The sequence below is a fragment of the Ceratotherium simum genome, chromosome 21 (genome assembly GCF_057802395.1).
Source record: "Ceratotherium simum simum isolate JZ-2026a chromosome 21, ASM5780239v1, whole genome shotgun sequence".
Lineage (NCBI taxonomy): Eukaryota > Metazoa > Chordata > Mammalia > Perissodactyla > Rhinocerotidae > Ceratotherium > Ceratotherium simum.
Window position 1 is genome coordinate 5,121,280 of NC_141920.1, and position 131,652 is coordinate 5,252,931.

The following is a 131,652-nucleotide window of genomic DNA, read 5'->3' on the forward strand; positions in this document are numbered from 1 at the left end:
GTCTCCCCTGTGAGCCTTCCCTTCTACACCGGGGTGGCCAGGCATGTCTGGGAAACTGAACAATTGCACGGACTGGCCCTGCTCTGACTTGCAGACCCACGCTGAGCTGTCCACTCCTCTGGCCTCTTCAGACCTCACCGCCTGTGCAACACTGAACACCGTGCTTTTCCCTCCCTGTCCTGTTTCACCTGCAGCTGCCTCTTCCTAGAAGGTTCTTTGCTTCCTTCTTACCCCGGTTAACACCTGTTCTCTTAGAGATATGGAAATACAAATTAAAACAACATGGCAGTAGCCCTCTGCACCCATGAGACTGGCAGAAACTCAATATTGATAACATCTGGTGAGCACAAGGATGGGGAAAAGACGTGTCATTGTGTAGCACACATCCCATCAGCCTCGATGGGGACAGTCTGGGACACCCATAAAAACATCAAATGTGCACTTGGGTCAGCCCAGCAGGTCTGTGTCTACAGAGCTGTCCCAGAGAAGCACTCACATGGGCTCACAGAGAGCAGGGATGATGTACCTGTGTCAAATCATTATGTTGTGCACCTTAAACTTATACAAGGTTATATGTCAATTATATCTCAATAAAACTGGGAAAACAAATAAACAAACAAAAAGGGCAGGGAGGAGGCTACTCACTGCAGCACGACTTGAAATGGTGAAATGGCAAATGACCTCAATTTCCATTGACAGAGGAGTGGCAAAATAAGCTCTCATGATCCACAACCTGGACTACTACACAGCAGGTAAAAAGGATGCAGGACTCCTCAATAAGATAAACACAGAGTTACCATATATATGACTGGCAGTTCCACTCCCAGGTGTATACCCAAAAGAAATGAAGACAGGTGTCCAAAGAAAAACTTGTACGGTCACATGCATAACAATGTTCTGGTCAACAATGGACTGCATGTACGATGGTGGCCCCATAAAATTAGTACTGTAGAGCCTGGGTGTGTAGTAGGCTGTACCATCTAGGTTTGTGTAAGTGCACTCTATGATGTTTGCACGACGAAATCACCTAATGGTGCATTTCTCAGAACATGTCCCCATTGTTAAGTGATGTGTGACTGTTCATGAACGTTCATAGCAGCACTATTCACAATAGCTGAAAGGTGGGAACCACCCAAATGTCCACCAGCAGAAGAATGGGTAAACAAAATGTGGTACGTCCATACAGTAGAGTATTATTTAACCATGAAGAGAGATGAGGTACTGATACATGTGCTATGATGTGGGTAAACCTCAAAATGATGCTAAGTGAAAGAAGCCAGACACAAAAGGCTATATCTTGTATGATTCCATTCCTATGAAATGCCCAGAATAGGCAAATCCATAGAGACGGAAAGTGCATTAATGGTTGCCAGGGCCGGGTGGGGCCCCGGGTGGGAGTGCCTGCCTAATGGATACGGGCTTTCTGTTTGTGATGAAGGAAAACTCTGGAACTAGATGGTGGTGATGGTTGCATAGCACTGAGGATGTACTTGATGTCATTGAATTGTATACTTTAAGTGGTTACAGTGGTAAACTTTATGTTATATGTATTTTATCACAACTAACAAATGATAAAGAACAGAGTGAAAAAAATCAGAGTGCCTTGTGAAAAAATAGTGAGGAAGGCCTCATGGTACCGACTTGGGGAGACCTCCAAGATGTCGTTAAGGGGAAGACAAGTTGCAGAATAACACAAACACTATGGTCCTGTTAATGGAAGAAAATGATTCAAATATATTTCAATGCAAAGAGCTCACACGCGGCAAGCGGGGCTACTTTTGGGGGAGGGGAGTGGAGAGAAGGGGGAGGGAGAGGGGAAGCTCCACTTTGAACCCTTTGGGAACTGTTTTGTGATATGAGCCCACTCGTGCATCCCTTGTATATGGAGTGCATCTCTCCCTCCGCCTTTGCTCACCTCCCCTCATCCTCCCGGTGGCAAATCCCACCTTTGGATTTCCTGGCCTATTCTGGGATCATTTAGCATCCTCTCTAGGACCCTTTCACTCTCCCACTTTCTCTTCCTTTAGGGGTTCTTCTTACCTCCTTCGTGCACTCAACCGACCTCACTGAGGGTTATTCTGGGTAGCCCAGCGCAAGGTGCTCAGCCCCAGCCCCCCAAGAACTCCCATCCAGCGGGGACACCAGCCCCCCAACAGGCCATTCCCTGCAGAGTACGGCGAGCCGCAGTGAAAGCATCCATGGTTCCGCTCTCTGGCGCATCAGATTCAATGATGCTCTCTGGGGAGAAGATTCTGGAAGAGCCTCCAGAAGACCTGAAGCTGTGGACACCCACAATTACCTGAGAGGCTTGCTAAAGCCCCGAATCCTGAGCCCAACCCCAGATCCACTAAGTCAGAATCCCCAGCCCAGGGGTTCCTCCACCCAGGCAAGTTTGGGAAGCACAGCCATAGCCACCACAGCAGCTGCCTCCCCTCCTGCTGCCGCCTGGCCTCATTCCTCTCTGCGCCAGGCGAGACACTCGGCCAGCCCTCCTACCGTCCCGCCAGGGCCCTGGGGTTCCAGTAACTCATGCCTCACATCAGCTTTCCTGGCCTCCAATCCCACAGAAGCACTAGAAAAATATTAATGCCTGAAGTTGGAAAACTTTTGATCCAAACGCGAGGCCTCTGCATCACGGGCAGATCGCGCTCCTCAGCGGGATCGATCACCTGGAGCTGGAAATGATTTGGGTTCGGGAAATGAGTGTGACATCGGATCAGAGCTGTCAATTAGCCTGCAGCCTGGGCTCCTGCCGGCGAGCTTGTTTTCTCAAGGTGATGGTCTGCTTACAGAGGTTATAAGCTTTTTATGTGCCAACCGGGGCCCTCCCGGCCTATCCGCCGGGCCGTTTAGCTGTCTAAATCAAGTCATCTCAGGCCGCAGCGACGTTAGGTATTCACGCACCGGGCCGCCTTTCCTCCCCTTGTAATCTAAATCTAATTTATTGGCCCAGGGATGTAGGGAGCAGCCTACACACGTAGCTGGTGTGCAGTGAAGAATATAATATACAGCATTCCCGTGTAATAAGGCTCTTTATAGAAGGCATTAAGTCGGGTCTGGCTCGGAGCGCTGGCAAAGCCGTGATTAATTCCTGCCTGGAAAATATCTACGTTACAGACCTGGAAAGGCTCCGTGGGGAATGCATGGGCCCGGCGCCTCTGAATTCTCACACCGTTTTTACATCTGGGTGGTTTATAAGATGAGATGTGCTTAAGCTCCCTGAGGGCAGCAGTTGTGTTTTATAGGCCCCTCTGCCCCGTCCAGCCATGATGAAAGGTGTGCAATAAACTCCCGTTGAATTAATCTGGATGGAATTGGAGTGAAAAGTTATTCTTTGTGCACTTGCTATGACTTTGGGTTTGGCTTCCTCTGCTGGGGAACCGTGCCCATTCTGCCTCGAAAGGCCTGTTAACCAAGACGGCATTCAAGCCGGGATGTGGCCAGCAGGCCTGAACAAATCCTTGATTTCCTGGGGACTCAGTTTCCCCTTAGGTGCCATGGCACAGTGCTGGCCCCCTAAGGAAGAGGAAAGGCCGTGTGGAGGACATACACGGAACTCACTGCTAGGCGTTCGTCTTCCCTGACGAACACCCGGGGGCACAGACCTGAATCATTCATTCATTCATTCACTCACTCAACAAACATCAAATCTCCTTGACTCTAAGATGCACAGAAAAATTATAATTTTTCTGAAACCAAGATGCCTTGTAACATTGACATCTTTGATTCAACAACACACAGCAGGAGTCGGTAAACTAAGGCCCACAGACCAAATCTGGCCCCTCACCTGTGTTTGTAAATAAAGTTTTATTGGAACACAACCACACCCATTCATGTCTATGTGGTCTAGGGCTGCTTTTGCACTGTGATGGCAGAGTTGAGTAGTTGCAACAGAGACTGTATGGCCTACAAAGCCAAAGTGTTAACTGTCCAAACCTTCACAAAACAAGGCTGCCGACCCCTTTCACCTGCTGTTTATGAAGTCCCTGCAGTGGATCTGTCAGCATGGTGGTTAGAGGCCAATACGGTGGCTTCAGAGGCAGGCAGGACTGGAACTGAATCCCACTTCCACCTCTGGTCAGCTGTGTAGCCTCCTCCGACCAGCTGCTCTCTGAGTCTCAGGTTCCTGATCTGTAAAATGGGGACATGGTGAAGATTAAATAAATTCTCGGTGCCCGGCACGTGGGAGTCACTCATTAACTATAATCCTCTCCTTTATTTAGGATTAATAGGATTGCTGTTATTGATGCATACCAGGCACTGGGCTGTAAGGGGTTGGGAGTAGAACCATGGACAAAACAAGCTCGCTGCCTTCAAGGTGGACTTTACAACCCAGGCACAAAAGAAGGAAACAGAAAAAAGCAGCACAGAGAGCTAAAGCCTAGGGAGAGGATCCCAGGGGCCTAGGGGACCCAGAAGCAGCACTTAATCCAGCTGTTGGGTAAGTCAAAGAAGGCTTCCTGGAGGAGGTGAGGTCTATGCTCAAATCTGAGGGATGCCTGGGAATGAGCCAGTATTCAAAGTAAGAGCTATGCTCTTGAGAATCTGGCAGTCCTGGGTTTGGTCCCCACTCCAGTACTTTCTGGCTGTGCAATCTTAACAAAGTCTCTTAACCACTCTGTGCTTCTCTTTCCTCATTTATAAAATATGGGTGATGACTATGACGATGACAACTACTACTAGTAATAATGACAATACCACCCTCCTAAGGGGGTGCATCAGCAGTGACTTAACACACACCTGCCGTCATTTTCTGTTTGCCTGGCTCTGGGGATAAGGTAGGAAGCAGACATGCGCCCGGTCCTTGGGAAGGGAGAGAAAGAGCAAAGAAATACACGACCATAAATTGGGATAAATGCTCTAAAAACCAGAGAGTGCAGAGCTAGAGAATGGGGAGTGCAGGGTGGAGTGGGGTCAGGGACCACAGACGTGGGTGTGAAAACACTCAGAACGGTGCCAGGTTCATAGTTCTCGAAGGCAGGTCTACTCAGCCCCCACCCCAGGCAGCGTCCCCTGACCACCCCCCCAAGCCCTTTTCCACCGGGAGAGTGAGTCCAGCTCGGTGCTTCACGCTCATCCACCTCATTGCCCCCGCTGACTGGACCTTCCTAACCGTTTACTCAGGAGTGCAAAATGTTTTCTTTTCAAAAGTTTGATTCCACTGCTAAAATTCAAAATTAAGAGATAGCTCATAAAACCCCGATTTCTAGTTTCTACCCCAAAACTGGGAGAGCTGCCACCCTGGGCTACTTTCCCTCCTGGGGTGAACATTCTAGTTTGCCCCACTCTCCACCCCTCCCTTATCTCACACACCCATCTCCCCTCATTTATGTTACCTGCCCAGCCCCTTCAGGCCCCTGGGTTTGCAACTCCTAAACCACATACGGAAACCTCTCTGGGAGCAAGTCTGAGCTGGCTGTGATCTGATGGGCCCTCAGAACCACATCCGCCCTCTCCACCTTGCCCTGGGAGGCTGCTCCATATGGACCAGTCAACAGGCCCCGTGCCCTCCGGCTTCTGGGTCATTTGGTGAGTGGGGCACTCACAGGAGACCTGGGGGTGTTTACTCTCCTGGCCCTCTTCCAGCCAGGTAGTACAGGCTCTGGGTCCCTTCTCTAAAGGCCACAGCTCCTGCCAAGTGGCCCTCCCATAGGATCACCCTCCTGGGCTCTGGTCATCGCTCCATCCCCTCGCCCTTGAGGACGGGGTGGGAACAGCTCCTGTTACCAGTGCTCCAGGACCACACCGTGCCTCACTGCTTTTCCTAAACCCTGCACACAGCACACACCTTCTAAAGAGTCACTGTATCAGATCCTCTCAAAGGACCCCATTCCTGCCTGACCCTGACCCAGGGGGTTTGACACATGGTGGAGGCTCAGCGCACAGACGTTGAATGAAGGGATGGACTGTCGCCACCGTGTTCTCTGGGCTTCTCCCTAAGACTGAGTCCTCAGCAAAGGAGCTGGTCACCTGTAGCCCCTCCCACACCCCAGTGATCACCCCTCCCACCTTATCAGACCCAGGGCGGGGCCCCTGGGAGGTCTCCATCCCAGAAATCGCACCACCTTCCTCTCCCAGAATTCGCTGGGCCGCTTCAAATGCAAGTCTCGTCTGCTCCGCAAGAGCATAAACAAAGTGCGTTCTAAATCATGTTGAGGCGCAGGGCCAGCGCTCATTACCAGGCCTCAGGGAGGGAGTCACAGCTGCCACCAGGTATTTTAGTATGGTCACAGAAAGCCACGGGCAGGCACAGCCAAAGGCCTCACCTTTGTTGGGTGACAAGCGGAGGCTGTCACAGAGGCAGCGAGGCCCAGCCACCTGGCCGTGCTGAGAGACTGCCTAAACCTTTGTGAACAGAAACAGAGATAAAAGCACCCCTCACCTCACCCACCTTGGACACCCAGGGAGGGCTTTGCTCCAAAGCACTCGAGTCCTCCACAGAGCCCAAGCTTTGACTTCATCAATGCGTGGTGGGGTCAATCTTGCTATGGTGTTTCGAGTGCCTACTGCGTGGGGCACTCTGCTATCTCCAGTTTATAGAAGAATTAACTGAGGCTCAGAGACGACAGGGCTCTCCCCCAGAATTGCAGAGCTGGCTGCAGGAAGAATAAACGGGTGGGACTCCCCAGCCTGCCATCGAGATCACTGTTCGCCATGATACCCCTGACATCGGAGGTTGCCAGCCCAGGAACTGCCAGGTGGGGCCTCTGGGAGGTCAGGGTTCTGCCTGGAGACCCCGCCCAGCCCGCTGATGCTGACAGAAGACACCAGACTGCAAGGCAGTAAGGCGTGAAGCTCAGCATGGGAGCCTGCGGGTCATGGGAGCCATCTGCAGATATCTGCTATCCCCAGGCACCTTGGACGGCCTTGGAGAATTGATGGAGGTAGAGGTGAGGCCAGCCTGGCGAGGGGGAAGATGAAACTCCGACCTTAAATACCTCGAGTGGAGCAGCTGCTCCGTTTCTGCAAGAGCAGGACGTGAAATGAAGCATGGGCTCGGAGCGCGGTTCCTCCAAGGCCTCGCGTAGCAGGCGTTCGCTATTCTGGGATCCAAGCGCTGCTCCCACACTAGAGACTTACTGAGCACATACTAAGTGCCAGCCCCGAGCTAGGCGCTGGGACCGGAGAGAAGCAGACAGTCTCTGCCCTCAGCAAGCTCGCCCACAAGTGAAGGAGCACAGACATAGGCTAAGGCATCACCCTCGCCGACAAGTGAAGGAGCACAGACACAGGCTAAGGCATCACCCTCGCCGACAAGTGAAGGAGCACAGACACAGGCTAAGGCATCACCCGTGCCAGGTGATCCAGAGGGCGTGCCTGAGCAACCTTAGAGTTCCCAGCCTTCCAGGGTCCAGACCCCACAGGGAGATGGATTCAAAGATGTGCATTCCAAACAGCCAAAGCTTATTAAAGAAATTAAAAAAGAATCCCATTCTTTAACTTGCATATTTTGATAGAACAATAATAAAAGCAGCACTAAAGAAAGCCTCAATTCACAGTGCAGAGAAACGTTTTTTCTTTTTTTGGTCTAAGACCTGGGTTTAGACAGTTGGAACCAAGTAGAGATTATCACGGCGATGGAGAATGAATTTGGGTTTGAAATTCCTGATACAGATGCTGAAAAGTTGATGTGTCCAGAGGAAATTGTAGATTGAATTGCAGATAAGAAGGATGTAGAAAAATAAAATATCAGACCCCATTTTCCGGATGAGAGAAGACTCGGATGACACTGGTGGGCGGCTGGAAGTGAGAATGGTTCTGTCATCATCGCTGACATTCATGGAGTAGTTCTGTTGGATTTGTATTTAAATTGTCTAAGTGTTTCACCCTAAAATAAAGACTGCGGCATCCAGTGAACTTGTGCTGGCCCTTGAAAATCTGAGAAACGCTTCTTATATCCTATTTCCTCTTCCACCCCGCATTTCGCTCAGAGACTCTCATTCCCTTAACCTCCATCCCCAAAACTCTCTCTGGCCCCCACACCACACAGGCTTTTCTTTTTCATCTTTCCTTCCTCTCCTAGTTCTTTTTTAGGTAGGTTTGCAGCCTCTCTCACCCTTCCCTCCTTGCCCCTAACTTTCTCAGCTCCTCCTCTGCATCGTGGCGTATAAAGGGCAACCATACCTCTCAGGACAGAGCCAGTCCTGGTTTGCAGCTGTTGCCCTAGAATTTTTTTTTTTCCCTGAGGAAGATTCGTCCTGAGCTAACATATGTCGCCAATCTTCCTCTTTTTGTACATGAGCCGCCACCACAGCATGGGGACTGATGAGTGGTGTAGGTCCACACCCAGGAAACGAACCTGGGCTGCTGAAGCAGAGAGTGCTGAACTTGACCACTAGGCCACCGAGGCTGGCCCTAGAGTAATTTTTAATAACTCCCCCTCACCCTCAAAAGTATCTCAGTTTGAACAACAAATTATATGATCTTTTTGCCAATGTATCACCTCCTTGGTGAGGTCCACCCCCAAAAAAAACTCTAAATAGGCCCCCTGATGCCCTTCTCCTTCAAGACAGCCTGCTCTTTCCCCTCACAGGGTATCTTACTTTGAAATTTACTATTTTGCTTGGGAGCAGGGAATCTGTTTTGTTTCCCCCCTACACTAGGACCTACACAGTGTTTGGGACATAGTAATCATTAAATACATATGTGATGGATGGATGGTGGGATTGATGGATGGATGGCGAGATGGATGAATGGCTGTGGGATGGTGGGATGGATGTTGGGATGGATAGATTGATGGATGGATGGTGGGATGGTGGAAGGAACGGTGGGAGGGATAGATGAATGGACGGGTTACAGGGAAACCAGTTAGGAACCTACTGCAATCATCCAAGTGAGAGAGGGTGGTGACCTAGGAAGAGATGATGATAGAGAGAAGAGGATGATTTGGAGAGTTATTTAGGGCCGTAGTTTGCTGACTCCTGCTCTAGGATAGAGAATGGAAATTCTTTATGTGCACATTTTACCGCAAATATCAGTTGTCAGATTTGTACATATCAAAGAGTTAGAAAATAGACAGTTATAGCAGTCTGTGTGATGATTCCAGTGTTTTCTGTGAAAAGATGTATAAGGAATCTCCTCCTGATGCTTCTCTGTGGGAGATACCGAAGTGGGTTTTCTGATTGAATGTTAAGCCTCCAAATTGCTGCTTTGATGGAAGTTTTTTTCCTTCTCTCTTTCAGCATCTGTTAGGAAAAACAAACCACTCTTTCTGCATGGGCAAGGAGGAAAGGCAGAGTGGACTGAAAGACAGGTCATCTCCTCAGTTACTCAACTGGCCGCCATCTTCAAATTGCATTTCTCCTGCGAATCCATTGGTTACATGAATAAATGTGATTTTCAGTGGAAATAAAGTTCAGATGTGTTCTTCAGATGAGCATGTTGCTCTGGACACCAATACTGAGGCTTCTTAGAAATATTTTCCGGAGGGCAGGGCTGGCATTGGTGAGGCGACTCTATGACTAAACCCTAGATCTTCTACCCTCTTTCCATTGAGCCAGTAGCTTCCAAAGTCATCACTGTGTAGGTAGCAGGAAGGTGGGGGAGGGGGCACCAAAAATGGATTTTTTGGAACTGTCGGCACATTTATAACAGAATGGTAACTGTATAATGTTATGGGATCGTTTAACTGACATGTCTCCTTTGGAATGTTTATAACTACCATAAATCAAGAGCCCACCAAGCCAGGGCAGCGGCCACACGTAGACATTCCAAGGAAAATGTATAAAATAAATAAGACAATCACACAGTATCAACATTCCAGTCCCAGCTAGAAAACGGAAAATGTAACGGCTTCTGCACAAATGCAGGCTCGCAAAAATGAGTTTGCTGGGAGCCAAGGCAGCTGGAGCCCCCTCGCTAGCTCTCAATAAAGATGCCCAGTGAGCAAAAAGTTATTAAGGCAGGAAGAACAGAATGCCTGACCCCGCAGAGCAGCCTTGGCCCGCACCTGCCTTGGTGGGTGCTCCCCCGCCTTCCCCGGCGCGGGGACAAACGGATTTCCAGATCCACAATCTGTGATGTCCCATGTTGGGGTGGGGGGTGGGCAACCACGACAGTTTTGTTATTTCCCTATTTGTGACTTCTGTCCAATGTACATTATCTAAAGAAAAATACGGATTTGCTATCCCCAAGGCATAAAATTCTGTGGATTTACAAACTGCTTGATTTCTGACCTTCGTGATTGTTTTAAGGCTTAAACTACTTTTGTGTTTTGACCAGCGGCTTGTGAAATACACATCGAAGTGAATTCTGGCAGATAAACATCTGGTCATTAGAACTCTGTGGGCCCTGGGCTTGAAGTCGGCAACTGTATAATTCTTCCGGATTCGTCAGCACTTTCAAGACCCCGGGAGCTTCTCTTTACCCCACACGCTGGGATGTGGAGCAGCACAGTCAGAGCCGTGAATCCTCAAGCTGTAGGGTTGTTGTTTTTTTTAAGTGTTTGCAGAAGCCTGTTGAGCCATCTTTCCTGTCTTACAGCCTTTGAGGTAGAATGTGCAGGCTTGGGTAATAAAAACTATCGAAAGTTAAAAATTAATAACCACCAGGGATGAATCACCTCTTGGAGGACTTTGAAGCAGCTTTTCCTTTCTCCCAGGAGAAGGTCTCTCGCTTTCTGATGGTGCTGGAACAGAACGCCCAGTCGTTTCCCCTACAATGTTTGCGGAGACTATCGCAAGGTATTTTCACACATCCCATGTTTATCTTTCTGAGTTCAGCTTTTTTTTGTTCATTAAATCAGGAAAACGAATAGACTTTGGATTTTCCAGAGCTTGGACTGGGGAGTAGGAAAAAGAGGATGCATTTTTTCCTCATCTCTTTGATGGCCTGCAAAGGGTTGAGAAAGTTTAAAATAAAAAAGTCCCCAAACACACAGAAAAGAGAATTTCCAGAGGGGGCCGGCACTAATAACAGAGTCACTGGACACATCACAACCATTTCAGCCTCTTGGTGGGCAGAGCATCTTCTGCCCCGGACCTTAATTTCAGAAGGAAAAAAAAATCTTCAAACTCCTGGTCTAGAATTCATATTTTTAGCCCAGGACAGAAATGTAAAGGGCAAGTGCAAATATCTGATCAAGTCTGGCTTCTTTCTTGGTGCTTTTCAGACCAAGTTGATTCTGAGGGTGTTTTTTCCGGGCTTCCGTTGGTTTGCACTGTCAGTCAGCAAGGGGAGGGGCCTGAAGGATGGCCCTGTACCTGTGGAGATTCCGAAATGACAATCCAGGGAACAGAACGGCTCTCCCCTGCACCAGCCCTTCTCCGAACGCCTTGCTCTCTGCCCGTGCACGGGAAAGAAATGGTGCCTGATTAGCATTCCATTTCTAAACAGAACAGACAGGGATTTAGACTGCAGAATTCCAGATGTTGATATTTATATTATTGGATCATAATTACATTTCAAAAAAATGACTGCTCCCTGGAAGTTAGAGCTATTGTCCCTTCTTTGTCCTTTGTCTGCCACCTCAAGAGGCCCTTGGGTGATTTATTATTTCAGGGACCCCAGAGGGGACACAGCACTGCCTCTCCGTAAAGGTCACACGGTTAGCGTAGACTTTATCCGGGTCAGAAGGTGCCCTGGAACACCAAGGGGAAACTCCTGGTGAAGGGAATCAACATCCAGCCCAGAGCGGCCCAGTGAGCCGGCACGGGAACAGGGAGGGGAGCACAGCCTCGTGGCAACCCGGTCTCTCCACGACGGTCTGCACCCCCTTAGCCCCCTCCAGATGAAGAAAAGTCGTGTTTTCATAGCATTTACACTTCAGATCCTCTCCCCACTCCCAGAGGAAATCCTGGAAATTCATTCTCCATGGAGCGATGCCTTTAAAAAAATCATTTAGCTTGGGCCTTTGTTTTGTTCCCGTGGATGGAGGGGGTGGGGGAGACTTCAGATGTCTCCGTGGCTAGCCCCTGATAAGCAAGCTGAGGTCCCAAGGGTGCCCAGGCTAGAGTTCAGGGCCTGTTTGGTATGACCAGCCAAGTGGACATCGGAGGCGAAAGGAAAAGCCAACCCGTAAACTCCAAGCTACCCCCACGGTTCCGTCGGAGGCAAAGTGTCCTAACACCACTAAGGAACCCGGGAGGTCACCCAGGGATGACACTTCTCAGCTTCAGCAGTGTTTGAACCCATAGCCACACCTGTCCCATCCAAGAGATTACTGCGTGGGCTTGGAGGAGGGAGTCTCGTCTACACTGACCCTGGCCAAGACCCACAATTTAGACAATTAATTTTAACTGGCAAACAGCACGGCAAAGAGCATCCGTGGGAGTCCTCTGTGTATGAGAAGGTCAGGGGACCCCTTCATCCCCCCCAATTTCCTTTCCACGTAACTTTTCTCTGGTTAAAGGGACACAACCTGGGAGGAGAAGCTGACCATGAAAAGCCTGCTTGGGGTTCCAGCTCGTGAGCAGATGGCAGGAGGGAAGCAGTGTGAAAGGTAGATGGTTTTTAGAAATCATCCTTAATCCCATTTAAAAATGCACAGAAACACCAAACACAGCGCCTGGCCCTTCCTCCCCCATCAGAAAAGAGAGGTAAGAAAGGCCTGTGGCTCAGATCCACCAGCCTCCTGGGGTCTTCGAGGAGGGCTCCCAGAAGCTCGGGCTGGCAGCCTTTCATGTCGCTAAGCTGGTCTTACCAGCCCTGGGCACACACCGGATGGAGCTTTCCTGCGGCTTCCAGCGCCGAGACAATGTGGGCAGAGGAACAAGCCGGGATAAGTACAATTACAGTGACTGACTGTCTCCAGCTCTATATTAATCTTTCAAAAAGGCTTCGCTCTGGAGGCAAGGTATTAGGTGGCTCAGCCAACTTCTTAAAAACGTTCCTCTTTCTTTACAGAATGTCAAGTGAGATTTCAAGGGGGCATACTTCATAACCAAAGTATGTTTTCCTTAGGGCAATAAACCACGACTAAATTTACTCTCCCCCCACCCCAACCCTGCCGGACTTCTAGCCAAATCCTTCATCTGTTTTTCAGAGGAATAAAAAAAACCTGTAGGTGTTTTCTTCAAGTGCAGTGAAGGTCCCTCCTGGGTGGCAGAATGAAATTTAGGCAAACTTTATAAATCTAGAGGGAGAGCTGATTTTGGCAGTGGTCAGGAGTCGAGTGGGGTTTTTCTGTTGGCGTTATTTAAAGCGGTACCAAGAGGGGCCCCCGTGTGCGGAGGGATGGGGGCGCTGCAGAAGTAAAAGTCAGGCTCCCCGATTCCCGGGCACCCACCAAGAAGAGCAAAGAGGCGGAGAGAGCAGGGAAGGGGTGGGGGAGACAGGGGTGAGACAGAAAGCGAGAATTGGTCTCCATGATTGTCCTCAATCCTGGGACCCGAACAGGGCAGAGCCCGATGTATCTTTCACCAACTGAGTGACAGCAATGGCCGCAGGGAGACACTTTGTTGAAATGTCTAAATTGTGCCGCTCCTGGACAATCTCAAACACAAAAACCTAAGGAATGTCCCACACTCCATGGAGAGGAGACCCTTCTCCTGTAGCCGCGTGATGCCAAGGGGACATCTCAGCGGCAGGGGAGGGTGGCAGGCGAGGGCTCGCTGAAGCAGGAGCGGAAGCCGTGGGAGACCACAGCCGTGTGGCCGGGAGGAGCCGCCAGGGGCCGTCACCTGCTTCCTGCAGAGCAGCCAGGACTCGCCCAAGGTCACAAAGTGAGTTAGGAAGAAACAATCAGCTCCTGGCTCTGTCCCGAACAAGCAGAATCCTATAAAAAAGAAGAAAATGACTCTGGGGATTTGAACGAAGAAGCCAGGCTATAAATCCACTCTCCGCACAGCTGCCCGTTGATCTTCCTAAAATGCAAATTGGATGCTGCCACGCAGCAATGCGATGCCCTGCAGAGGTGTCCCAGCACCCTTGGGAGAAAGGACCCGAATCCTCAGCCCTGGCCGCAGGGCCAGATGTTCTGCAGCCTGAAGACATCTGGACCCCACTGCTAGCCCCCTGCCCCCCACCCCTGCTGATACACCCCAGGCACGCCAGCCATCTTGCATTTCCATCTCTCTCGTCCAGAAACTCATTTATTCATCCAACAAAGATTTCCCAAGCATGGCCCTTATACCTGGCCCCCTGCTCAGCACCAAGGATACGATGGTGAACAAATGGACACATCCTTGTCCTCTTAGAGCTTCCAGTGGGCGGCGGGAGACAGAAGTTAACCAAATAATCCACAAATATTTTTCTTTAAATGTAAAACTATATATAGGTATATATTTTTTAAATACCAGTGCAGAAAAGTGCAGGTGGCCTGCTGGGCGTTGAAGAGGCCCTGCTTTAGAGAGGGGTGGGGGCAGGCTTCCCTGAGAAAGGGACCCCTGGGGACTGAAGGGTGACCAAAACTGGAGGCAGGAGGGACGGGCATGTTCCAAGGCGAGCCCGGAGTCTGGGAGGAAGGAGGCCCTGATGGGAGGTGGCAAGAAGAGTGAGACTGGACGGAGCCTCGGGGGGCGTCAGGGGTCCCGGTCTGGACGCCGAGCACTGTGCATGCTGCAGATGTCTCGCTCTGACCCCCCATATGGGGTGGTGGCAGGTCTGGGCTTCTTAATCGCGACTTATCATCACAGATCACAGTTACCAAGCCCTCAGTGGGCAGGTGCTTGCTCCACTCCTGCCCTGTCCCCCTCCATCCCTTCCACAGCCCCATGAGGTAGGTACTGGGGAAACTGAGGAGAGGAGATGCTCAGAAACTTGCCCAGTTACAACTCTAGTAAGTGGCAGAGCTGAGATTTGAACCTGAGACTTCGGGACTCCAGAGACTGCTCTCCCGACTCACTCCTCCTGCCTTCCATCCACACCTCTCCGGCACCTGGCATGTCAGGGCGGGCTCACAGTAAAACTTGAGAGGACAGGTGAGGGAGGGAATGAAGGAGCAACCGTGAACTCACTGTGGCTCACACTTCTCGGGGCGATGGCCGGGCCGTTGCTCATGGGCCGTGGTGTCCCTGGGCTGAGAGATGGAGACAGTCTCCTGGAGGGAAGGGAAGCTAGCTTGCGTCAAAGCCTTCAGAGGCTGTAGAAGAAGTGGTCTCTCTCAACTAATCGCCTGCCCTACTGAGAAGTCCTGTGGCCACCGTGCACACTGAGGTGGATGGCACACCTTGAAGAAGGAGTGTTGACCAGCTCTTGGGGACGTGAAAAGATGCGCTGAAACCCATTGACACAGGGTGTGCGCTAGTACTGATCAGAAGGAAATCTATTGTTCTGGAGGAGGGCTTGGTCAGAGGAAAGACAATATGTTAAACTGTAAATTTGGGGGTGGGGCTGGGGAACAGATGAATTAGAGGAGAAGCCGGAGGAGAATCATACGTCCCCGCCCCCTCGAGAGCAAGGTGAGCCAGAACCAGCTGGGTTTGACCAAAGGAGCAGGGGACAGAGGTGCCATGTCCAGGTGCCCCCTCATGTCAATGATACCAGAATGCAAACAGCCCCGGGAAATGGAGGGCACCTAGCTCCAGGCAGTGCCCCAAGGAGACTAGCAGCTTCCCTTGCAGGAGGGAGGAGGAGAGGCTCAAGGTCAGAGTGTGTGACCTGGGCAGCCACATGGGGCCCCACACTCAGAAGGGTCCACACTTGGTTTAACGTTCTGATGTCACTGCCTTGAAATTCTCAATATTTTTTGAACAAGCAACCCCATGTTTCACTTTGCACGAGGCCCTGCAAATTCTGTAGCCAGTCCTGCTTGGGAGGCAGTGGGCACAGCAGGGCATCTCCAGGGGTGGACGCCAACAGCCTGTTCAGACACCGCGAGGCCTGCCGCCTGCTTGCCGCCTTGCTCGTGCAGCCGCGGGGAGCATGGATTCACCAGGTGTATGCGATTTCACATTGCTATGGGAACGTGCTTGGGAAGTGGTCAAGCACATTTACCCGTGGCTTTCGTCACCTACCGAAAGTTAACACGAACCATGGCCACTTACGCCACTGAGGAAGGCGGCGCCCTCTCAGAGGGGAGCAGAGAGGGAGGAAACGACAGCCCCAGGCTTCAGAGAAGACTTCATCCCCTGGGAAAGGCAAAAAGCCACGCAAAGAGCAGCAGGAAAGCTGGAGGGGCTTCCTTTGTCTGAGGCCTGACCCCGGAGCCCCCCTCATCCCTCTTACAAGGGAAGGGGGCTTGGCCTCAAGGTGAGCTGCTTAGCAGGAGCTAAGTAGCATGTCCTTCATTTGCATGGGCTGTTTGCAGTCCAATAGCATTGCCATGAGTGGAGACTCACGCTGCCCATTCGTGTGGTCAAACACAACACCTTGACCTGGCATTCAAGGCCCAGCACAATCTGGGACTAAATTCATCAAGGGCTCCCCCGCCATCCTGCCCATAGGCTGGTCCCCCTGAGCACCTCTCACTGCGCTTGTGACTTTTTTCTGCTGCCCAGAACCTCTGGGGTCAAGACCCCATTCTGCCTGCTCTGGGAAGCCTGCCTGACCATCCAGCTCCTCCCTGGCCTCACCCTGTTCACGTCTGTCTGTGCACAATGTAGTGCTGACTGCTCAGCTCTCAGTTCACAGCGTCAGCTTAGTGCTTAAGAACATGCTGGAGCTGGACCCAGTTGGATCTGAATCCCCATCCTGTGCCAGAGCTAGGGACCCAGCAGCAAATGAGAGTGACAGTCCCCGCCCTAGCAGACAACATGAGATAATGCATGAATAGGGCATAAAGAACTGAAGCTAGGAAAACCGCAATAATGGTGGTATCCTTGCTTGTATTAAGAACACAGCAGACCGAAGGCACAAGTAGAGAAAGGCTGCTACAGGTAGGAGCACGGACAAAAAGGTACGCCAACAGCCTGACAACAGCGGACCAGCTAGAAAAGCTATCAAAATTGGCCACAAGCGCGTAAAAAGACAGAGCAACCTGAGACCTCGCAGGGCAAACACAACATGAGACCCTGAAGAGATCGCAGCGTGGCCCCCGCACACCTGCGTGGATAATGGAGTTTACGACCAGCAATTCTCCAATTGTCCACCAGGGGCACACACACGAAGTGGCATGGCTGGGTCAAATGATAAGAATGTATTTCTCTTCTTAAGAAACTGCTAAACTTCTTTCCCAACCAACAATGCAGGAAAATTCATTCTTCCACATCCTCACTAATGCTTGATGTTGCCTTTTTTTTTTTAAGGAAGAGTGGCCCTGCGCTAACATCTGTTGCCAATCTTCCTCTTTTTTTCTTTTTTTTCCCCAAAGGCCCAGTACACTGTTGTATATCATAGTCATAGAGTTGTAGCTCTTCTTTGCGCGACGCTGCCTCAGCATGGCTTGATGAGCAGTGAATAGGTCCGTGCCCAGGATCCGAAGGTGTGAACTTAACCGCTATGCCACCGGGCTGGCCCCCTGTCTGTCTTTTTAATTTTACCATTCTGGTGAGGGAAGTGGTATCGTATTGTGGTTTTCATTTTCATTTCCCTGTCGGCTAATGATGCTGAACATCTTTACATGTACTAATTGGCCATTCATATGTCTTCTTTTGTGAAGTCTCTTCAAATCCTTTGCCCCATATTAAAAATGGTTTGTCTTTTTATTATTGAATAGTAAGAGTTCTTTATGTATTATAGATAGAAGTCCTTTGTCAGGTATGTGTGTTCAAATATTTTCTCCTAGTTGGTGTCTTGCCTTTTCATTTTCATAATCATGTCAAATGTTCTTTTTTTTTCACTCCAAAAAGTTCCTTCATGCCTGTTTTTAATGAATCCCCTCCCACACCTTCTAGGATTACTTTTTCCAGAATGCGAATGTCATACAAATGGAATCGCACATTATGTAGCCTTTTGAGCCTAGCTTCATTCACTCATCACTATACCTTTCCTATTCACCCAAGCCGTTGTGTATGTCAGTCCTTCATTCTCCTCTCTTGCCAAGTAGTTCCATTGTATGAATTGCTTTTGTATGGATATACCACAGTTTGTTTATCCACCCATCAGTTGTTAGATGTTTGGGTTGTTTCCAGTTTTTGGCAATTATAAATAAAGCCAATATAAACATTCGTGTACATGTTTTTATGTGCATATGTTTTCATTTTCTTTGAGTAACTATCTAAAAGTGGGATCACTTGGTCTTATGGTAAACGTATATTTAACTTTGTAAGAAACTGCCAAACTATTTTGCAAAGTGACTGCGCTATTTGGCATTCCCATCAGTAAAGGATGAGAGTTGCAGTTGTTCGGCATACCCACCAGCGCTGGAGAATGGCAGCACTTTTGGTTTTCACTTTTAAGCTATGATCTATCCTGGTGAATATTCCACGTGTACTTTAAAAGAAAGTATATTCTGCTGTTGGGTGGAGTGTTTTATACTAAAAATGTCAGTGAGACCCAGTTGGTTGATAACATTGTTCAGGTAGTCTATATCCTTGCCAGTTTTCTTTCTACTTTTAATTCAGAGATGTTGAAATTTCCAACTATAATTTTGCATATTTTCTTCTTACAGTTCAAGTATTTTGAATCTCTGTTATTTATGTGTATATATTTAGGATTGTCAGGCCTTCTTGTGAATTGACTCCTTTATCATTGTGGAATGCCTCTTTTTAGCTCTGGTAATATTTCTTGTTCTGAATTCTACTTAATACAGCCACTTCAGCCTACTTTCAATTAGTGTTTGTGTAGTATATCTTCTTCCATCATTTTATTTTAACTTGTCTGTCTTCATAGTTAAAGTGGCTTTCTTGAAAACAGCATGTAGTTGAGTCTTGCTTTTATATCCAAACTGATCATCTCTGTCTTTTAATTGGAGTATTTTGACCATTTGCATTTAATGTTAATTTAATATTATTATTGATACGGTTGGGTTTATATCTACCCTCTTGCTAACGTAAGTATTTTAATGATTCCATTTTATTTCCACGATTGGCTCATAAGCTAGACCTCTTTATTTTACTTTTACCAATTTGCATCTTTAACTTATCCTAGTCTTCCTTCAAATAACATTACACCACTTGCACATAACATAATAACCTTATAATGATAGACTTCCTTTGCCCCATCTCATCTTTTGTGCTCTGTGGTTACATATTTTACTTTTACATGTTATAAACCCCACCACACATTGTTATTGTTTATGTTTTAAATAGTCAATTATCTTTTAAAATAATTTTTGAATGAGAAATAAATGTCTTTTATATTTACTCACATATTTCCATTCATTTTTGTCGATCTAAATTTCTATTTGGCATCATTTTCTTTCTGCTCTAAGAACTTCCTTTAATGCTTCTTTAGCACAGATCTGCTGCTGATGGATTCTATGAGCTTTTTTTTGGCCCAAAACATCTTTATTTTGTCATCATTTTGAGCATTATTTTTGCTGGATATAGAATTCATTGGACAACATTGTTGTCCAATGTTTGACAGATTTTTTTTTCTTTCAGAACTTTAAAAAATGTCATTCCATCATTATTCTTTGGCTTACATACATATTTTTGTGGATTTCTTGTTTCTCTGTACATAATGTGTCATTTTTCCCTGAATATTTAAATGTTTTCTCCTTATCACTGTTTTCAGCCATCTGATTATGATGTATGTTGCTGTGGGGTTTTGGCGCTTACCCCCTTTGTGGCTGATTGAGCTTCTTGGATCTGACGACTTACAGCATTCATCAGATTTAGAAAATAGTCAGTCATTATTTCTTCCAATTTTTTTCTGCCCTCTCCACTTGCTCCACTTCTCTTCTTAGGACTCTCAAGTCCACATGCTTGGCATTTTTCCACGGGTCACTGAAAGTCTGTTCCATTTTATTTCCAGTCTTTTCCCTTTCTTGTTTCATTTTGGATTGTTTCTGTCTTCAAGTTCACTACTCTTTTTACTGTATTTTCTAATCTGCTGTTAATGCCATATAGTAAATTTTACATTTCTGATATTGTATTTTTCATCTCTAGAAATTCTATTTGTTCTTTTTATCTCTTAGATTTCTTTCCTCGCTACATTCATGTTTTCCTTAAATAGTGAACATACGCTTAATAGTTGTTTTAGTGTCCTTGTTTGCTAATTCCATGTTTCTGCTGACTTTCTGTAGGTTATGGGTCACATTGTTCTCCTTCCTAACAATTTTTGATTGGACACTGGACCTTACAATTACTACACTGTTTGTGTCTGGATTTTGTTGTCTTCCTTTAAAGAGTGTTGGGTTTTGTTTTGGCAGGCAGCTGGTCAAATAAAGACTTTTTTTTTGGACAAAAGTTCAGTTTGACCTTTTGAGGTTTGTTTTTAATCTTTGTTAGGGTGGGTCTAATGTAGCCTTTACTCTAGGAATAGTTTAGGCCCACTACCAAAGTGCAGCCCTTCTGTTTCTCTAATGAATGCCCTGAGTGGTCAGTGAGGACTCTTCACACTGGCTAATCTAAATTTGAATGCCCTCCCCTCCCCACCACATCCATGGGTTACCCCTGGGAACGATTCAGCTCAGAGCTCCCGGGTCACTGTTTGCATGGCTTCATGAAATTCCACCCTATACTCATGCATCTTAATGTTAAGCTAAGATTCAAGAACACGCAAATTTTTGGAGTTCTTTTACGGCACAGCTCCCTCCTCTGTATAATTCTGCCCCACACATTCTAGCCTCTTTGGCCTCCCCAGATTCCCATCTCTGCCTCCTCAACTTATCAAGACTGTTATGTTTGCTTGGGATGCCCCTCTCTGCTACACAGACAGGAAGGCGGCTCCAGGCAGAAAGCCAGGGCGATTTCAGGGCTCTCCTGGTTTACTCCCTTCTCTGTGATCACAGTCTTGGACTGCCTGTGGTCCAATGCTTGACAACAGTTGTTTCACATATTTTGTTGTTTTCTAGCTACCCCATTCAGTCCCTGTTATCCACCATGGCCAGAAGTGGACATCAATCCTCCACAAATTTAAATCACATCATGCCTAAAACTCTTGTTTAAAACTCTCCATTGTTCTTAGGATAAAGGCCACACTCCACACCACTTCCCTGAAGGTCTTGTCTCCACTGGCCCCTACCTACCCCCTCCAGTCCCTCCCTTTCTTCACTTCACTTCTATGGACTTTACAAGTGCTATTCTCTCTTCCCAGAACACTCTTCCTCCCCTCGCTGCCTAGGTAATTCCTACTTGTTCTTCGTCTCTCCGATCAATTGCCATTTCCTTAGGGAAGATTTGTTGGACTATGTCTCCCTATTATATCCATTCATAATACCTTGTACCTCTCCTTTGAAGAACACACATTGTATATTCTGTGTGACTGCTTTTTGCTCATGCCACAAGAATGCAAGCCCCACGAGGGCATGGACTTCTCTTTCCCCATCACCCACCAGAGTGCCAACCCCATGGTGGGTGCTCAGTGAGGACTATTGACGAAAGGGGCCTCTACCAATAGGCCTTTCACCTGTCCCCATCTCTCCGCTCTCCTTGCCTTAGTTTACACTCTCCCCAGGTTTTGCTTGGACCACACAAATCCTCCTAGCTGATCACCACCCTGGCTGCAGCGCCCCCTTTCCACACTGCAGCCAAGGCGAGCCTTCAAATGCACAGGACTGACTGCATCACTCCCCTGATTAAAACTCTCATGGTGTTTCCTGCACTCCTAGGGAAACAAAGGAGGTAAACTATTCAACCCTCACAAACTCTCTAATCCACCCTTTCACGTCCCATGTCACACTTGACCCTCCAACAACATCAACCAATTTGCAGCCCCCAGACATCAGTGTGACCACAGGCCACTGTGCCTGTGCCCAGGTTGTCCTTGCTGTGTGACAAAACACAGACGTGTCTCTGAGGAGGTAGCACATGGGCTGGCCATTCCAGAACAATTGCCAGTTTGAGTCAGAAGGGATCAGGTAAATTATAGGGGTTAGAAGCTATGACCTGGGAGCCGAGCACCTCTCCACTCCACCCCCTGAGCCGTGTCCCAGCTCTCCCTGCCCTGAGCTGTTTGACTGTCACTAGAGATAACTTCCATCAGCAATATACTATGGAAGCTCACTTGGCTCCAACAGTACACATCTATGACTTGGCTACCTAGGGAATTCTGACCACTGGGATCTGGCATGGGGGCCTGGGAAACAGCACTTTTAACAAGCACCCTGTGATTCCAATGTGTGCCGAAGTGAGTGAATGACCACTCTCTCTGTTATGGGCAAGGACCCTGGGGCCAGACGTGCTTCTGTTCCCAGCTCGCAGGTCACATCACCTCTTGTGGCCTCGCGTCTCACCTATACCTCACCTTAAAAACCTCCCCTAGAAGGTGGGGAGAGTGGAGCCCAGACCCAGCAGGCCTCCCATCTATGCCATCGCTCCCTCTCTCCCTTGTTTTAACTGTTCCTGGTGCACAGGCAGCTCCAGCATCCATCGCCATGTCTTTCCCCCTAGGGGCCAGCAGGGGCCTCCCTGTCAGGCTACCAGGAGGCCGTGGCAGCTGTCACTGCACACACACTTGATATATTCTGTGGGGTGGATGGAGGTGTCTTGCTTTGTGGTGACACATGGACCAGGCTCTCGCAGCGACTTAAGGAAACTGGGTTGACTCAGCCCCACTCTGATAATGCAGGAGGCCTGGACTAGGGGGCATTCAATTCTAGAGCGGGGAGGAGGAGAGCCATTTAAAACACAGCAGCAAGACAGGATACTCACAGGCAAAACTGGAAACCCCCTCCCCACCTGCCCTACTGCTGTTTGACTGCTTTGGAAAAAGCCATCCAATAAAATCAATACGACCCACGGTGGGAGTTGACCTTCCCAGCCCTGGGGAAGGTTCCGGATGACCAGACAGGTTCCTGATAAATTGGAATTTCTCCCACACTCGGGGAGGGCAGGTTTGTAGGTGAGAAAGTGGTAAACCACTGTGGCGCCTTCAAAAAATGAGGTGATGCACTCAAGCCACTCAGCATCAGGCGGCCTGGGGGATGGTTGAGATGCTATTTCCACAGAAGGAACCGGGTGCTGCCTGCCCCGTGGCTGAGGGTGATGCAAATAGCAAGGAAGTTATGGGTTGGGGGCGGGGGGCTGAGATCACAGCCGCTGGGACTCAAGGAACCTTCCCTTGAAGCAAATGATAACTTAATGAGGCGAAAAACTTGGGCAGTTTTGAAATTCAAGCACAACAACTCCTCCCACCCCGCTGCCCCTGATTGAGCCAAGGGCACGGGTTATGGCCATGGTTATTGATGCCCGCAGTCCAGATCCCACAGCTAGGGGGGCAGCCACAGGGTGACCATGGGGAACAGCGACAGAGGTGGATTTAACCGGCTGACGGCAGTGACTAGCCACACGGCTGTGCCTCAGGTCCAATTTCTCCCTCTCCGCCTTTTGCCTTGGATAAACTCCATGTAGGTGACACCAGAGCGATTGCCTGGCTGCCGTTTGAAGGCACTGTGACATATAATAAGCCACTCAAACCATAAGTCAACATTTATCTGTAGGGAACCACATTCTGCGCGTCCAGAAAAGGCGAATTTTCCAGATGAGAAAGACCTTGAAGATTTTCTACTTCACTGGTTTGCATCCTCCTGGCTGCCGAGCATCACTTTTGTTCTTTTCCCTGCCAGGCCTCATGTTTCCAAAGATTGTGTCGCCCAAACTGCCTTCGTTAAGTAATAATTAATTTGTTTCCCAATTGTTTAATTAATCAAAGACATAAATAACTGCCAACCTGAGCTTTTAATCAGTGTGGGGGAGAGAGAGCGAAAATGCTGGCACTTACTAAGCACCTGCCATGCGTCAGTCGCTGGCCAGACACTCGCCCCATTGTCTTTCATCTCGTCCTCACACAACTCTTCTATGTGAGGACATGGAGGGGCAGAGAAGCCAGTCTCCTTGCCCAAGGTCACATGGGCAGCCAGAGGCAAAGCCGAGACTGGTTCCTGGGTCTGCCTGATATCAAAGTGTCCACTCTTTCTACCACCCTGTTGCTACCTCTTGGCTCACCACTCTGGGGTGATGTAAATCCAGCCCAAGGCAGAGGAAAGGCATTTTCTTGAAACACTGAAAATGCCTCCTGTGTTGGGTCAAGACTTCCCTGCAGGTGACAGAAGCCTGACTCAAACTGACGCAGGAAAAACAAAGTAGGGTGGGGACTGGTTGGCTCATATAACTAGAGTCCAAGTTGGGGCAAGCTTCAGGCATGGCTAGATCCAGAGGATCAAACAAAGTTGTGCTCTCTCCCCTCCACCCTACCATCTCCTGACTGTAATTGGTTCTGCTTCTCCTTGCCCCCGGTTCCCACTTTCTCCTGCCCCAAACTTCCCCACCAAATCCAGACTCATATATGCAACTGTCTCCTCGTCATCTAAAATGCATCTCTCATTCACCATGGCCACTGCAGAACCCTTGACTCTCCTGTCCCCACAGCTGTTCCTCCCCGTCTTCCCCCATCCCAGAAAATGGGGTCACATCTACCCAGTTACTCCAGCCCCATTTGGAGCATTCCTTCATTCTTCTCTTTCTCTCACACCCAGGTCTAATCCGTCAGTAGATCCTGCTGGCTCTACCTCCACAGCAGATCCCAAGTCCTTTTCCCTCCGGCTCCCCTGACAACCCCCACCCCACCCTGGTCCAGGGCACCTGCTTTCTCCATGATTATGCCAGCCCCTCACTGCTCCCCCAGCTTCCACTCCCGCCCCCAACATCGGCTCTCAACTCGGCAGCCAGAGCAAGGATTTCAAAATGAAACACAGACTTACTCACTTACCTAAACCTTCCTATAGCTTTTCACTGCACTTAAAATCAAAATGCCTTCCCAGCGTCTGCAGATCCTACGAGATTGGGCCCCACCCACCTTACCAGCGACTTCCGTACCACTCGCCACCTTGCTTGTGAGCCTCTAGCCGCGCTGACATTTCTGTTTCTCAAAATTCCTCAGCTCCCACCTACCTCAGGGCTTTTCACTGGCTGTTCTCTCTTCTTGCTCTTTCCTTGGCTCCTTCTTGTCATTCATGTCTCAGCACAAATGTCACATCTTTGGAAAGCCTTCTCTGACCACCCCGTCTAAAATTGTCCTCCCCTGAAGTTATATCCCTCCTATTCCTAGTATATCTATCTATCTATCTATCTATCTATCTATCTATCTATCTATCTATCTATCTATCTAGAATATACCATATCCTAGTACATTCTTAGTATCTAGCATATCCCTTGAGTATTTATCGCAATATGTAATTACCTTATTGAGTTATTTGGTGACCCACTGTCTTCCTCATTAGAATGTACCTCCAAGAAACAGGGTTCCTGGCTCTCTGGTCAACCTCGCATCCCAAGGTGAAGTGTGGCTCCTGCAAAACGCTCCTCAACTATCTGGTGAATGTTAAGCAAATGGATCTATTGGGCAAATGTGGGATTTCTCTGCAGAGTACCAAGGATCTTATCTCTTTCTGGATATGTGTGGGGATCTCACCAACTCTCTGTTGCCCTGTGGTAGAAAGTTCTGGAAAATTAGCATCTGAGGGCCCAGGTGAAAGGTGCATAATGCTGGGCAGTGGTTCCTGTCCACCTCCAGAGCAGCTGAAGGTGGATGCTTGGGGCCTTGTCTTTGGGGGCTGTGATGACAAACACATCTCAGCCTCTGATTCTAAATGGAACTACGTGTTTCCAAAGCCAGCACCAAAGGAAAGGCACGCTGACTGAGGAATTAGGCCTCGTTAGAGACATTCTTGCCAATAACGAGGCATCTGGGCAGCAGCTTTTTATCAATGCTGCAGTCACGACTCAGCCAAGCAGAAACTCAGGAAAAGAGAGGGGGCAGGGTGGCTCCCTCAGCCTGCCCTTGTTGCAGCTCTGGCCCTGTGTTCACACTGGTCTCTCCTGCAGGAACTTCTGACCTCCAGTTTCTGTCTCTTCATGTCCAAATCCCTCCTCCAAGTGACAATGCCACCTCCTCCACAAAGCCCTCAAAGAGTCACCTGAGGAGGGGAGCTTTCTCCCTTTCTGAGCTTCTAGCGCTTCATCTCCCCAAGGACAAATATCACTTTTAACCCAGAAATCTAGTTATTTGTACACGGGAGGTAGTCTTGTATTAGACTAGAAGCTCCCTGAAGACATCTTAGATCTACCAAAGTTTTAGTATTGTGCCCAGAGAATGGAAAGACCCATTCAGCAAATGTTTGTTAGCTGGATGCTACTTGCTTGGATGTACAAATGATGAGTGGATGCATGGATGCACGGATGGATGGTTAGTTGGGTGGATGGATGGGTGGGTGGGTGGGTGGATGGACGGATGGATGGGTGAATGGGTGGATGGGTGAATGGATGATGGGTGGATGGATGGATGGATAGGTGCAAGGATGGACGGATGGTTGGTTGAATAAGTGGTTGAGTGGATGAATGGATGGTTGCTCACTGCCATTTTTTAGTTATTCTTGATGACAACAATGGTAACAGTGTAATAATGTCAGATTAAAGCAGTGTATCCCAAACTGATTTCCATGAAATCCCCAGCCCTCAAAATAAGTATTCATACTTAAATAAGTTTAAGCAACACTATATACTCTAACCCCGTATGGCATGGTCATGATGCCCATTCGCACGTAATAGCCCTGAGAATTCCTGCAGGGACGCAACACGTTTAGCTCAGCACACTTTGTTAAACGTTGGCAAAAACCTTCACGATGAACTCACTCAGAGCATCCCTCACCCAAGGTTTTTTAAACTGGATTACATTCCAAGCAGGTGAATGAGATGGTTAAGACCCCAGGCTCAAGGACTGGGGCTGGGCAGCTGAATGTCTGCCAAACAGAGAACACGTCTGGGGACTAGGGAGCCACCTGCCCCCGCCAGCCTTCCTCCCCACACCCAGGCTGTGGGAGGAGGGGGTGTTGTCTCACTTTCCTGAGCTTTCACGACCCAAAACTGAGTCATCCCACTTGATCTTCCCTTTGTGACACTGGCAAGCACTCAGATGGTTCTAGCTGTAGCTATGATACAATGCCGCAATGATAAAATACTGTCTATTCTCCTTGGAACAAGAGGTCGTGAGGAATCTGATCATTTTTCCTGAAGAAATCATCTTACATTTCAAACTAAAGCCTCTCCAACCTCTTCAGTGGCTACAGCATACAAAAACTTAAGATGCAAAGGCTTAGAGACCGCAGGAGAAGTCTACCTGTCTCCCCCTTCCCCACACCCCATAAAGAGAGGGCGGCAGTCTGTATAGACCCTGAAGGGGCTGGGAGGGAGGGTCCTAACTGGATCTACGGTGAAAAAGTGAAGCTGAACTTCCAGCTCTTCCCACCTCCCCCTTCCCTGCTTCAATGCCTCCAGCCACACGGCCCTGATGCTGATTTCTTTACTGCCCCAGTGGCCTCTGCAGTTGCCACTCCTTCTGTCTAGACCACCTTCCTTCTACTCGGCAGAGTGGCCTCTGAGCATCCTTTAGTTAGCTCAGCTGTCCCCTGCAAAGCATGGTCACTCTGACCACCCTCATCTGCTTCCTTCGTTCTTCCTCGGAGTTTGTTCCAATTTGGAGTTATTATATTTATTTGTCTATGGCTTTGCCCTTGCAGACCACACTCTCATGATGACCAGACGTGTAGCTATTGTGCCTCACCTCATATGTGACCTGTCCCTGGCACAGTGCTTCGCCAGTAATAGGTGCTCAATAAAGATTTGCTGAATTAGTAACTCCTCAAAGTGGCATTTCCAGGCATAATGGGAGGGCAATATTTTTGAGATGGTGCTACCCATCACCTCTCAAAAATCTACCTGCACATAGTACCACCTCTCCCATCAAAGTCACTCATGGGGCCAGATGAAGTTGTTGGAGTGATAATCTATCTTTCCTCTTTCCTTCCTTCTGACCAACGACGGAGCAGGCGGATCCGAACATTTATTGTAGAAAGAATTTTGCTTTTTACCAGAAAAAGAAAATGCCTCTTGTCAAGACTCAAGATGCGAGGCTGGAGCAGAATACTCAACAGTGAGGTTCCTTCTGAAACGCCCCTGCGCATGCACATGGATTTGCAGTTTGTAAAACTGTCTGGAATCCACTGTAATTACCCCAGAAAGAGAAAGTGCACACCAAGTCACGGCCTTTGGGTCTGAGGTTGCAGATATTTCAGTCCTGGTGGTTTGGATGCTGAAGCCACTCCACACGCCCCATCCCACCCGCTGCCCACTGAGTAACCTCATACTTGGAGAATGCTGCTCTGTAATTAGACCCCTCCAGCAGGACCTGGCTGGAGCCGTTTCAGAATTCTCTCTTGCTACTTCAAAGCCTTGGGGTTCCCCCCATCCCTTCCTTAATTAGATAATGACAAGGAGGCAGTTACACAATTTCATCAGCAGAATCCTTTTCTGCTGTGGCTTTGCTCTCGCTCCTCGGAGAATCCATTTTTAGCTTCCAAAAGGGGGTGTGGGCACTAAGCACAAAAATCTTCAAAGCCATTTCCAGTTCCCTGAACCTTAGTGAAATCTCACCCTAGGAAAAGGCTACCTGTGCCCACCCAGACAAGGCAGGGCTGAATGAGCAGCTGGGTACCATGATACTCTTTCCAGCTCTCTCTCCTCTTCCTCCACCAGCCCCACATCCTACACATCAGCTACTCTGCAAGTCCTATTGTTCCCTGGATGCATGTCCCCAGTCTCAGCTCTGAGCCTTTGCACATACTGTCTCCATTCCCAGAACGAGCTTCCTCCTTTACTGAATTCAAGGACTCATACGCATCCATCAAAACGCAGCCTCAATATCCCCCCTTCCAAGGAGCCTTCCCTGACTACAGATTTGGGTGGCTTTCTCTGTACCTCCCTAGGCCACAGGCACAGCCCAAATTGTGCTCCAGCCCAGCAGTGTGGCAAGACTGTCTTTGTACAATTCCTGTACCAGCCCACATCTTAGGGCTTCCAGGGGTACCTGGTACATAACGGGCACTGCTATTTCCCACTTCACTCCTGACTGAGCATCACACACGACCCTTAGTTTAAGTCCTAGGTTTGTCACTGATTACCCACGTGACTTCAGGCAAGTCATTCGCTTCTTTGGCCCCAAAATTTCTTGCTAATAAAGTGAGGGACAGTAACTTGCCTCACAGGATTGTAGTGAGGGTAGAGAGAAACGATGAACATGGAAGCAGGATGAAGCAGCACCTTTGTCTTCTTAGTAATTGATCAAATAAGGGGATTGCTACTACTGCTCTCTCTCCCTTTCTTCCTTTCCTCTTCTCCTCTCCTCTGGTCCTTCCTGCTTCCTGAAGCACACAAATGGGGTCTGTGAGAAATTCCCCGCAGCCCACCAAGAAAAACACCAGCATGAAACCCCAACGCCTCCCACGCTGAGTGGTGAGCTCTCCCTCTGGGGGAAGCTCTGCGGGAATTAGCAACCGAGTCGCTGGGCCATTTCACCACTCTGTTAAGACTCAATCGATCTCTCCAGCAAAACCTCTGCACCAGCAAAACTTGGGCCAACAGATTATCGGAGGATTAATCACCCCGCCCCCGTGCTCCCACGACCTTCTGTGCCTACCTCCTCTAAGTACAGTTAATCAAAGGATGTCCAGAGGGCCTCCCCCACCTGCCATCGTGACCTCACTTTGTGCTTAAGACACCACTCAGGTGTCACGTCCTGGGGAGACCTCTTCCCGGCCCCCTCCCCACCCAGCAGCTGCTCCAGGCCTGCCGAGACCCCCATGGCCTCCCTGCACACACCCCCATTGCCATTCCATCTTGCTGGCCTTGTCTGTCGACTTCTCTGCATCCCTGGGGGTCCAGTTCCCCAGGCCGGAGGTGCGGGGCTTGGAGACCAGCCTCAGAGTTTCCCAGGCTCCCTTAGGCCCATTCAAGAATTTGCCAATAAAATGAGTGACAACGTGTGTATTGGAAAATTCAAGTCCAGGCAAACCCCATTTCTTGAACCCCAAAGCATTTATGTAAGAATTAAGGTTTCTGCAGAAGACGCTTCATTTGCCTTCTCTGAGCCTCAGTTTCCTCATCTGTTAAATGGGAGGCATGATTCTCTTGCCTCTCAGAGCAAGCTAAAGCACGAGGCCTGGCATCTCTAAAAGCTCAATAAATACGAACAAATTGTGTTACTGTTATTATCAAGACAAATGCAAATTGATGCATCTCGTGGGGAAAACAGGAGCCCCGGAGGGGGAAAGAGAGGATTCCTTTTTTTTTGATGGATGAAATGCAGTAGGCTTCACCTATTACTGTGATTTTAAGTGGGGGGTAGGATAGGGATGAAAGAGCTAAAGAAGCAGTTGCCCCTCGGGGGAAATTTCTGTGGCTCAAACTCACACCGATGCTTATGTGGCATTTCACTCCCGGAAGGTACCAGCAGGGAAAGCGACCAGGACCCCTGGCATTGTCCTACGGTGGCAGCATTCGACCCACCCCACCGACGAAGAATCTGAAGACCAGAAGGGGCCAGCCGTAAAAGGAAGAGAAGTTCTAATCCACGATACAACAGAGACGAACCTTGAGGATGTGATGCTGCGTGAAAGAAGCCAGACACTAAAGGACCTGCATGGTAGGATTGCATTTATAGGCAATGTCCAGAGTAGGCAGGTCTACAGGCACAGAAAGCAGATTAGCGGTTGCTTAGGGCTGGAAGGGATGGGGAGAGGCGGGGGTGATAGCTATAGGGTACAGCATTTCTTTTTGAGATGATAAAAATGTTCCAGAACGGATTGTGGTGATGGTTGCACACATCTGTGAATATATTAAAAACCATTGAATTCTACACTTTAAATGGGTAAATTGTGTGGTATGTGAATTATACCTCAATAAAGCTGTTTAAAAAGAAAGAAAGACAACAAAAGGCAAGGCATTAGTCAAGGCCACACAGCCAGTAAGTCTCAGAGACACAATCAACCCAGGTCTCTACCTACAAGACCTTCCTCATTCAAGCCCGGTGCTGTTTCTGCAGCCCCCTGTCTTCACAAACGACTCCCCGGTCTCAGTTCCTGGAGAATGTCTGTCCACGGGCAGAGCCCACCTCCCCACATCTCCCCCCAGCAGAGCCCTGTTTTGAAAATGTGAGCTGATGATCCGTTTCCCGATCACATAAACAGCCTAAGGATGGTACCTTCTGGAAGCCCCCCACAGCCACAAGCCCCAGCTTATCTGATCTGGCGCAGACGACTATAAATAAACAGTTACAGACTGCCCTGTCTGGATGAGCCATTTTCCGAGATCATATGAACTTGCTTTTAAGTAGCAGCTTTTCACAGATCGGTTGCTATGAGGCACTTTATTAAAAACCACCCATTTGCAGCTAAAATCCAGCTCCGACCAAATCCATTTTTCGTATCTACTGCTTTTTTAGACATAATGATCAGAACATCGTCTCTGTTTCTATGGGGAAGAATGGATTCAAAGAGCTGTTTTTCTGCGTGTTCTCTCTTTCCTAACAGGCAGGTGGGCCATGCATTAAGGCTGCTATTTGCCACGGCCTTGGAGGCCCACAGCAGAGAACAAATATTTGTGCTTTGTTAGTGCACGCAGACATCCACGGCAATGTTAATTAGCGCTTGGGGCTGATCCGACCAAGGTCAGAGGCTTGTGCCCCCTCAAACCGCGCCCATTAGCTTCTCTTAGAGGTAAAGTTTCTGCCTCGGCCCCCGCGCCAACCTCTCTCTGACTAACATATATTACTGACCATACTGGAGATTGAATGGAATACATTGGTGGGCGGAAAATGCTCTGCGCTAGGGCTAAAACAAAGAACGTGCCCTTTCCATAATGGGTCCTCCCAGGACCTGTGCATCACACAACCATTTTAGATGCCCAGAGACGACACGCACGGCAGTGGGACGGGGTTTCAAGTCCACCAGCATGGACCCGATGGCTCAGGCATCTCCTGGCTGTGTGATGGTTGCCACGGCTTTCACCTTCCACAGCTTCAGAGGATCGTACGAGGTCAAAAACGAGCTAATATACGTGAAGCCCTTGACACAGAGCTCAGCAGAGACTGGATGCTCAATCCATGGGAGCCGGGATGACGATAATGATTATTAATACGTTCCCAAGGTGGCCTTTGTATGCTAAGTATCTTTTCAACTCTTTTTTTTTTTGGAAATTGTCATTTGGTTTAATCACTTGCAACGAAATAGATCAGGACTGATTTGAGTCAGAAGCTATTTCTTAGCCTTCTGTTTATCAAATTCTCCTTCTGATCTTTCTCCCCATCTCCTGGATTTGAATACACGTGCATTCATTTAATAAATATTTGCCGAGACCTACTGTGTGTCAAGCCCCTGCAGGGAAATTCAAATGAGCGGGAGCAGACCAAGCTGTGGGGCGCGTGTATCTCCTTGAGGAATTGGAAACAAATCTGGGTCATAAATATGGTGATCCGATATATACCAGGTCGGCAGGAAGGTGGGGCTGTCTCTGCACTTGCGGGAGGGAGGAAGGGAAGGATCCATAGAGGGCACCCCCAGATCAAGGTTTTAAAATACAGAGAAGCGATGACATGGGGACCGGGGAAGGGAAAGATGCGCTGCAGGAAAAGAATGCCCAACAGAAGTCCAGTGAATGGGTCTGAAGCTCAGAAGAGAGGCGAGTGCTGGCATCAGAGGTGTGGGGGCCACCGTGGTCTGCAAATCATGGGAGGGGGCATGCCAGGAAGAGCCAGGCTGGAGGGAGGAGTGTTAAGAGAATCAGGAGAGGTGCAGGTGAGCAGGGCTTCATGGGAGGAAAGTAAGGAGGTTTCCTTCCACAGGATGACAAGGGGATTCTCCCGTAGGTTTTCTGCCATTCGCTGATTCATTACTTGTTCACTTTGCATTTTGAAAGGTGACTTGTACTAGCCCTGATGTTTTCCGTTGGGGAGCCCTTATGGTCCTTCATACCCGCATCGTGCCAAATCAGCAGCAGCACCTGGGCCACTTGCAATGGCCTTCTCCCAAGCTGGGCTTCATTCAGAGAGCAGCCTCTGGACTTCAGCGTGTGGGGAGAAACAGCTCACTACTTAAAAAAATTAAAACACTCAGTCATCGGCTGAAATAAAACTCTCGCCTCCGCCAACAACTTCAAAGCAGAGATTAAAGGCTGATCTTAAGACTTAAAGGCACCCAGCTGATGGCTTTGGGTGGGAGCCTGTTTCTGCAGAATTAATACTAATAGCAATTCTAGAAACAGGTTATAATAACAGCACTCACCAGAGACACACTATGTACTAAGGTCTCTGGATGATAAAGTGGATGAAAATGGCCTATTTCCATCCCTAAGTTCACTAACAGAGAGCAGTTAGCCGGGGCAAATCATGGGTAATGATGCTCGGTTGTCTGTGAATTAATTTCTGGACAGTACTGCCAGGAGCTAATGCATTTTTCAGTGAAGAGGAGCGTCAAGGAATCTTCATGCTAGTGCGGACTGGTTAATCGTTATATTTACGTCGTCTCGGTGGGGTGAGGGGCCAGCTGGAATGTCCTCTGGGTTAATGGACATTTTGGAAAACGTGAGAATGCAGCTTGGCAGAGCAAAGATACGGAAGCCATCTATTTCAGCCCCGGGGCTGAGACACTCTGCCTGTCGTCAGGACTGCTGATTGCTGCTCGGTCATTTTGGAATTAAAAACGCACTACTCTCTGATTAGCAGAGTTCAGCTTCTTCTGTGAAACTTCTCAGACAGTTTTATTCCCTGGTTACCTCCACATTTATTCTCAAATCTCTCCTCGGAGGAGAGGTTGGTGTCAGGGCAGAATTGATTTGGCAGCTTAGTGTTAACGTGATTTATCGATAGCAGTGTGAGATAGTATACAAATTTGGCTTATCATTTTGATGTATTGGCCATACCTGATGATAAGGTACGCATTACTATAAAAATAAACTCACTGTGGCTCCTGAATGCCTTTTCTTCTTTTTCTTGTTGGCTGTACAGCATTCCTGGGAATGATTAATAAGATGTTTCATTTAAGTACCGAGCAATCTAGAAACCGCGCAGGAGCACAGGCCCCGGAATCAGGAAAGCCTGAAATTAACAGGCAGCCATAGAAAGTATAAGATTAATTTCATTTTCTTTTCTTATCTTACGCTCCCTTTTGTGTCTTTGCCTATGTAAAGGGGAGATTAATTAATCCAGGAACGATCTTTCTGTTGGCAATATTATATTATGTTGACTACTTAATAGAAATCGGAACTATAGCAAGGCGCCATGCGAAGAGCACTTCCCAAAGGACAGAGGGAGAAGTCATTCCTGAGCAGAGAAGGCAGACCTCACAGCTCCTGTCAAAAGCCGGTGGCTGGAATAGTGAAGCAAATGCCACCAGGCATGCATTCATTCACAGACTCATTCACTCTGCAGACTCCCTGACACCTGCAGAGCAGCCTCCTTCCCTCTGCCCTCTCCTTGAGAAAACCTTTGGGCCACACCTGACCAAGTTTTTAGGGTGATTTGGAGCCAATCTGAAATTCAATTCCATTCAGTAAATATTTATTGAGCAGCAGCCATATGTTCAACACCATCTCGGCTGTGTGGGGAATATCAAAAGGAGTGAGACATGGTGGCTGTCACCAAGGATCTCGCATCTAATTGGGGAGATGAGATATACACACAATACAAGGCAATTATGGAAATAGCATGCATTTAAATACCACTCTCCTGTTTACCCACATTCTCCTGTCACTCTCTCTTACATTGTTGGAACCGCTCAACAACTCAGGGAGGGAGGCAGGGAAGATATGATGAGTCTCATTTTGCAAATGAGGGATCGGAGGCTCAGCGGGGTGGGGAGGCTGGCCTCAAATCACCCAGCCGTAAATGACAGCCGCGGGCTGCCAGCCAGGGTCCCCAACCATTCTGTGCTGTGTTTCAACTAATCAACTACACTGATTAAATGCCCAAAGAGGGGGCGCGGAAGGCGCCCTGGAGGAGCACCGCCCCGCCTCAGCTGCCCTGGCTGGGAGAAGCTGGCCTCTTTCTGGAGGTCAGCTCCCCGCCTGGTGCTGGGAGGGGATGGGTGATGCTCATCTTGCTTTTGAATCCTGCCCCAATTTTCCAGGAAGAACCCTGCTAGTAACATTGAAAGAGGACCCCCTTCTCTGTAGCATCCCATTCCTGGAAGAATCCTGCCCAACCCAGCAGGAGGAGACCGGGCTGCAAGAAAACATGGGCCTTAGACGGCCCAGGGGACAGGTGGCTGGTCCAAGAGCACTGGACATTGAAAACCGGTGCTGATCCCTTGCAGCCCCTGCTTTACCATCAGGGGCAAGCGACAATTTGAGGTTGCCATGCCAACAAGGGCAGATGATGCCAGAACCCAGGTCTCCCCAGGATCCCAGGGTGGGCACAGCAAGGGGGCACTCAGTAGGTCCCTTTGGACAAGCGTCTGAACAAAGCAGTCTAGCCACCTTGATCCCAGAAGGGCGGCTTTCAGATGCCCAGCCTGTCTTTGCTCGGTCTCTCCTTCTGCCTCTTGCTCCGAGTTAGAAGGACAGATGAAATCATTCCTACTCAGGCCCATTAACCACATGGATCAATGGCAAGGAATAAAGTTGGGATTTTTCAAAAATCTTCATAGCAGATGGCCCCAGGAGACCAATTGCAGGCTAAAATATGACAAGATTCCTAATTAAATATAATTAAATAAGCATTAAGAGAGAGACTGATGCTCCTCTCCCCACAGTACCCTGCTATGTGCCAAAGAATACAAAACCGAGAGTGTCATTCTCTGGAAAAAACCAGAAAGATCATACAGCCAGACCCCCTGGTGATCCAGCTGGGAAAACTGAGAACAGAGGGTTATGACTTCAATCGGAGTTTGCAGAGACGTAGGGCCAATGACAAAAAAGCTGATTGAGAAATGCCCATTTTGGGGTCATGCTGTCAGCATCTAAAAGGTCCTGCCACTAGCATGCTGTGTGACCTTGGGCGAGTTACCTAACCTCTCTGTGCCTCTATTCTTCCTCTAGACCAGCCCCGTGTAATAGGAATATAACTGGAGCCACATCTGTAATTTTTTTATATTCTAGCAGCCAAATTTTAAACAATGAAAACAAAAGTACAAAGTAAAAAGAATATAATTTACTAATACATTTTATGTAACCCAATACGTCCAAAATAGTATCATTCCAGCATGTAATCAATATAGAAAATTATTAATTAAACAGTTCACATTCTTTTTGTTTTTTGGCCCTACGTCTGAAATCTGGTGTGTGTCTTACACTCACGGCTCCCCTCAACGTGGACCAGCCGCACGGGAAGCGCTCAGGAGCCATACGTGGTGAGTGGCTACCTTATGGATGGCACAGACCCAGAAGATGGCCCTCAGAATCGGGTCTGACTTATTGCCCGTTTTAAAGGAAACAAGACGTGAAAAGCGCTTCGCGGGGCCCCGAGTGTCATTAACACCCAGTAAACGCGAGCCGCCGTTATCATCAGAAAACTAGTGTCTAAACAGCTCGTCCAGAAAGCAGGATGGCCATCCACGGCCCTATTGATGACATTTTCCCTTTCAAATCCCTTCCACAGGAACAACCCCACACAGGGCAACCTGGGGGATCTCTTTCGTCTCTGGGTAAAGCGATGGAAATCAACTGGTGGCTCCCCGCGCTCACCCTGAAAGCAATCGGCGCATCCCAAGATTAAAATTCAACTGCAGCCAAATTCTGTCATAAAGGGCTTCCCTCCACCTGGGGTCTGGGAGGTGGGCAGATGCAATCCCCTCTCCTGGGCACCCACTGATGAAACCCTGCCTCGCTGCATCACCCGAAGCTCTCAATCAGCCGTTACCTGACGTTCCAGTTACAGCAGGCTTTTACAGTCCCTCTGTAAGGCTCTCTCAATTTTGTGGCTGGAGCTTCCTAAGGCTTGTTCTTACCCAGCAATCCAAATAAAAATAGTGCTATTGATCACAAAGGCATCAATAACCTCAGCCCTAAAGCTACCCGTGCACATTTTTAATTGCCCTGTCCCTTTTTATATCTTTAAATATTACCATAAGCTGCTAGGAGACAGGCTCCCTCACGGCTCAGCTGAAAGCACAAGGGACTATAACTCTCACACTATTAATAATCGTGAGGTCCCTTTTTGTAAAAAAGAAAATAAACCACCAGCTAATCCCATTTTGGGCCGGGTGTTTATAACGCGTCAGGAAATGCCCCTCAATTATGCCTAATTTCCCATTGTTTTTCCGACTGGTTCGCATTCCAGCAATTATGCTTCATTTGCTCTAAAAGAGAACAGTAAAATGCCCAGCTGGTAGGCAATCCCCCCGTGATTAAAGCATCGGGCTGATCAGAAAGCTGACGTCCAATAAATTAATCAAGAAATAAGGAACAAACGCCCGTGTTTGATGTTTGCAGATCGCACATGTGGATCTCCAGATGTTTCAACTTAATTCTTACTGCCATAAAAACTAAGAAAGAGAAGATGGGAGTGACGCCAACAGCGAGGCAAACTCCTTGCAGCACAGCGACAGCTTGGCAGCCTCCGGAATCTTCTTCTCACTTCTGGTGAAAGGCAGGCTCCTCCTCAGAGCCACAGGCAGGGCCTTTATGGGGCCTATGCAAATGCGTGCAACGTGGAGAAAAATTATCGGCTCTGAAATTTGACAAGAAAGCAGCAAAATCAAAATTAATAAATGCTTCATTAAACGCCTGCCAAATACAGCAATGAGGCCTCTTCACCGCTTGTTGGGTGCAGTGCTCAGGATGTAGTGCTCATAAAACTTCATCACATCTGAGAAGACACTTGCAAGAATTCCTAAGGATGCTATTGGTTGTGGGGGGAATCACAGGTAATGCCGACTTTGATGAATTACCCACCGCCAGATAATTTAAGAAGCAAAATCATTAAACTCCTTTCAGATATTTTTACTGCAAATAAATTACAGTTAAACTAAAGTGTGGGTGTGTTTTAATTTGTTTGAGATGATGGGAGCGAGGCCTCCAAATGAAAGACTGCCGGGAGCTTACAAAGGGCCTACACGAGTTTAAGTTCGCATCCTCCAGATGGTACCCGTGGGCTGGGGGCCCTGCTCCCTCACACCTGAAAAGCCCAGGTACTGCTGGCCACCTGTAGGGACCCAGGGGCTGTGTCTCAGTAAAGACCACCCTCCCATGTCCAGTCTCCATCACCTTTGACATTCTTGTTCTTCCATGTCCACTGTCTCCCACTCACCCCCCTCCTGAAATGAGCTACCCATTTCTGCCGCTGTTCTCCTGTCTGCCCACGGCCGAGGGTAAGAGCTGGTAACGACATGCTCGCCTAGGCAGTGACACTTCCAAGCAGTGTTGGAGAGCTGATTAACCACCCGGTTTGCAGGCACAAATTCAAAGGGGCACCTGAGAGGCAGGCCTCAAGGACTGGCCGCATAGTTGCCCGGGTGAGGTGGGCACCAGGCAAAAAGACGCTCCCTGAGTCAGAAGGGCTCCACTCTCCACCGTCCCACAGTCTTGCTCGCCCAGCCAGAGGGCCTGGGGATTTTAACCTCCCTGGCCGACACGAAAGGACACCAAGGGGCAGCCTTGAAAGAGCTCATGGGACTGCACAGCTCCATGAACTACTACAGGCCGATTTTGCCCCCCAGAGCCATTCGGCAACGTGTGGAGACATTTTGGGTTGTCACAACTGGGGGAGAAGGGGCTACTAACAGCATCTAGTGAGTCAAAGCCAGGGATGCTGCTATACACCCTACAGAGCATGGAACGACTTCCTCAACACTGAATGGCCCGGGCCCACACATCAGGAGCACCGCGGCTGAGACACCCTGCCCTGGAAGACCATCCGCACCAAAGGAGCCTGCCTCTTGAAGGGTCTTTCCTGTGGCCTATTTACAGCTCAGGAGGGCAGGAACACTGAAGTTGAGGGACCTCACAAATCCCCTGCAGACAGTATACCCAGGTCTCCAGGCCAGAGGAGAAACTGTGTGGGGTCTCACGGGCTGCAGAAAACCCACTTTTTTGGCACCTCTTGCAACTGGACATATTTTTGATGGAGTCAGACCCCAAATGAGGTCATGAATCACCAACTTTCAAGAAGAAAGAGCTCTCCACTTCTAAGCCATAAATTAAGGACCAGGCCTCTCGGTGTCCCCACACCGCCCCCAACGCGCTCACGCCATTTCTTCTCTGTGAGCAACATTCTCTTCTTTCACGTAGATTTCCCTTTTCAGGAGAGTTCATTCTGTTTGGGGCCGGTTTTAGATTATTCTTTCAAATAAAATAACTGCAGAAGAGATTAATCATAGCCTGAAATTGAAAGGGAGGAAGCCACATTCCATTGTGACCTTCTAAGTTCCATTGTGACTGCGTGCCCAGCCTCAGATGGAGACTGGCTCCGGGTGGGCGGTGATTTTTCAAAGTGGCCCTCTGTTCTGAATTCCACTCACTGCAGTGACTATGACAGCTTCTTGGATTTATGAATTAAGTGGCAACCTCGTAAGTATTAGTTTGGAGCCTCACAATGGAAATAGTGATGATAATAAATACTGCTCATCAGCAACTATGCTATCAGATATAATTTGGGGGCTGTTGGTGGAATTGCCTTCTGCTGGCAAAGGTATGAGATTAGAGCTCTGAAAAGCAGTGACTAATTCCTGTGTTACTGTGAGCCGGGTAGATATTAACTCTATTTTCCAGGAGATGAAACTAACACGGAAAGGTTAGGTGAGGCTCACCCTGCTCCACAGCGCAGTGGTCCTGGGGTGGAAATTAGAGCCCCAGTGTGGTGGGCATCAGCAAGAGATAAAACCTTCATCCACATGATAGATTACAGTTGGAAAACCCTGCATCCGTGTTCAGGCATGAGAGCACAACACAACCACCGATTGGAATGAAAATAAGGCTGGAGAGAGGGTGGGAGTGGGCAGGGGCCTTATTCCCAGCAGAACATGGAAACCATCAGCCTCACAGTGAGAATCTCCCCACCCTACACTCCAGCTTCTTCCCTCATTCCAAACCCCTTCCTTGTAAACTGGAGAACCCAAGAGGCATCTTTGAAAGCAAAGCCCGGTCAGCTAATTCCAGGGCTCCCGGCTCGGCTGCAAGATGCATGGGAAACCCAAGACTGAGGGTTATTAATGGTGAGGAGCAGAATTCTGAAAAATGACCCCTTGCTTGCTTTCATAACTTTTCAGGAAACGCTGCACAATTATCCTCTCTCTTCTCTCGCTTAAAAGTTGAACTGATATTAATTTTTTTTAAACGAGTTGGTTATAAAAGAAAACCATAATGCCTTGCCACTGGGTAATTCCTTCTTGATTAAACACAGGGGCTGTTGATAAAATTGATGCCCACGAAGCTCACAGTGGATGAAGACCTGTGTCTGATGCTCACTTATGACTGGATGGGTTTTCCAGGCAGAGAATGAACATTTTGGGGAGTGAGTTTTCTTGTAAGAAAGTGGACACAGCAAACAGAAGTGGGACAGCCGGCAGTGGGTGGGCATGGAGTGGGGGGGGTGGGGGGGCAAGGGAAATATACAGGACAGCTGGTGGGGTTTTCCCACCCGGGATTAATGCCCCCTTTTTCTAGCAATAGCCCCACAATTGTACTTTGAAAGCTCTCAGTCCAAGAGGGTCACATGAGGTGGCCCTGCAGTAACCCCTCCCACCCTCGCCGCCTCCAGGGAGGGACACACAACCCAGCCTGGACCTTCACTCTCAGATAATTGCCTGCTCCAATCATTGGGAACAAGGTGGTTTCTTCCCGAGGGGCTGCAAAACTGGCAGGATGCAAGCCTGGTGCAGCTGGAAATCATTGTGGACACCAAAAGGGAGAGTCTTCTGAAAATGGAGCCACTCTGGAGGAATTCAAGGCCTGAGAAGGAGCCAGGGCCCCCACACACAGCTAGGCAGGTTGTACACTGCACAAGGTCTTCCAGCTGAAGGAGCAAGTGGGGACTGAAAGCTAGCCCATACTCTGCCCAACAAGCCACACACCCAGAGGGGCACCACTTTCCGATTTGCTCAGAGACACGAGCTGCTCACCAAGGGGGTTACCTGCAGGGCTACGTCTGCTCAGAGGGGACACCTTCTTCAAATTCATACACAAACACCATAGATGCTAGTGTTGGCCTGAATACAACTGGATTTGAAGCCATTATGACCCTAAGCTCCCCAGTTAAATAAGCCGATATATTGTGGATTGATTCTTTAAGGCAGCCAGAGCTGGATATTTACCACACGCACCAGAGGAGGGGAGATAGGCATGAGTAATGAGCACCAGGACCACCTTCGAAATTAAAAGGAGGGAGTGGGCAGAAGGTCTTCTCTGGGGAGGAGCCACCCACTGATGAGACTGACCAGGCCAAAGGGGGTCTCTCTCTCTCAGCAAAGCCCAGAAATGCTGTCAAAAGGCATTGAGAGAAGCCAGGCTTTTCCAAACGTACCTTGTTTTATAGTTTTGGCTTTAAAACTACAAAATTGTTTACATAAATATAAAACAAAGGAAAATTTAAATTTAAAAAAACAATTAAAGTGAAAATAATTGCAAACAAAGAGGAAATACCTGAACATGTTCATCAAGTTGGTAGTTTCAGACAAGGGCAACAAAGCATGGCCTGCAGGTGACCCAGATCCAGTTCACTGCCTGTTTTTGTAAATGAAGTTTTATGGAAAACAGCCAAGCCCACTTATTTACATTTTGTTTATGTAGCTACCTTTGTGCTACAACAGAGTTGAGTAGTTGCAATGAAAACTGGAGACTGTAAGGCCGGCAAAGCTGAAAATATATACTCTTTGGATATACATCCTGATGGGACAAAAAGAACTACAAAGGAATCTTAAACTGTTTTTAGGATAATAATATTTTTAGAAATATTATTGGTACTGTTATTTTGAAACACAAACACACATACACACACACATATAGCCAATAAGCAATTATTTTAATTATTGTCAGCCTAACAGAAAAATACAAATATAAAATCAAAGTAATCAGGTAAAAACTCTGTCATCTTAAAGTTGAAATGAAAATATTAGTATGAACATATGATGTCTCTTTCTCTTATCTAGTTCCTAGCTCTGTCCACTGAAATAGCCTAGGAACAATGATTATTAGTCCAGTAGCACTGAGCACCCACACTGCCCAGATTGTGGTCTCTAAATACCAATTCCCACTAAAAAGAACCAGGCCTCCTTGGAGAAATGTCTGATTCCAAGTCTAGAACAAGAAATGTACAACATGGGCCTGGAACATCTTGTCACCCCAGAAAAGCAAGGGAGCCATCAAAGACTCCTGAGGGGTGGGGAAAGGGTACAAAAGGACACAGAAAACAACTTGAAGATGCTCCCACTGGCAGAGGATGGGACAATTTAAACATCAAGAAGAATAATCACTGCAATTAATTAAAACATAGCCAATATGTTAAAATCCGTGAGTTCATAATGATTCCTAAATTTAAAACAAAACTCATTGATTACCTTTGGAGGTTGCTAGGGACCCAACTTATTATTCTGAAAACTGGTAAATAAAGAGAAAGACTTAAGCATTTATCCTGCCTTTCCTGTAACAACTATACTTCAGGGTAACCAAATAGTTAATGAGGAAAAGTTCTTTATAGAAGAATTCCAACTAACAAATGCAGGAAGAATAATACAATTTGAATATCACCATTTTGCAACCTTTAGTGATATAATGGATCTAGGTAATGATCACCATTGGCTGATAAAACCATTCATTATGTGAGGGGCTAATGGGGTACTTGTTAATGGATGGATTAAGCTGACAATACCTGAAGCCCCTGATCAATCTCAACATCATGGAAAGACAGAGAAGCAGACACCCTATGCCTCCTGATGCAACACAATGGGAAGTACACAATACCACTTCTGAAGCATTCCTGTCGAAAAATCTAACGTGAATCTCATCAAACTTCTAGATCTGAGAGCTAACTACCAGCTTGTAGGAAGCACAGAGGATGGAGGAACATATTAAAACACCCCAGGTGCTCTCAACCAGCAAAATCCAGACTATGGAAATTACTACAGGACAAATGACTTGGTTTTCAACAGAAAAATAGCAGGAAAATAAAAAAGAAGAGGGAGACATTAAAGATTTTCAAAGACAAATCAACCAAGTGCAATGTGTGGACCTTGTTTGGATCTTAATTTGAACAAAGCACTGTCAAAAGACATTTATGAGGCAACCAATGGGATTGGAACATTGAACAGCTATTATACGACATTAAGAGATCACTGCTCATTTTTGAGGTACAACTATGATATTACATTATGTTCATGGAGTCCTTATCTTTTAGAGATACATAGTGGATTATTTTTGAATGAAATGACATTATGTGTTAGATTTACTCTAAAATAATTGGTGGAGAGCGAATGTAGGAATTCGATAAAACAAGATGGGCATGTTGATAACTGTTGAAGCTGGGTGACAGTACATGAGGGTTCACTATACTACACTATTCTCTCTATTTTCGTGTAGATCAAAAAATTTATGCAACGAATAAAGAAAAAAAGGCATCTAAAGATATCAGAATGAAGAATCCAGAACCTACCTCACTGTATCTCAATGTACCTCAATGACTGACTGGTACAGACACTGAACTTCCTATAGAAGGGAGTGAAACTCAACTACAGGGGGCAAGTAACAGAGGCAGAGAGAGAGAGCAATGAACACTTCAGACAGGGTCCCTGCCCTTGTGGAATTCACTGTCTGGTCAATAATCACAAAGTCACAAACACACAACTACACACTGAGGAATGTTTTGGAAGGTAAAGCAGAAGATCAGAGCACATGACAGAATGGCCAGACCTAGTTTGAGGGACAGACAAGGTGTCAAGAGTCATTGATGCTGCTCTCCAGAAATTCCAGTTCTCTCCCCTTCTGAACACAAAGCAGGACTGAACTTCCTGGCCCCCCGTGTGGTCGGTGTGGCCACGTAAATAATTCCAGCCAATGAAATGAGAGTGGAAGGGACATGAGTGTCATTTCTGGGCTGAGCACTTAATTTCCAATGTGAGACCTGCCAGAGCCCTCTGTTCCCTCTACCACTCTGCCTGGTGGTGTTCCAGGTAATGGCTGATCCACTGCACCAGGTCCTGGAGCAAGGATGCGAAAATATGAGAGCAAAACCCCCAGCCAACCCACAGTGGACATGTGCTCTGGGTGGAAATAAATCCTTAATGTTTTAAGCCACTGCGAGTTTGAGGTTGTTTGTTACTGCAGCTTAACTGAGCCTGTGCTGGCTGACACAGAGGGCCTCCCCGAGGACCCCACTCAGCTGTCACCACTTCACACATGACGAGCAAAACCCAGGCAGTCTGGCTCCAGAGGCTATGCCCTTAGCCTCTGAGTTATTCTGCCTCTTGTGGGATTCTGGGGCAAAGGGAGCAGAATATTCAAGAGACTCCAGTGTGGCTGAACGAGAGAAGCCAGAGGATGGCCCAAGGGGAGGCTGGAGAAGTACGCAGGCCAGAACACGTAGGGCCTTTCCAGATGCTGATATAAAGAAGAAGAAGCCCGGAGAGTGACAGACCAGATTTCTCTTTTGAACAGATTCACCCAGATCACTGAATCACAAATAATGAAGGAACCGTATCCAGATTATATAAGGAACTCCTACCACTCAAGGGGAAAATACAAATGCAAAAATGGGCAAAAGATTTGGACAGCCTTCACAGAAAGATAGCAATGGCCAATAAGCACATGAAAAGAGACTCAACCTAATTAGCCATCAGGGAAATGCAAATTAAAAGCACAGTAAGATACTCTACCCCCACCCCCAGCCCCACCCCTAGAGAATGACAAACTAAAGAAACAAAAATAAAACAAACACAAAACCACCTGACAATAGTAAGTACTTGCAGGGTACAGATCAGCTAGACCTCTCGTACACTGCCTGTGGGAGAGCAGAATAGGACCACTGCTTTGGAAGACTGTTTAGCAACATATATAAAAACTGAACATACCCTATAACACAGACAGTCGACTTCTGCTCAACAGAAATGAATTTGTATGAGAATGTTTATACGTGTTGTTTGTCGGAGCCCCAAATAGAAACAACCCAAGTATCCATCCACAGCAAAATGGATAAATAAATTACAGCACATTCATAAACAGAATATTATACAACAAAGACAGTGAAAGAACTACACCCACACACAGTAGCATGCTTGAGTCTTATTTTAAAACGTTATGCAAAAGGAGCCAAATACAAAAGAATACGATCTGAATTACTCCATTTAAAGAAAGTTCAAAAGCAGACAAAACGAAATGATAGTGTTGGATGTCAAGGCAGTGGTTCTCTTTGGGGAGTAGGGAAGGGGTGGTTTCTGAGACGGAGCAAAGAGGTGACTTCATGTTCGGGTTGAGGTTCACAGAGGTGCACTGTGTGATTATTCTTTGAACCTCTTTTTTGTATGATGTTACATTTCAATTTGCAGGAAAAAGTCACTTTGGCTGCCAAGGGAGACAGGATGGGGGTGAGACCTGCAGTGGGGGTGCTACGGGAGGGGCCAAGCACGACGCCCGGGCTTATGTGTGCCAACCAACTTCGCCCTCCACATTTCTTTCAAAAGAGGCCCATTTTGTACGTGGGCTATCTGGCCTTTAAGAAAAGGGTTGCCTACTTCTGGTTTAACCAATCAGAGACGAATCATTTTGAGTGATTTTAAAATACAAGGATATGGATGTACATCCCTGGTGAGATAAAAAGAACTGCAAAGAAACCTTAAACAGTTTTTAGAAATAATAATATTGTTAGCAATAATACTGGTATTGTTATTTTGAAATAGATAGAGTCAAAATGCAATTATTTTAATTATTTTCAGCCTAAGAGAGAAAAGAAATACAAATATAAAATCAAAGTGATCAAGTATCTGTAGTCAGGACTTGATACTCACGTGTTGGCTAGGAACCAGCCCGCAGCACCTGGACCCTGTGTGGGGCCTGTGTTTGTGCCCCTCCTCCTACCAGAGATAAGCTCCCATAGTCCCATCCCCTCCTCCCCAACACCCATTCCTAGCACCCCCACTCATCCTTCAAACCTCAGCTCCAAACTCACACTTTCAAGGAAGCCTCCCCAAGCCCCCAGACTCTGCAGGTCCTCCATCATAAGCTCTCGTGTAATCCTACGAAATCACTGTCATCAGCTGTGTGTGTGTGCATGTGTGTGTGCGTGCGTGTATGTGTGTTTACTTGGCACCATAGGCCCCAGGCAGTGCACGCACCATCATATCCTCAACCTAGCAATGCCTGGCACATGGCTGAAGCTCGGCACATACATACTGAGTGAAATTTTGAAGACAGCATGATAGCTAAGGTTTACTGAGCACTTACTCTGTGCCAGGCTATTGCCAGTATTCTTTCATTGAATCCTCTCAGCTAACGTTTATGGAGTGCGTACTCTATGCCAGGCCCCATCCTAAACACTTTACACATAATCCCTCACCTACTCTTCATGTCAAGGCTATACCACCTGTGATGGTCAGTGCCACATGTCAACTTGGCCGGGCTACTGTATCTGGTTATTCCATCAAACACTAATCCAGGTGTTGCTGTGCAGGTATTTTGTAGAAGGCTTAGCGTCAACAGGTGACTTAAATAAAGGATATGATCCTCAATAATTTGGGGGGCCTCATCCAATCAGTTGAAAGGCAAAACTGAAGTTTCCCTGAAGAAGAGGAAATTCTGCCTGTAGACAGTGGCCTCAGCTCCTGCTCGAAGGTCTCCAGCCTGCTGGCCTGCCCTGCAGATTTCAACTTACCTAGCCAGACCCCCAATCACATAAGCCGATTCCTTGAAATGCATTTCTTAATGTATATATCCTTCTAGTTCTGTTTCTCTGGTATTACCCTGACTGATACACCATCTAAATTTATAAACAGGGAAACTGAGGGATGGGCCAGTTTCTATAGCTTGCTTAAGGTCACATAGCTAGTAGGGGCTGGGATTCAAACCCAAGCAGTCGGGCTCCAGGGCCGGCCCTGTAACCACCACAGTGCTCAGTCTCCGGCAATGAAACCTTCCTCCTCCACCCTTCTTCTTCTTGACTAAAGAAAGGCATGGTCTCGGGAGGCCCGAGGGGTGAGGAGGGGGTGGTATAGAGTGAGTGAAGTTCTATTACAGCAAAAGTTGAGTTGGAAATTCCTGCCACAGTTGGATACGGGTTAAGTCGGGTCAAGGGTGGCAATCAATAAGATTAATAAAGCGTAACTGGAGTTTTTATTCCCCCTGTTGTGATGGATGAGGCCTTTGAAGCAACTAGTGGAGGCCTCACCCTGAGCATCCGGGAAAGATTTGTGGACCCATTTATATGAAGGATCTCCTTCCCGCTCCCAGGAGTGTTTAAGTTGACTTGCTTCTAACCAAGATCAAAGAACAGGCTGGAGATATTGTTTCCCCGATTTGTGTAAATCAGCCAGACAAACCGTGGCCTCGACAACTACTGATGTTTCTCCAGTTGGAGGTAACTTGTTAAGAAACATGTCAGGCAGCTGCAAAAGTCCGAGGGCCTCCTTGGGAAATAAACTTCAAAAAGAATTGATCACTTGCCGTCCGACTTTCCCTTAACTATTTCTGAGGCCATAATTGAGAAGGCCCCAAGGCCCACTTCTCGCGTATCCTTCAACATTTCAGAATGGATTTGAGTGATCATTTTTAACACTAATGCCTTATATGTTTGTAGAGTGTTCAGATGGTCACAGACATCGTCTTGTTTCAACTTCATAACAGTCACGTGAGGTGAGCGAGGGCAGCAGAGATTCCTGCCGTCTTGCTGGTGAGAAATTGAGGCTCAGAGAAGTCAAGGGCCTTGCCCAAGGTTAACCAGACACACGGCTGACAAAAGTGAGACTAAGCTGGGGTCCAGCCCCAGCCCCAGCCTCTCTCCGTCTGCAGATTTCCTTCTCATTTTGCCAGTGTTGACTAAGTTCTTTCTATAGGCCCAGGACTGGGCTGGATACTTCCATTCTCTCTCGCTCTTTTTAAATATTTCCTGATCTACACATTTTCTTTTGCCTTAGGATATGCTTCCACAGCAGGAGTAGTGGTACTTCAGAGGTAGGTACTTCAGAGAATTCCATCAGAGCCTCCTACACACATGCCACACATACGCACACATACACACACACACACACACACACACACCAGCCAGAGTCCAGGAGACCTCGGAATCACACGGAAAAAACAACCCAACTCATTTCTCATCTATGCACATCTGGAACTGCCTTCCATACTGCAAAGATAGTCTTCAGACATATGAAAATTAATAACTGCCATTTATCGAGCACTTAACATGAACCGAGCCCCATGGCAAGCACTTCTTATATATTAGCCTTTTAATCCTCTGGAGCAGATCACATCTGATGTCCATTATACAAAAGAGGAAACAGAAACCAAGACTCAACAAGGTCAAGTCCCTTATCCAAGGTCACACGGAGAGCATGAGATGGAATGCTAGTCCCAAAGCTCTTGTCTCTAATCCAAGGTTTCCCCAGATCTCACCTTCACCTATTACTTCCCACTTTCGCCATTTCACCTACCACCTGTACTATCCTTTTCTTCATATTATTACTTATTATTAAAGAAAACATTATTTTTACCGAAAAACAATTTATTTTTAAAAGTCAGACAGCTTCAGACATAGAAAGCTGAAAAGAGCATCACCCTCATCCTTACTACTACGCCAAGAAAACAAGCCAGACAATTTGAAACTTCATAACTTTTCTTTAATCCAGCAGAGAGCTGAGGTTGCTGGGCATCCAACGAACCTGAAATCTAAGGAAAGATAGGAGTCTCCATGAAGAGACAGGACTGGAGCACTTGCCTACCTGGGGTAGGTGCCGTGGATGCTGGTAGGAAAAAATAAGCTAAAATATTTAACAAATTGGTAAAGGCTGACTGCGGGCTAGAGCGACAATATAGGACTTCTGGGAGCCACAGACACAGGAGGATTCACCTTATACACAGGTTTGTTTCCACAGCTGAACTGGTGCTCACAAAAACATAGGAAAGGGCAGGGTGAGAATCCCAAGAAAGCTCCCTCCCAGTGTGGGCCTGGAGGAGGGGACAGCAGCCACAGCAGGAAAATCACAAGCCCCACCGGTCCTTTTCCCCTATCTCCCTAAAACTTCTAGGGGAAGGGCAATAAATTTGGCACCCTTAGGAAGCTGGTAAAAACCAATGAAGCTGACTGAAGAAAACAATAACAAAAGCCTCAATTCCTGGGGTGGGTGACTTGGGCAGGAAGACATCCTGAGCCCAGACTTCTAGCTGGGGGTTGGACGGGATCACGCAGTGCCTGGCTGGATTGAGACGTACTCAGAACAACAGAGAATACTCCCCACCCATCACCAGGCAAACCAGCATGAGAAACAAGTAACAGCATCCACTGCTGGGAAGGGGGCAAGAGTGTGAGAGAGACCCTCTCTTTGGCAAAGTGCAAAGGGAGATTTAAAGCTCAAGGTGGAGCAAACCAGCCCCAACCTAAACACAAGCCAAGACACGAGGGCTTTGAAGCTGGTGGTGCACTGAGGGTACCTACAACAACAAAACCTAAACCCAGCGGGACTCCTAAGCAGACTGACTCAACTCCCCATACTAAAGGCCTCAGAAATAAAGGCATGCTCCATTTCCAGACATAAAAACAATTTACCTCAGTCCCCATTGTCCTGTACAAGATTCTGGCTTTCAATAAAAAATTGTAAGGCATTCAAAGAAGTGAGAAAAGGCAACACACTGTCAAGAGACAAAAGAATCAACAGAATCAGACTCAGAGATGGTACAGATATTGGAATTATAAGACAGGAATTTTAAATCACTACGATTAACATGTTAAAGGCTCTCGTGGAAATGAGGATACCATGCATTATCACACAAGTAATTTGCAAAGAAGTAGAAACTTTAAGAAAAAATCAAATGAAACTGCTAGAAATAAAAACCACTGTAACAAAGATAAAGAATGATTTTGACAGACTCATTAGTAAACTTAACACAGATAATAATAAACTTGAAGACAGGTCAATACAAATTATTCAAACTGACACTCAAAGAGGAAAAGGAGTTAAAAAAAAAAAAAAAAAAAAAGCAGAGCCAGGCTTGATGGCCTAGGGGTTCAAGTTTGGAGCTCTCACCACTTCAGTGGCCCAGGTTCACTTCTCAGTCACAGAACCACACCACCTGTCCGTCAGCAGCCGTGCTGTGGCGGCAGCTCACATAGAAGAACTAGAAGGACTTACAACTAGAATATACAACCATGCACTGGGGCTTTGGGGAGACAAAAAAAAAAGAGAGAGATTGGCAACAGATGTTAGCTCAGGGTGAATCTTTCCCTGCAAAAAGAAAAAAAGCAGAGCATCTAAGAGTTTGGGGACAATAACAAATGGTCTAACAGAAGTATAATTTGAACCCCAGAAGGAGAAGAAAGAATGAGGCAGAAAAAAATATTTGAAGAAATAATTATCTAACTGACATTTATAGAACACTCCACCCAAGTACACAAGGAACATACACCAAGACAAACCATATTCTGAAGTGTGAAACCAATGTTAAATACTTTAAAATAATTAAATAATTGAAATTATACCAAAAGCATTTTCCAAAACTAACGACAGATACCAAACCACAGATCCAAGAAGCTTGGAGTACACCAACCAGGATAAATTAAACAAAAACAAACACCTGGCATATCATATCCAAACTGCTGAAAAATAAAGACAAGGAGGAACTCAAAGTCCAGCAGAGGGAATGCATTATATAGAGAAGAACAAAGATAAGAGCTACGTCAGACTTCTCGTCAGAAACTAGGCAAGCCAAGAGACAATGGAATGACCACTTCCGAGTGCTAAAAGAAAAACTGTCAACCCTAAATTTATTCCCAGCTTGTGGGAGAAATACAGCCTGCTGCCTATTTTGTAATAAAGTTGTAGTGAATTTACAAGATTCACTTACGTGTTGTCTAGGGCTGCTTTCACGATACAATGGCAGAGTCAAGAAGTGGCAAAAACCACATGGCCCACAAAACCTAAAATATTTACCCTCTGACTCTTCACAGAAAAAGTTTGCCAACTCCTGCTCTAAAAGATAACTGACTTTCAAAAAAGTAATAGCAAAAGCAAAAGTAGTAGCAAGCTATTGTGTGTTTACGGCATATGCAAAAGTAAAGTATATGACACCAGCAGCACAAAGCATTGGAGGGAAGAATTGTTAGCAGATTGTTGTAAGTTTCTTAGACTAGACATAAAGCAGTATCATATTATTTGAAGTTAGAATTTTTAATTAAAGATTCATATTGTAAAACCTAGGGCAATCACTAAATTCTTTTGAAGAGATGTAAATAATAAGCCAATAGTGAAGATAAAACAGAATAATAAACAGAAGGATGGAAATTACTGAAATTGAGAACAGACAAATAATAGAGAAAATAAATGAAACTCAAAGCTGCTTCTTTGAAAAAACTAAAGCCAATAAACCCCTAACCACACTAACCAATAGAAAAAGAGAATAACGCAAATTATCAATATCAGGAATGAAAGACTGGACATCACATTGCAAAGATTAAAAGATAATAAGGGAACATGACAATCAGCTCTATGCCCCAAAATTTGACAACTTAGATGAAATACAGAAATTCCTTGAAACCCAAAACTAGAGCTCACTCAGGAAAAAATAAATAACCTGAATAATATTTTATCTATTAAAGAAATTAAATGTATAGTTAAAACCTTCCAAAAAAGAAAACTCCAGGCCAAGATGGCTTCAATGGTGAATTTTACCAAATATTTAAGAAAGAAATAATACCAATTTTACACATATTCTCCTGGAATACAAAAGAGGAAGGAACACTTCCCAACTCATTTTATGAGACAAGCATTACTCTGATACAAAAATCAGACAAAGACATTACAACAAAAGAAAACTACGGACAAATAACCTCCATGAATATGGATAAAAGCCTTAACAAAATATAAGCAAATCAAATCCAACAATATATAAAAAGAATAATTCATCACAGCCAAGTGGGGTTTATCCCAGGAATGCAAGGTTGGTTCAACATTCAAAAGTCAATTAATGTAATTCACTATATCAGCAGACTAAAGAAGAAAAATCAAACGATCATCACAAGAGATGCAGAAAAAGCATTTTAGAAACACATCCATGATAAAAACTCTCAGAAAACAAGGACTAGAAGGACATCTAACCTGATAAAGGGCATCTACAAACAATACACAACTAACATCACACCTAACGATGAAAGAGTAAATGCTTTACCCCTGAGGTCAAGAGCAAGGCAAGGACATCAGCTCTCATCACTCCTGTTCAATAGTGTACTGGTGCAATAAGTTAAGGGTAAAAAAGGCATCCACATTGGAAAGGAAGAAACAACTGTCTCTATTCATAGATCACATGATTATCTACATTAAAAATTCCAAAGAATCCATAAAAAAGATACTAGAACTAAAAAGTGAGTTTAGTGAGGTCACAGGACACAAGGTCCATGTACAAAAATTAATTTTATTTGTATATACTAGTGATGAATAATTGGAAATTGAAATATTTTGAAATACCATTTACAATAGCACCAAACTCATGAATACTTAGGTATGAATCTTACAAAATACAAGAAAACTCCATATGCTGAAAACCAGAAAACAGTGATGAAGGAAGTCAAAGACCTAAACAAATGGAGAGATATGCCATGTTGATGGATCGGAAGACAATGTTAAGACGTCAATTCTTCTAAAACCAATCTATACAGTCAACACAATTCCAATCAAAACCCAAGCATTATTTTGTGTAGAAATCAACAGATTGATTTTAAAATTTGTATGAAAAGGCAAAGGAAGAATAACCAAAACAATTTTGAAGAAGAATAAAGTTAGAATAAGGAATAAACTGTAAAGCATAGAATCACACTACCTGATTTCCAGACTTACTGTGAAGCTAAAGTAGTCAAGACAGTGTGGTCTGGAGAAAGGGCAGATGTGTAGATCAATGGAACAGAATGGGAAGTCCAGAGATAAACCTATACATATAGGGTCAATTAATTTCCAACAAAGTTGCAAAGAAAATTCAATGGAAAAAGGATAAGACCACCTTCTCACTGAGCTTCCCTGCCCCCTTCCTGGAACGTGCACACTCTGCAGCCTCCTTCCTGGGTCTCCTTCCCCAGGCCTGTACAGTCTGCTACCCACAAAGATTAGAAAACAGCACCACCGGGCAGGGCACTCAGCTTCACTCCTTGTCAGGAAAACTGCACTTTCTCTGGGGGCTTTTGGAGTCAAAAACCTCCAGAGACTCAAAGGATCCGCCTCTCCAGGTACAACTGCGGACCACGGAGAACAAGACTTGCAAATTGCTGTGATGCTCAAAACCCTCCAGAAACTCTCACCTTGCTCAGAGCAAAGCCCACGTCTCCACTCCATTCCCAGCCTGGGCGCTTCTCCCACCCCTCCCCATGAGTGTCTGTGGGATGAATGACTGACTGATGACGAGACCCTCTGGTCTTCCTGGCTGTGCTTTCATGCTTTTCACAGTTTTCTGGAATAGGAACGTATTTTTGGTGGGAATTAGAGAAAAGAGAGGAAAGAAGCCTGCACCCCAGGAGACCAGAAGTTGTGGGGTGTCAGTTTCTCGAGACAAGGACCGTGCTTTACACTTGCACCTCCCTCCAGTACGCTCTGGATGTTTCATGGAGGAACAATCCAAGTCCAGAAGGAGACAGGGCCCGCTGAGGTCACACCGGTCGTCAGTGGTTTGGCTGGGCTGGAGCCTGGACTCCCGCCTCCTAATATCCTGCCTCCTCCTCCTCATCATCATCGTCATCGTAAGCCAACAATATCCAATGTTCACTTTGTGCCAAGCACCAGGCTTGCAGCTTTACACGCATCTCTCATTTACTCAGAACATCCATCAGAGACTGGTCAGTGTGGTCCAACAAACGTGCATGTTAAACACCAGAATCCTCTGATGGTGCACTGCCCCCACTGGCAGAGGTCCAAGGGACCTGCGTCCCACTGGGCCCATGCTGGGGCAAAGCTCTCTGCAGGGGCAGGACCACCGGCGTTATTTATCTGCTCCCCTCCACCCCCCCGCTTTGATGCTTTTGGTAGAGTACAGAGAGTGGAAGCCACCACACACCCTACTTCCCAATAAACCATGCAGCCCTGAAGACGCAGCAGCCGGCCACCTAGGCTAGTGCCACTTTGGGGACCAGCTCCCAAAGGGAGGCCCGCTGGTCCCAGGGGTCTGCAGGGAGGCCGGTCAGAACACGCAGACGCCCCCCAGCATTCCCTCCATGACCAGGCCTGAGGTCTGGGCCACGCCACCCCAGAAACCCCTCTGCTCCCCTTTCACTGTAGTCAGCAGGCCACAAGCGTCTGAGCTGTGAGAAAAGTGGGGCAAGAAAAGGCACCAGAAGAATGGGTCACTCACACTGCTCTGTGTCACCTCTCATCCACTGGCTCGTCCTCCACTTCCAGCAGCACCTTGTAAGGAGGGCCAGGATCACTAAGAACAGGGTCTCGTCGAGATCCTAGGCCTTTGGTGACATATCTGGTTTTAGTTTAAATTTTTTGCTAAAATTAATGGCATGTTTCTTAATTTCCTGGAGCTTTGGGGAAACAGGCCAGAAAAAAAAAATTGGCCTCCGATCCATTTTCTCTCCACCTTCCACCAATGAAAGAGAAAACTGAATGAATGCCTGTGGTGGATAAATGTGAGTGGGTTAAATTGAAGCCCCCTCCTCCATGGTGAGAGAGGACTGTACAGCTCCCACGAGACCTGGGGGCCAGCTCCTCTCAGCAGGTTTCAATACGAGCCCGTGCCAGCCACAAAGGAACAAGCAAATCGTGGCCGCCTCAGACCCAAGTGCTTGCCACCTTGAAACCCGGTGGGGAGACTCGCGGAGTTTGGGGAGGTGTGGGGGCAGGGAGGTTAATATTTTGTTAACCCTTCTTCTTAGGGGCACTTTGCACCATCACCGCCACCCCAAGTAGCATTTACCTTGGCCTTGAAGAATTCGGACATTCTGCAGCACAGTCTATAAATTCTTTTTTTAAGCTAGCATGAGCCAAATATAACAGGTAGCTGTCCAGACCTGTTTAAAAACGATAAAGCCCAGCTCAGCACATAAATAACACCCCACTGCTTTTATCATATAAACACAGCCCGAGAGCCAAACCCATTACAGAGCCCAAACACAGGTTCTCATTGTTATCTCATTAAGTCCGTTAAATATGTAGGAAAGAAAATACCTCACATCTTGGGTCTGGTTTAAACTATCAGGGAACAGATTAGAGTTAATTAACGCCGTGAACTCTGAAACACTAGCCGGAGCCCCCCAAAGGAATCCCCACCTGTTACAGACTCAATTTCAGAACATCTAAGTGGACACTGACGTGCCCCCACCCCCCTCCCCACATCCCCAACGCCGGGACCCTGGGTGTCTAATCTGTAACTCCCGAATCCGGATCAAGAGATAAACCCCCACCCCTGAGACAGAGAGTCGGTGGACTCGAAGCAGAAACTGTGCAAAGGTCTCTCGCCCGCACTCCGGAAATTGCCAGAGGTTCCAGGCCGCAAGGCGAGACTGCTAAGTTGCTTCTGGCAAGTTGGAAAGAGCTTATCAATTATTCATGCAACTGGATAAACAGGGATTTTATCTTGTAGCACGAATCAAGAGATAAAAATTCCATTTCAAGAGGGAGGGTGGAGACTGAACTCAGAATGTTAATTGTAAACTGAAAAAAAAAAAAAAGAAGAAGGAAAGAAAAAATAAGTAAGGTCTTCGGCTTGGGTTATGCCGTGAGCACTTGCAAGCTCCCTCTGCCCCCAAATTTCTGTCTGTCCGCCTCGAATGTAGCTAACCTGCTCCCTGGATGATGCACCAAGCCTTTCTGTTGATGTGACAAACCAGCCGTCAGCCCCCACTTGGCAGTTGACAGTGGCGGCCCCTTCGGATGGATTTTTAAACACCACCACCTTTAGGGTATTTCTATTTAAAATCAATTTGCTGCTTCCAGACCAAAATCAGAAGCAGAGAAAAGTTTACAAACAGCTGCCTACCGTGGTGGAAGCCTCAAACAAAACAAAACACAGGCCAATACAACACGCAGGCTAATTTGGGCCAAAAAAGAACATGACTTCACTTTCTGTTCGCCTGTCTCTCCTCTCCCCACGGCCTTGCACCTCCTAGGTCCTTGAAGGCTGGGAAATTAAGCGAAAAGATGAAATGGGGGGATTTGCGGTTTGTGTAGACATCCACATTATTAAATTTGACCACCGATTGGAAAAAGCAGAGAAGAAAGTCGTACATCCCAACATCAGCAGGGCTTTATTCTTTCTACTTTGTATTTTCCAAATAGTATATTAGGAGCGCTGTGAATTTTATAATGAGAGAGAAATCATAAACTTGGTGCTTTTGGAACGCATATATTGATTTTTATAACAGCGGGATAACAATAAACCTTATTGTTAAAAAAATCAACAGTCTGAAGCCACACATGCCCCCAACTTCCCTCTTTTTATTTTCCTCCTCTAACAAGAGCCCCTCAGATCAGAGGAATTGTCACAATAGGTTTGTCTCTTCTTGCCACCACTTGGCAGCTGGGGAGGGGCGGAGGCAGTGGAAAGCAGAGACCTTGCTCTGAGGAGCCCTCTGCAAACGCTCGCAGGTCTGAGAAGACGGGACCACGCCCCGGGGTCTAGAAGTGGACGGAGAACAAGTAGCTAGGAATTCCGACTCTAGGGTGACACCCAGCCACCACCTTGGCAGTCTGTCTTCCCCTCACCCTGCCTCAGTTTCCTCATATTCAGGAAGGAGTCAGTGGCTTTCGCTCATCTTACTTTTTGGACTTCAGGTGCAGGAAGCTGCAATAATATGACGGAGTTCATGGTGTGCTGATGACCTCATCTGTGTGAGAACGCTCGTTTGTCCTACTTTATAATTTCTTCCCTTCCCCCAATCTCCACGCCCATTCCCTCCTCTCCCTCCTAAAGGCGTCCACTCAAACACATCTGCCACACTGCCTCAGACACACACACACACGAGAGCACGTCATCTGGTGTGTGCAGGTCCATGTTTGGCGTTTACATGAATGAGCCTTCTGCTTCCTACTTCTTTCCTGAGACACTATGCTTTCTAGATCTTTCCATATTGTCGTGCGTGTGTCTCATTCGTTGCTCCAACAGATCCAAGGACCCCTCAATGCAGTCCCACGTTTGACAGACACCTAGGGGGCCGCCACTTCCCTCCCCGACAAAGACACTAGCATGAAGCTAAGACAGCACAAAGGAGCCGCTCAGGCCGGGAGGAGGGAGACGGGCATCTCTGCCTCCTTCCCTGTCTCCTCCTCCTGAGGAGGTCCCTGAGGAACCATTTGAAAATGAGTGAATGAAATGATCTCCTGAGGCCCTCCCAGCTCTGACACCCCCAGCACTGAGCCCCACGAGGGGTCTTGGGCACACGGGCGTCACGCATCTGTTAAGGAGACTCATCCACAGTGGAAACGACCGCCATTTACCAAGGACATACAACCCACCAGGCCCCACACTAACAGCTTTACTTGCATCTCCTCCCAGGATCCTCCCCAAAACCCTCTGAGGAGTCTCTTTTTAGATGATCACAAAGGCTCAGAAAGGTTGCCCAAAGTCACGCACCTCATGAGTGGTAGTGCCACAACATGAACTCCATCAGACGCCCAAAGCTCTCCTTCTCCCCTGGCCGGGCAGCCTCTTCTTGACACCAGCACCAGCAGACGCCCTCTCTCACAATGAACTTTCTTGTTTCTCAACTAAAGTGGATTGAACCAACCCACTCTTTCTACAGCCTGCCTGCAAGCCCCGGGGTGCCTAATAGCTCCAAACTGTCCATCAATTCCACAAACAGAGGTGACTGACTGTCTGGGGGTAGTACAGAAAAAGCTACTGACACCCAGACTGAGTTGCTCATCCAGTATTCCACAAGAATCCATGAGCAGCCCTAGCATCAGTTAGAGAGGCTGGGCTGGGCTGGGGACCCAAAGATTTAAAAAGAAAACCAACCCAAACCTTCCAGGCAAGCGAGCCTAGTGACATAAGAACAAGTGTTTGCTCTTCACTCAGCAAAGAGTTTAAGCACCTATCCACTATGGTGGGCTCTGTGGTTACTCATATGGGAACACACGGTCCCATCTTTGTGGAGGAGTGCCCCTTGAGTGCAGGGACTATGATGTATCTCCACAGTTTGGGGACTGGCAATCCACAGGTGAGTTAATACATTAATGAATCATCACTAATAAATTAATAAATGTGAGGATAAAATCAACAAATCATTCAGCTTGGGCACCACCCAGAACAACAATCATGACAACCACAATGCTAGTCATTCTACCCATCCACCGATCCATCCACCCATCCACTCACCCACCCATCCATCCACCTATCCTCTCACCATCCATCCATCTATCCATCCATCCACCGCCCACCCATCCCTCCATCTGTCCATCCCTCCGCCCATCCATCCATCCACCCACTCACCCATCCTTCCACCCACCCACCCATCCATCCATCCATCCATCCGTCCACCCATCCATCCATCCGTCCACCCATCAGTCCATCCATCCATCCATCCATCCACCCGTCCACCCATCCATCCATCCATCCACCCATTGGTCCATCCGTCCATCCATCCATCCATCCATCCACCCATCCATCTATCCATCCATCCACCCATTGGTCCATCCATCCATCCACCCACCCACCCACCCATCCATCCATCCATCCATCCACCCATCCATCTATCCATCCATCCATCTGAAATGTGTCCACTGAACACCTATATGTCAGGTGCTGGTTAAAGCCCTCCAGTGCCTCCCTGCCCACCCTCCCCCGCCAACAGCCTGATGGAGCAAGAAGACTGAGACAGGTGAGAGGACTGGTGGGGGAGTTTCTGGGCAGCCCAGGGCATTTTCACAGCCCGCCTCCCCCAGGGGCAGGTGGACAAGAAGCCATTCAGGACCAGGCTGAGGAGCCAGACTTCCAAACCCCAGACCAGATTCTCATCCAGGCTGCATCTCCCACCAGCTGTGTGACCTTCGACTTCTCCCCCAGAGAGTCTCAGGGCCTGAGAACACTGGACCCTGCATCCAAAGCTCACTTCTGCAGACGTTGTCTTCTTCATCCTACGGGGTAGCACAGGCATCATGCCCACTTTACAGAGAAAGAAACTGAGACTCAGAATGAGTTGAAGGCCCAGGGCTAGGGTGAGGCAAGTGAGGCACGCGGGGCTCAAAATATCAGGAGGCACTCACTTTCAGGTGCCCACCTGCACCTGTACGAGCCGAGGTGAGTGCTCCCTCATGTTTTGAGCCCTGGCTGCCTCAGTGTAGCCCCAGCCCTGGTGACTTGCTAAGTGGTAGCGTTAAGATCCGCAATCAAGTCTTCTGGTGTGAACTCAGTGCTCATTCTCCGATGGTTCATTTGCTCATTCATTCGTTCATTCAGCAAATACATAGTGAGCCCCCATTAGTACAAGGCATGTGCTAGGCACAGGGGCGGGGGGAGGGTGTGCACCAGTGCAACAGGGACAAGACTGACACGGGGGGCAACTACCACAGGGGACAAATGGGTGTCAGTTACCCGATGACCACGGGCTCTCCCGGAGGGTTCCCTGCCTCAGTTTCTCCATCTATAACTTAGACGTTGTGGTGAGGATCTGGTCAGCTCTGGGCCTGGCCAGTGTGATGCTCTGTAGGCAAGAATGGTCACCAAGAGGGGTCCAGCCTGCTCTGGCCTGTTCTTCACTCCGTCCAGAGCAGCCCCTGCCTGCCTTTCCCAGCCGGGGAAGCCGGCCCGGATGTTTATTTGGTTATTAGATAACCAGGCCCAGGCACCATGTCTTTGATCAGACGTCCCTGATAACAAGCAGAGGAAACAGACCATTTTACAGCAAGATTTCATGGAGCGATCTTATCTTCCCGTGGGGTTTTTAACAGGGACAAGGACAAGGAGGTGGGTGTTTGGTGGGGAGGGAAGGAGGCGGCTCTGCTCTGAAATGCTTTCCTATCAACCCACCCCTAGACTCTGACTGGGGGGAGGAAGGTAGAAGATAAACACAGGGTATGGAAGGCTGGCCTCCCCTCTCCCATCATAGACATCTGGCTCATGGCTGCCTCCCTCACTCCAGCTGTGCACGGCCCCAGAAAAACCCACCCTGCGTCCCCTCCTCTGCCCCCACAGCTCTGACCACCTGGGGAGGGTCCCTGCGGTTAACAACCCAGACAAGCCCAGCTCTGGAGGCCAAAATGCGATCACGCCCATGGACGTGACTCAGGGCCGCAGACTCGGGGTCGAGAAATCATTTGCTTCTCCCCCAAACAACTTTATAATTACCACCATTTCAAATGTTCTTGGGTGATTGTTCTGTATGTAAGACAGGGGTCAGGAACCGAGCAGATACCACCCTTCCTCTAGCAAAATGCAGAGTCTGGACAATATAACTTTATTTTGGTTAAAAGTAAATGTATATTTAAAGCCAATAAATAAGTTTTAGCTTCAGTTCTTTCTTCCTCTTTTGTTTGATCCCTTTCTGACTAGAGGGGAGTCTTTTTCAAGCAGTATTTGTTCATTTTCTTTGCTTTTTTATTTTTTTGGAGTAAAACCTGCATTGCCTCTGAACAGGTAACTTACCCGTCTTCTGACCTGTAAAAGGAAGACAGCTGCCCCATCGGCCTCAAACGCCCTTTCCAGCTTCTCCCATTCTCCCGAGCATCACCCCACCATTAGCGTGAGGACGGGCAGGCACAGGTCCCGCCTGGAACTCAGTCTCAACAGCAGGGTTTAGCTAAGACTTAGGAAGCACTTTGCAATAGCGCTTCCCCGTCATTCCTAAGCCTCTTCAAAGAGAGGCTATTATTTATAGAATGGGCTTTTTCTTTTGGGATCTTCAGATTTGGAACAGAGCCGACAGCCAGCATGGTGAGACGGGGCACCTCAGGGAGACGCAGAGCATCGAAGTCACAAGCAGGGACTGGGGAGTTCTGCCACCTTCCAGCTGTGTGGCCGCGGGACAGCGGCCCGACCTCTCTGAACTCAGTTTCCCTGTTCTGTAAAATGGAGCTAACAATACTTCCTACATCTCATCAGGTTGTTCAGATATAAAGTATATGCATCTAAAGCACCTGGTCCACTCAAGTTCTCAATAATTATCAGTAATTCCTCTTTTCTATAAATAAGACACCACAACAATCATACATGAGCACCATACTTTGTGGAGAAGTTCCCACTTCTAACAGCAGTACAGTAAGTTTTCCAAGTACCAAATTATAACTCCACCTGGGACATCAATGTAACATCCCCTCCCCATGCCAAAACATTAATACTCAGACCCCGATCAGCAGCCTGGGACTTCAAAAGGCCCCCGTTCAGAAAGCCCAGAGAGAGCAGTCTCACACAGTTACGGACAGAACAGCATGCAGTTTTTAAAACTATCCGTAATTATAAATTTTATAAAATTAAAGACACATAATTGCCAGAAATGATCACAATTATGCAATTATAAATAATCACCCCGTGCAACTCTCCTCCCGCCCACAAAAGTCACCCCTTTCACTCGAACGTAATACGTGGCACGTAGCCACTGTCTGCCAGGGAGAGCTGGTACCGAGCTCGGTTTCGGCAAGTCCACCTCATGTCTCATGCTGTTCTCAGCAACCCATAGAGACCAGAAAAAATGTCATTTTCAGGAAGGGAATTGATCATTTCTCTCACATTTCCATTTGTGTAAGATCACACTGTGGCCTCATTCCTCACTTTCTGCTGTTCTCTGCTGCCTCTGGAGAAAAAGAGAGCTAAGGGCAGCCCAGGGGGTCCCCGGGTGGGGGTCCTTGGGGTTGAAGTCGGTTGAAGTCATTTGAAGGGCTCTTAAGGATCCTGGGAGCCTCACCCCAAATTCTGGTAAGGAATCCAAAGGTGGAGTGCTGTCTCCCAACCCCCCGGAGGCGAGCAGCCCACAAACGTGGACAGATGGACCTATAAACCCTTCAGAGGGTAGGCTGGTGGCCTGGATGTGCACCCTGGGCACAGATCTGTCCCCAAGGCCCAAGCCTGCCCCAAGGGGACAATCTCCATCTCTCTCTTTTCTGATTCTCTCTCCCTTTCACATCCTCCTTTCTGTTCTGTCTCTCTTCTCTCCTCTTCCTCTCTCCTATCTCTCTTCGTGATTCCTTTGTCCTTGCCTCTCTCTCTCCTTTTTTGTCTCTCTCTTCCCCCTCTCCCATTTTTCACTTTCTCTCTGTTCTCTCTCTCTCTCTCTCTCAGTTAATAGCAACACAATGAAAATGGACACCCTGATCTACACATCTCCAGCCCCCCTCCCCACTCCCACAGCTTTACTTCAGTCATCCGCATGGTCCATGCAGGTAGGAACAATCTGGTTACATTTTTCCAATCCAAGGGATTCTCTTTCTCTTCTTCATTCACAAATCCAATAACTCGCAGAGGCCTCCTTCCCAGATGCTCACTGCCTTTCTTCAAGGCTTGCCTGCCCCTCAGGGAGCTGCCTGGGGAGGCCCAGGGCCTGGGGGCGGGGAGAAGTCGGAGGTGACTGGTTTGGGTGCATCCTGTCTGTCCTCCTCCTGCTCCTCCCGGCTCCTTGCCTCTGAGCTGCCACCCTAAACTGACTCACTCCCCCGAGGAGAATTGGGGGGGGTGGCAGGAGGAGGAGTTGGGGGGGGGGTGACCCGCCCAAGTCGGCTCCACAGTTTGCCTAGATGCTCTTTGGAGCGGGGACGAACTAATTACAGAGAGCGCTTGCCGGCTGCTGGGCGCCCCAGGTTGGCTACTTTCGTTGCGCTCCTGTGCTCGCCCGGCTCCAAGTTGACGCGACTTTTCCAAGAGTTAGCTGGAAGGCCTGACTAGAAACTCTGGGGGCCCGGGGACCCAGTGGGTCAGAGAAGAGTGCCCCTCACACCCCCTTTGCCCCTCTGGGGAAAACCTGGCTAGGGGTGCGCTTTGGTGGGAGGGGCGCACCGCTCTGGCTTGGCCCGGACAAGAGTTTGAGGGAGGCCTCCTTGCTCATTGCAAAGACTTTGGAGGAGACGAGGGCCAGGGGACGGAGGGGGGTCGACTAGGGGGTCTGAATGGCAGGAGGAGCTGCGCCAGAGGGCTGGGCGCGCTGCGCTGGAGTGAGCGCAACGCCGGGGGCTGTCTCCACCTCTTCTGGCAAGTTGGACCTATGAGTGCGCAGCTCGACTTACAACGATCAACAGCCCGGGAGGGTGAGCGCGTGTGAGCGCCGAGGGGGGCGCAGGACCCTTACAACTTCTTCGCAGGACCCCAGCCGGGCCGCCAGCGTCTGCTGCCGCCCGAGAGCCGCGCGCCCGCGCCTCCTCTCCGCGCACCGTGGAGGCGCCCCCGCGGCCGTCTCCTGCCAGCCCCGACGGGATGCCCGCAGCCATGCTCCCCTACGCTTGCGTCCTCGTGCTTTTGGGAGGTAGGTGCCGCCCTCCCCCCACCGACTCGCCACCTGAGGTCGGAAGGGAAGGAGCTCGCCGTCTGACGTTCCTTGAGGGTGCTTGGGGACTGCCTTGTGGGCCTGTGCACCAGGCCGGTGATGCTGCGCTCTGCGCGCTCTTCTCCAGCCTCACCTGGCCGGCACCTGCCGCACCTCCAGGCTCCTTTTGGCCTCTGCGCGAGGGAGCCGCGTCTCCGCGCCGTGTGCGCCGCCCTCCGCCCTGCGCGCCGCCGGTCGGGCCTGGCCTCCAGGCACAGGGAGCAGCTCCTGGTGCCGGACCGCAGGGGAGCCGGGACCTCCAAGACGATGCAGGAGGATCCCAGGCCCACTGAGACTCCCGTGGCAAGGTACAAGCCCCAGGTAACTCAAACCAAGGCTGCAGGGTCTGGTCTTGCCCATTGAATCCTGGACCTGTGGGTGCTGAGGGCTTGTGTCCTGCAGCAGAGCTGGGGGAGAAGTAGAGGAGGGTACAGTGACCCTGGGGCCAGGCTGGTGCCCAGCAAGCCTGACAGGGGGGCCAAGGGACCCCAGAACCCCCTGGTAGAAGAGACAGTGCCTTCTCCAGGACTAACTGCTCTCCCGCTGGATCTTCTTAGGGGGTGAGGATGGGCAAAACTCGCTGCAAATGCCAACTGACCACAGTGTGCTGCCATTGACAAAAATTACAATAAGAAGCACAGTGGCGGAACCGTGCCCTGCCCACTCTAAGCACCTCACATTGTGAAGGGCTAAAAATTCTGGCCCCTTATTGTGCTAAGCGAAATAAGTCAGACAGAGGAAGACAAATACCGTATGATTTCATTCGTATGTGGAAGATAAACAAACAAACACATGGATAAGGAGAACAGATTGGTGGTTACCAGAGGAGAAGGGGAGGGGGGGAGGGCGAAAGGGGTAAAGGGCACATATGTACGGTGACAGATAAAAACTAGACTATTGATGGTGAGCACGACACAGTCTACACAGAAACTGAAATATAATAATGTGCACCTGAAATTTGCAGAATTTTATAAACCAGTATGACCTCAATAAAATAATTAAAAAAAAAAAAGAACTCTGGTGCTTGAGTCAGACCACCTGGCTCAGAAGCCCAGATCAGCTTCATATCAACCTGTGGCCTTGGACAGGCATGTCCATCAGCTCGCTTAGCCTCAACTTTCTCATCTGTCAAATGGGCTTACAAAATCCTCCCCTCTGTCTAGGATTATTGTGAGGATTACAAGGAGGCACGCAGGAGAACACTTAGCGTGCTGCCTGGCGCCAAGAAGGGTTCAGGAAACAGCAGCCTGTGTCACGGGGCTGTCAGGTCCTGCCCACGTCCCACTGAGCACTCTTTACTCCTTTATAGGCAGGAGCAAAGTCAGGTCCACCTACAGGAGCTCTTCAATCACAGTCTTCTTCCCCACCCTGGTTTCTAAGGAAGGTGTTCGGAGAAGAGATGGGAGTTTTCTGGAGGAAGGTCGGGGGGAGGGGGCGCGGTTAGCAGTTTGAGGAGCTGCAGATACATCCACCAAAAGGGGACATTTGTCCCAGGGCTGGAGGCGAGAGGTCACACGGCTCTCCATTGCCAAGGAGTCCTCCATCGATGCAAAAATAGGCCAAGACAGCGTGTTCGTTCACTAGATAGGCTAAGGAACGTCCAAGTGGAAGGGGGTGGAGAGGGGACGGCTGAGAGAAGGGTCTGCCCTTTCCCTTTGGGCGCGGAGATGGGAAGGCAGAGGGAGGAGCCGTGTGTGTTTATGCTCTCCTCCACCGCCTCCCCACGCAGTTCCATCCCGTGGGGATGGGACAGCCCAGTGCAGTAGGACAGATTGCCCCAGAAACCTGCAGGCTTGGTCACAGCACAGAGCTGTTGTCCTTGGCAGCCCTGAGCTGCTCATCATGCCAATAAAATCACTGGAAGTCCAGCATCGCGGCTTGCTCTCAGGGAGTCCCGCTCCTTCACTCCTTGGCGACCTTTCCCCACCGTGAGTGAGACAGACTCCACAGGAGAGAATCCAGGAGCACAGGATGGGCCCGAGGCGAGTGGAGGAGGCCACTCCAGAGCCCGCTGGCCCTGGATTCAGACACCGCCGCTAGAAAGGGCAGCGATCCTGGTCTGGCTGCCTTTGCAAGTCCCTGCTCTAAGCCGGGCACAGGTTTCCACTGAACCCTTTTTTCAAAAGCCTTTTTCACCACTGGCTGCATCACCAGGCAACCAGATCCTTTTCCTTTAGTGAAAGGAAACAGAACCCCGTTAATCCTTCGGATACTTACATAATTTGGGTACCTCAGCTGAGGCATGCCTGAGCTTCACGTTTCCGCATTCCAGAAACTTTGTGTAGAATGCACACCAACGGCCCCACCAAGTGAATTCACATTGAGTACACACACACACCAGGGTTTCTCAGCCTCAGCACCGTTGATGACGTGGTCCAGATCCTTCTCTGCTGTGGGGGCTGTCCCATGCACTCTAGGATGCTTAGCAGCGTTCCTGGCGTCTGCCTACCCAGGGGCCAATTGCACCACCTCCCCACTTTATGACAACCAAAGGTCTCCAGACACTGCCAAATGTCCCCTGGGGTGCAAAGTTGCTCCAGTTTGAGAACCACTGGTATGGAGAGATCAAACTCCACTGGTGGCTTTTCAGATGAATCTCTCAAAATCGCCGGGTTGGATGGATTTTGTTATTCTTGTTCTGAGCAACCAGGAAGTCAAAGGCACAGTAGGGCCCCAAGAAAAACAACATAGGCTAGGTAGTTTCTAATTTGGACATTGACTTTTCTCGTTTGTTCTCCCTCCCTCCGTCTATGACAACGTCCTCATCCTGGATGACAGGAGTGAGGCTGTGGGGAAGTGCAGTTGGTTACCCAGGACAGCAGACCTTCCTCCAGACCCTGTAATGCCAGATGTGTCCTGTGCCAGGTCTCCAGCTTCCAGCATTGGTTCCCTCCACGGCAATTTCTGGCTTTTAAAAATCTCCTTACTCAACAATTTATGCTTGAGGGGGGAAAATGAGAAACCACAGCTTCTTTTTTTTTTCCTCATTTGTATTTTTTTTTCTAATTTCAGTCCTGCTTTTATCTCCAGCCATATACTTTGCGATGACAAGTTATCATTTAGAGACAGATTAACTAGAACAAAATCACAGGCTAGTCCATAATAAATTAGTTCTTGATGCGGGGCTCTGTTTCAAAACCAAGAATAAAAACCGGGAAGAAAATTATCTTAAATACACTCGTCCAAAAATCAGATGTGAATAGGGATTGCTAATTGTATTAGTTATTTAAAACAAGGAAAATTATCAACGGAAACTTCCTCTTGCCACTTCCTCTTGCCGCTTTGCGAGGCGCTCGTCGCAGACGGATCGTTGGCCAGCTGCTTCTCTTATCTTCTGACCGAGGCTGTAATCTCCAAATTCAAAATACCCAGCTCAATGCAAATATAGCGGCTTCCTTGATTTCAAAACCATCTGGATGGCAAGCCAGTTAGAAGCTACACATGAAGAAATATTTGTGCAACGTATTGGAAGTTAACTGTGTTAATGAAAGCTTTAAGCCAGAATGAGCCCCTGATAAAACTTCCAAGATGCAGCGCTCCACCGCCAAAGTCAGTCTGGGAAATGAAGATCAACAGCCCAGTGCGAAGGAAGGGAGGCCACTGAAATCAATTTGAACTTGAGGACAACTAAGCTGAACTAGGGAGACCCTAGGGAAGGAACTAAATTCTGAAGTTGGTGCAGCGGGTGGCTGTGAGTTGTGGCCAGGACGATGGTGTGGTTGTTCCTTAAATCGGAATGGCTTTCAGGAGCCTCTTTGTGCAAAGCCAACCCCCTGCCCCCTTGGATATTCAGAGAGTTTCCAACAGACCCTGATACAGAAACCGTGTGAGACCTGGTAAGTGAGCTGCACCGCAGGAGCAGGGCAGTGGAGGTGTCACAGTGAACAGTATGTCCCAGAGAATGTCAGACCTCCCAGCTGGAGGGGCAACCAGCGACTCTGTGGTCGCTGAGACAGCTGGGAGGCAGGACTGGTGCCCACCCAGGACCTCCACCTGAGCACCTGGAGGTCGGCTGGACTTGGCTGAATCTAACACATCTTTTGTGTGCTACAGGGAGCTTGAGAGCAGCATCTTAGAAACTGGAGAGACCTGGGTCCCACCCTAGCTTTGTCATCTTCCTGTTCTGTCACCTATGTCCCCATCAGTGAGTTGGGAATGGTGATAGCTCTGGCCTCCAGGGGTGCTAGAAAGGTTAAATGAGATGACATGTGGTCAGTACTTGACACCAAGGACCTAGTGACCCCTCCATGCTGTTACTGCAAAGAGCCAGTCCCTGCACTAAACTCCCCAGACCTGGAGAAGAGAGAGGCAGGCCCTGCTCTCAGCCGGTCGCCAGTTCAGCTTGAGCTTGGGGCCTCACTCAGTGTCTGTCTCCTTTTGGTGGGTGCTGCATTTTCTTCCCACTCTGACGTTCTGTGTATCTCCAAGATCACCATGACTATTGTAGTGATACCAACCACAGCAAAAAGGTAATAACTTCCTATTTTGTGAGCCACGCTCAGCCCTTCTTGTATGCTGTCTCCTGTAATCCTCCTCCAGCCCCAGCTGTCGTCATCAGCTTCCTCACCTGTGAAATGGGGATGATGACAGCACTCAGCGCTGGGGTCTGGTGAGGTTGATAAAGGAAGACTTGTCCAGGAAAGAGCTGCCCAAGTGAGTTGATTCAGGAATGTGCACTGGGTGCCTTGCTGTGTATGTGCCACTCGCTGGTATAAGGCACTGAAGACAAAGGAACAAATAAGGCAGCTTCCTGCCCTCGTGGAAGTCTGAGTCAAATAGGTAGTTAAATCTTTTTTGTTTTTTTTTTGAGGAAGATCAGCCCTGAGCTAACATCTATGTTAATCCTCCTCTTTTTGCTGAGGAAGACCAGCTCTGAGCTAACATCTATTGCCAATCCTCCTCCTTTTTTTTCTCCAAAGCCCCAGTAGATAGTTGTATGTCATAGCTGCACATCCTTCTAGTTGCTGTATGTGGGACGCGGCCTCAGCGTGGCCGGAGAAGCGGTGCATCGGTGCGAGCCCAGGATCTGAACCCGGGCCACCAGTAGCAGAGCGCGCTCACTTAACTGCTAAGCCATGGCGCCGGCCCAGGTAATTAAATCTTAAATGAGTAATGAATTACAAAAGTGATGAGCACTATACAGAGTAGGCCCGGGGGCATCTAGCCTGGGTTGGGAGGTGAAGGAAGGCCTCCTTAAAAAGCTGATATGTGAGCTGAAACCTGAAAAAACAGGAAGGGTTATTAGAGGAGAAGGAGAAGGAACATCCAGGGAGAATGACTAGCATGTGCAAAGGCCAGGATGCAAAAGAGAACAGTGATGTGTTCAGGGACTAGAAGGCCATTGGGGCTGGTGAGGAGAGAGTAAGAGGGGCAAGGGGTGGATGAGGTCAGGGGTTAGCAGGGAGGGCCATGGGGGCCTTGGGAAGGAGTTGGACTTTATGTCAGCGGCAATGGAGGGTCCACTGAAGGGTTTTCAGCAGGGGAGGAATGGGATGCCTCTGGACATACTGAATTTCCCATCACTGGAGACATCCAGGAATGAACTGGATTGTGTGGTGGGTAGCATTGGCTAGGGAGTTGGCCTGGATTTGCTTCCAGCCCTGAAAGTCTCTGATTCTAAGGAGCCCCACCAACCTCCTAGTGCCAGGACATGTCTTTCAACTTGTTTTTTTGGGCCCCCAACTGCCCACCCCCAAATTCAGTGCCTAGTAATGATGCCAGTAATGGCGATAGGCTGTACGCACCAGCATTCACAGGGATGTCCCACTGGCCCGGGCTCAGCACGGCACCCCCTTCAGCACTTGAGGCAGGTTCTGCTGTGACCCCATGTCACAGCATCCCTGGGATGAGGAGCAGGGCGGGACCACGGCCTCTCCCCAGCCGCCTCCCCTGGGTCATTGTTCTGTGTCCTTTTCCTCATCTCTTCTCCCCACCACCAACGCCAGCATCTAATCGAGGCCGTCAGCCACTTTCAGGGGGCATTTTGAAATTGAAAATGCTTATATTCTGTCAAGATGGAGGATGTAAGAAAGTCCACTAACTGGAGGCACTCATGATTTATGGGGCTCGGTCTCAGCCAGACCCTCCGTGTGGGACCCGTGACCCAGCCACGTTCACCACCCTCCCCTCTTTGTATCAACTCTTCCTTCTCTTCTACCCCTTCCTGTGCTCCTCAGTTCCCATTAGACCCTCATCCCCACAACTTCACAGACAAGCTTTCTTCCTCCTCAGAGAAGACGGTGGCCACCAGCCACCACCATGATGCAGTCACACAGACGTCTGTCAGCCTGTCCATCAAGCCGCACTCCTTCCCACCACAGCCTCCACACACACATGCTGCTCCTTCTGCTTAGAACTCTGCCCCCGAACTCCCCTTCACCTGCAGATTCGGCTATAAATTTCTAGCAGTAGAATTGATGCAGCAAAACATGTATTAAATTCCTTCCCCAGCCTTCCTCCCAAATGAGTAACACCAGTCAACACTCCCCACGGATGCTGCTCCCTCATAAGAGGGTTGGTTTCCTGTATCCTCACCAACTCTCATCAGTATCCTCCTTTACAAATCTTGCCGGTGGCAATGCTTGGTTGTCCTGACTTGCATTCTTTTAATTACAAACAAAGAGGAACGTCTATTTGTATTTTTAGGGACCCCTTGTGTTGATTTTCCTATGAACCGTCCGGTCATATCCTTTGCCTATTTTTATATTAGACTTTTAAAAAATGTTTTTCTTCTTATTGATTTGTCAGTGCTCTTTATCTTTAGAGAAGTGGCTGTCCCCTGCATATGTTGAAACTTTTCCCAGCTTGCTGTTTGATCGCCCAAGCTTCCTGAAGGAGAATTTACTGTTCCTCATCTCCTTCACGTTTACTCCGTTGAAACATGTGCGGTGGCACATGGGCTATAAGCTAAGTGTGCACTTCCCCAGAGGGCAGACTAGATGGACGGATGTTCTTACCATAAATGACCATGTGTGGGGGGCGTGTGAGAGAGAGGCCCACTTTGCTCGGAGGGAGAGACACAGCTCGAGCACTGTGCTAAGCGCATTGTACACGTTACCTCATTTGATTCTCACGACCTCCCTATGCGATGACACCGTTAACAGAAGCTGGAAGTGAGACCATGCGCTCAAGCTCTTCCAGCCGGGAAGCCCCGGGGCTGAGATTTGTGGGCCACCAAGCTTTGTGCCTCAACTGCCCCTTTCTGGTGAAAGTTCAGCTCAGAGTTCGGGCAGGGACCTCCCTGCCCTGCTGCCTGCTTGAAATAACCAGGGTTTAGAGCAAAGTCTGGGCACCAGGAGATACACATGCTCTGAGGCATCTGGGCCGACGGTTTACGCAACGTGACTTAATGGGGAGGATCACAGGCCTGCTAACAAGAACGGTTTTTTAAATCCCCAATTAGATGCTAATCTGAGAGTCACTGAAGAGGGAAGGATCCTAATGATCCATCTGCAATGACTGCACTGTGGGCTGGGCTCTGGAATTCTGCTTCCCACATCCAAGATCCAGCTGCTCCACTGACTTGTTAATTACTTAATCCTGTGCCTCAGTTTCCTCCTTTGCAAAATAACGTCTACCTCGTGGGGTGCTGTGAGGAGCGGGTGAGACTGTCCACACGGAAAGCTCAGCGCAGTGTCAGGCACAGAGCAAGTGCTTGGTAGATGTCACTCACGTCATTATTGAAGTGACAGGACACTGTCCTGTGGGCTTTAATCTTGGGTCCAAGCTACGCTGCTTCTTAGGGCTGGCTGCAAGGCATTCTGGGACATCAGGAGCACAGCTGGGGAGGAAGGGTCAGAAATGGTGGCTGGACGGATGCTTGCTCCAGGACCCTGAATCTTAAGTGCACTGACCAGAAGCTAAGATGCATCATGCCCACAGGGGTGTCTTGGAGAAACTACAGAATAGTTTGCACCAACTGGATCCCCAGAGCATCCCTTAGTTCAGTGAGCACCTGTGGCCTTCCAAGGAATCCCTTTTGAGCTTACATGAGTGAGACATGGCTTCTGTTGCTTGCAACCAGTGCACCTAACCAATATGCCTCCAATGTCTGTTTTGAGACCATGTTCTCTGAGCAGTTAGCTAAATAGTGTACACAATAATTCCTCATTGTTAGCTATCCCCAGAGCTCAATGTGTATTACAAAATCTGAGCTGCCCTCCCCAAGCCTCAATATTAAATTATACAGAAAAGGGGAAGAAAAGCAATAGCTCACGCCCAACCTTACTCTTTCCCAAAAATATGTGTAAAAACAGAGAGCAGGACATGGATGTATTTAGCTTGGAATTACCAGTAACCACAGTAAAACGAAATTACTTGTTCTTCGAAGTATACAATTAGAGTTGTTTTAACATGTGATTTTGGTGGTTGGGTGTGGTTTCTAGATAGTTTGAAATTTAAGTCTACTGTTTGGCCCCTCAGCTTTAGCCAACTTCTGATGGGTTCCAATTTCCTTAACTGCAACCCACAGTTACTGAGACAAAAACCAACTTGCCAGTGAGCGAGAGTACCTGGGCTTTTACAGCAATCGGCATTTGGACTTTTTTCTTCTCTGGTCTTAACAATACTTTGTATTTTCATCTGCCTTTTGCAGGGTGTCAATTTAAAGTAACCACTGAAATCTCAGAGAAGGTCGTAACCTTGTAATTGACTAGCTGCTTTTTCCTAGTAAACCCCACCCCAAGCTTTCAGGGAATTGCCTCTGCTTGGGGCCATGCAGAGACCTATGCATTTCTGGCCCTGATGGTGATTAGGTGCAGACTGACTTCCTGAGAAGTCAGAGTTCCCCGCTACATATAAAGAGCCAAGTCCATTCCCATCCAGGACATTCATTATTGCTGCTGACAGGGGCCCGGGGAGGAGAGGTTAGGACCCTGAGTCTTCAGAATCCTGTAAGTGCTTCAACTAGGGCATAGAATCACTTGGAATTTGCATGTTCATCACCAGAGAGCTTCTCGGAGTGTTTGAGGCCAGAGCTGCTGGAGTTCATTATTAAGAGGGTGAAACATATTCCCTATTTACATAGATAATTAGCTCAGAAAATTCTTTTCTTTTTTTATGCTGCTTAAATACAAAGACAAACTTCTTTCTCTCTCTTCTCCAAATTCTAATTTAGGAGAGCTTAAATGAATGAGCATGTATTTACTATATTTTTAGATAACTTCATATAACTTCAACTCAGTGGTGGAAATGTTGCTTCATTCAAGTATTCAGTTCTTCAGTGGGTATTCAGTGGGTACCTACTATGTGCCAGGCACTGTTCTACACCCTGGAGACACAATAGTGAACAAAATGGGCCTGGTGTGGCGCTCGCGGGGCTTGCATTCCAGTTAGGTGGTGGGCTTGAGGCGGGGAGCTCAGACAACAAATAAGAAAACAAATAAGCAAGAAAATGACCGATGGCGATGGCACTATGAAATGAAGGAAAGAAAGGGAGTGATGTGACAGTGACTGGGGAGGTGGGGCTGCCCAATGAGGTGTCCCTGGAAGGCCTCTCCAAGGAGGTGACGTGGAAGCTCGCTCCTAAAAGATGAAAAGGAGCCAGCATGTGAAGATCCAGGATGAAAGGAACCTGAGTAGGGGCTCAGCAGGTAGAGGCCCTAAGACAGAAGTCACTTGGGCCCGTTTAAGAAACTGAAAGAAAATCAGAATGGCTGGCGCGGGAGAGAATGATGGAGACAGGTCGGAGAGGTGGGCAGGCCAGCTCGTGTGGGATCTGAAGCCCTCAGAGGAGGTTGCGGTCAAGTCTAAGGGCTTTGGGAAGCCAGTAGCAGGTTTTGGGTTCAAAAAAGCTCTCTGGTTGGTGAGTGGAGAATGGATCATTGGGAGGCAGTGATGAAGGCTGGGTTACCCTGGAGGAGATGGACAGAGGTGGAACTATTTCCGGATATTTGTGGAGGCAGAACAGCCAGGACTGGTCAATGGATTGGACATGGGCGCTGTATGAGTCTCCTGGGGCTGCCATACAAAGTACCACAAACTTGGTGGCTTAAAATAAAAGAAATTTATTCTTTCATAGTTCTTGAGGTTGGAAGTCCAAAATCAGTGTATTGGCAGGGCCGTGATCCCTCCAGAGGCTCTAGAGGAGCCTCTTCCTCACCTCTTCCTGCTTCCCGTGGTTCAGGCGGTGCTCGGCTTTTGGCCACATCACCCTGATCTCTGCCTCCATCTTTATGCAGCATTCTTCCTTGTGTCTTCTGTGCCTGTGTCCAAATTTCTCTCTTCTTCTAAGGACACCAGTCATTGGATTAAGACCCACCCTCGTCCAGTATGACCTCATCTTAACTTGATTACTTCTGCAAAAGCCCTATTTCCAAGATCACCTTCACAGGTACTGGGAGTTAGGACTTGAATGTATCTTGAAGGTATCCAACAACAGGGGATAAAGAGAGGACTCCCAGATGTGTGGTCTGATATTAGGGGGCCGATGGGACCTGGATGGGGAGGAATGGAGACTGGTGGTTGGGCCACCATGTACTGTTGGGTGAGTTGTTCATTCTACAAGAGAAAAATGCTGTCTGTGCTCCAGAAGCCCAGCCCAGGGCCCTAGAGGGGGGCTGTGCCTTTTTCTAACTTGTTTTCTAACTTTCTAACTAGCCTTATTGGCTAGCTGTAGCCCATATGAAGGGATTGGGTGGAGGTGGGGGAAATCAAGAATTCGGTTTGGGCTTAAGCGCCTGAGAGCAGAGATGTTCTTAGCTATGTCATTACGCACAGAAGGCACTGTCTACTGAACGGAGTCGTGGCCCCTCGTTCACAGAACTCACAGGGGGCTGCAGAGAGAGACGTGCAGACAGCAGCAGCCACGACATCCTAGTGCAGGTGCTGGATACTCCAAGAGGGTGGGCCGCCCCCTTGAAGAATCCGAGAAGGCCTCCCTGAGCCGGGGGGCTCTGGCAGAGTATGGGGGCCCAGCAGGAGTTGGCCGAGAGAGCGTGGAGGAAGGGGGCTCTGCGCCACCATCATTTCAGGCTCAGAAGTGTGGTAAGAGGTGGCCGGATGGACAAGGGCTCATCATGGAGGCCCCCAGCCTCCTCCAGGAGCTTGGCTCCATTCTGAGGCCAGTGGGGAGCTCGTGGGTGTTCATCCCAGGAGTGACACACGGATCTGCATCAGAGCAAGCTCACTTCGACAGCCTGAGTGGCCCATGTGTTGGTGGGGTCAGGGGGTTATTTTTTAACTAGGTACCATCTTTATTTAAAAGCTAAAATATTAGATTAAAAAAAAAATCTTGGTGTGAGATGGAAATGCCTGGTCGATAGTAGGCACACACACAAAGTATTTGTTGAAAGAATAAATGGGGGAGTTGAGGTATAGCCAGTTGGTGATGTGAAGCCAAGGGGGACGAGAGCGAGTTGAGCAGGCTTGAATATTTCTGAGAGGGACCAGAAAAAGGAAGCTGACCATCACAGAAAAGGAGAGAGGGGAATGGAGCTTGGGAGAGGAGCCAGAGAGAGGGGGGTCTAGAGGCAGGGGAAGCGGCATCCTGGAGCACAGGGGGACCCCACACTGGGAGGTCTCATGCTCTGAGAACAGGAGTGTCTGTTGTCTTGGTGATGGAGGCAGGACGTCACCCCCCCGCCCCCACCCCAGAGCAGGGGAGGTAGGGGCGGGGGGAGCAGCTTCAGGAGGTGGTGAAGGCTCGGGAGGGACACTAGGTGAAGAGAACTAGAAACTGATGAGGAGCCACAGCCTGTCCAGGCAGTGCTGGTCCCTGTGCCTGTTTGGGGACTTTTCTCCAGCAGTTCTGGGATTGAAAAGGTGGGTCGAGTGATTAAATTTTATGGGACCAAATCTCCTGGGTCCTGGCTATGAGAAGCTGGCAGTGTGAGAGACTGAGACAGTGGAGGGCAAGCGCTGTTGCAGAAGAAATTTCTCCCGACGACAGCAGGCGTGGCCATTGGTGTGGTCAGTCAAGGGACGGGGTCTCCTGGCACCCATTCTGTCTCCTCTCTCAATGCTCTAAGAACCCCTGTCTTCAGCTGGGCACGTGGCCGTCCAGAGACGGTACAGCATTCTCCAGCCTCCCTGGCAGCTGGCTCGGCCAGTGGCTTGGGAGCAGAAGTGATGTGTGTGACTAACAGGAAAGGCATGCCTGCCCCTTCTTTCTTCCCCGAGTAGAAATGCAGGCACACTGCATTGGGCACTGTGAGCCCAATCGGACCGTGCAAATGAAGGTCACACCCAGGGATGGGGCAGAGCCACAAGGCAGAAGGAGCCTGGGCTCTGGAGAGCTCTGCACACAGCTCTGCCAGCCGAACTGCAGAAGAGAAATAAACTTCCCCCTGGCTTCTGTGACTGTTACAGAGGGTCTGCCATAGTAGCCAAATTGTGTCCTAATTAGTAGAGCAGGTAGAGGAAAAGAAGAGTTAGAGGGCTCTGAAGCCAAGGTGGGGACCGGCCACCCAGGAGGACATGTGACAGAGATGAGATTCCAAGAAAGGGGGTAGAGATGTGAGAGCAGGGCCCATGGGCTCAGCCAGGCAGCAGCAGTGGCCAGTGGCATGCGACGACCTCCACCAGGAGGTGAAAACCATGGGGGAGCCTCCAAGGACAAGGGAGGAGGCAGCATGTTCCAGAAGCAGCACTAGCTCAGGACCCGCCATCCGGGAGGCTGACATTCAGGTGGAGTCCAAGGTTGGTCCAAGGTTATCAGGACGGGAGGTGTGGATTTGGCTGCTCTCCAGGTCCAAACAGAACTCGAGTGGCCGGTGCAAACAGATTCTCCTCAACCTCCTCCTTCAGTCCTGCCGGCCCCTTAAGCCCCTCTGCTAGGTCGAGGGTCTCCCCATCAGCTTCCCCCTGGACGAGTGGCCTGTGGCCTTTCCTTCTGCACAAGGGCCAATTCAGGAAAACCAAGGGTGTTAACGGAATCCTTTTCTTCTCTCTTCAAGAAATTACATTCTTGTTAATCAGGAAATGTGTTATCTGAACCTGCACTTAAGTGTCCCTGAATACATTCCCAATTACTGAAGGGCTTCATTTCGGAGGCTAAAATTTCAGCAGCACAGCGGCTCGCCTACACCAGCTCTGGTTAGCACGCTGCCCCTCTGAACACATTTCATTACTGAGCAAGACACTTTTCAGGCTCGTTTACATTGTCTTTGCCTGGCTGACCCTGTACGCTGTTGAATTGGAAAATGTGGTTTGTGTTGTAAGGCCTCTTAATAATGTTTGTTTTTTTTTTTTTTAAACAAGGGACTTTTCCATTGCAAATGAGACAAAGTGTACCATAGTTAGCACAAAGAACATCTCAGTCTATTTTGAAACATAATTTTCATTAGCTGGGTTTTTCACTGGAACAGAGATATAAATTTTGTTTTAAAAACAGCCTGCCCCCCACCAACACATATTTATGTATATTCCTCCATAGAAAAAAGGTCTAGAAAGATACACAAACTAATAAGAATGGTCGCTGCTGGGATGGGAGAAGGATGTTGAGGAGTGTCCTAAAGAGAATTCTGCTTCCCTGCACTGGATTATTTTTTAATAATGAGAATATATTAATAGAGGTTGGATAGGGTCCTGCCTCCCACTGGCGGTGTGAACTTGGGTGAGTGTTGTGGGTTGAATTCATATGTTGGAGTCATAACCCCCAGGACCTTGGAATGTGACTTTATGTGTAGATGGGGTCTTTACAGAGGCGATGGAGTTAAGATGTGGTCGCTAGGGTGGGCCCTGATCCGGCATGACTGGCGTCCTCATATGAAGGGGAACTTGGACACAGACTTGCTCGGGGGAAGATGATGTGAAGAGACACGGGGAGAAGAAGGCAGCGTCTGCAAGCCAGGGAGAGACACCTTGGGAGAGACACCTTAGAAGAGACCAACTCTGGTACTTCCTGCCTCCAGAGCTATGAGATAGTCAGTTTCTGTGGTTTGAGCCCCTAGTCTGTGGCGCCTTGTTACGGCCGCCCCAGGAATCTAACAGAGTAAGTCACGAGCGGGTCCAGTCTCCTCCTCTGTGAAGCGGGTGTCAAGGTGGACCCGAGGTGGACACCGAGTGGACGTGACCGTCCTGCCTGCCTCCTCCAGCCTCCGCCCAGGCCGATCTTACCCTGCCCTCCCGCCAGCCCCGGATCAGTCCAGCTGTCTGCACCAGATGTGCATCGATTTTGGAGGGATTAGTATCATCGGATCTCACTCGCACTGCCACTTCCAGAGCCCAGGGCACGTTTCGAGAGTTTCCTCATTCAATCCTCAAAAAGACCCCCTGAGTCCTTGGCCCTGCTTGTCAGGCCTCCCGTGCCTCTGCCAAGACCCCCCCTCAAAGGGTTCCTCAGACTGCCCCCTGCCCCTCCTCTACAGAGAACATCCTGTCCTCCTGGGCTCTTTCTGAGTGAGCCCTGGCCCCCAAGCCCATCCCCGCCCTCCCCCCCTCCCTTCCTGCTTCGTGCAGGCGAGGTGAACGGGGCCCACTCTGCTCTCCCCTCCTCTGCTTTCTGCCACCCCTGCCCCCTCGAGGTTTTGCCCCTACTCCTCCAAATGTTCCTCCTCTGCCTTTTCACAGGCTTCCTCTCCTTAAACCAGCGCTGGCCAATGGAAACGGAATGCTGGCCACGTGTGTAACTTGAAATTTTCTAGTAGCCACATTTTTAAATGGTAAAAAGAATGAGATGAAATTATATATTTGGTTAATATTTAATTATATATTTTATTTAACCCAACAGATCCAAAATATTATTAAACATATAATCAATTTTTTAAAATTATTGAGATAGTTCACATTATTTTTTCATAGTAAGTCTTCGAAATCTGGTATGTATTTAACACTTACAGCACATCCCGTTTCAGACACAAAATTTCCCTCAGAAATACTCAATCTGTATTTAGGTTTTATAAAATTTATGGTTGGAAAGGACAGGCACTTACCCAAGTTGTTCCAAAACTTAAGTTTTCCAATAACTGAATTGATTTTTAGTTTTTAAATTTAAATTAAATAAAATTTAAAATCCAGTTTCTCAGAAAAGGGACATTAGGTAAAAACTAAGGAAATCTGAATAAAGTGTGGACTTTAGTTAATAGCGATGCATCAATACTGATTCCCTAACTGTAACAAATGTCCCACATGGGTGCAAGATGTTAAGGATAGGGGAAGCTGGGTGTGGGGTGTATGGGGACTCTACTATCTTCCCAACTTTTCTGTAAATCTGACACTATGCTAAAATTAAAAGTTTATTAAAAATTCAGAGTCTCAGCTCCTCGGTCGCACTGGCCACACCGAGGTGCCCACGGGCCTCCTGTGGCTCCTGAACTGGCCAGAGTAGCCTCTGAGGGTCTTTGCCCTGCACCCCTCTCTGCTCATGTGCACACCCGCATGTCCCAGACGTGCCCCATGGAAAGAAGGACTCGGGTGCGCCCTTCCTGATAACTCCTCGGCCCTCCTGGTGGACCCCGCCCCCAGTGCGGGAGAGTCCAGCACAGGGGCTCCAGGCCGCCCTGGACACCCAAGGAGAATTCACTCCCAGGGCGGCTTTGGCCGGTTCCCAGCTTCCTTCTCCCAGGCCTGTGCCTGCCCCTCAGGCCTCCACGCCTCGGCACACTGCCACACCCTCGCCCCGGTGTGGCCCCCAGACACCTCGAACTCACCCCCCAAACCCCGATCACCAGTCCCCCCACCAAACCTGCTTTGCCTCCAGGGCTCTTTGCTCCCAAGGGCCCCCGACCCCTCTCCCCCCATGCAGAGGCCGTGCAGTCTCACTGCCTAGAGGGCCCCTGTGACCAGGTCTGGGGGTTGAGACGTTATAATACACATGTGTAAATTCTCATTGTGACTTTTCCTTTTCACGTAGGTTGGGCAACCTATGTTTTTTTTTTTCACTTAACAGTAGATCAGAGTCTTATTAATGATGCCTCCTCAGTGCCGATCACACGAGGCCCCTTTCCTCCACGTACGGCCCAGGACCCATTCTTGCCTGGCCCACCAGGAAGCCTCCCCAGGGGTCTCCTGCCCCTCCGCCCCATTCTCCACAGCACAGCCCCAGGCTTCCTTGGCTGCACCTGCATGGAGCCTCCTCCGAGGGCTTCTGGTGCCTCTGGATAAAGTCCAAACCACCACACCTGCCTGAGCCTTGGGGCCTGCTCCTCCCAGGCAGCCCCCCACCCTCCCGCCTGTTGGCCCCACTCTCTCCCTGCATGTGGAGCTCCAGCCACAGCAGCTCTCCATCTTTTTCTTGTCCATGCCCAGGTTGGCCCCTCCTCAGGGCCTTTGCACATGCTGTTCCCTCAATTCCACTGGGCCCAGCTGGGCAGCCACAACTTACTCCCCACGTGTCACTTCCCAGGGCTCCCAACCTCAGGGAGCCCTCCTTGCTAGTCTTTCTGAGAGGAACTGCTCTGTAACCTCCATGTGTGTTTCAGACATGTTCTGTTTTATCCGTGAGATTACTTGAACCACATCTGTGATCTGAGGGCAGGACTGGCTCTCGTGCTGTGCTGCGCCCAGCACACGACTACACATGGGAGGTGCTCCCGTGTGTGCTAAACAGGGGCATGCCCCCTGCCCCGAGGCCCACCTCTGTCCACTGCCACACAGACGATTTGTCTGGGTCTGGCTCCCGGGCAGAGCCATGAACCCCTCTGGCGCCACAAGGCGGTTTGTTCCTCTTCGTGGCTCTCCCACGCCTGACCCAGGTTATTGCTAAATAAAAGCAGTAATTGCATACTCTAAAATTTCTTTTCAGGCTTCAGAAAACCAACCTGAACTCATTAACCTTGGGGGAAGCAGGACTGAATAGAAATGCCCCTCGCCCTCGTCGGCTCATAAAAACAGTCATAAAGAGTGAGCCTCGTGGCCCCCTCAGCATGGCAGGCCTCTTGCTCGGCTCTCTGCCCCCTCTGTCACTTGTCCTCGCTCCCACTGCTGGGAGTGAGTGACGTGGCTGCATTCAGGGAACAGAGGCCTGGGGAGGGGGGCCAGGTGCCCAACCTTAGAGCGGGGGTCCTGGCCCCTCCTGTGGAGGCTGGCAGAGGGTTGGGAGGTGGCCTTTCTGCTCTGCTGATGGCCCATTGGTGGCTGTGGATAGTGGAGTGTGCTGGGACCCTTACATGTCACATCACAGCCCCGGGTAACAGGCCCACGTTCCTTGTTCTGTGTGGCAACAGGAATGACACACACTCTGAGCTTTTCCTGTTTGTCAGACACCACGTGAAGACTTCACCTGTGCCACCTCTCTCCCCAGAGCGAGCCTCTGAACCCACGGCAGAGATGAGGGAGCCGAGGCTTCCTGAAGGGAAGCGCCAGCATCCCGCCCAAAGCCGCACAACCTGGATTCCAACCTAGATTTGTCTGGTGCAGCCTGGGCTCCGGCCACAGGCCCCCCGCCATTCTCCCTGCCTTCAGGGAGGATGAAGAAGAGGGGTGTGCGAGGTGGGGGGGAGCGGCTCCCCGAGGAGAGGCAGATGCAGCGGGGACGTCACCGCGGGCTCGCGGTTAGGTGGCGCAGTGTGACTCCCGGGCCTGTGACGTCCTGGTGAGGCCTCAGTTCTTCCCCGTTTATCTGCAGGGGGCCGGCTCTGCGGGCGTGCGGCCTGGGCACTCACGCGGGCCCCAGGCTCAGAAGGGCCCTGCCCTGGGTTTAATGCTCTGCTGTCACCGTCTTGAAATTCTTAATGCTTTTTGAACAAGGGCTCTGCTTTTTCCATTTGCACTGGGCCCTGCAAATCATGCAGCTGACCTGGAGGCCGGTATTTGTTGTGTGACCCTGGCAGGTACGGGTCCAGTCTCGGCAGATGACAGTTGAGCGAGACAGAGGCATCCAGCTCTCCCTGAGCTCGCAGTCAGCTGAAGAGGCACGTGATCAAGTGCCCTGATCCGCACCAACTGGTCAGTGCTGAGAAGGTAGTGACTGGAACACCCATCTCTCCCTAGGGAGGCAGTGGACGGGGGGCAGCAGGCTCTAGGGAGCACTGCAGGGCCCAATTTGAGACAGGGTCCTGAGGAAGTTCTCACTGAAGAGGTGACAATTGAGCTAAAGGATGACAATGAGCCAGGTCCAAAAAGAGCATTCCTGGGGCAGAGATCTGCAGGGGCAAAGGACCTGGGGTGAGTACAGGCTGGGTGTCATAGTCATTTCAGGCTGGTCTAATGAATACCACAGGCTCAGAGGCTTAAACAACAAATGTATTTCTCACCGTTCTGTAGCCTGGGAGGCCCAAGATCAAGGTGCCAGCAAATTCCGTGTCTGGTGAGAGCCCGCTTCCTGGTTTGCCTTCTTGCTGTGTCCTCACATTGCTTGGGCTCAGGTCTCTTCCTCTTCTTATAAGGGCACTGATCCCATCACGGGGGCTCCAGCCTCATGACCTCCTCTAAACCTAGTATCTCCCAAAGGCCCCCCCTCCCAGTGCCATCACACTGGGGAGCAGGGCTTCAACATAGGAACTGGGGGGGGATGGGCACAAATGTTCAGTCAATAGCACCAGGGGTGATAAAAATGGACAGTAGGTCAGAGTGTGTGGGTGCAGAGTGCTTGAGAAAATAAGAGAGATTTTCTTATTTTCTGGACTTTATCAAACTTTGAAATGGGAAGGATTTTAACAGGAGAGTGACTTGATCAAATGTACATTTTTATTACATATTATTTGATAACTACAAAAATATGTATACTCTGAAATGTAACATAAAATGACACCTATGAACTCATCTCTCACACCAGAACACTGCCAGAGTCTTTATCCACCCACATCTACTTTCATTCCTAGATTTTGTTTATCCTTTCCTTGCTTTTTTTCAGGGCATGTGTGCCCTGAATGTATTTTTTAGTCATGCTTGTTCTTGAGCTATGTAAAAGTTATTGCATACTGCATGTGTTCTTCTGCACTTGCTTTTGTCCCTCCATATGATGTTTCTAAGATGTGTGCATGTTGTTGGGTGTGGCTGCAGTCCATACCTTTTTCATGGCTGTATAATATTCTAATGTGCAAAGATGCTGTGGGTTATTCTTCTGTTCTTCAGTCTATGAACATTCTATTTGTTTCCAGTTTTTGGCTATTACAAGCAAGGCTGTTATAAACATTGTTGTACTTGTCACCAGGTACACATGTGTAAGAGTTATAAAATCTGAGTCATGATCTATTAATGGGTCAGGAAATCACATTAGCAGGGGCCAACCAGTGTGTTTTCTTAAATGAAAGAGAAGAGAATGCTTCAGAGTGGATGTCTCGTAGTGAGAGTCAATATTGTTTCCTGAAACTTGTTTCCATCGTGTGCATGGGTGTGTGCACACATGTGCATACGTGTGTGTGTGTGTGTGCATGTGTGTGCACTCATAGGCATGCGTACATATTGGGTATTGATGTAAGACGTGTTTCTGTGAGCCACAGAAAGTGTTTGTAAGCCGCTGGCCTTGAGTTGTCGGCTTTTATAAAGTTAATTTACAAGAATTGTTTCACCAAGTAGTTGGATCCCAACATATGTTCCCACCAGCAGGGTTCCTGCTAATCTTCACCTACACTGGCTATTTTTGGAATTTGTAATTTTTACTAATCTGATGAATGTAAATGTTTCCTCATTGGGTCTCAATTTGCACGGCCCTGACTATTAATAGGTTAGAATGTCTCTCCATAGCTGTATTTACCATTCTGTTTCCTCTGCTGTGAAATGCAGGCTTGGGTCTTGTGCTTATTTTTCTATAGTATTGTTTGTCTTTTCCTGCAGATTTGCAGGATTTCTTCACATGTCCTGTATATTAATCCTTTGTGGGTTATGTGGGTTGCGGGTATCTTCTCCCGGTTTCTGGCTTCCCTTTTCATTCTCTGTGTGGTGTCTTTTGAGGAACAGAGTTCCTAGTTTTAATGTAGTCATATTTAAAGCTTGTCTTTCAGTGTTAACACTTTTTGCATTTTGTTTAAGAGATTCTTTGCTATCTTGAGGTCATAAAGACATTCTTCTACATTTTCTTCTAAAAGTGTTAGCATTTTGCCATCTATATTTAAGTCTTTTATCCATTGGAAATTGATTTTGGGGTATAGTGTGAGGAAGGGGTCCAATTTCTTTTTATTTTCCGTGTGGGTAACTGATTGTCCTGGCCCTGTTTATTGAATAGCCATCCCTTTCCCACTGATCAGCAGTCCTGTCATATATCAAGCTTATAAATTTCGTGAGTCAGTATCTGAACTCTCTATTCTGGTCATTTTATTTATCTCTTCAGAGTGTATACAATGTGACAATTACTCTAGTTTTCAATAATTCTTGATCTCTGATACAGCACGCCCCTATATCTTATTTTTCTTCAATTTCTGACAGCTTTGTTCTTTCATATAAATTTTATAACCATCTTGTCAAGATCCTAAAGAAAATAAAATAACTTGGGATTTTGACTGGAATCCATTGTGTCTATGGATCAGTTTGTAGAGAACAGACATTTCTTGATAATTCCTATCCATGCATATATCACTTCATTTATTTATAACTTCTTTAATGTCTTTCAATACATTGTTATAATTCTCTCCAAATATATCTTGCTTATTCTTATGAGATTTATTCCTAGGTACCTCATACTTTTTCCTGCTATTGTAAATGGTATCTTTCCCCCACCGAACTATTTGTTGCTGTTACAGAATGCAATCGATTTTTTACATCGATTTCTTTTACCCAGCCATCTTATTAAACACTCTTTTTGTTTCTAATAATTATTCTGTAGATTTTGAGTTCTGTACAAAGATAATCATATCATCCACTAATAGTGATCATTTTTTCTTTTCTAGTTCTTATCCCTTTTATTTCTTTTTCTTATCTTACTTCTAGGACCTTCAGTAAATGTTGAGAGTAATTGGTATCCTTCGTGATGGTGGCATCCTTTCTTATTCCTGACCTCAAAAGTTCAGTATTTCACCATTAATAAATATCATTTAAGGCAGTGATTTTGGTAAGGCCCTTAATCAGCATAAGGATATCTCAAACTATTTCTCTTTTGATAAGATTTTTTAAAAATTATGAGTGGGTGTGGAATTGTATCAAATGCTTTTTTCTGCATCTATGAGTAGTATATCGTGTGGTTTTTCTCTTTTAATCTGTGAATGTGGTGAAAGACGTTTATAGATTTTTTCTGATATTAAACTCTTTTGCGTTATTGGGATAGACCCAATATGGACATAATGCATGGTCTTTTTATATGCGACTGTATTCCATTTGCTAATATTTTCTTTAGGACTTTTGCAGCCATGTCCATAAGTGAGATTGTCCTATAACTTTCCTTTCCCATACCATCCTTAATTTTCCCTCCTCACACAGTCCTCAGAAGGCTTCAGGGTCTCCCTCTGGCCAGGGTCCTTTCCAATGCCCCGAGAGGGGCAGGAACCCTAGCAACGTGTCCACATGGACACCACGTTTTGTAGACTGTGAAAACACATTTTCACATTGATCCGTTAGGAGACAGGCTCTTGCCAGCTTCCTCTGGCTCTTTCCACGCTGACCTCCCTCCATCACTGCCTCTTGCCGTCAAGTGCTGGAGCGACCACAGGCACTTGGGGATCCGGCTTAAGGAGGCGTCGAGTTGGGAATTCTGCTACTTAGTGGGATGTGTGCCTACGTTTTGCAGCCACTTCCACGTGTAGTTAAGTTATCGCTACCTGAGCCGGTGTGGCACTGGCTTCCGGGGCCGCATTGCGTCTCACTGAGCTGCTACCCGCTGTCCTGACGCGAAGGTGCCCTTGAACGTGTCCTCGGACACCAGCGGCCAAAACCGTGCGGGTGGTGCAGGAGAGACAGGCACGGAACGTTCAGAGCCAGAGCTGGTCGATGAAAGTTACTAGCATCTCAGAGCTCATGTGTGAAAGAAATGTGAGAGAGGTTTTCCAAACTTTGATTAACAACGGGAAAAATGTCTGGCACCGTAACGAGTTGTGGAGCTGAGAGAGAGCTTCTGAATTATCAACAACCAAAGACATTTGCAGTCAACAAAGGCGGAAGAAAGATGGAGTGGCCTGTCTACTCTTGCCAGAGAACATGAAAATACAAAGTCTTTGTCACATGAAGAGGCGATGGAAGACTGTATGACCCCAGAAATGCAGGGAGAAACTGTCCTCGAAGATTCGAGCAGTTGATTCATAAAAATAGGGTGCGGGTTTTCTGGATTTTATTATCTTTGTGGTATTTGTCAGCTTTATAAAATTTGTGATTTCTTGTGATTTTTTTCTCATTCTAATTTTTATTCAATTTATTTAATCTAAAAAAAAATCAATGCCAATTTTGATTTTTTGTGTAAATTGGCACTTTTTCTTAAGAGGGTCCCCCAAACTGAATAAACTTCAGACTCCACAAAACCTGGATCTGCCCTTGGGAAGAAGGACTCACAGAGGGGCTGAGGAGGGCTCCCTCTTTTTCTCCTCTTTGGAAAGTTTATGTAAAATTGGAAAGATCTGTTTCTTTAGAGTTTAGTAAAAAATCTGAAAAAAACGCCCTGGCCTGGGCTTTCTGTCTGTTTTTTGTTTTGTTTTTTTGTTCATTTGGGGGAGGGATTTTTTTTTTTAATTTTATTTATTTTTTTCCCCCAAAGCCCCAGTAGATAGTTGTATATCATAGCTGCACATCCTTCTAGTTGCTGTATGTGGGACGCGGCCTCATCATGGCCGGAGAAGCGGTGCGTCGGTGCGCGCCCGGGATCCGAACCCGGGCCACCAGCAGCGGAGCGCGAGCACCCAACCACTCAGCCACGGGGCCGGTGGGGGAGGGACTTTTAATTACTGCTCAGTGTCTCAGTCATAGAACTATTCAGGATATATATACATATACATACACCAGTATATACCTGTATGTGTATGTACTGGATCATAAACTTCTTTTTTAAAAACCGCATCTCCTGGAGCTGTAGTTTTGTCCCCTTGTTATTCCCAATATTATTAATTTCTCTCTCTTCTTCGCTCGTCTACTGTTTTTCTCTCTTCCTTCTTTCTTGTCTTGATCAGTCTTAACCAGAGTTTATCTCATTCATTGCGAGTTTCAGAGAACCAGCCTGGGCCTTGTTGTTTCTCTCATTCATAGCTTTGTTCTCTATTTAATAGCATCTGCTTTTTTTCTGATTATCTCTTCCCTTTTACTTTATTTGAGCTTACTCTTGCTTGTTCTAACTTTTTAAGTTGGAGAAGTATCTTTAATTTTCAGACTTTCTTCTTCTAACTATAACCTTACAAGCCTATGTGCTTACCTCAAAGTCTTGTTTACTCTGCATCCCACAAGTTTTGATATGGACAATTTTCACTTTTTGCTTAGCTCTAAGTTCTGTATTTTTTTTTTAACTTTTATTTTGCTGTCTTCATTGATGCCTGAGTGTTTTAGAAGTATTTTTAATTTGCAAACACATAGGATTTTTAAAAATATTTTTATTTCTGACTTTAGTTACATTGTGGTCAGAAATGTGGCCTATATATATGGTACCAATTCTTTGAATTTGTTGAGACTTATTCTATGGCCTAGTGTAGGCTCAGTTTCTGTAAATACTGCTTGTGTGCTTGGAAAGAATGTGCCTTCTCTGTTGGACATAGTGATATATGTCTGTGTGTACATACTTACACAACAAACATATGCACACATGCATGTACACACAGGTATATAAAATGATTTAGATTTGTTCATTTTGTTTTTTAAGTCTTCTGAATCATTACTGACCTTTTGTCTGCTTGACCCATAAATAACTGAGTTGTGCTAAAATCTCTCCTGATGATGAGGAATTGTCAATATCTCCCTATACCTAGTGCCATTTTGGCTTTGTATATTTTGATGCTATTTTATGATCATATCTTCCTGGACCTTTTATGGAGTGACCTCTATCCTTAAAAATGCTTTTTATAGTATATCAGTTTCCTTTTATTTACTATTTAGTAAGTAAGTGTTTTCAGTCCCTTTACTTTGAACTTTTCTATGTTGTTATGCTTGAAATATATAAATAACATATAGCAGGAGTTTTAAAAATCCAATTTGATAATGTCTGTTAACCAGCAAGTAAATCAGATTTGTTTTAATCATCTTTTTATTTTCTACAAATTGTGCCTTTTATGCTTTTTTCCTCCTTTCTTCTCTTTTTATGTTTTTATATTTAAGAGATTCGTTGGGTTGGGTTTATTCCTATTACTTTTCTTTTTTTCTGGCTTAGAAGTTATACAATACTACTTTATTGGCTATTACTTTAGTGGCTCCTGTGAAATTATAACACTTTAATATCTTAACCCTTTTCCTGATAATGCAAGGAATTTAGAACACTAACCTAATCATTCCTCTGCCAAATTGCATGCTACTGTTTTCCAGTATTTTCATTATGTGCTTTTTTTTTGACCCCACAAAATTAGAGATTATTAGTTTATTCAATTTTTTTTTTTAGATTTACAACGTTTTCAAATTCTTTGCTCATTATATCTTCTTAAAAACCAGACCTTCCTTCTTCATAAATTCCTTTGTGTAGAAGGTCGTTTAGTTTAGTGGTAAACAATCTCAGTTTTGTTTATCTGAAAACATCTTTGTTTTACCTTTGTTCTTGAAAGGTCATTTGGCTGGGTACACAAATCTAGGTTGAGGGCTCTTTTTTCTTCTTTTTATATTTGGTGTTCTGCAAGTTCAAGTGTTGATTTGTTTTTATTAATCCTGCTTGCTACTTACCGGCCATCCTGGTTCCAGTGGTTTGGAGTCTTTTATCACTTCTGGAAAATTATCAGGCATTTTTTCTTCACCTATTTCTTCTCCTCTACCCTTTCTTTTCTCTCCTTCTGGAAGACATTAGTTAGACTTTCTCATTATAACTGCTTTGTCTCTTAACCCCTTTTTCTTAGTTTTCAGCCCTTCTCTTTCTTTTCTGAATTTTGGGTAATTTCTTTACATCTATTTTCCAGTTCACTAATTCCCTTTTCAACTGTATCTAATCTGCCCCATGATCCAGCTGCTAAGTTTTTATATCAACAATTATATTTTTTGTTTCTTAAAGTTCTATTTGATTCTTTCCAAACATGCTTGGCCATTTTTATAGGCTCATGTTTGTTGCTCATTTTTTTAAATTCCATATTTTATTTCCTTAAACATTTCATACAAAACTTTTCTTTATTCTGTGATAGTAATTCCAATATCTGATGCTCTTGGGATATAAATTTTTTCTTTATGCTAACTCTTACTCCATGGTGGGTTGTTTATTTGTGTATTTGGTGATCTTTATTTGGGAGCTCATGTTTGTTTGATCTTAATATTTGGAAAATCTTGGAGCCTAAAATGACCATGCTTTCCTCAAGAGAGCATTCATATTGGCTTCTCCCAGGAGTCAAGGGACACCGCAACCTGGGACACCCCAACCCTGATTCCCCCTCCCCAGCCTCTAACCACAGGCAGTGCTGACCTTGACATTTGCCCTCAGGAGGGTCTCCACAGGTCCCTCTTCTGCTCACTTTGGGGGCCAGGGAACTCAGAGGCTTCCCTACTTTCTAAAAAACCATACTTTACATCAAATCTAGGTGCACACAGTGAGGGTGTCCTCAGAATATTCAGAGAACCACGCTGCAGAGGCAGGATGCTGATCCACATTTTTTAAAGACCACACTTGCTGCTCCATGGAGAATGGGTGACAGGGGCCAGAGCGGACACCGGGGAAACAGTGAGGGGCCGCTGTCAGTCTTTCAGGTGAGAAATGATGGTGGGTTGACCCAGAGGGGTGGCAGCGAAAACAAACAGAAGGGTATGAATCCAAGTTAGTGGAGAGTCTGCTTACTAACTGGTGCCCCTTGTTTATTTATAGACACAAAAATGTGTGATTAGTCACAAACTTTCATTAACTTGTAATTTCTCTTCCATTGTTCATATGTTAGATTTGCAAAAGGTGAAAAGTTTGATAATATCCAGTCTGGCCAAAGGTGTAAGGACGCGGATACTCTCATACACCATTGGTGGAGGGTGAATTGAAACAGCATGTTTGGAGGACAATCTGGTCAAATCTATCAACATGTAAGATGTACATGCAATTTCTTTGTGAGGCATTTCCCCAAAAAGACACACACAAAATTTACACCAAGATACATAAAAAGGATGTCCAACATATTGTTGTATGTAATAATAACAAAAAGAGAATTTTTTTTGACCACAATCAAAATGACAGTCTGCAGACGATTGGTGAACTAAATTAAGATTCATCTGTATCATGGAGTACTATTTTGTCTTTTCCACAAAGACATAAGTCTAAGATGGAAAGATATCCCTTATCATTTAAGTGTAAAAAGCAAAATGTAGAATGATGTGTATAGAAAGATTGCATTCATAAAAAATTTTAATAGCCAAATAAAAACCATATACATTTATATGCAGAGATTGGCATGAAACCATTTTCTGAAGGATGCACAAGAAACTGTCAAAATGATCCACTTTGGAGGGAGCAACCAGGGCTTCAGGGTAGCAAGTAACTTTCCCTTTTCATTTTACACCTTTTTTATACATTTTGAAAATTCCACTGCAAGCCACATATTGCTTTTGGTTGAAGAGTGTGGCTTGTTTTTATTGGACTCTTCTTGATTAGGGCACCTGCTTCCCCTGGTCATGACATCTCCTGCTCGTGGCACTTCATTGTTTCCTCTGGTTCCTCCCTCAAAGACTGTGAATATGCCTTAGTCCCTCTGGTCCCCAAAAGCCAACCTTCCTCACAGATTTCCAAAATCTATTATTAAGCTAAAGAACATAGATTTCAAATAAACGCATAGGATGATCCCATTTTTGTAAAAAATAATTGAATAAATGTAAGTATGTGTGTGTAAAAATAAAAATAATTGAATAAATGCAAGTATGTGTGTGTAAAAATAAGAAAAGTCTAGAAAGATTTCTTCATTCATTCAACAAAAATGTATTGTGTGCCTGCCAGGGGCCAGGCATTGTTGTGGAGATGGACATTCAAAGGGGACCAGAGTCCCTGCACTCCGTCTCTCTCGGCCTCCCAGACTCTAGAATCTAGAGGGTCATGTGTCCCAGCAGGTTAATGGCAATTCGCTCTGGGTGGGCGATTGTGGGTGAGCTTTTATATCACCCTCATGCTTTTCTGTATCTTCTGATTCATATTTTTGCCCTGTGTATGGCATAAAAGAACTTATATAAAAATAATAATTAAGCTATAAAACACAATCTCTCTATCCCTCTGGTTTTGTCTCTCTTCTCTAAACTCCTACATGCATCCGTGCAGTATTTGAGACACACTGATACTAAAAATTTTTCGTTGTGTATCTGGAAATCAAATTTCAGTGGGCATCTTGTATTTTATTTGCAACGCCACTTATAAACAACCTGCTCCCGGCACTTCTGTTCCTCTTTGAGTACCCCTCCTTGGGCTCTGCCTGGCCCTTCCCTAGGGGCTGCTTTCCTTGGGATTCTGCCTCTGGCTGGCTTCCACTCTCTGTCCTTCCCCCGTGTATGCGTTATGGACCGATGTGTGGCAGCCTCACAGCTGGCTCCTCCGGGATGCACCGTTAGCTCCTCAAATAGTACACCCCCAAAACGGAACTCATCCCAGTTCTCCATCTCAGGAGCGGCACCACCATCCCCCTCCAGTCTCTGGGGCTGAGAACCCACACACCCATGCCGCCCCTCCTCCCTGCCCTCACTCCACATTTCAGCAGCACCAGCCTGGCTTTCCCATCTCCTGCCATTGCCCCTCAACACCCCACTGCCCCAGGCTCGCCTCCATGCCCAGATTTGAGGTGGCCTCCCGGAGGTCACCTTGAGCCCCTCCTTCTCCCAACCCAAACCCCACGTACACCAGATCATCCTTAACACCAGGGCCTTAGAGCCTTGGTCCCCAACAACCTGTCACCGTGTACCACCACAGCAATCTGACCACATCTGATTGCTACTGTCCTATAATCGGGTCAACATTTCTCTTCAAATCAACTAATTCATTTTCACTTATTTTTAAAAATAACCTGTCCCCGTAAGCTTTAGCCTCATGCTAACGAGATCTCAGGCTCGATTTGTCAGTTATCAAAATGAGTCAAACTAGACATGTAACTAATCAAACATAAACTGCCCATCGTGTACCCAGGGCATCATAGCCAGTGCCACCCAGGTCGGCACAGTGGCCTGTGGAAAGCACTGCCTTTCAAAATGCCAGCTGCTCTCCCCCCTGCACAGCTCCCTCTGTTTGAAGAACACTCCAGACCGCCAAAGTGGCTAACGGGGCCTCCCGCACAGCTCCTGCGGCTCCCTGCCTCTCCACCTCTCCCCATGACAACCCTTCATCCGGGGCCTGCCGGCCACAGGAGCTAATTACATCTCCCTCGGCCCCTGTCTGCTGCTTCACACCTCCCTGCCACCTTCGCAGCCTCTGCTGGAGCGCCCATTACGGCTCTCATCCGCCTGTCAAGCAGCTCCTCGTCCTACAAGACTCTCAAGGAGCACATAGGCAGTGAGGCCCCTCCTGGCGGCCCTCTCCTTATATCTTCATTCAGCAAACTGGACCAGCATCAGGCAGAACACATCCAAGGTTCGATTGCCCTGGCTCAGAATATCAGACCCTGAGCCCTTGTAGAAGCATCTTGCCACCCTGTGGCCAGGCGCACACTAGGTGCTCAATAATTGTCCAGCAAAGACCAGGGGCTGTGTGTGCAGGTGGAAGGAGACTGGAGTTTACAGGTAAAATACCTGGTTTGGAGTTTGGGCCTTTCCATCTACTGACTTGTGCGACTGAAGCTGACACTCTCCAACTCCCCTTTTTCTGAGTCCGTTTCCCCATCTGTAAGGTGGGGACAATGACGACAGTCACCCCAAAGCCTTGTTATAAAGATGGGGGGACAAGTACATGTGGGCTTTGCAGACTCTGGGCTTTACAGAAACGGGCGCCTTGTTATTGGGGTGGTAACCAGGGTCCCGATGACTAATCTGCTGTGGTCATCCAGTTAGCACTGTCACTGTCCCCTCCGGGAGCCTCGTGCACTCTCCCTGGAATGAGAACGCCGGGGGTCCAGGGTCGCCAGGGAAGGCAAGAATTACAAGCCTGTTTATTTAACATTTAGGGAGCCAGCGCATTTTCCTGTACCTTGTCTGCAACACTTAAGCCAATATTTGCGACTTCGGGATTCTATTTGTATGGTAATTTAAAAATAGGGTTCAGACTTACAGCCGGCCTTTCTCCTGAAACTCCAAAAGCACATTAATTTTCTAGATGGTAAAATAATGCCATAATTAAATATTGCCATTTCTCCTAAAATCTGGTAACTCCTAACAAAATGGGTTTTTTGAAACATGATGTAGGTTTTCCCACAAAATTGCACTCTAGGGAAATTCCTTATTTTGAATGTATGAGAAAGACCACGAACTTAATCTCAACAGAATGTAAGAAAAATTGATTTGTTAAATTACAATAATTTTCTTGCATTTAAAATCTCCATGCTTTCTGTCTTGGCTGACCCAAAGGCCCCCTATATGCGTCTTTGGGGAAAGTCTGGAGGAGCCAAGATGTTTTGCTTCCTTGTTTATGAAGCTTCCCAGATGCCCTTTCTTACGGTTCCAATTGGAATTTTTGTTCTGTGTTGCAAACTGCTTTGAAAGGAGGCAAGACTAGGTGAACCCATCACCCTCGCCCTTGAGTCTCCAAATACGTTCTCCGTTCCAGTGGAAACGAAGATCTCCCGTGTGGAAGAAAACATGGGCCCCAGAGATGGCCTTCCATGGGCTTCCTCTTCACCAAGTTCAGGGTGGACGGAGGGAGCCTGGTGACCCTGGGCTGGAGGCTGAGGCTGGAGGAGGTGGTGCCAGGTTTAACCCCGGGCGCCCAACCACCCCAACCGAAGCTCAAGAGGGCCCCCTTGTGGGGACTCCCAAGAACAGCCCAGTCAGTGGTGTACTTCCCCTAACGCTGGGGCTGCTCCCCGTGACCTCCAACATCTCTGGGCAGTCCTCAGACCCAGTGGCACTCAATGGAGACCACCAGCCTCCATGTTCCTCTCCTCAAAACTTAAATATTTCTTTGAGATGAGAAGGTGATTGGCCCCTCTGGGGAAGACTGGTGGAGAACCAGCTCTCAAGGCCCTGTGAGGAGTTTAGCTCCTCAAGGTGCAACCTGAAGACCCCTTCTCCTGCGCCCTTTTCCGGGAGTCTTCACAGAGATTACACAGACGTCTTCTTTCTTATTGAATGTGTCAAAACCTTGTGATTATCTTGCCAAATTCCTGTTCTAGAGAACAATGAAAGCTTCAGTCTTCTGCCAAGAGAGTGAATAAGGATTCAATCCAATGGGAGACTTCTAGACACATGTTCTGTTTAGCAAATACTGACTTGTAACTACACCCCGTAGGGCAGGCACCAGAATGTTCAGGGAGATCAGGCTCATTCAGAAGCACTGGGAGAGCTCACGCGCTAGCTGCCCAGCCCCAACTCCTCCTCGCCCCAATCCTCGAAGCACAGGACAGAGCGGAACCTTGGTATCAGTGGAGAGCATTGACCAAATTTGCTATAAATGATGAATATCTAAGGGCCAACATGCAGATCTTGGAACATAGGCGTTGAAGTCAAGCTAAGGAGGCCTTGTCTCCAAGACACCAGAACATCTGGGTAAAAAGAGAAAAACTTCCATCAATCACCCTGATGCCTGGGCTATTTAGAAACAGCTGGGCTTTGGCTGGAATTTTCCAGTTTTCTTCTGAGTGGAAGCCCCAGCCAGAGTGAGGAGTAATTAGCGTTATCATGGGGCCGAGGGAGAGTTTTGCTGCAGTTTTTGTGCTGGAACATGCCTAAACAAACAAAAAAAACTGGCTGATGAGCCCGGCCTGCTGGGCCAGACTTTGTCTCCCCAAAACCCCATTCCTTTCCCATTCTGCGAGCCACACGTTTCCTTTTCCCTTGGCAGGCAATGCTCACCACAGCCCGTGGGGAGAGGTCTGCATGGCTAGCTGCTCCCCCGGACAAAATGTTTTCAGTTTTGGAAATACACGCGTGAAACAATCACCTTCTCCAGGTGGGATCAAGCGAGGCCCACCTTTTCCACCCACCCCTTGGTCCAGCCCTACCTGGGACTTTTCATGGAGAACTAGGGGAACAGTGACAAACCAAACCATGTCCCTTCGCTAGCCTTTCAACATGCTAACATCCAAATCTGATGCCATCCTGCTTCTCACCGTCTCAGAATCTGCTTTTCCAGGCACCCAGTCCCTCCAGAATTACTCAGGGTGACTTTCAATGCTCTGAGGTCACCAAGCAGAGGAGGACACATGTCAAAGTCCTGGGATGCTGCAGGGAGTGGGAAGTGGAGGTATTTTTTCTAGAGCACACCACTTTTGAGTTGCCAAGAATGCAAAGTCCATCCCATCCCACCCCAACTCCTGGCCTTGAATGCAAAGACCCTCAGATTAGATGGATGACAAGATTCAATTATGGCCAAATGAGGGACATATGAGGAATCTGAAGACCAGCCGTCTACTCCAGAGGGGAAGTTTTGGCTCCATAGAATGCAAAGTTTGTCTTCATATTTCTGTGATTTGCTGGTACTGTCATAGCATGCCAATCTATAACCTTCTCGGAGGAGTTTAAATAGAAACTCTGCGTGCCTTTTGTGCAATGACTTCATTGGAAAGCATGTCTTTTGCTGTAGCAATGCAGAGAGACGGCTGCCGTTTCAACAGCTGGTTTCTGAAGCTTGTTGGCAAAGCCGCCGGTGCGTACCGCTGCACGCCAGCACATCTCAGTTTGTAAAAGGCGGCCGCCTCTAATCAAGAGAGGTTATTTTTTGGGTGGGGATTTTTATTTAAAATGTGCATAAGCTTACAAGTCCAAACATTCTAGGTGAATTACCTCAGGCTGAGGATTTTGAAATAAATCAGAGGGTTTCAGACTTTTTTTTAAGCAAGAGAACACTTTTTTCAAAGTAAATCTTAATTAGCATCCTAGTATAGAAATCAGAGCGAAGAGTAGGGTCTGCTTGGGCCGAAGCTGAGGGTGGAAGACTGGAGCCCCACTCCCTGGGTCTCCCCTTCTCTCCTGAAAAACCACCAGCGGTCTTCAGAAACCAGCTTGAAAACCTCTGATACGGCAAAACGTGGCATACACACTCCACTCTTGGGCTAGGGCTATGCCTCCAGTATGGCAGCCACCAGCCCCATTTCACCTGTTACTTTTTAGCTTTTTTAATGTGGCTACTAGAAAACGTAAAATCACATACATGGCTTACATTTGTGGCTCCCACTCTTTTTCTATTGAATAGTGCCGTTGAGCTGGGTGGAGCCTTCGCTGGGCGTGCAGAACCACATCAGGTCCTGGCTTGGCTGGGGCGGCTTCCAAGGGTCAACACAGGCTTTAAAGCAAAGCGCCTGCCATTAGGTTCTTATGCTGGATCCAGCCCATCCTCGAAGCTCTCCGCAGGATTTGAGGCTCACACTTAAACCTCCCTTCACCTACTTCTCTTTCCTCTCTGCCTGCTTGGATCAGCCTGGGCCCCTGGCCTGCTGGGGACTCCCTTTCTGACCACCCTTTCACCCTCAGCCAGATTCTTAGTGATCCCAACAGCTGCAAGCCTTCTCCTTCTCCTCTTCCATTTCAAACCTGACCCTAATAGCCACACCCAGAATGGAAATCACCAGCTGATTTTGAGGCGGTGAATCCTGAGGAGTGGGAGAAGTATCAACAAGGACCTCACGTGCCTTGGTCTTCGGAGCACAAGTCGTTCATTCATTCATTCAACTGAAAGTAGTAATAATAACTAGTATTTATTGAGCACTTTGTGAAGGCATTGTTCTAAGCGCTGTCTGTGTCTTAACACAACAAATATTTATCGAGCATCCATCAGGCACTGCTAAGTGCTGGGGAATCAGCAGTGAGCAAAAGAGATAAGGACCTGTCCTCATGGAGCTGGCAGACTAGTGGGGGAGACAGTGAGAGGAAAGAAGGAAAAAAGGAATGGAGAAAGGGAGGGAGGGAATGAAGAAAGGAAAGAAAGAGAGAGAGAGGAAGGAAGGAAGGAAAGAAAGAAAGAGAGAGAAAGAAAGAAAAGAAAGAAAGAAAGAAGGGAGGGGAGGAGGGAGGAAGGAAGGAAGGAACAAAGGAAGGAAGGAAAACGTTGAGGAGCCTAGAGTGACACCTCAGTAGCACTGAGCACACCTAGCCCCCAGATCTTGGTTTCTAAACACCAGTCTCGAATAAAAGGAGCCAGGACTCCTTGGAGAAATGGCTGATTCCAGGGCTGGGGCAGGGAAAGTACAAAATGAGCCTGGAAGATCTTCTGGTGCCAGAAAGTGAGGAAGTGCTCAAAAAAAAAGAAACGACAAGGGCATGTAGAAAAGACTCAGGAGCTAAGTTGAAGGGGCTCCCAATGGCCAAATCAGGGACAATTTGAGCAACAAAATAAATAATGATAGCAATGGATTGTAACCTATAAAATAAATATCCCTGAGCTCACACTAACATGAGCAACAATTGAGTAAAGAGATAAATGGGGAGGGGGCCAGTGATTCCTTACAGCACAATTGCAATTAAGGAATTCAGAAAGAATGAAAGCACTAGAGAATGACCATTTGGAAAACACCACAGTAATAACTGTTGTAGGCAAGAATCATCAGTGGTCATCAATAGATGCTAAAATTAGTGAGGGGGAAAGTATAATGAAAAGCAAGATATTTGCATTATCTCTAAGTGTATCCCTTAAGATAATTATTAATCACAAAGAGAAAAGTAGTAACTTAACATGGAGACACCTGGTAGACACCTCCTTAAACAAGTGATCAAAGTTACCATCACCAGTATTGGGACAAATTGACATCGTGTGCCCCCTGACATGATGCACCAAGAAGGACACAACATCACTTCTATGGTATTCTCACCAAAACTGCATCAACTGAATTTAATCATGAGGAAACATCAGACAATCCAAAATTGAGGTACACACTACAAAATAACTAGCTGGTACTCTCCAAAAGTGTCAAGGTCATGAAAGACAAAGACCAAAAAAGTGTCTCCAACTAAAGGAGATGAAGGGGACGTGACAACTAAATATGATGTGCAATCTGGATTGGATCATGGGCCAGAAAGGAGACATGAATGGGACAGTGGTGAAACTTGAGTAAAGTTTGTAGACTAGTTAATAGCATTGTATCAATGTGAATTTCTTGGTTTTGATCATTGTACTACGTCTATGCAATATGTTAACCTTTGGGGAAACTGGGTGAAGGGTATGCTAGAACTCTTTCTACTGCTTTTGTGACATTTTTTAAGTCTGAAATTATTTCAAATTCAAAAGTCAAAAAATAAAAGTAAATAAAAAACAGAAAGCAGGTAAATAATTGCCAGATGCAATGAGTGCTACCCAGGAGACGAGGGAATGGAGAAGAGCAGAAGGAGTGTTCGATGTCAGCCTGCCTGAGACCTCGATGGAGAGGGAAAGCCCAGCACAAAGCAGAGGGAAGAGTGGTGCTCTGGCTGAGGAACAGCACGTGCGATGGCCCCGAGGCGGGAAAGAGTGTGCCTGTTCGTCCCTCGGAACACACGGTAGAGAGTATGGTGGGATCTGATGGATGACGCTGGAAGGATGGGAAGACGGCCAATTTTGAAGGGCCTCGGAGATCTTCAGGAAATATGTGGATGTTACTCCAAGTGCATTGGGAAACCACGGGAAGTTTTTGGCCATCATGTAAATTTCCTTTGAGACACTTATGATGCTTTGAAATCATAATCCGTCATGGGCCTATTTGATGAATGCCAGCCTCTCCAAGAGAACAGGAACTCTGTCCCTCACGTGCACCCTTATAAGGGCAGATAACAGCCATTCAATATTTGTGTGGGGGTCAAGGAATGAAGGAACGGAGCTTGGGTTGCTGGGGGACCTGGACTTAGATAGCCTTTGGTATCTATTGTGAGTTGAGTCATGTCCTCAGAAAGATGTTTAAGTCCTAAACTCTGGTACTTGTGAATGTGACCTTATTTGGAAATAGGCTCTTTGCAGATGTAATCAAGTTAGAATGAGGCCATATTGGAAAAGGCGGGCCCTCATCCAGTGACTGGTGTCTTTACAAGAGAAGGGAGAGGGAGACTTGGATACAGAGAGGCAGACACAGAGAGAGGGAAGACAGCCCTGTGAAGACAGCGGCAGAGATGGGAGTGATGCAGACACAGCCAAGGAACGCCTGGAGCCACCAGAAGCCAGAAGAGGTAGGAAGGATCCTCCCCTAGAGCCTCGGGAGAGAGCGCGGCCCTGCCCACACCTTGATTTCAGACTTGTGGTCTCCAGACTGCGAGAGAATAAAGTTCTGTTGTTGTAAGTCATCTTGTTGGTGGTGCTTTGTCATGGCAGCCCCAGGACACGCAGCCACTCTCCCTTTGCACTCTGGAGGTGAGGTGATGGGTAACCTCACGTCTCTCCCTCTTCAGTCTGTGCACCACTGTCGGGCTATTTACCACGCCCACGAGTCACTTATACATTTACTTACCAAATATTATTTACTTAAAGTATTGCTTAATATTTTTAAATCAAGTTCAGACCAACCCCTTTTTAAAACTCAGTCTCATCCTCAGCAATGGGGGCTGTGAAAGCATAAATTTGCTGCAATAACTGAGGCAGCTTTTCAACACCCTCTATAATCAATGCGTAACCCCTGGAATGAAACATGCTCAGCACTGCACCTAAAATCTGGCACACCGCCCAGAGCCTCGGAGCAGGCCAGTTAGGACGGGAAAACCAGTGCTTCGCTTTTGCTTTTCACCCCCAGAAGAAAGTGGCTGCAGACCTGATATTTCTCCGTCTGCTCTGGCTGCAAACCCCACGTCTCTCCTCCACCTTCCACCTCTGGATTCACACCTACCCCTTTCAGGAGGAAAACAGGGTTGTGGACCTGGGTGTGAAACTTCTCTAAACCTCCATTTTTCATCTGTAAAATGAGGATAAACACATCCACCTAATAGAGGTGTTGTGAAGGATAGATAAGAAAAGGACACATATTTTTTATTCCATTTGTGTGAAATATCCAGAATAGGCAAATCCATAGAGACAGAAAGCAGATTAGCGGTTGCCTGGGGTTTAGAAGGAGAGAGGAGTGGAGAGTGACTGCTAATGCGTATGGGGTTTCCTTTTTGGGCTGATGGAAATGTTCTGGAACTAGAAAGCGGTGATGGTTGCACAGCATGGTGAATGTCCTAAGTGCCACTGAATTTTACTTGCATACTTTGAATGATTAAAATGGTGAATTTTATGTTAGCTATATTTCACCAAAATTTATTTTTTAATTGGATAAGAAGCATCTGCCTGGGGTAGAACGACACTGGCCAAGGCTCTCCATCCCTCTGAGCCTCGGTTTCCTCATCTGCAAAATGGGGGTGTCGACAGAACCTACATCGTGGGTGGTTTACAGATTGCACCTGTTGGTCCTTAGGAATGGCCAGCATGTGGATGCCCTCCATCTACAGGCTGCCCCCCAGGACTGCTGGGAGGACTCGCCGCACTAATGCAGACAGAGCAGCTGATCTCAGACCATCAGCCAAGTGCCCACCCGATAGAGGCTTAGCAAGTGCCTCCCCCTTACGGTGTCTGCCATGTCGCCCGTTCCTGGCATTCTGACTCATCCTAACACATCAGACTGGGGCAGATCATATTTTAAACCCCAGTAGCCTTGTCTGAGCAATTGGGCACTCCAGATTTAATTCTGCAGGTAATTTGAACGATGCTATCTAATTTCAAAAGTCTCCGCTCTTATGAGTGCAAAAGCAGCATAATTTTTAATTAGTGGGTAAACAGGAAATAATAGATGGTGGTAAGTGGACACCACTGTTAATTAAAAATCCATGGTTGATAAAAATCAATTTGGCCCATGCATTTCACTCAGTCTGTCAGGTCCCTGTGAAAAGTTGTGCCACCCTGCCCCCCGCACCATCTGCTTTCAGTTGTTGCTCCTTTAGTTAAGACTTTTATAGGGAAGAAAAAAGGGAGGAAAAGAAAAGAAAATCAAAAAGCTACCTCAAAAGCTGCGACTGAAAAGACTTCAGGTATCCATTTATAACTGGTTGTTTTAATTTTTGTGACCTTGAAGCCAAAGCTTCATGAATGGCCGAGAGGCAACGTGACACTCCGCTCTGGCATTTTCACAAAGGTCTCCAGAAGTGTTTGTGTTTTGTGCTTTGTGTGTGCATGTTCTGAATACAGTGAGATTCCACCGTCTCTCGAAGTCTCCTGACTCAATTAAATCCTAATTTCTCACTGAGAAACAAGACCAACTAAAACACACTGAGCAGAAGCATACCATCAGAGGATTCGTGACAAAATGCAACGTGGCTAGCCATCTCTTCTCCGTGGCTTCAGAGGGAGTACAGGGGGAAAAGGCTTGTTTTCTTTTAAACAGGAAACATTTCCTCCGGCAGCCGAGCTGTGTGGAAACGATGCCATTATCATTTTCAGGCCACTCGCTATTTTGCTCTGAGATGGAAGCTTGGTTTTCCTACCAGGCAAATCACCTGGACCTCTTTTGGTCCTTTTCTCCTCTTTCCTTCCATCCCTCCTCCAAATCAACACTTCCTGACAGGTTCCGTGGACACCGGTGATGTTCAAATTAACCTGCAGAACTGAATCCAGGGGACCCAGTGTCTCCTGAGGAGTTGACTGCAGGAGCACAAGAAGGTGTAAGGTGTAGACGCGGCTGTGTAAGGTGTAGATGTGGCTGGGCGTGCGGCCCGACTCAGGACTCCCGATAGGGCTGTGCTGGGAGTGTGGCCCAACCTCACTGCCCACCGGCCCACCATGACGTCCTGGCTCTGTCCCAGAAAATTAGATGAGCCCAAGTTAACACGGAACCACTCTTTCCAGAGTCCTCTTGGCACCGTAGTCACTCTGCAGAGTGGTCCTGCGAGCCCTCGGGCAGTCGGGTAGGCACACCACAACCTCATTGGTTAGTTGTTTTCATTTCTCCTGTTTGGTTGATTAAAACCCATAAATCAGTTGTAGGATAAACCGGGAATATAGCAGGGACCCAGTGCTGCACCAGCATTTTTACTCATTCATTCATTCATTTGCTGAGTGCGGGGGCCCACTAAGTCTTAAAAACAGCCCTTGCCTCTTGCCTGCCACGCAAAACGAGCGACAGTTAAGCCATCAAGCTGGAGTCCAACGACGTGGGCTCGAACACTGGCTTTGTCACATTTGGGCAGCTCGTGCCCCAGTGCAACCTCAGCCCAGCTCGCAGAGCCTGTTTCCCTCCCGTAAAAGGAGGCTACCGCTAACGCCCATGTCAGAGTTGTGGCAAAGGCCAGAGAAAGACGCAGGGAGTCGAGACTCAGTTAAGGGGAACCATGTTGCCATCAGCATCATCACCATCAACATCGCTCTGTCTTTCTCAGCTGACCACTGGGGACCTCAAGAGTCTCCGGATGAGACCCCCAATCTCCAGGGAGGTAAGGAATCCACTCTGCCTCATTTTCCTGAGAAGCCGCCAGGGCGCAGAGTTTGGGGGCCACGTGCCCAGTCAGACAGCTGTGAAGGGGCAGGTGGGGACCCCAGGCCTCCCCAGGCCCTCCTTTCCTGAACCCGATGGGAAGATGTGAATGTCCGACAGGGGAGGGGGCAGAATGTATCATTCATTCGCTTCTCCACTCAGCCTGCAAGCCTTCCTGGGGCGTCCTGGACCAGCCGACATCTCCACCAGCCCCGGGCACCCCCTGACTCACTTGGGCCACAGGCTGGGTGGGAGAAGTGCCGTCGGAAAGGCCTGTTGCAGGCGCTGGGCCAGCGGGTGGCGGCGGCCGCTGGGAGCACAGCTCGCCGCTGGGATATCTGGAGGCTGCGCGCTGCCAAGCTTCCCACAGCACCCCGCCATCTGGGCTGTGTCGAGCCCGGCGCTCTGCGTGGGGATGACGGTTTCTGGGGGAATTGCTGCTCTAGCAGCTGAAGGCCCCGGTGCTCTCGCCTCTGAGCAGCCCCTCCAAGAGACTGTGAACCGTCCCACGGCTGGGCCTGGCCCGGCTCCACAAGATGAGCACATCTGGGAGTCATTCAGGAGAGCCTGGGGCCCTGGGCCCTGCCCCTGCTGCTCACAGCCAGCCTCCTCGAGGCCTCCGGTTCCTCCCCCGGCCCCGCATTGGCCTCGTGCATCAGCCTCGGCACCCACCACACTTATTGAGCACCTGCTGTGTGCCAGGGACTGGCCTGGGTCCCGCGGACGTGGAGATGGACAACACAGGGCCAGAGCACGTCTGGCCTGCTCCACGTGGCAGAGGTCAAGCAGACCTGGGCTCCTCGGTGGAGCGGGGCGGAAGTCCCACTGCCCCCAGCTCCTCCGTCTGCGTCTCGAGTGCCCCTTGTCCAGGAGTGCGGGGCGCCTCAGCCACCGCCCGGCGGTGCTCGGCCACAGCATGCGAGTCTAGCTGGGCACAGTGACTCCTGGAGGCCTCCCAGCCTGGGACCCTGGGGTGCTCTCCCTCCAGGAGGCTGGACTCCTTGAGAAAACGAAACATACGTCTGGGAATCCAGGAGAGGAGTCTGGAGGCTGATTCTAGGCACCCCGATTTGGGGAGCCCCTCACTGTCTCGGGGATGGCCTGAGGGGGCCTGGGTGCCCTGGGGAGGGACCAACGTGGAGGTGGAGGTGGGGACAGACCCCCGCCTGGCTCTCTGCTGCCCCCTGGGCTGTGGCCCCTTGGGCTGGGCGGGTGGGTGGGACAGGCTGAGGAGCTGGGGTGTGCTGGGACCGCTAACCAGGGTCTGTCTGCTCCGCAGCCCGCACTGCAGAGGCGGCTGGGACGGTAAGGGCTGGCCGCCTGCACTGGGAACCGCACTGCCAGCAGCCCCTGCCCCACAGAGCACCCGTCACCGCACTGCTGCCCCCACGCCTGGAAGGGCCCTGGACCTCCACTGGGTAAGACCCCGAGGTCACCCTGACCACAAGCCCCTGGGCTGGGAGACTTCACCCTCTCTGAGCCTCAGTGCCCACATCTGGGAAATGGGAATTCATCCAGTTGTCCAAGAGGCTTGCTACCATGTGCCGAGCACATGGTTTTGCTTGCCTCCCCACCCCACTGAGCAAGCCTGGGAGGCAGGGCCTGGGAGGCAGGGTCTGTGTGGGCATCATAACCCTGCCACAAACAGCAAACAGACGAAATCCATTTGTTCAGCATATTCAGAGCCTATTGTACCAGTACTTGTTGAGTACCTATTAGGAGCTAGGTACGAGGGTGCGCAGTGGGGACAAGCCCTAAACTTGCGAACACAGAAATAAGGAAGGTAAACTTGAGATGGTGCTAAGCTCTGCAGTGAAGGAAATAAAACTGAGGTTGTGAAAGCGAGTGACCTGGGAGGGGTCTTTTGAGAGTGGTCAGGGAAGGCTTCTTGGAGGTGGTGACATTCAGTTGAGTGCTGAAAGCAGAGGAGTCAGCCATCCAGAGAGCCAGGGCAAGAGCTAGGCAGAGGGAGCAGCTAGTGCAAAGGTCCTGAGGCAGGAAGTGGCAGGCCAGAGAGGACCCAGGTGTCTTGCTTGCCAGTCTAATTCTCTTTCTAACCTGACCAGCTTGCCTGATATTTCAGAGGCCCTGTTGCTGCTCTGGGGGAGAGGGCTTTGTGCTCTGCCCTCATTTGTGGGGCACAAACTCTACAACAGCCAGCTGAGTCCTCACTCCTGGAGTGGGGCTGGGGAAGAAGAGAGGCAGTGGCCTCCTCCACACCTAGCACATCCCTTCCTCTCCCGTCCTTTGGGCCAGTCCCGTTCTGGGGTCAGGGACTGGACTCTCCATGTCCTCCGTGTGCCTCCGGAGGTCAGGGAGAAACCTGGCTGCCAAACATCTGCTAGCACTCTGGGAGGAGGGAGGGGACTCGAACTCTGCAAAGCCACTGTGGATGCATTCCCAGGCTCCGCCCCCACCCGACTCCACAGTCCAGGTGGGATCCCGGCACCACTGGCCAGGGTCACTCTGAGACAGAACTGGGGCATAGAGAGGGTGGGGGCTGGGTGGCAGGCTGCTCTTGCCCCAAGACAACAGCATTCCAGAATGGTTCTTCTAGAAACTTCTAGAACTGTCTTCCTAGAAAGTTCCCCTTTGTGCTCTCCAGACAGGCTCTGCTGCTTCCTGGGAGTAGCGCAGGGAAGGATCCACAGTCTGGGAACCACCAAGATGTCCAGTGTGACCTGCTGCATCCCTTTAGACAAATCTCCCCCTCCCTGGCCTTGTCTGAAACACGGGTGAGGAGGGGGCTGGGGCCCACCCTCGGGCATGTGAGTCACCCCTCTCCATTTTTAACTGCCACCTCTACTGGTATTTCCTTACGATTTTTCTTTAAACCAACTTGCTTTTGTTTACTGAAATATATTCATTTATTTGTACAGCTTTATTGAGGTATAATTGGTATACAGTAAACTGCACACATTTACAGTGTACACTAATTATTTTTAAAGGAAGCATAATATCACCCTGGATACGGAGAGCAGAGCCGCTTGCCATAAATAGGAGGCAACTGTAAAGAGAAAGTCAATGAAAACAAACAACATAATTAAATTCTGCCCAGATTTGCTGCCTGCCTAGGGCCCCGAGTCTGTTCTCTCTGTGAGAAAAGGGAGGTTGGCGTTAAAGACACATTAGCTCCAATGGAGACTTGCACCTTCGTGTAATCAGAAAGATGGAAAGAAAACAAAAGGGAATTGTTTTTGCACTGGGTGAGAACACGTTTCCTCTACCCCAGCAGCCTTTGTATGAAAAATATCAAGAAAATAACAGCACAGGTGGTACCTGGCTAGAGTAACATTGTGAAGGGGGAACCTGCCTGCTCTTTTCCCCCCAGAACCCACCTACCGCCCACCCCATCTGAGCCCTCAGTGGAAAAGTCCCAGAGGCTCTGCTGCCCCCAGCCCAGAGTGTGCCTGTGGGTCTAGGAGTCATTTCACTTCCCTTTGCCCCCAACCCCACCTGTACTTGTTTTCCTCACCAGCAGAATAGGGGGAGGGGGCGCACCTGTTTTTGTAAATACAGTTTTATTGGCACACAACCATGCCCTCCATCTATACATTGTCTCTGGCTGCTTTAGCTCTAGAACCACAGCCCTGAGTAGTTGCAACAGAGACCACTTGGCCCACAAAAATATATGTCTTTATTATCCAACCCTTTACAGAAAAAGTGTGCTGAGCCCTGGTTTAGATGGACAAGGCTGTCACAGGCATGGATGGAACTTGGTCAGGCAAGTCAGCCTTGAGGAGGGAGCCAGAAGGAAGCGCCCACCATCCAGGATTCACTCGCCCAGGACAGGGAGGGTCCAGGCTAGCCGGGCTCTGGGCGGGTGCCGGGAATCCAGGGGGGAGAGCTCACGGCACAGCCTCCTCCGGTGGTGCAGGGCAGCCCCCGTTTCTTCAGCCCCTCCCCGCCCGCCACTGTGCTGGACGTGTCCCGGAAGCCCCGACGGTGGGTGTGACAGCCCCATGTCACAGAGGAAGGAGCAGGCATTATCCAGGCTCACGGTCCCAGTGGGGACAGAAATGGGATTTGAACCCAGGTCCTCTGGCTGCAAAGCCTGCGTGCTTCTCCGGCCAGTAGGGACCCTCAGGACCCACAGGACCCAGGCCCGAGGAAGGAGGCAGTTAGGACTGGATGGAAGGAGAACCGGAAGGCTTCTGCTGAGGCCACAGGCATTGAGTGGAAGGCCCCCAGGCCGCAGGTGGGGCTAGGACGAGTCAGGGAAACTGAGGCTGCAGGGGCCCGGCCCTGAGCTGAGGCCCGAGGTGCAGGCTGTGGGCGTGGAGCCAGGCCGGGGAGAGGGCCCGCGCGTGCGCCCACTGCTCTGCCCAACCCCGGCTCTCCACCCCCGCAGCTGCGAGGTGCGCCCGGGCCCGGAGTTCCTGACTCGCTTCTACACCTTCTACCGCCCCCACCTCTTCCGAGCCCACCAGTTCTACTACGCCGACCCCTCGTGCCGGGAGCCCGCCCACTCCCTGCTCATCAAGGGCAAGCTGCGCCTGCGCCGCGCCTCCTGGGTCACCCGGGGCGCCACCGAGGCCGACTACCAGCTGCACAAGGTGGGCGTCGTCTTCCACAGCCGCCGCGCCCTGCTCCAGCTCGCCAGGCGCCTCAACCAGACGCGGGCCGGCCGGGCCTGCGCCCGGCAGCTGCCCCCCGCCCGGGCCTGGCTGCCCGGGGCCCTCTATGAGCTGCTGAGCGCCCGGGCCGAGCGGGACTGCACGGCCGCCCTGGGCTTCAGCATGCACGAGCTCAGCCTGGTCCGCGTGCAGCGCCACCTGCAGCCGCAGCCCCGGGCCCGGCCCCAGCTCGTGGAGGAGCTGTACCTGGGGGACATCCACACGGAGCGGGCAGAGAGGCGGCACTACCGGCCCACCGGCTACCAGCGCCCGCTGCAGAGCGCCCTGGTGAGTCTGGGGCCCCGGCCCGCAGGCCCTGTGTGATCTGGTCCCTGCCCAGGGCCCTCTCTGCCCACTCACTCTGGTCTGCTTGCCTCAGGACATTTGCACATGCTGTTCCCTCTGCTTGAGACATCTTTTCTCAGGTCTGTACAGGGCTGGCTTTTTCCGGAAGGAACCACTGTTCAGCCTGCCCACGTCTGATCCTCCTGACATCCTCTTCGTGGGCCCTGGAGGGTCTCTTTCCGCCCTGCTGGGCACGTGGGCTTGGGTAGGTTCACCTTCCTCAGTTCTCAGCACCAGTGTTCCCTCCAACCCCCACTTGGCACATTCCCCAGCACTCAGCATGCCCTGGGCTGCACTGTCTACTTGTTTATTGCCTTCTCTCCCTCTAGAACTAGACCCTCCACAAGGGCGGGGCCTGTACCCCTCTGTGTCCCCACACCTAGCCCAGGGTCTGGCAGACAGTGGAGGCCCATAAATGTTGGTGAATGAACTCAGGAAAGGCAGCCTTCCTCCAGGGCTCTGCTGGGCACCCACACAGCCCTCGGAAGGCCCCCCTCAAAAGCTCGTGTGGGGAATAGACCTCCTTGTTGACCTGGAGCCGGAGGCATTGAGCGCGTCCCTTCTCACTAATGTCGGGGGGAGCAGCGCTTCTCGGCCTCTGACAGTGCTCATGATACATCACCTGGGCATCTTCTCAGCGTGCAGAGTCGGGTTCCGAGGGTCTGGGTCACGGCCTGGGATTCTGCATTTCTCACAAGCTCCCAGGTGGTCCAGGGACCGCCCTGTGGGCAGGAGGCTGCAGTCTAAAGGGAGCTGCCCTGTCTGAGATGCATCCCCCGCAACACACACTCCAAAGTGAATTTCACTTACGCCGATGAACTTAAATTTTAAATTAAACCATCACAAACATACTGTCCCGATTTGGGCAGGACCTGGTAGCCCTGTCTTGCCGGATGAGCACACAGAGAGAAAGAAACTGAACGTCATTTGTGTAATGTGCTCCAGGCACACGGCACAGAGCCTGGCCAGCACGAGGTGGAGCGTGTGACATCTCCAGTGCAGCTGGCGGACCTAAGGACCCCTCCTCAGAAAAATGATTGTAAAAGCATTAAATAAAATACATCAGGGGCCGGCCCTGTCGCCTAGTGGTTAAGTTTGGCGGGCTCTGCTTTGGTGGCCCAGGTTCCGTTCCCGGGCATGGACCTACACCACTCGTCGGAGGCCATGCTGTGGCGGCAGTTCACACACAAAATAGAGGAAAGAGCGGCACAGATGTTAGCTCAGCGGCAATCTTCCTCAGCAAAAAAAATAAATAATCAAAATAAAATACATCAAGGGATGCCGGGCACCAAGGAGAGGAGGAGAGGAGTCAGGATGGCGGCGTAAGCAGACTCGGAACTCACCTCCTCCCGCGGACACAGCCAATTTACAACCACTCATGGAAAAATTACCCCTGAGACAGAACTGAAAACTGGATGAGAGGAACTCCTGCAACAACGGACAATCCTAACTGAGGTGGAAGAGGCAGAGACTCCCTTCCGGAGAGGAAAATGCCGCCTTCACAAGCCGCCAGCGTCACGGCCGCGGGGAGGAGCTCACAGGTACGCACCCTCCCTGGAGACGCGGGGCCCTGAGCCGGGGAGCGCCCCCGCTGTGGACATTTTGTGGACCCAGCACAATCGAGACCAGCGGCATAATATCTGACTGTGCCTGCTACTAAAACACTGGGGAGCACCCCCAGAAAACCCGGTTCACAAAGAAACTAAAACTGGCTCTTAAAGGGCCCGCACGCAAACTCACCCATTTCAGGAAGCATCCTAAAATCACCAGAAAGAAAGGTGCACAGTGCTTTGGTGACAAGAGACTCACCTAATAGGCCCTGAGTGCATCTCGGTGAGGGGTGAGACCTCTCCAGGGACTGGGACATTGGCGGCGGCCATTGTTGTGGCCTGGTGTGAGCGTGCTGACACAGACGCCATTGGAGTTCTCCCTGAGGCCTGCTAGCCCAGGGTCTGCCCCACCCGCTAGAGCACCGATTTAATCCATCTCAGCCAGGGCAGGCAGCCCACCGTAGAGACTGGCCCCACCCAGCAACAAGCCCTCAGGCAACTCGTGGGCCTGCATAGATTGGTGACTGGATTCTCTGCAGCCTGGCAACTGAGCCGACTTGAGCTGGGCAGGGTGTGCACAAGGAGCGGGTGGAGAGTGTGGGGCAGTGGTGGGGTGTGTGGGGCTCCCGCCATGGAGAGACTGGGTCCGCTTGGGGAGGTCGGGGCACTCACACGGGGCAGGACTGTGTTGACTGTGTGTGTGGACCTGTGGGCGGCAGGGCTTCTCAGCCACAGAAGACTTGTACTTCTCAAAGACCCACATAGGAGGTTTGCCCCACCTTCCAAAACCTGAAACAATTGGGTGCTCCTGTGCCTGAGGCCAGCCCCACCCAGCTGCAATCCTCAGAGAGCTGACAAGAGACCTAATAGGCTAGAGGCTTACAGCAATTGTAAGGCCCTGAGCCTAACAACCTGCCACGGTGGGGGCCTACTCACTTAAAAGAAATACTGCAACACAAATGTGGTATTAGAACTTGCAGCCAACTGTGCTGGGGCTCCCCACACCTGATAAAGAGACTGAAGGGCCCACAACAACTACAAGCAGCTGAGCATTACAACAGCTGGCCAGGAGCATAACTCAGCCTCCCTGGGCGCCTATAGGGAGAGCTAACAGGCCACAATAGAAGGACACACGTAGCCCACATAGGGGCCACCCCTGGAACATTGAGAACTGAGGGAAGCACACTGGAAGCCTCCTAAGCCATCACTTACATAAGGTCACCTATCCAAGAGCAGGAGACGTAGCTGACCTACCTAATACGTAGACACAAGCACAGGGAAAGAGGCAAAATGAAGAGGCAAAAGAATACATTCCAAGTAAGGGAACAGGACAAAACCCCAGAAAAGGAACTAAGTGAAACAGAAATGAGCAACCTACCTGACAGAGAGTTCAAACTAAGAGTGTTAAGGATGCTCACTGATCTGGGGAGAAGAATAGATGAACTCAGTGAGAATGTCAACAAAGAAATGGAAGATATAAAAAAGAACCAATCAGAAATGAAGAATACAATACTGGAAATGAAAAATTCATTAGAGGGACTCAAAAGCAGAGTAGAGGATACAGAAGAACGGATCTGTGAGCTGGACGAAAGACTAGAAGAAATTACCCAAGCTGAACAGGTAAAAGAGAAAAGAATTAAAAAGAGTGAGGACAGTCTAAGGGACCTCTGGGACAACATCAAGCGCACTAACATCCGTGTTATAGGTGTCCCAGAAGGAGAAGAGTGAGACAAGGGGTCAGAGAATCTATTTCAAGAAATAATAGATGAAAACTTCCCTAACCTAAGGAAGGAAACAGACATCCAGGTACAGGAAGCACAGAGAGCCCCAAACAAGATAAACCCAAAGAGGCCCACACCAAGACACATCATAATCAAAATGTCCAGAATTAAAGATAAAGAGAGAATCCTAAAAGCTGCCAAAGAAAGACAAGTTACATACAAAGGAAACCCCATAAGGCTATCAGCTGACTTCTCTGCAGAAACCTTACAGGCTAGAAGAGAATGGCACGATATATTTAAAGTGCTAAAAGGAAAAAACTTACAGCCAAGAATACTCTACCCAGCAAGGTTATCATTCAAAATGGAAGGAGAGATCAAAATTTTCCCAGATAAGCAAAAATTAAAGGAGTTTGTCACCAAGAAACCAGTGCTACAAGAAATGTTAAAGGGACTGATTTAAGGGGAAAAGAAAAGACCACAAATAGGAAAAATTATCTATTTCCATGATTAGAACGTAATGGATACAAATGCACAACAAAGAGGTTAGATATGATATCAAAAACATGAGGGAGGAGGGGAGTTAAAGAGTAGAGCTTTCAGACAGAGGTCAAACTAAAGTGACCATCAATTCTGTATAGAAGAAGTAAGGAACAGAGAAGGACTACTAAAACACTGAGGGGAAAAAAAAAAAATAAAGTTAAAAAATGGCAGTAAGTACATACTTATCAATAGCTACTTTAAACGTCAATGGACTAAATGCTCCAATTAAAAGGCATAGGGTGGCTGATTGGATAAAACAAGACTCATATATATGCTGCATACAAGAGACACACTTCAGACCTAAAGACACTCACAAACTGAAAGTGAAGGGATGGAAAAAGATACTCCATGCAAATGGCAATGAAAAGAAAGCTGGGGTAGCAGTACTCATATCAGACAAAATAGACTTTAAAACAAAAACTGTAAAAAGAGACAAAGAAGGGCATTACATAATGATCAAGGGAACAATCCAACAAGAGGATATAACACTTGTAAATATCTATGCACCCAATGTAGATGCACCTAAATATATAAAGCAATTATTAACAGACGAAAAACAGAAAGAGACAGTAACACAATAATAGTAGGGGACTTTAACACTCCACTTACACCAACGGATAGATCATCCAAACAGAAGATTAATAAGGAAACATTGGCCTTAAACGACATACTACAACAGATGGACCTAGTAGATATATACAGAGCATTCCATCCAAAAACCGAAGAATACACATTCTTTTCAAAGGCACATGGAACATTCTCCAGGATTGATCACATATTAGGCCACAAAACAAGTCTCCATAAATTTAAGAAGATTGAAATAATACCAAGCATCTTTTCTGACCACAACGGTATGAAACTAGAAATCAACTATAGGAAGAAAATCAGAAAAGCCACAAATAAATGGAGATTAAACAAAATGCTACTGAACAACAACTGGGTTAACGAAGAAATCAAAGAAGAAATCAAAAAATACCTGGAGACAAATGAAAATGAAAATACGACATGCCAGAATTTATGGGATACAGCAAAAGCAGTTCTAAGAGGGAAGTTTATAGCGATACAGGCCTATCTCAACAAACAAGAAAAATCTCAAATAAACAATCTAACAATGCACCTAAAGGAACTGGAAAAAGAAGAACAAACAAAGCCCAAAATCAGTAGAAGAAGGGAAATAATAAAAATCAGAGCAGAAATTAATGAAATAGAGACAAAAAAACAATAAAAAAATTAATAAAACCAAGAGCTGGTTCTTTGAAAAGATCAACAAAATAGACAAACCTTTAGCTAGACTCACCAAGAAAAAAAGAGAGAAGGCACAAATAAGTAAAATCAGAAATGAAAGAGGAGAGGTTACAACAGACACCTCAGAAATACAAAAGATTATAAGAGAATACTATGAAAAGCAATATGCCAAACAATTCGACAATCTGGAAGAAATGGATAAATTCTCAGAATCATACAACCTTCCAAAACTGGATCAAGAAGAAGTAGAGAATTTGAATAGACCAATCACCAGTTAGGAGATCAAAACAGTAATCACAAACCTCCATAAAATATAAAAGTCCAGGACCAGACGGCTTCCCTGGTGAATTCTACCAAACATTCAAAGAAGACTTAATACCTATCCTTCTCAAACTCTTCCAAAAACTTGAGGAGGGGGGGAAGCTCCCTAACTCATTCTACGAAGCTGACATTACCCTGATACCAAAACCAGACAAGGACAACACAAAAAAAGAAAATTACAGGCCAATATCACTGATGAACATCGATGCGAAAATCCTCAACAAAATACTAGCAAATCGCATACAACAATACGTTAAAAAGATTATACACCATGATCAAGTGGGATTTATTCCAGGGATGCAGGGATGGTTTAACATTTGCAAATCAATCAACGTAATACACCACATTAATAAAATGAAGAATAAAAATGACATGATCATCTCAATAGATGCAGAGAAAGCATTTGACAAGATACAGCATCCATTTATGATAAAAACTCTGAATAAAATGGTATAGAAGGAAAGTACCTCAACATAATAAAGACCATATATGAGAAACCCACAGCTAATATCATCCTCAATGGTGAAAAACTGAAAGCCATCCCTCTAAGAACAGGAACCAGACAAGGATGCCCACTGTCACCACTCCTATTTAACATAGTACTGGAAGTCCTAGCCAGAGCAATCAGGCAAGAGAAAGAAATAAAAGGGATCCAAATTGGAAAGGAAGAAGTGAAACTGTCACTATTTGCAGATGACATGATTTTATATATAGAAAACCCCAAAGAATCCACCAGAAAACTTTTAGAAGTAATAAACGAATATGGTAAAGTTGCAGGATACAAAATCAACATACAAAAATCAGTTGCATTTCTGTACACTAACAACGAAGTAGCAGAAAGAGAAATTAAGAATACCATCCCATTTACAATTGCAACAAAAAGAATAAAATACCTAGGAATAAACTTAACCAAAGAGGTGAAAGATCTGTACACGAAAACTATAAAACATTTCTGAAAGAAATTGAAGAAGACACAAAGAAATGGAAAGATATTCCGTGCTCTTGGATTGGAAGAATTAACATAGTTAAGATGTCCATACTTCCTAAAGCCATCTATAGATTCAATGCAATCCCTATCAAAGTTCCAACAACATTTTTCACAGAAATAGAACAAAGAATCCTAAAATTTATATGGAACAACAAAAGACCCCGAATAGCTAAAGGAATCCTGAGAAAAAAGAACAAAGCTGGAGGTATCACACTCCCTGATTTCAAAATATACTACAAAACTGTAGTAACCAAAACAGCATGGTACTGGCACAAAAACAGACACACAGATCAATGGAATAGAATCGAAAGCCCAGAAATAAACCCACACATCTATGGACAGCTAATCTTTGACAAAGGAGCCAAGAACATACAATGGGGGAAAGAAAGTCTCTTCAACAAATGGTGTTGGGAAAACTGGATAGCCATATGCAAAAAAATGAAAGTAGACCCTTACCTTACACCATACACAAAAATTAACTCCAAATGGATTAAAGACTTGAATGTAAGACCTGAAACTGTGAAACTTCTAGAAGAAAACATAGGCAGTACGCTCTTCGACATCAGTCTTAGCAACATCTTCTCAAACACCACGTCTGACCGGGCAAGAGAAACAATAGAAAAAATAAACAAATGGGACTACATCAAACTAAGAAGCTTCTGCCCAGCAAAGGAAACCATCAACAAAACGAAAAGACCACCTAACAATTGGGAGAAGATATTTGCAAACCATACTTCTGATAAGGGCTTAATCTCCAAAATATATAAAGAACTCATGCATCTTACCAACAAAACTACCAACCCAATTAAAAAATGGGCAAAGGACCTGAACAGACATTTCTCCAAAGAAGATATACAGATGGCCAACAGACACATGAAAAGATGTTCAAAATCATTAACTATCAGGGAAATGCAAATCAAAACTACAATGAGATATCACCTGACACCCGTCAGAATGGCTATAATTAACAAGACAGGAAACAACATGTGTTGGAGAGGATGTGGAGAGAAGGGAACTCTCATACACTGCTGGTGGGAGTGCAAACTGGTGCAGCCACTATGGAAAACAGTATGGAGATTCCTCAAAAAATCAAGGATAGAACTACCATATGATCCAGCTATTCCACTGCTGGGTATTTATCCAAAGAACTTGAAAACATCAATGCATAAAGATACATGCACCCATGTGTTCATTGCAGCGTTATTCACAATAGCCAAGACTTGGAAGCAACCTAAGTGCCCATCAAGGGACGAATGGATAAAGAAGCTGTGGTATATATACACAATGGAATACTACTCAGCCATAAGAAACGATGAAATCCAGCCATTTGTGACAACATGGATGGACATTGAGGGTATAATGCAAAGTGAAATAAGTCAGAGGGAGAAGGTCAAATACCACATGATTTCCTTCATTCAGTAGTAGATAATAACAACAATAAACAAACACATAGAGACAGAGATTGGATTGGTGGTTACCAGAGGGGAAGGGGGGAGGGAGGAGGGTGAAAGGGATAATTCTGTACATGTGTGTGGTGATGGGTTGTAATTAGTATTTTGGTGGTGAACATGATGTAATCTATGCAGAAATAGAAGTACAATGATGTACACCTGAAATTTATACAATGTTATAAACCAATGTTACTGCAATAAACAAAAAAATAAATAAATAAATAAAAAGAAAACAAAAAATAAAGAAAAAGAAACAAAAAATAAATAAATAAATAAATATTAAATTTTTTATAAAAAAAAAAAATACATCAGAAGCCAATTCTATTAAAATAGTTACCCAAGTCTGAAAGCATTAATCTGTGACACAGGAATACTATGAATATGAATTCTTTATTCTCCCTAATTTCAAAATAGTGATGATTGTGAATAACGTTTCCATTATCTGCTACCCTGTTAATACGAGATAGACCACAAAGTCAGAGTTTCTGGAAGCTACAGGGGTTTGTTACCTACATTTACAATTAGAAGAAAATTTAACTTTTATTGGTTAGAGGTTAGAGAAAATGAAGTCAGGTTAGGACTCCAGATTAAGAATGTCTGTACTAGGTACCCAAGGAATATTTTTGTAAAGTGAGAACAAATTGATGGATGGATGAGTTCAGGCGTCCCTGTCAAATGCTCTTTGAGCCCTTAGGCAACCCTCACATCATTTAGCATGTATTGAGTGCCTACTGTGTACTAGACACTCGAGGAATTAAACCAGATGAATTCTCACCCCTGGGAGCAGCCGCTTGTGAGAGCATCCCAAGGAGCGGGGAGGGCACTGAGGATGAGCCCATCTGCCCTCTTCTCCTTCTCCTGCCCCCCTCCCAACTCAGGATCTGAGTAGCAGAGAAGCAGCACAACAAGTTCTCATAATCAGAAAAATCAGTCTGAGCTCTTTTCGTGACCTCAAAATTATTCCCGTTTTGGCAGCCAGTGTTCTAGGCTATGTTAATCCTACTCGAGAGGAGCAGGCGCTGGTGGTGGGGTGATTGCCGGCACCCACCGCCTCATTAGGACAGCAGGCTGCTCTGAAGGCAGAGAGGCGGACCCCCGGGGCACGGAGGCTGACAGTTTCATGCCTCCCCAGGCGGGGCTGTGGGGCCTCGACTCCTGCTCTCCCACCGCCTGCAGCCCGTGTGGCCACTGCAGCCTGCACTGTGGTTGAGAAGCAGAACCCACAGGAATGTGTGTGTAGGTGAGCAGTGCCAGATGTACAGACATTAAATTAAACATCTGCTCGCTAACTGCCCCCTCCCCAGAAAATAAAAAGAAAGGTAATTTCAAAGAAGGAAACACTGTCACTCCCCAGGTAACGAATTAGTCGTTACCTTATGCTCTCCGGGGCCGAGCCTTGCCCACAACCCAAACTAGATGGTAAACATGGACATTTTTAGAAGTTAATTTAAAACCAACTTGAACCCCAAATTCATTGCCTGGATATAGAATCCTAATCAATCAGTCAGCACTCTAGCCAAATCACCAAAGCCTGGTGTCACCTCTGGGGGTTAACTAGAAACTGTTATGTGCTGTTTGAGAAATAACTTTATGTAATGGGCTTACACCAGTAAGAGTCTGGCTTCCACACAAGTGTGAATTCTGCCGGCTTGGGGCCTCGTTTATTAACACGTGCAACTCTGGACCTCTACAGAATGATGCCTAGATGATTTTCTTTTTTTCTTAGTGAGGAAGATTGGCCCTGGGCTAGCATCCGTGCCCATCTTCCTCTACTTTATATGTGGGACGCCTGCCACAGCATGGCTTGATAAGCAGTGCCTAGGTCCACACCCGGGATCCGAACCTGTGAACCCCAGGCCGCTGAAGCAAAGCGGGCGAACTTAACTACCACACCACCGGGCCGGCCCCCCTAGACGCTTTTTGATAGAGACAGGTACCTTCTTTCATCTCCCTCAAAAGCATCAGAAAAAAGAGAATGCTTTTTCTCTCCCTTCTCTCACCTTAAAAGCTTAGTTCTTAATTTGTTTCTGCTCTGCAGAACACCGCTTGCCCCAAATTACCAACTAGTACCCCCAAATGTCCTGTCTGCAGAAGATCTCTCTGTTGGACGGGGGGTGGGGGGGCGGCCCTGGGATTATTTTGATGTAATGCATTATGTCCTCACAATTCACATTAGTGTGACAACAGTTGGAATGTGGGTTAAAATGCCTAAATTAGAGTAGACTTTTATCAGCCATCATCCCAGTTACGGGGCCTCCAGCTAACTACCCCACTTGCTCACCTCTTTCCGTCACAAACATTTCCGCAGCCATTTACGAGCATTTCAGATTGCCTTCGAGTCCTCTGGGTCAGAATACCCCAAACCAAAAAAATATAGTTTTCTATATTATGAAAATCAAGCTACGTTTAGGTTCATCACAGAAGTAAATCATAAGAGCTTATAATGTGGCAATCCAAAAAAGAAAAAAAAAAAAAACTGTTCTCAATCATCCGATATTTTCTTTCTAAACCAGAATTCCCAAATGCCGCTTGTTTGACATGAAACTCACCCAGGAGCAATCTGCGGAAATCTTTTGTTTTTGGGCAAGAAAAAAAAATTGGAGCTGACTTCCCAGCTGGACCCCCAAGATGCCCCATTTCCCTTGTCTGTCCTAGTGTGCCCCTGGCCCCACGTTTCCTTCTGGAATGGCAAAACCTGGGATGTTTGCTAGTTCCCTCGTCAGCCTTGCTTTGACAAGTGGCTGTTCCAAGGACATTTACCTTTCAGAATGATGCTGTGGACTACATTCTGGGCAGCAGCTCCTTTTAAAAAACAAAAAAACACCAAGATGTGTGTATCTAGTTCCTTTCTGGCCCCTACTGAGCCTTTTCGCTCCAAAATGCAGCCCGACTACTCCCATGCAATTTGGTTTTGCATCTGTTGCCTGTTGATGTGTTTTAGTGTAGACTCAGCTCATGAGACTCTGAAAGGCAGGAACAACTGCAAATAAGGCCAAAGAGAGAGGAAAACGGATTCACAGCCTGCGGTAACGGAGGGCTGTGGTTGCACCTGGCAGCTCTGGGGCGGCCGGTTTTCCCTATTATAAATAACGCAGCAATGGACATCTTTGTTCCGTAACTCACTGCGACTTTTCAGCTACCTCCTTCTCATCGACTCTAAGCAGTGGGGTTCCAAGGGCACGAGTCTTTTAAAGGCTCCTGGTCCTTGTCACCACATTCAGTTTCCAAAAGAGGAGAGGGAACGGTGCTCACCTTCCAAGGTGCAATTTCTGAAGATGACAACCACTCTTCTCCACCCGGAGGCTGCAGACTGCCGTGAGGAGAGTGGGGCTCTCAGCACAGAAAGGGGGAGGAGGGCGGTCAGACAGGCAGGGTTTTGGCCCATCTCTGCCACTTCCTGGCTGAGAACCTCGGCAAGCCCCCGGCCCGGAGTTCCAGTTTCTTCAGCTGTAACGTGTAACAGTTGCAGGAGAAGTGCTCAGCGCAGTTCCTGGCCCTGAGGAAGCACCTAAAGGAGTGAGGGGGTGGGGGAGGGCAACCACGGGCCAGGAAAGAGATCGTAAACTTGAGGGCTGGCCCCGTGGCCGAGTGGTTAAAGTTCCATGTGCTCCGCTTCGGCGGCCCGGGTTCACAGGCCCGGTTCCCGGGCATGGACCTACACCACTCATGAGCTGTGCTATGGAGGTGCCCCACATACAAAACAATAGAGGAGGATTGGCACAGATGTTAGCTCAGGGCGAATCTTCCTCGGCAAAAAAAAAAAGAAAAGATCATAAACTTTAATGGTCAAATTTCAAGACCAAGCAGGCGGGGTGTGGGAAAGGACAACTTCTTTCAAATCCCAAGACATAGGGCACCTCCACTGCATTTCTCATTCCAAGAGACTTCTGTTCGTTTCTCACGGACTCATTCATCCACCCTTCATTCATTCGTCATTCAATCAGCATGCGTCTGCTGGGAGCCAGGCACTGTGCTGGGCCCTGGGGAGAGAGTAGCCCCAGATAGACAGTCCCAGCCTCCTGGAGCTGACAGTCGGTGAAGGGGGAGGGGTGGAGAGAAGAGGAAGTAGGGGAGGACACCTCTGTGGGAGCCAGAAAGGCCTGAGGACTGCTGTGCATGGTGGGGTCTGGAAGCGTCCCTCGAAGGCCTGTCTTTGAGCTGAGCCCTGGAGGATGAGGAGCCGGCCTGGCGTTCCAGGTAGAAGGGGCAGCAGGTGCAAAGGCCCGGAGGAGAGAGGAGCTTCTTGAGGTCCGAGAAAAGCAGAGTGGCCATGGGGGTGGGATACAGGGAGTGGAGGGAGATGGGTGACCGACGGGCAGGCGCCCCCCATTCCAGGTGGCACCCTGACCTACCCCCCCGGACAGTCACTGCCCCTCTGCTTGTCTTTCGCCAGCACCACGCCCGCCCCTGCCCGGCCTGCGGCCTCATTGCCCGCTCCGACGAGCACCACCCTCCTGTGCTGCCCCCCCCGGTGGCCCTGCCCCTGCGCCTGGGCGGCCGGTGGGTCAGCCCCGGGTGCGAGGTGCGCCCCGCCGTGCTGTTCCTCACCAGGCTCTTCACCTTCCACGGGCACAACCGCTCCTGGGAAGGGTATTACCACCACTTCTCGGACCCCGCCTGCCAGCAGCCCACCTTCACCATCTACGCGGCCGGCCACTACACCAGGGGCACACCGTCCGCCAAGGTTCGGGGCGCCACCGACCTGGTGTTCCAGGTCACGCGGGCCCACGTGACCCCCATGGACCAGGTCACCACGGCCATGCTCAGCTTCTCCGAGCCGAGCAGCTGCGGGGGCCCGGGGGCCTGGTCCCTGGGGACAGAGCGGGATGTCACGGCCACCAACGGGTGCCTGCCGCTGGGCATCAGGCTCCCCCACGTGGAGTACGAGCTTTTCAAGATGGAGCAAGACCCCCTCGGGCAGAGCCTTCTCTTCATCGGACAAAGGCCCACGGACGGGTCCAGCCCTGACACCCCCCAGAAGCGCCCCACGTCCTACCAGGCGCCCCTGGTGCTCTGTGACGCGGAGGCCCGGGACTTCTCCAGGCCCCCGCCGCCCAGGCCGCAGCTGCAGAAGCCCCTCAGTGGTGGGGGGCCGTGTCGTCGGGGGGCCACTCTCCCCTTCCTGCTCCTGGTTCTAGGGCTGGCCTTCCTGGAGAGGTTATGAAGTTGGTCGACTCCCAGACGGCTCCTCGGGACACCGTCCGGCCCTGCAGACCCCCTCCCGCAGACTCGTCCATCCCCCTGCGAGGAAGGCCCGTCGTCTCCCCTACTCTGTCATGGACGGTTGCACGGCCCTGCTGCTGTCAGCTCAGCCTGTGTCCCGGCGGCTCAGCTCCTGCCAAGTCTACACCACGGCCAGCGACTCGAGTCCTGCCCACGAGCTTGGGCGTCGTGGCAATGTCAATTGCGATGAGTTTCTACAGGCTCACTCCCAATGCTCGTGGGCAGTTTGAGGACCAGCCGGGGACTGGACCACACGGGGTCTCCCTGCCTGGCAGCACCCCTTTCTCTCCCTGCGCCCTCGGGATTTTGTGAAATGGGAGTGAGGTTCTGCATGGGGATGCCGCTGCGGCTCTGCCGAGTGTGTGGGTGGTTGTTTCAAGATTATTAATTTGAATTTACCAAAACAAACTCAAAGCGAAGCCATGAGTTAAAGATGCTGCCTCAGGCTGTCAGTGCTCCTCAGCTTTCTGGCAGAGGGCTCGTCTCTTCAGGGGCAGCTCCGCTGTCTTGAGTTCTGACTGCTGGCACGTGTCTGCAGCTGCCTGTGCCTCTGCAAGTCAGGCCCCAGGCGGTCAGCACTGCGTGCACATAAATCCAGCCCTCCGGGCCAGCACGCGAGCAAGGCGGCTCCATCTGAGCCGAGACACGCAGCCTCCCTTGCCCACGCCAAACACCAGCCGGCGCTGGGCGGGCTGCTGGGGGCAGGGCTTGCGAGGAAAGCGGTGTTTCCAGCCTTTGGAAAGTAATTAATACTAATGATAGTGGTAACACCAACGTGCTCTGTAATTAGCCCTACACAGGCGTCCTCTGTTTTCAAGATTCCCTCTGCTTGACCGACAAGGAGGGAGAGAAACCTCCGAATGTGTCTTTGGGGCCACCCTCGGGAGAGGTCAGGGTCACCAGGCGACACGGCAACATCTGGAGGAGGCAGAGCCTGGTCGCCATGATGCTAATATGCTGATGGCCTCCTCTGCTCAGAGGGGCTGTCATCAAGGTGGGCACAGGCTGTGCCTCTCCAGGGCCCCTGCCTGTGTTCCCAGGGCCTCGTCTGTACACTGCAAAATTAACTGGCATCCTGGTGAGCTCCAGGGTTTCCGGGACCCCGTGCCCACAATTCGCCCCTCCTTCCTCCACCCGATTCCTATCTCTGGCTCTTATCACAGATCTTGAACAATTGTGTCCGAGGCTAATGATGCTTTCAGAGGGAAGACCTTGTCCTCCGTTAGATTGTGTGGGGTTCAATCAGCCCACTGAAATTGCTCTAACTTATCTACCCATTCTTAAAAAAAAAAAAGAACGAAAGAAACCCACCAAGTTAATATTCTCTGTAGGTCTCAGAGAGCTACAAGTGTTCTTGGCATATTTACCAAAGTACAAGAAATAATTAGATTATTTACGGTCTCAGACTGCGTCGAGGTGGGGGTTCTTGGTGGGGATGAGGGTGGGTGGTGATAATGTGTCCACAGCTGAGCAAGTCTTGTATCCGAGGCTTGAGGCAACCATGTCATCATTAATCATCAAATTTGAATCTTTTAATAAAATTAAACAGCTTGAAAAATGTTCTTGCTGGTTATTAAAGTCAACCAAGGGGATTATGATTCTAAAGAAAGGAAGTGAAGTGTCTTCCAGAGAACATGTGAAGGAGCATAAAACCAGTGAAGGTAAACTCTGCTGTCTCTGTTATGTGCCTTCAGTTCACGCTACTGCCCTGCCCTGCTTAAAACTCTCCAGAGGCTTCCAGTGCACTCTGAATAAAATCCCAACTCCTCGCTCACTGATGCCTGCCAGGCCCAGCCATACCTCCCCACTCCACGGCTGCACTGGCTTTCTTTCTGTTTCTTGATCACGGCAAGCTGCCTCCTGCCCCAGGGCCTTTGCATGTGCCATTGCTGCTGCCTAACATCTCTTCCCCCAGATCTTCAGAAGCTTGGCTCAATTCTTTTCATTCAAGTCTCAGAGTGAATGTCACCTCCTCAGGGAGGCCCACCATCAGCATCCCAAAAAAGCAGCCTCCCTTTCTCTTCTGTCCTCCTGTCTATCCCATCACTCTGTTTTACATTCTTTAAAATGCTTACTTATCACTGTCTGAAATGATTTATTCAGGCTTCTTCTCTGCCTCCTCTACCATGAATGCCAGCTCCCTGGGTAAAGTCTGTCACTGTCATCTTTTCCAGTAGCTTCAGCCATGCCTGGCACATGGCAGAACCTCAGTAAACACGGTTGGGTAATGAAACACTGGGGATCCCAGTTAATCCTCACCCCAGAATCTGTGACGAGGTCGCTGCTCATGCCAGGTCCGGTGTCCCGCAAGGGAGGCCCAACAGTGCGGGTGAGGGTGACTCTGCCTCTTGCACCTGAAGACGCTAAGGCTCGGTGCAGAGGAGGGGCTTGCCCAAGGCCCCACAGGCTGAGGTCTGAGCCTCCATCTCGGGGTGTCCTCCGGGGCTCTGCTCCCATGGCAGGGGTAGGATTCTTTGTATCTGGGGAAAGCAATTCAGAGCTGCTCTGTGGGACTCAGCGTGAGCCACCTCTAATTAGGAGGCATGTGTTGGGAAGAGAGAAGGTTCCTGGCCCCGTTGACTGGACTGAGGTGCCCCCCGCCCCCCGGGCCTTCTGTTCTGGAGCAGTTGATGCCGATAGAACATACCAAGGCTGGAGAAGGGACAACAGGCCTTTTCTCCCCGGCAAGAGGCCACGCTCCCCAGACTCGGGGCTCAGATGAGGAGGGGTCAGTTTGGGGCCGAGGGGCCAGGGTTCGGCCCACGGACACCCACCCACCTTTCTTTACTCATCGTGAGTCTGGACCTTCCACATAATACCTGAGATAGCTTTAATCAAAAGAGAGCAAAGTAAAACCCATAGTTCTAGTACAAAACAAAACAAAACAGAATTAATGGTCTCCACTGTATGTTCAGTCACGTTTAAAAGGAAAAAAAAAAACCCGTGCAGTTTATAATTTCATAGCGCAAGCTCCCAGGAGAGCAAATGAGCTTTTTTTTTAATAAAAAGTTTAAATTGTATACAGCTCTCAGAGGCCCATTAGCTAACAGATGCTGGTTATCAAAAGAAGTGATTTCTTTGCTTCTTCTAAGCGAATGTGTTTAATCTCCCAGCGGTGCTACTGGCCTGAGGAAGCGGCTAACGTGGCGCAGGCTGCCGCGCTCGGCCGGCCTCAGGGGGCCCGGTGACTCAGGCGTGACTCAGGTGTGAGGAGGCTGGCGGGGAGGGGACAGCACTTCCTGACGCAGAGGAGGGACCCGCATGCGGGCGGCCGTGCCCGGAGCCGCCTCCCAGCCATTAGCGGGGCCCAGCGGGGGGGCCGGCTCCTTCTCACACGCGTCACCCCCATTACGTTCCTGTGAGCATGGGTTCCCAAGAACTAACCTCCAAGCTTCCAGGCCCACCCTCCTCCCACCTCCTTTCCACTCCATCCTCCACCCCGGCTGGCCAGCCCCTGCTATTCTTAAATCACGTCGAACCCGGTCCCTCCCTCTCCGGGTCTCTGCACCAGCTCCTCCCTCTGCCTGGACGGCTCTGCCCACCCCACTCCCACCTCAGACCCTTTTATTTTCACCACAGCACTTATGGGGATCTGAGATACACTCCTCGTTCGTTTCCTTATTTCCTGTCAGCCTCTCTCCTCTGCAATGGGTTCCTCGACAGAGGGCCTTGTCTGTCTTTTCCCCACTGTAGCCCCCACGGTGTGGACCGGCCCTGGCACCTAGGAGGGGCTCCATCAACACTGTTAACTGAGGAAACGCTCTCAGAGCTCGTTGGAGCTCTGAATTCAAGCATCAAGTTGACAACCACACACTCTAAATTGGGATTTTGATGTTGCTGTTTTTTTTTAATAAGATGGGCAGAGCAGAACCCAGAACTGTGGTTCTCCTTCAGCCAGGCTCTCTCCAGGACAGGCACTGGGAGCAACTGCTGTCCTGGACGAGGCTGCCACAGGGCGACACGGGGTCGCCTGAGAGTCCATCTCAGGTTTCTCAACCTACAGAGGTCAGGGAGACAGTGAGGCCCTCGGCCTCATGCAAGCACCTAAGACTCTCCATCTTTAGCTGTAAAGCCCCCGGCTTCAGTGTCCTCACCTGCAAAATGAGCTGAAACCTGGTGATTCCTGGAGCCATCCTGCCCTGACACCTGGAAAGACCATAACCAGTAAGTGATTCAAGAGGCATCAGCAATGTGTTCTAAGAGGAAAGGCGTTAAGCAAAGACACTCTCAGTGAGGATGGGTCTCTTCCCCATGATGTCTTATTTATTTCCTAGGGGTTGTTAATTAATAACCTACTACTCTTTCTCCTATATTTGGTATTTTTTTAATCCCTCAGGAGAAAAAAAGTTAACAGAAAACTTAGGTGGTCATTGCTTCTGTTAAAATCAACGGTGTCAATTTAGTAAGTCCTGCATCTATGTCTTGAGCACCAACACGAGCCAGGTCCTGTACTGGGTGCCTTGGAAGGAAGGCCTTCCAGGCTTCCCGCTAAAGTGGCCAAGAGAAACACATGCTTTTACCTCCGCCTCCTTCTGAAGTCCCAATAAATTATGGGAAAAGAATAAAAAGGCACAAAGTCACACAGATAAACACAGGAGAAGAGAACACAGCCAACAAGAGATGTCAGCAAAATGCTGGAATCTGGAAAGCTGATGGGCAACTTATCATTGACAGCAGACTACGGAAAGCAGAAAGGAAAGCGCTGGCAGGCTGGTTGAGGGGTGGAGCTCAGAATCAAGTCCACTAGTGCCACAAACGCTTAGGAAATCGTGGCCCAAGTCACCTCAGAGGCAGGAGAGCAGTGGGGCTGAAAACAGGAGGACCATTTGATGTCTGCATGTCGAAGTGGTTTTACCCCCGGACCCTCTCCCTTATCCCTGTAAGACACCAGAAACTGATCAGGGGATCTGTGGACTTGGAGACTGTCCAGGGCAAGATATCAAGCTGAACATAGAGGTACTAACTCACTCTACACATTAGACAGTGAGGTTGCACAGCCTCTTTTTCCTTGAGAGATGGTGGCCAGGCTTATGCTGCCAGGTAGGAGACTGGAAGATTCCTCTCCAGAGAAATGAGCCCAGGCCAAACCAACTACAGATTCTGACAGCTAGAAATTCCCCAAGGAGGTGTCTGTTATGTCCCTACCCAGTTAGCTTTCACAGAAACCCACCATTCAACAAATCCCACCTACACATATGCAGCTTCCCCATCAGCTTTTTAGTGCTTCACTCATAAATACATAAGGACAGTCAAGCATCACCAGGCATTTGAGGAGAGCCTCCAAAATGACAGAGACACAAACCTAGTCCAAAGGCACTAGTAGGTAGCACATAACGTAGGGGATAGAACAACAACTATATTATCCTCAGTGAAAAGGTTAAACTTTTAAAGACCACCACCATTTTTCCCTCTTATAGAACAACAAAGAAAGAACTTATAGAACCACCACAACAAAAGAACTATAATATCCTCAGTGAAAAGAAAACTTGATACATCCAGCAAGAGCAGGTTGCTGTAAACAAACAATAGTAACTGGAAAAGAAAGAATTCTTGAAAATTATAAATATGATAGCAGAAAAAAATCAAATGAAAGTTGAAGAATTTCCTAGAAATGAAAAAAAGGATCAAGAATTAAAATGGCATTGGACTTCTCTGGAAGCTAGCAGTCAGTGAACAATGCTTTCAAATTCCTCAGAATGATGTCCAACATTGATTTTTATACCCAGTACAACTATCAAGTGGGAGGGCAGAATGGAACATTTTCAGATACATCAAGTTCTCAGAAACATTATCTCCCACGTACTCCTTTCTCAGAAACCTGCTAAAGGATGTTCTCCACCAAAATGAAGTAGTAAACCAAGAAAGAGGAAGCCAGAGATCCAGAAAACAGGGGACCCAACCCAGAAGAGGACAAAGGGAGTTCCCAAGACAACAGTGAATGAAGGGTCTTTCTGGGATGAGAGCTGTGCAGTAGATCTAGAGCAGTCAGTCCAGAGAGGAGAAAGAGAAAGGAGCTCCAGGAGTGATCTTTCTAAGAAAAAACATAAAAATCACAGATCACCTGATGCGTGCATGTACTGAAGAGTTTACACTTCAGTGAGAATCTGGGGCGGAATTCCTGATAAGATACATTGGAAACAGCAAACAAAACACTGACATTTAGTAACTCCAGGGGAGAAAGGGGATATGTATAAAAGGGAAATATAATCCTAGAACACACAAGACACAGTTGCAAACAATATTTTAAAACAATTATGCAAAAGGATACTGAAAATTATGATATAGTAGCCAAAAATTATGACATAACACTATGCGAGGGAGAGGGAAGGAAACTGTGCTTCAGATAGGGGTGGAGAGAAAGGTTACTGGAGCTAGGGCCTTATTATCTATTGATTTCCTTCTAAGAAAGATATCTAGAAGTAAAATATCAAGAAAAAGTAATATAGCCACAGCATTCAGAAATCTAGAGGTTAACACCAGAAGACACAAGGACTTGCCTCTAGGAAGTGGAAGCCCAGGGCGAAGGGGTCTGCTGGTTTTCACTGTGAGCCTGTTAGAACTATCTGGCTATTTACACGATGCCCGTGAAATGCTTAGGTAAAAAATAAAATGAAAAATACAACAAAACCACATACAACAACAACAAAACCTAGACCTTCCCATCAAACAGTGTTCAATCCGGCAAAGGGTGGACTATGTTTTTTGTGTGTGCGTGTGTGTGTGTGTGTGTGTGTGTGTGTGGAAGATCAGCCCTGAGCTAACATCCATGCTAATCCTCCTCCTTTTTTTCCCCTTCTTCTCCCCAAAGCCACAGTATAGTTGTATGTCATAGCTGCACATCCTTCTAGTTGCTGTATGTGGGACGCGGCCTCAGCATGGCCAGAGAAGCAGTGTGTCGGTGCGCACCCGGGATCCGAACCCGGGCCTCCAGTAGCGGAGCACACGCACTTAACCTCTAAGCCACAGGGCCGGCCCAAGGGTGGACTATGTTAAGGGAGGTTTCAAACACTTTGGGTGGAGAAGGGGGTGCTGGTGCCTTCGAGCAGGCAGTCCCAGCTGATGGGAGGAGACAGCATTTGAGAGTCTGTGGAAATTGGGCTCATCCTTAACGTCTGAGACTGAGGGAAACACCAAGAAAATGCCCAAAGTAGGACAATGAGGGGACCGCAGTTGTGGGCCAGGAGTCCCCACTCATACGGGGACTAGATGGGACTCTCTGATGGTTTTATTATTACTAATGGAAAATACTTCCTATGTTTTGGAGTCACATTTAGGACTAGCAATGTGACTGGAAGGAGGGGGTTAAAATATAACAGTGGGTCTTGGCTTGACTTTAAAAAGCCTCCTGCCTTCCAGACACATTTTCCTAACATTTAACTTTAAGCAGCATAAACGTACATTTTTCAAAAAGTCTGTAACACTAATTTTGTGTTTCTCCAAATTTTTACTTTTTCTCCTTTAAAGTGATTTTAGCAGTCAAACATTGCTGAGAAGATAGAAACAGAAGTTCTACTTGAAAAAAAGGAAGTCTAGACTTGAAGTGCAACTTCTGAGTGTGTCTCCAGTTTCTGATGGGGTATGCCACCCCCGTTACAGGACCCTGGCAAATCCTCAGGTAGCGGATTTGTCTTCTGATGCACTAACGAGATAACGGCAAATCAGGGTGGTTACTCCTTCAGAACAGCTCCTTTTGTCGTTTAGAAAACTCCTCTATTTCACAGCTTGGATTTTAACCCTTTAAAGATGACCACCATCTTCATCCCTCTTAGAGAAGCTCCCCATGGCCTGGGATGCTGAAAATTGTCTCCTCATTGGTGCCCTCCATGAACACCATTGTCAAAAGGACCCCTGGGAATGCGAGAGTGACACGACGCGTGCAGACTAGCGCAGTCGTGAGGTTGCTAGCGTAGGTCGAGTCAGAGCTCAAGTGGCGGGCCATAAAGGGTGGCTCCCCCGCCCAACCCACGTCTATACCCTCCACTGCACGTGATCTTCCTACTAGTAAATACTGCAGATTCCCATTTCCACGTTCATTAATCTATGTCCTTAGAACCCCGCTTCTTGCTGTCCCGTCATCAGCCTCTCGTGTGGTAAGCCTTTATTTCCTTCAACTCCACCTCACTCCAGACCTTCACGACTGTGTTCAAATGGCCTTTACACACATGAAAAAGTGCTCAACCTCATGCGAAGAAACGCAAATTAAAACTAAGAAAGTGTGTGCAGGGCTGGCCCCGTGGCTTGGCGGTTAAGTGCGCGTGCTCCGCTGCGGGCGGCCCAGGTTCGGATCCCAGGCGCCCACCGACGCACCGCTTCTCCGGCCATGCTGAGGCCACGTCCCATATATGGCAACTAGAAGGATGTGCAGCTATGACATACAACTATCTACTGGGGCTTTGGGGGAAAAAAATAAATAAAATTATAGAAAGTGTGTGCACTTTTCAGATGAGCAAAGATCAAAAAACTAGACTATCAATGTGCTGGTGAAGGCGTGGGGAAGCGGGCAGTGCCAGGACCACGAGTTGGTACGTAAAACTTAAAACGCAGGCGCCCTTTGATGCAACCGTGCTCTCCCAGAACTGTCCTATGATATTCTTGTTCATTTATGGGGGGTGTGGGGTATCTGTATTTGCAGCAGCGAGACTAGAAACTACTTAAATGCGCCTCAGTACAGGGCTGGTTAAGTAAATTATGGGTCCATCACACAGAGGAAAGCCACAGAGCCATTAAGATGTGTGCAGACATGAAATGATCTCCAAGACACATTACAAAGTCAAAAAGCAACACGCACGACAGGGCAGGCAGTGCGTGCTGCGCTTGTGTGTAAAAAAAACACAAGGGCTGTGCAGACACAGACATACATGTAGAGGATCTCTGGACAGAGTCGAACAAGAAATGGGAAATTCTGGCGTCTCTGGAGAAGGGATGTGGGTTTGGGCTTGGAGGAAAACTGACTTTGTGCCGTTTAACCTTTGGTCTCGTATGAAGTATTAACCGTTTGCATGTGCTACTTTCCCCAAAGTTAAAATGTGTTCATTAATGTTTTAACAAGATAACACTGTAAGATGGAGATCCGTCAGCCAGTGCTCAAAGGCAGAAGCCACTCCACCGTCTGGAGTTGGGCGGCGAGTACTCTGTAAATCAACACCACATTCCTCCTCCAAGAGGAAAGCCCAGGAAGGTGGGCCTGGCGCCCATGCTGAGCGACCTGGGCAAAAGTTTCCTCACCAGTAAAATGAGCAAGTTGACCTAAGTCACCCCTTAAGTCTGTTTTCTGGCACAAAATATCTATGATTTTTCATTTAAGCCAATTTTATGTTCCCAAGAAGTCATGAAAGAGTAGAGTGATGGACTCTAGTATGTTCCCTAAAGCATATCTAAATGTTCTTAAGCCATTCATTCAAAATAATTTTACACTGAAGCATCCTTTAAATATATTCAGAGCACAGAATTTATTGAACATAATACGGAGACAGCTAGTACAAAAGTTTATGCCTTGGCAGGGCAGGTTTCATCAGGCTGATACGGAACATGTGAGAACATGCTGTGAATGGCTCTTTTGATTTGGACATGGCAAAAACACAACTCCTTCCCACCAGGATACGTCAAGTCACCCATAAAACCATGAATTCATTACTTATCAGACAACCAAAATGTATGATGGTAAAGAGTCCTTTCCTGCACCAACTTTTTAAATGAATTCCATGTCAAAACAGGAAATACAACTTAAAATACATAAAAGAATAATTATGAATACTAAAGCATTCTAAGACATCTCTTAAAATACTCCATTCCTAAAATGTTAACATACATTGAAGTCAGAAAAAAACACATCACAAACTGCAGAGACCTTTTTTCAGGACAGGGAGAAAGATATCAAGAAGGATAGAACAACATGCGTTATTGAAACTACTTCAATCCTACAAAGGAGAGAGGAGGTGAAGGAAACATTTAAATAGATCATTTTGAGTTTCTTACAGGAAGTTCCAAGTGGCAGCAGTTTATAAATTGTCTTAAAAAAGGAACACTAGCAACAGAAACGAGAATCAAATGTATTTTGCATTTTTCTCTCTACGTATAAGCTTGAATCACCTTACTGAGGCTGCTTATGAATGAAAAACACAAAAACAAATCACTCCCATTGATTAATTTCTCAGCATCTCATATAGCATCTAACATATAGAAGGTAAATTATTCGAATAAATGTTTGCTAAATGAGTGAATGATGAAAAGCAAGAAGCAGTTCTTGTACACATGGTCTCAGTATTACAGACAATAAATTCTGACCTTTGAATCCAAGTAAAAGAGTCAATGGAAAAAAATATTTTTAAATGAATGCTGCACTAGTGGGTAACAGCTGAATTCACGTTACTCCTAAAATACAAAAGAAAGATGGGAATGCAGGCAGGCAGTTCATAAAAAGAACCAGACCTTTTCATATTATATGAAAAACCGTCAAGTCAATGTGAGAAACATGCACGCTAATTTATCATCTTCTTAAATCACAAAAAGCTACGCATTCTTGTTAGCACTAAGCCTTAATGAAACTGTGTTAAGATATCTGATTTGTCTCCCCTAGCTGGCTTTACTGAAGGGAAACAAACCGTAGAAGGTAACCTGTGTTGTCTGGGCCGGGCCGGGCTCTGGGCATCAGGGAGACGAGCTCGGGCAGCAGCCTGCCCTGCCCCTGATGCTCATCACACTGCACGCAGAGGAGCAAGACTGCGCCAGCTCCAGGCCCGCACCCACATCCATTAGCCAAATGATCAGACATACATCAACCCTGTGGTATAATCAAGTAATTGTAATAGGGCATTGTCACAGGATCAATGTTTGCTGGTTTAAAGATAAACATCAGCATTTATCTAGCAGCAGAAAACTATTATCCCACAGTACTGTTTTATTCAACTGACATCTTTTAATCAAAGCAATCCATATCGTGGCAACATTCCAAGGTATCATAATTGCAAATATTTATGGCAAGTTAGATAACAGCTATATTTTTGTTGCTAGCTTTTTCTTTCTTTTCTAGACTCGATGCAGACATCTTCTAATGAATTAATTCCATTAAGAAACAACTTTGAAGTCATTATATTAATTGAGACAACCTCTCAACCACCTCCACCGGTTTCACTTTTAACTATTAATACACAACTGTTTACGTGTGTTCATGCCTTCTGAATTTTTCAAAATACCTCTGTGATGAAAATAAATTAAAAAACCTTATTTTTCAGTGGCGTAGATATAGCTAAGAACACCCCACAGAAGGCGGTCTGGGTTCCTCGGTATGGGGGTGGGTGGCCTCTCGTGCCCCAACTAATGTTCTTGCAGGCTGAGCCTCGTGTACTGGGTACGTGGCTGATGGGATTCAGACGCAGGAGTAAATGGGTGTGTGAATCTCACTGGAGATCTATTTTCACAGCCTCCCAAGTTTACCTCTCAACGGATGCTCCTTATCAGAGTCTGCTATTACTTGCTGCCCTCAATGATCTCCCGGAGAAGCGCAGCGCTAATGCGGGGAGAGGTCTGAGACCAGCCGCTGGGCTGTTTTTAAACCTCAGCAGGCCACTTCTGTGATACCCATTTTAATGAACTGTCCTCACCTCACATTTAATTTACAAGTTATGTAAAGCTTCCACAGAAAGCATTCTCATCGTCACCTTGCTGAGACAGACTGGTAATTTTCCTTCTAAAGCCCCCAAATTCGTTCCCCAGGAGCATCAGGCAGCCATCTTCAGGCAATGAGAAAATGGAAAACGCACAATCCTTCACTGTCTGAAGTGTGTTTAGTTTCAAAAAGAAAAATAAAAAGCATCTGAGAGTCCTGATTCTACTTTATCTTTAAAATAACTGCATATGGTATAAAGGCAAGCACAAAAAAGGTACAAAAGTGGTCAGAGTAGCTGGGATCAGTTAAGAGTTATTTCACCAGAGCCCTGCTCACTGTTCCTTTCTGCCATTTTTGCAATTGAAACAGTCTTAGCGATTTAGGTCCTCAAAGCAGGCTTCTTAGAGA

At 48.0% G+C, this 131,652-nt stretch overlaps 1 protein-coding gene across 1 annotated transcript; it reads left to right on the forward strand.

Annotated features, from left to right (window-relative positions):
- The first annotated feature begins 63,148 nt into the window (after nucleotides 1-63,148).
- On the forward strand, nucleotides 63,149-121,067 carry APCDD1L (APC down-regulated 1 like). The gene is made up of 4 exons (XM_004430238.3): nucleotides 63,149-63,240; nucleotides 102,919-103,057; nucleotides 105,991-106,543; nucleotides 118,810-121,067. Exons 1-4 carry the CDS (start codon nucleotides 63,192-63,194, stop codon nucleotides 119,578-119,580), a joined length of 1,512 nt encoding a protein of 503 aa, XP_004430295.1. The 5' UTR covers nucleotides 63,149-63,191; the 3' UTR covers nucleotides 119,581-121,067.
- The last annotated feature ends 10,585 nt before the right edge of the window (nucleotides 121,068-131,652 follow it).

What these genes read in the sequence shown, in the direction of transcription:
- APCDD1L (XM_004430238.3), top strand. Translation starts at nt 63,192, where the DNA reads ATGCCCGCAGCCATGCTCCCCTACGCTTGCGTCCTCGTGCTTTTGGGA. An exon ending in CGTCCTCGTGCTTTTGGGAG is followed by an intron (nt 63,241 to 102,918) that starts GTAGGTGCCGCC and finishes TCTGCTCCGCAG; the next exon opens with CCCGCACTGCAGAGGCGGCT. An exon ending in GCCCGCTGCAGAGCGCCCTG is followed by an intron (nt 106,544 to 118,809) that starts GTGAGTCTGGGG and finishes GTCTTTCGCCAG; the next exon opens with CACCACGCCCGCCCCTGCCC.